At 39.1% G+C, this 144,179-nt stretch overlaps 1 protein-coding gene across 6 annotated transcripts; it reads right to left on the bottom strand.

The window, feature by feature from the left end:
* Positions 1-43,975: 43,975 nt before the first annotated feature.
* Positions 43,976-114,998, bottom strand: LOC308639756 (integrator complex subunit 6-like). 6 transcript variants are annotated; one of them, XM_081278085.1, is made up of 18 exons: positions 114,526-114,997; positions 114,317-114,394; positions 92,573-92,722; positions 91,688-91,777; positions 91,266-91,449; positions 90,740-90,868; positions 88,010-88,173; positions 85,426-85,578; positions 82,174-82,306; positions 57,981-58,075; positions 56,898-57,008; positions 54,434-54,652; positions 53,324-53,447; positions 51,901-52,043; positions 50,127-50,361; positions 46,442-46,816; positions 45,284-45,377; positions 43,976-44,916 (listed from the first exon to the last, which is right to left on the bottom strand). In XM_081278085.1, the coding sequence occupies exons 1-18, from the start codon at positions 114,634-114,636 to the stop codon at positions 44,808-44,810; spliced, it is 2,697 nt and encodes an 898-aa protein (XP_081134211.1). In that variant the 5' UTR covers positions 114,637-114,997; the 3' UTR covers positions 43,976-44,807. The 6 variants fall into 6 exon arrangements, with proteins under 6 accessions (XP_081134211.1, XP_081134212.1, XP_081134213.1 ...); XM_081278086.1 differs by lacking the exon at positions 91,688-91,777 and having other exon boundaries at positions 114,526-114,998; XM_081278087.1 differs by lacking the exon at positions 56,898-57,008.
* Positions 114,999-144,179: the final 29,181 nt, after the last annotated feature.

Below are 144,179 nucleotides of genomic sequence, written 5' to 3'. Positions count from 1 at the left end.
CCATGATCCACCTAGACTGGCCTAACATAAGGTCAGTTTTCTGAGAACGGTGTTTGTGAGGTATGGCCAAACTTGGCCCACGGGTGAACTCACATGGGGACACAAGCACACAATTCTTTGTGCATGCAAAGTCTGCTGGCACTTGTGTGATGGTCACATTTAGTAATGAGCAGAATGTATCCACTGGTGTGTTTCAGAAAACCATGGCTAACAAAGCAGATGAATTCTCGGGCGGACCTAGACCGAGTCCTAGACCACACAAGCGGAGGCGCACTATGTCCCTGATGTCGGTGCCGGAGGAAGGAGAGGGCCACTCCCGTTGGAAGGACTCCACCAAGCCCCAGGGAGATGGTAATTGTGTCCTGGGTGGGTGGACAAGCCTGCAGTTGGCGTGTCAGATGCAGCACCTCCGAGAACAGGAACCTATTGGGAGAGGCTGCAGAAGGCCAGCATGAAGCAGCTTCCTGCAGGGCAGGATGGGGGGCGGCAGCAAAGGAGGATGCATGGGAAGGCCCTCTCTGCCTGGCTCTTCTGTGGGTCAGGACACAGCGTGCCCTCAATCTGGCCTCTCCTCATACTGTCCAACAGGGGCTTCGCCTCCTGCCTCCTCACGCCACAGAAACCAGGGCGGAGAAGGCCAGCGTGGCAGCTGGCATTGCCAGTCATTTCTCAGCTGCATTTGACCGTTGTTCACTGGCTCCGTGATGGGGACGTTCAGGGATTTCCATCTCTCCAGGCTTCTTCCTTCCTTGAGGTGGATCCTGATCTTTCGTTTATCTGCCTCTCCGATCTCACTATTGCGATGACTTTAAAATCACACCATGTTTCTCAAGTCTTTGCTCCTACTCTGACATGATCGATTGCCACTATGTTCCAGTAGCATTTTCCCGTCCTTGTGCTTCTCATTCCTCCCCTTTCACCCCTCCCCTCTCCCCCTGCAGCCAGACTGATGGTGTCAGCAGGTAAGGAATGGGCCCTTCGTCGTGTGTCCTTCCTAGAAGAGCATCGTCCTCTATGTTCCCAAGCACACAGAACACAACCTCAAGTCCTGGTCCTGACGGTGGACCACAGTCTCTGCATGGCCCCACATGGGTTCTGGGGGCCTCCTCCTCTGTCTCTCTGCTTCTCTCCTCCACTCCTTGGTCCTCAGCAGGTCCCCCTCTGACCCTCACCCTTATTGCAGCCTGACCTGTCCCTCTAAATCTGCACAAGCCTGCTCTGTCTCCTCCTCAGGCTCTGCTCAGAGGACACCACCCAGAAGGCCCTGCCACCACCCTCAGCCCTGGAGGCCCCTCTGCTGCTCCCTCCCACTCCTCTGCTCCCTCCCACTCCCCTGCCCACATCTCCCCCAACAGGAGTCCAGCTGGGATGGCCTGTTGCTCTCCATGCACTTCCTCTCTGACTTCCCATCTCGGTGTAGGTTCCACCAGGGCAGGTGCAGTTTCTGTCTGCTTCACTGCTGGTGGCCAGCTCCTGGCACCAAGGGGGTGGCGTAATTAGAGGTGTCACACTTGAGTGACATAAATGCCTTTTTCTGATACTCCAAACATGAGTGAGGAGGGTCTGTCCTCTTGACAGGGATCTCTGGTGACTAAGCGTGAATCCCATCAGGCATCTTGACACCACGTGAACCTTCCAGCTTTTTGACACCTAAAGTACATCACAGGACACAGACTCATGAGTGCCATGGCCCTGTGAATGTTTTACTGATAGGTGTCCCGTCCCCTGTGTTTCTACATGCAGTCACGGAGCCACAACTTAGGAGGTGCTTTCCCTGTCCTCTGTGTCACGATGTCCACTTTTGAGGTCCAAGAATTCTCTGGTGCTCCCAGCTGCTCTGAGAAAAGTCATCGCAGGACACGAGCTTGTAAATGTCCCGTGTAGGGCGTAGGGTGGTGAAGCCCACCTGCCTCATAGCTGAGCCTCTCCATTGGTTTCCAGATGCTACTGCCAGCTGCGTTGCCCCTGAAGAGACAGTGCAAAGTGATCCCACCACAGTGAGAGGCTCCTTGGCCACAAGCATGGCAGCCGGCAGCGTCCCCTTCTATCCACTGGCTTCTCCACCTGAGGCCTCCACTGGTCCCAGCCAAGGGGGGCTGCTTCTCCAGGCCGGTGGGGACCCCTTTGGGGCAGGATTCGTGAGCAGTGGCCCCCCTGCACGTGGCCCTGAAGTTCCTGCCATGCCCATGGTGGCGGTGGTGCCTGATCCATTTCCACAGAGTATTGAGGAAATCAACGTTGGTATCAAACATCAGCTCATGAAGGAAGTTCGACAGTTTGGACGAAGTAAGTGGCGGGAGGATGGTGGCGATGAAAATGCAGGAAGGCTCTCTCAACCTGTGGTTTAGAAGAGCTTGGACCTGCCTGAGTGGACTCGGCCTCGGCCAGAGTTGAGTCCCGCTAATATCCGACGGTTCCCCTCTACTTTGCTTAGTGTGTCCCCCATACGTCTTTTCTTGTCTTGTCTTTGATGGTGGCTGTTTCCTAGAACTCTTTAGTGGCTGTGTGCAGAGGTCTCCATTTCAGTATTTCAGCCCCACACACTCTGTACCTTTGCAGCCCAGAGGGCATGATTAGTGAGGGCCACAAACGGCAAGACTGAGTTTTGTTTCTTCCTCAACATTGAGGTGTTCTTAATACCTTCAGAATACGAAAAGATCTTCAAGTTGCTTGAAGAAGTGCGAGGCCCTGTGGAAGTCAAGAAGCAGTTTGTTGAGTTTACCATCAAGGAAGCAGCAAGGTGGGTGGCCGAGGAACTGGTGGAGTTCTTTCAGCAGTTGGGCTGGGGCGGTGTGGGGGCTGAGTGGTGGGGACAGGGCCTGCCCCTGCTGGAGCATCCTGGGTCCTGCCCCCACTCACAGTTAAGGCTTGCTCTGTGTTGTTCGGCCTGTGTCCTCTGAGTCTGACTCACCCTCCCACACCCACTGGGCCTGGCCATGTCGCCATGCGCTGGGCTGGTTGCCGGCCCCCGTGGACACTCCTTGTGCACCTGAGCGTCTCTCCCCAGGTGTGTGTTCCTTTCCTTCCCGTGTAGACCGTGAGCTCCCTGCCTGTCTGCCACAGTGCCCCCCACTTCCTGGTGTCTTTGGGATTCCGCTGGGTAATGGCATGTCCCTTCATTTTCAGATTTAAACGCCGTGACTTAATTAAGCACCTTGAGAAGATCCTGGAGAAAACAGGTTCTGGCAACTAATATCAGACCTGAACACAATCCTGTTCTCACAATGATCAGATAGAAACCAGAACCCATTCGCTGTGCTTGAGAACCTAGCAAGATGTCACTGAAGCCTCGTGGCCTGTGTTGCTTAGGAGACTTGCCTTCCAGAGGCTGAGTCGAAGGGGCGGAGCATTTTGATGTTATGAATTTCTATTAGTAAAAGTTGGCTTTTGCCCTCATTGTTTGGAAAGAGTCGTTTTTTTGTTACTCATCTGAGCTGGGGATGTTTTTATCTCAGCAAGCCAGATGCACCTTAGTCCTCAAGTGTCAGTCAGCTTGTCATCATTGTGACCAAAGTACCTGGCAAGAACAACCTAGAGCAGAAATTTCGTTTGGGTTCACAGTTTCAGAGTCTCAGTCCATGGACAGCTAGCACTGTCACTCTGGGGGTGAAGTGAGGCAGAACATCATGGTGGACCACCACGGTGGAGGAAAGTTGCTGTGTCCAGACAGCCGGGAAGCAGAGAGTGAGACAGACAGAGACAGAGAGAGCAAGGGGCCAGCAACAAATAGGGCCCAGAGCTCGTGCCTTTGAGGTCTATCTCCTCTAGCCACACCCCCACCTGCCTATAGGTACTACCCAGTTAGTTGATTCAGTTCATCCACCAGATGGATCAGTCCATGGCTTAGGTCACAGCTCTCATAATCATCTCACCTCTTGCATCAGCACAGGGCTTTTGGAGGGACTCCTCCTTCAAACCAGAACACCTCATTTCTGTAGAAGGTCACAAGGTGATAGCCGCTATTTATAACCATCTTCTGCACTGCCTATTTCTTATTCCTTTTGCCCTGGGACAGCCCCACAGCAGGCCCTGGTGCTTGGTGTGGCAGGGTGGCATACAGAGTTCTTACTGAAGGCTCTATGCCACTACGTTTCCTGCTGAATTGGCTTCTTGCCCTATTCCATGGTCTCTAGTCACAGAACCCGTCAGTACTAAAAAGGGCTCTGGATGTTCTACACACATTTCCTCCTTGGTCTCTGTTTGTCAGCATCCCATTCCCTTCTGATGGTCATTCCAGACATTAAGGAAGCCTTCCTTTGTATCTGTTGATTGATAGGGAGGAACAATCCACAGTGATGAACTTGCTCAGTGCCTTAACTTCCATTTCAATGGAGTCATTTTTGTATCCCACTATGAAAAGGGATCCAATTTGCAATGACAAGATGTAGTCTACAGGAGCCAAGTTGTTGGTATGGGAAGTAAAATTGTGCTCCTGGATACTCATAAAGTAGAGGAGACTTCACATTGCTTTCATTGCTGAAGACATGAATATACCAATGTGAGCAACAGCTTCTCATCCTGGATGGAAGAGTGGGGTGGTAGTGGTGGGTGGAGACCCAAGAGAATATTATCTCCTATATTATTTGATCCAGCTCCAAAATGACTGCCATAAATCTAGAACTATAACTGAAACTTTATAAGATTTTCCTATAGTTTAGAATGGTGAGAAATATAGCCAGTCTAGTGAATAATCTGTTAGCATGAGCCCATTGCTGTACTTCATTTCCTATTAGCAAGTTCCATATTTAGATATGATGCACTGTCAAAAGACCATCATGGACGATTTGCCCTTTCCTAAGAATGTATTTTGAAAGTATGTTAGGTGTGAATGAAAATCCATATTTAGAGTGTGTATCTACTCGAGTGCAAAAAAAAAAAAGCTACATTTTTCCTGATGGACATAGACCAAGCTAAGTTGTAATCTGATATCTCACTGACCACACTGGGCTATGGTGCCTATTGAGGGTTCAGTATTTGTTTCTGGTCCTGGTAAACTGGACAGTTGACAGTGGCTATGCCAACATCAATCTTGGTAAATAGAAATTAATTTTTATGGGCCTATGTATAACTTCTGTTCCTGACTCCATGAACATGATGCACCACTACTACTTAGAATATTCAGGGGTATACCTAAGGAGATATAATCTTGGTTCTAGGAGCTTAGATTGGCCTCAGTAGAAATAACAATGAAATGGGGACCTTGATCTTACAACATTAAGAACCTAGACCTGCCAGTAATGCAAATGAGCTTTAAAACATTTTGTGTGTGTGTGTGTGTGTGTGTGTGTGTGTGTGTGTGTGTGTGTGTCTTTTAGTCATGGTTCTCCAAAGACAGAAACAAGAAATATAGAAATGTGAAAAGAAATTTATTAAGGGAAATTGCTCACTTGATTATGGAGACTGAAAAGTTCCACAGTAGGCCAAGCTGAAACACTAGGAAACCCATTTCCATGACTCAATCTAAATCTGAAGGCCTTAGAACCAGGGATGCCAATGTGTATATTTGTCAGGCCAATGTTACAGATCCCAGAGCCTGGGCTGGAGGAGGCTGGTGTGGTTGTAGTATCCAAAGGCAAAAGAATATGAAGTTCTAAAATCCAAGGGGAGGTGAAAGATGTCCTCATTTCAAAAACAGAGTTCACCCTTTTCTGTTTTCTTTCCCATCCAGCCAATTGCATGGTGCCTGCCCATATTGAGAGTGTATCTTCTCTCAATCCACAGACCCACAAGCCAATACCATCTGGAAATACCCTCTCACACATACCTGTGGTAGTCCATTCATTCTAATTCAATGTCAAACCCCCTGGATTTCTCTCAATAGAAGAGGGACAGGCTCAATGCCCACTGAAGCATTGAGAATCATTAATGCTTTACTAGCTATCTTGGTGTCATTTAATCCAGTCATTAACATCCAAAAATCAACATCGTACTGAGTACTCAGTCACAAACATGGTTAATGCCTTGATGTCGATTTTGTGAGACCCTAAGTAGTTTTGCCAGGAATTCTGACCTACAGAACTGTATATTTGTGGCTTTGTAAGCTGCTAAAGTGGGGCTATTTTGTTATTCAGTAATAGGAACCTAATACAAGAGGTATGTGTGTATTTAGAAGAAATTGAAAATCAGGTGCAATGTGTTTCTCTTTCCCAATTGACGGGTAATAGGGAACTCCCTGTGAGGCCACAGAGAATTTTTCTCTCAATCTGGACTCTACTCTAAGCTAGCAGGCTTTCAAGTGACTTTCCAATTTGTCAATGTAGCACAGAACATTAAATTTTATGTCACTACCAGCATCTAATACGCCAACTTATTGTTGCTTCCTTTTTTTTTTTTGCAATAAGAAGGTTCAGCTATATAAGTTTGCTCTTTAGCTTATAACTATCTTGACATGCCTGTAGTCTACTAGATCATCAAAAATTTCACTCATTCACAAGGCTCTGATGATGTGTGGAATTGATGTCCCAAATTCTCTCACAAGCATGCTGTCGATGTGTGTGTGTGAATTAGTTGCTACTTTCTTCTTAATCAGAATCATGTCATTGATGTTGCAGAATGATGTTATGTGTGGTATAAGGGAGAGATGATCAAAGTCCCTAAGGAGTAGTTCATGACACATGTCTGGAGAGTTAATATCAATCTGAAGTAGTAAGTGATTGTGTATTACTACCCTTTCCATGAGAAGCCAAACTCTTCCTTGTGAAAATTACTGAAAGGAAAACAAAAATCACATTTGTCCAATAAGTACATGTTTATCAGATGTTCAGGGATGTGTTAATTGCCCAAGCATCAAGACCACAGGTAGAACAGCAGTGGTTACTGAAACAAATAGCAGATTTGAGTTATAATTGCTTGTCATTCTCCATGATCCAACTGTTTCTGCATAGAACAAATAGACAAGTTTAAATGGATGGTGTAGTAATAACTACCCTGCATATTTCAAATCCTTGATAATATCACAAACCATCACAGGGCAGATTTGGGGAAAACCTGGGCCTACTATAAGGCATAACTGAGGCAAAAGTCCTTGATCACCTGACTTCCATAAGCCTCTACTTTGACTGGGGGCCTACAGTGTCCTATTGGCACCTTTGAAACTAGTGCCATTCAGATCCAGCATCTGTCACCCCTGAAAATTGGGATACTTAACTTTCTACCATGTACTGACACACTATTAATTGGTCACAGGTCCTTTTGAGGAAGGTTGGGACAATTAATAGCATAAACATTTGGCAGTGCAGCATGGTATATTAGTCAGCTGCATATTATTATAAGGAGATACCTAAGGTTTTTTAACTTATAAAGGAAAAAGTTATATTTGTCTCAGGGTTGCAGAGGTTCTAGTCCAAGATCAGGATTACCTGATCAGGTGATACCTTTGCTTTGGATGTCTGGTGAAGGTAGCACATCATGGCAGGCAGGCATAGTGGGGCAACTCTACTGACATCACAACCCAGGAAGCAAAAGACAGGATGGATTGGGGTCCTACATTCCCCTTCAGGAGCACATCCCCAAAGACCCAAACACTGCACTCAGGGCCTCACCTTCTAAAGGTGCAACCACATTTCACTCTGAAAACCAAGCTTTTAACACATGGATTTTTTAAAATATTTTTTTAGTTGTAGATGGACACAATACCTTTATTTTATTTTTATGTGGTGCTGAGGATGGAACCCAGTGTCTTACGTGTGCCAGGCGCATACTCTACCAAAGAGCCCCATCTCCAGCCCTAATGCATGGATCTTTGGGGGACACTCATACAAAGCATCACACATGGTCCTTCCTGAAGGGCAGGACCACAGCAATGTATGACCAACAGAACAAAGCCACCACAGGGGTCACCACAGATACCTGAGATTGCCTTGGAAAATCATTTACCATAATGTTTCTGAAAGTCACATCCTTTAGCCCTAGATGGACGAGTCCTGACCCTGAGGCTATAGGAGATAATGTGTGTGTGTGTGTGTGGGGGGGGGGGTTGGGGAGTATTTTGGGTTACTATTTCACAGCAATCACAGACTATTTCATTTCACTTATGTGGACACTTTGCTGGGAGTGTAAAGCCCTTGGCACATCATTTTCTTCCTCCAGAGCTCCAGCACATCAGCGATAACCAGTCATCTCCATTAGTCTCCTCAGTTTAGCAATATCACAGGTATTACATGCTGTTAGGACCTTCAGCTTTAAGAGAGACTTTGAAAACAGGAAGAGGCAAGGTAACTAGCCCCAGGTCATAGGTAAATACGGGCATACTTGGAGCAACACTTCAAAGCCAGATCTGCCTCAACCCAAAGTACTTTCCACTCCAACTATGTGGCCTTACCAGACTATAGACCCTCAGGCTTCCCCTGACCTACTGTCTCCTATGGGTTCTTATTTATCAAGTGACCCTGGATTCAGAACATTCTCTACTTATTTTCCCTCCTTGATAGGATCTTCCAGGAGAAGAAAGGGCAAGCACTCCCCTGTATCAGTTTCTGCCGCAGCCTGTCAGCTCTGATCTCCCAGGAATCTGCCCCTGCCAGGATGGGCCCCACTATTCTCGCTCAGCTTATCCTTGGCCCTCCCAGCTGGCCTCTCTCTATTCCCTCAAACAGATACTTGAAATCAATCGGTGATCCACCTTGAATTCTTCTCTGTCCCAGAACTTGCAGCCTCCACTAGGTACTTGGCCATGACTCTTTTTTTTTCATATGCATCAAGAATATTGAGAATCTTACTACACAGTAGGCAAGAGGCTAGGTTCTACCACCCCTTGTGCTCCACAAATACTCAACTATCATATTAGCAGGAAAAATGTTTATTCAAAGCTATCTTTGAAGGAAGATAAAGGAAACTTGTTTCACATCACCATCGTCAGAGAACTTATGGGTAAGGGATGTTTTTATAGAAGAGATGGCAAATTGGGAGAAAAGGAAGGAAATATATATGCAGAATTAGTTAACCCAGAACCTGTCAGTCTTAATTTCCTAGGTATTTGGAGTATGGTGTGCTCTTCAGCTTCCATTTTCAGTATGCAGAAGTATAGAAGTTAAAACCATGGAAGTTTCTCTTAATTTCAGAAGGAGTCTATTTCAGGAGGACATATTCCCATGTAACATGCAAAGCATGCCAGGCACTGGTCACCCCATTCTGCCATCGTGTTCACTTTAAACCCTTATACAACCTTTTGAGGGAGGGGCTATGATTTCCCCTTAACAACTGAGGAGACTGAGAGATTCAGTCATCCCTTAAGATCAGATGCCTGGCTGGCATTGGAACTCAGACTTAAACCCAGTCTTTCACTGCTGCCCATCTCTAAGAACTTTACAACAATGTGACTGTACTACATAAAAGGAAGACTACATTCTTTACTAAACTGAGAGATTAAAAACTCAAAAGTGCAAAAGGTTTGCCTTACCAGGTGAAGTCCATGGCAAGAAACTTTTTCTTCTCAAAGCACAATGCAACCCTCTCCTGGGTTTAAGAGAATACAATACAAGGGTAACATCGGCAATGTGGACCTTTTCAAGGAAGAAAGGAGGTTCTCATTACTAAAAACTTGCCCTTGGTAAGTGTAACTTGCACTTACAAGTCTCCTCTCAACAGGAGGTACCATAAAACCAATTCATACCACACAGCAGAAATTCCGCTTAAAGCTATGATGTAATATCTCAAATCTGGTCTGTTTTCCTGCCTCTAAAATGTATGGTCACCTGTCTCCTGGCTGCCCTTTGTGACAAACATCTCTACCCCTTCCCCATTTCTCCTTCTGTGTTCAGACCTCACCAGAGTCTGTTGTCCTGTGATCATTACACAGCAATGAGAAGTCCAGGCACCCTGAGGCAGAAGAAAGGCATGACTATGGAGGAAATTGCAAGAGAACCTGTTTTTTTGTTTTAGTTTTTAGCCTGTGGCCCCTACCTGCCTCCTTTGCACACATGACTTTCAGATTGTGCAAGTGAGATCCTGTCTTTATTTATAATTTAAATGTTTTGCTCATCATGGGTGTTTTGACTTTTAAAAAATTACAATAAACTATTATTCATCTTAATTACCAAGTGCTAAATTTTGCACCTGAGGTGAGTGGCTCACTCTTCCCAACCTGGACCCTCCTGCCTATCAGCCTACCTACCTCTCTGGGGACTTGTCAATGGTGAGCCCCTGAGAAACCCCAGGCAGACTGTTTGCTTATTACACCCAGCTGCACTCCTAAGTCACACCACTACTGAACTGTGGGATGAGAAAAGCCAATCACCCAATATCTTTGTCACTATCTCCCCAGCATGTAGGAGAGAACCCAACCATAGAAGACTCTCCAGAAACATTTGCCTGGTAAAGGAAACACCATAACACATGTCTGAGGATTATTTAAGTTGCTCACTTGGATTGATTGCCAATAAAGTGACTTTCAATCTTTAAAATAAAGGAATTACAGAGGAGCACTACTCTTGTGAATAGGGGAAGCAAGGTCCCCAGACAGGAATGTCAAGACTGCAAGGACTTTCAGACATTGTCTGTATTGGAGTCACCATCTTACAGAGCTACAAATGAGGTCCCAATAAGGAAAGGTTGCACCTAAGATAAAGGCATTTAGGGCCAGAGCAGAGTCTAGAAGCCAAATGCCAGAGCGTGTGCTCTACCACTGAGCTGCATCTCCAGAAATTTTTATTTATTTTTATTTTTTACTTTTAAGAAAAGGTTTTGGTAACTTTCCCAAGCTGGCCTTGAACTTGCCATCCTCCTGTCTGAGCCTCCAGAATTGCTGGGATTACTAGTGTGCACCACCACAACCAGATTCTTTCCCACCAGTTCTTACTCAATCTTTTAATGTCAAGAACACAGTACATTCACACTAAGTCTGTTAATATCAAGATCACAGTTTACTTGATCTTGACATTAACAGATTACTTATGGATGAGTGGTAAAGTATCTAGACTCCAGAGCCAGAATGCTATGGGTTCAATTCCTAGCTTTATCTCTTCTAAGCTATCACTCTGACAAGCTGTTGACCACTGTGTGCTTTAATTTCTTTATTTTTCCACAATATCTTTATTTATCTTATCTGTTTATTTTTATGTGGTGCTAGAGATCAAACCCAGTGCTCACACATGCTAGGGAAGCACTCTACCACTTAGTCACAACCCTGGCTGCCTTTAATTTCTTCTTATTGGAGAGAACAGAGTAAGTCCCACCTTGCAGAATGGTTCTGAGAATTAAATGTGATAGTTCAAAATGATATTAGGTATGTTATCAATGGCAGATACTATTTCATTCAACTACCACAATCTTGAATCAAAAGACTTGCACATTCCACATAAGCTCTCTTGTATCATATTTTACTTTTTAAATACAATGGACTGATGCAGGTGATGTCAGCAAGACTTCAGAATGGGAAGCTCTTAGAGCCTCTCTCCCCTGTCCTCCACAATTAACAATAGACAAAAAATTACCACTCTCAAAAATACAGAAACCAGTTAAGTTTCTGCACCCCAGGTGAGCATACAACCAATCACATTTAAGACTAGCAGGAAAGTTTATGACATTCCCTCTCATCAGAGAAACTCTCCCTCGACCCTGGGGCAGTTCAGCAAATTTTGGAGGAAATCCTCAACTGCCATCTTCTCCCTAGACAGGGAAAGATGTGAAATATATGTTCGATGTTCTGACTCTTTGGGGGCTGCCCAAAGGACCAGTTTCAGTCTCGCCTGAATTCAAGCATTGATTACAACTGGGCTCCAGATTGGAGTTTACTGAGGTCAGCATGCACCGGAGTCTACAATATCATAGATAGACACTAGGTGGAGGGCGTGTACCACGGAGTAGCTGGCATCGGTGAGGCTGCAGTACCACGGATAGGCACCAGGGGTACTTCAGAGTAGAAATCAGCAAAACAATTAGGATTCATCCACAGAAAGACTTAGGAGGGTCCCGCACTGATACCCAGAAAGAGTAGATAAAATCTTCTTTCTGTGAACGCAGACCACAAGGTCTGGGATAAATGGTTGATTTTTCAAAAGCTGAAATTCTAACAGAAGGCAATGAGAGACACAAAAATAAACAAGCAAACATGGCCCTCTTAGAATAGGTGATTAAATCTCCAAAAACAAACTCTAAAAAAACCAGGAATATATTAGTTGTCTGACAAAAATTCAAATAACAATCAGAAAGGATGTTTAATGAATTCAAGAGAATACAGATAAGATAACCAAATGAAATCAGGGAAATTATATAAGTGTGAAATTAGATTACAGAGATTAAAACAGAGAAACTACAAAAAAAAAAAGAAATTCTGGAATGGAAATATACAATAAGTGAATTGAAAGAATCACTAGAGGGACCCATAATAGGCAAAAGAATTAATGAACTTAAAGTTAAGACTTTTGAAATTACCAAAGTAGAGGATCAATATATATATATATGAAGAAAAATGAAGAGATCCTAAGGGATTTATAAGACTACCATCAAGCAGAACAAGATATCTGGAACAAGGTACTAGGGAGTCTCAGATTACGAAAAAAGAATGAAAGGGGCAGAAAAACAATTTAAAGACCTATCAACAACACCAACAACAAAATAAAAACCAAATCTAAGGACAGACATGGACATACTAATAGAAGCCCAAAGAGTTCCAAATATAAAATGAATGTAAAGTGACGTACACTAGGACACATCATAATCATACTCTAAAAGTCAAATACAGAGAGCACCTTGAAAGCAGCAAGAGGAAAAGCAATTTGTCACATATAAGGAGGCTTTAATCAGATCATCTGCAGATTTCCCAGAAAACTCCTTGTAAGCTAGAAGGGAATGGGATGATATATTCAAAGTCTTCAATGAATAAAAGCTGCCAATCAAAAATACTGTATATGGCAAAACTGTCTTTCAAAAACAAAGGAGCAATGGGACTTTTGTCCTGGGTGAGCAAAAGCTGAGGGAGTTTGTCACCACTGGAACTGCCTCCCCCCATCCGCACTACACACAAAATTCTGAAAAGCCCTTCAAGATTCAATGAGAATGTGACACACAGAAATACACAACCATATGAAAATACAAAATTTCCTGGTGAAGGTATATTAGAGAATTCTGTAATACTGTAACACAGGTACACAAATCATATTTAAATTTGACATAGACTTTAAAAACAAAAAACATAAAGCATAATTACCAATTTATGTTAATGGATGTACAATATAAAAAGAGGTTATTTGTGTCATCGATAACAGAAAGGGAAGAGTAAAAATTGGATCAGCATTTTCTTTTTATTTATTTATTCTAATTTATTGTATATGACAGAAGAATGAATTTCAATTCATATAGAGCACAATTTCTCATGTCTCTGGTGTTCACACAATAGAGTCACACCATTCATGTCTTCATACATGTACTTGGGGTAATAATGTCCATCTCATTCCACCATCTTTCCTACCCCCATTCCCCTTATTACCTTTACCTCCCCTTTGCCCTATCTAAAGTTCTTCCATTCCTCCCATGCTACCCCCCTATCCCTATTATGGATCAGCATCCAAATATCAGAGAAAACATTCAGCATTTGGTTTTTCAGATTGGTTTACTTAGCACAGTATTCTCCAACTCCATCCATTTACCTACAAATGCCATGATTTTATTCTCTCTTAATGCTGAGTAATATTCCATTATGTCTATATATCACAGTTTCATTATCCATTAATTTACTGAAGGGCATCTAGGTTGGTTCCACAATTTAGCTATTGGGAGTTGTACTGCTATAAATATAGATGTGGCTGTGTCACTACAGTATGCTATTTTTAAGTCCTTTGGGTATAAACTGAGGAGTGGGATAGCTGGGTCATATGGTGGTTCTATTCCCAGTTTTTCAAGGAATCTCCATACTGCTTTCCATACTGGCTGTACCAATTTGCAGTCCCACCGGCAATGTATGAGTGTACCTTTTTCCCCACATCCTCGCCAACACTTACTGTTGTTTGTCTTCATGATAGCTGCCATTCTGACTGGAGTGAGATGAAATATTAGAGTAGTTCTGATTTGCATTTCTCTGATTGCTAGAGATCTTGAACATTTTTTCATATATTTGTTGATTGATTGTATATCATCTTCTGAGAATTGTCTGTTCAGCTCCTAAGCCTATTTACTAATTGGGTTATTTAGTCTTTTTTGCTTTTTTTTGGTGTTAAGATTTTTTTATTTCTTTATATTATATATTGTATTTATATTTTATATTTATATTTATATTTTTTAATTAGTGTTCTATCTGAAGTGTGGGTGGTAAAAATTTGCTCCCATTCTGTAGACTCTCTATTCACCTCACTGATTTTTTCTTTTGCTGAGAAGAAGCTTTTTAGTTTGAATCCATCCCATTTATTGATTCTTGGTTTTATTTCTTGTGCTATAAGAGTCTTATAAAGGAAGTTGGGACCTAATCTGATATGATGAAGGTCTGGGCCTACTCTTTCTTCTATTAGATGCAGGGTCTTTGGTTTAATTCCTAGATTATTGATCTACTTTGAGTTGAGTTTTGTGCATGGTGAGAGACAGGGGCTTAATTTCTTTTTATTGCATATGGATTTTGAGATTTCCCAACCCCATTTATTGAAGAGGCTATCCTTTCTCCAATATGTTTTTGACACCTTTGTCTAATATGAGATAACTCTATTTATGTAGTTTTGTCTGTCTTCTATTCTGTACCATTGGTCAATAAGTCTACTTTGATGTTAATATCATGCTGCTTTTATTTCTATTGCTCTGTAGTATAGTTTAAGGTCTGGTATAGTGATGCCACCTGATTCACCCTTCTTGATAAGGATTGCTTTGGCTATTCTGGGTCTCTTATTTTTCCAGATGTGTTTCATGACTGCCTTTTTTACTTCTATGAGGAATGTCATTGGGATTTTGATGGGAATTGCATTAAATCTATATAGTGCTTTTGGTAGTATGGTTATTTGGACAATATTAATTCTGCCTATCCAAGAACAAGGGAGATATTTCCATCTTCTAAGGTCCTCTTTAATTTCTTTAGTGTACTGCAGTTTTCATTGTAGATGTATTCCCAAGTATTTTATTATTTTTTGAAGCTGTTGTAAATGGGGTAGTTTTCCTAGTTTCTCTTTCAGTGGATTCGTCACTGAAAAAGAAAGTTAAAAGGAGCTAGGGGGAGGAACAGAGGAATGAATGAGTGTTCAGTAGGCATAGAATTTTAGTGTTGCTGATGAAAAAGTTCTAGAGATCTGTTGTACAAAGATTTGAATAATCTTAACATTACTAAACTATTCACTTAAAGATGATTGAGAGCCAGGTGCCGTGGTACACACCTGTAACCCCAGCAGTTCCGGAGGCTGAGGCAGGCAGATCACAAGTCCTCAGCCAGCCAAAGCAGCTAAGCAGACCTTAAGCAACTTAGTAAGACCCTGTCTTTTAAAAAAAGCAAAAAGGCTGGGGATGTGGCTCAGTGGTTAAGCATCCCTGGGTTCAATCCCCAGTAACAATAACAACAATGAATAAAATGGTTAAGGTGGAAACTTAAATGTCATGTGTTTTTCACCAAAATAAAAATATGATGAACATGAGGCAAATGCACATGAAAGTTAGTTCCTTCATCCCCTGAGTGATCCTGACAGGGCAAGAATAGAGAATGTTCTGGACTATTGTGATGTGGCCAGCATCTCACCAGGGTAATTTTTCCTGCTCAGAAGGGGATCATTGAACCCTGATGGAAAGAAAAGAGCACCGACTCCAATTTTAGATCAAATTAAAGCAAGCTTGTATTTGTGTACACAAAGAGAGTTGAGTAGCAGCTGTCTCTCCTAATGCAGGGTAGAGATTAGCACCCCAGCTTTCCAGGAACAAAGTTTTATAGCACAAAAAGTTGCAAAGGGGGGTGTCTTGAGAAGTTACAGCTAACAGGAAATTGACAAGCATAATACAAAGGCAGATAGCAGGTTAATGATCTGCATGGCATGATATTTCAAGGTAGGGAGTAAATTCAGATCCCAACATCAGAACTTATGAGGCACCACTGAGGTTTTTAAAGAGGGTTATTATCTGGTCAGGGGGAGCCAGGATTTATGAGGCGCAGCTAAGATTTTAGAGAGGGTTGTTATCTGGTCAGGGAAAGCCAGGCATGTGTGAGTTCAAGGCATGGGCAGGAATTCCAAACAAGTTTAGAAATCACAGTAATTTATAGTAAAATAGAAATTAACTTTTCATGACTTTGTGACAAGATGACTCCCAATCTTAAGCTGGAATTAGGCTGGGTTCAGAGTCAGAAAATTTGTTTTTAAGGGAAAAATGGAGCACCTGAAAGTTTCTTCCAGTTTACATAGGAGCTGAAACAGAACAGCTAAAAAATGGCTCCGGTTCTTTAAGGGAGTACATCAAAAGCAGGGATAAGGTTTCAGCAGGTGGAGTCTCACTTTATGGTGTCTTGCAGTCAACAGGTTGATTGGCTTCTTGTCAAGCCACCCACCTCTGAGAGGCTGTGTATCTATGTGGCTGTAGAAGGTCACCCCATCTCCGGCATTGTGTGGGACCTTTGGCAGAGCTGGGTGAGACCTTTGGCAGAGCTGAGTGGGAGTTCACTTGTATTTGGGCCATCTCAACAATAGGAGTGCTGTTGTGAGTTTCCAAATACCAGACTTTTCCATTCACTGGCTTCCATGCCGATCTGTTCCATGCACATTTCACAAATGACTCCTGACACTAGACTCAGGATCACTTGATGAGTAGGGACCAATAGGTGACAATGGGTGAGCAGGAGTCTATGCCTGTGTAGTCTGGTGAGGCCACATTGGATGAATGCAAAGTACTTTGTGTTCAAAACAGACCTTGTTGGAAGTGTTTTTCCAGGTATGCCTTTATTTACCTGTGACCTGGGGATAGTTACCTTACCTCTTTGTGCTTCCATACCCTCTTGTGTAAACTGATGGTGATGGAAGCTTCTACCGCTTAGTCCTATTGTAAGAATTAAAAATCATTTATTCATTCTACATCTATTGAAGACCCAAGGGCCATGCAGTTATCTAGGCAGGAAGAAACAGTGAACAGACCACCATTTCCATGGACCTTCGGTTCCAACTGAGCCACCAGAGCCAAAGTGAGATCAGGTGGGTGCACTGCAAGAAGGATGAAATTGGGTGAGGAGCTGGGAAATGAGCAGATGGTGTGATGTCAACAGGCGACTGGCAGCGAAGGAGACCTCCCTGAGAAGACAGCTACTGAGGAAGGAGAGGAGGGCCCTGGGCTCCTCGAGCTATTGTGAAATGCCTCCTGGGTACAGAATACTCTTCCCTGGGGTCAGTGCAAAAGGAAAAGAGCCCGTGTCCTTTGGCAGGGGCTCCAGTTCATGTGCATGGATTGTGGCCTGCTCCCTGACTTTTCTTCCTAGAGTTCTGCCCTGCCACAGCATCAAGTGAGGGGATATCGACCACACAAGGATTGCTTCTGCCATTGCACAAGGCCATTTCCCTGTGACAATTCCATAACACAAACACATGTGTGCATGTATGCATGAACATATATGTAGTTATATACATATGGACACACATATTGTCTTCTGATATTGTTATCTACTGATTTCCCTTTTCTGATTAAAGCCTAACTAATAGAGACTTTGATACTGAAAGACATTTTAGAGAACAATATTAAGGATGAGTTTCCTGAAATTACTTTGGAAAACCTTCTGGAAAACTTTCTGGAAAACCTTCTATAATCTGATTTAAATTATATTTAAAGGCATTAGTGACCTAGTTCCCAATGGTAAAGGGGGGATCTTAGTCTATGGCAGGAAGTACCAAGAGAGATTCTCAAATAATCACATTTTAGATACCTATAGTCTATCACAAAATGCAAGGGTCTAGGTGATAAAGTAGGTGCTCCCTGGGAACACTGTAGTCACAATGAGAAAGATAATATAGATGACTTTTTGTCTCTTAATGTGCTGGAGTCTCAGCAGCAACCTGTGCTGACCAGATGAACTGGGCTCAAAAGAGCTGGCTGCAACATTAAGCTACAAAAACAACAAGAAAGCACAGGACACAGAAGTAATTTCATATCGAGGGCGGGACTGCTCTTCGACCTTAAAGGTCAGCTTCCGTGCTGGAAAGAGCACTAGAAAGGAAAGCGTGTACCTGGAATCTCTTTATTTTTATAGGGGGACACACAAAGGAGTTTCCATAGAATGTTTTTCACCAAATAAGGCAGGGATAAGGTTTCAAGGGGGATTGTCCAATCCCATTGGGTAACGCCCAAGTCCAGAGCTACAGCAAACTTCTTTGCTGAGCGAAGGTGGAGGCCACTTGCATTGCACAGAGTAAGGCGTGCAATGCCAGACCAACACCCCCTTACTCAAGGCTGAGGGAGGCTGCTTAGCTTATGGGTGGGTGGCTTCCCACACTGGAGAACCAGCCAAAGAAAAACATGTGTTCAGGTATTTCATGTTCCATATCAAAATTTACATGAAGAGCCTGAAAATTTCCAGGAGGGTTATGAAGCTATTACCTCCTATAGCTGTGGTATTGAGATATGGGAAAACCAAACCCAAAGGCTAATCATGTGATGTGATTAGGTGAATTATAACACATATTGAATTTTTAACCTTAGGGGGTCCATTCTATTACTCTTAGGGCACTTATTGGAAACAAACGGGATCATGAAAATTGATGGGTAGAACCACAATGAAATATCACCTCATTCCTGTCAGAACTGCTTTATTAAAAAAACCCAAAACAAAATAAGAAATAATAAATATTGCCAAGGATTTTCAAAGAAGAGAACCCTGTGGAAAGAAGGGCACACTGTTGATAATTATGTGAATTAATACAGCTACATAAAAAACTGAAAATATCACTACTTATGATCCAGCAATCCCACTTCTGAGTATATATCCAAAGGAGATAAAATCTGGATCTTGAAGAGATGTCCACACTTTCAGGTTCACTACGGCAGTTGTTTACAATACCCAATTTGTGGAACCATCCTACATGCCCATCAACATATGAATGGATAAAAAAATGTGGTATAGGGCTGGGGTTGTGTCTCAGTGGTAGAGCACTTGCCTAGTATGTATGAGGCACTAGGTTCAGTTCTCAGCACTGCATATAAATAAATATAATAAAGGTCCATTGACAACTAAACAAAATTTTAAAATGTGGTATATACATAATAGAGTATTATTTATCCTTTAAAAAGAAAATTTTGTCATTTGTCATAATATGGTTGTAACTGGAAGTCATTATACTAGTTGAAAGACAAATACTGCATGATTTCACTCACATGGAGAGTCCAAAAAGTAAAATTCATAAAAGCAGACAGAATGATGGTTGCCAGGGCCTGAGGGTTGGGGGGATTCAGAGATGTTGGTCAAAAATCAAAATTTTAGTTAGGAGCAATAAGTGCAAAATATCTATTGTACAACCTGGTGACTATAGTTAATAATAATTTATTGCAATTACAATGTATAGTATACTTAAAAATTGCTTAGAGATATTAAATATTGTCACCATACCAAACAAAAAAATATGTGAAGTGTTTTTGCCAGTAGAAAAACACCTTCTCCTTGTGTTTGATGTAGTTATTTCTCCATTATCTGAAGAACCTGTAATTAACTCACCTGAAGTTGTGTTCTTGCAGGGCACTACTGATCCTCTTTAGGACCAACACTCACCAACACTCACCACCTCTTATTGTTTTGAAAATATTTAATGAGCCTCAGATTCCCAGAGGCCAAAAAAGTTGGAAGTAAAGTTTTGACCCTTATGGAGGTATAGAATGCACTGAAGAAATCAATTATTTTTAAAACCAATGCATATAGACAACAAAGTCGGGAAAAATTGTGTGGGAATGGTTCTTGAGGGTTGAATATGAAGGTAGGAAGAAATTCATATCAAATGACACCAAATTTATTGATATGGGCTCATATCAATGCTAAATATTATACATAATATCTGGATTCAATGGTTTAATTTCAGATGTTAGGGAAACTTCTCATAGTTCACTTGTTTGGTCAACTGGAAAAATGGCCCAAAGGTGTCCAAATTAAACTCAAATGTAAAACCTTGGTGTGCACAAGAAGAGATATGAATGCTTTAGGAGATCGCAATGCTAGAGGGAATTGATCATGCAAGAACTGTTCACCCACCTTGGTAGGCCTGGAAGACATGACTTTCAGCAAGGCAGTGGTGAATGACTTCACAGAGCCCAGGCATCTGTGAAGAACTCTGTGGTGGTTCTGCTCTGTTGGTAAGAAAATACTGTGTACTCGATCTTGAGGAAGAATTGCTACCAACATAGCTAAATAATTATGCTGTTTAAAACATAGAAAATTTTATTTATATATTATTGTGTTAATTTGTTTTAATTTGTGTGGATCAAAAAATCAAAAAATCCTGAGGCAAAGTGTTCATCTGTCTTTTGCATAACTCAGAACATGTGGGGAAAGTAGCAGTACTGGTTGCAAAAGCTATAAGGCATTTTGGAAACCCACAGATGCTTGTGGTATAAGATTATGGATTATGGTTGGAAACCCAATATTGTCTAAGGGAGAATATGGGATGGAACATTTTGAGAAATGAGAAATAATTATGCTATTTATTGTTGTCCCAACCTTCACCAAATGGAACTGTGACCAATTACTAGTGTAATGATGTATTTATTAAAAGGTAAGTGGACTCCTAAAGGTTATCCAGAGAAATAGAACCAATAAGATATATGACTATAAGATATATACATATATGGATATATCTTATTGGAGAGAGGGAGTTTTATATTTCTTTGTACCAAAGATTGAACCCAGGGGTGCTTAACCCCTGAGCTAAATTCCCATCCCTTTTCTAATATATTTTAGAGACAGGGTCTCACCAAGTTGCTTAAGGACTCACTAAGTTGCTGAGGCTGGCTCTGAACTCATGATCCTCTTTCCTCAGCCTCCTGAGCCTCTGGGATTACAGATATGTACTGAGAGTAAGATTTTATTTTTATGAAGAATTGGCTTATGCAGTTATGCAGGCTGAATAGTCCTACAAGCTGGAGACCCAGCACAGTTTGTGAGGTAATTCAGTCTGAGTCTGAAAGCCTGAGAACCATGGGAGCTATACCAGTGTAAGAATATTGAAAGGTGGGACCTTGAACAGGTGATTACACCATGAGGTCTCTTTCCACAGAAACAGATTAATGTCATTATTGTGGAAGTGAGTTATCACCACAATTGTTTTGTTACAAAAGCAAGTTTGGCTCTTCCTTGATTTCTCTAGCCATTTGATGCTATCTACCATGTCATGACACAGCAAGAAGGTCTTCATCAGATGAGAGCCATTTGACTTCCCAGCTTCCAAAACTGCAAGAAATAAATCTCTATTTTTAATAAACTACCTAGTCCCAGATATTCTGTTATAGCAGCACAAAATGGTCTAAGATGGAAGGGCAGTCTATTTTACTGAGTGTACCAATTCAAATGCTATTCTAAACTAGAATCATCATAAATTCATTCAGAAATAATGTTTTACCCATAGTACAGTCAGGTTGATGCACTATTATTACAGAAATAATCTGAATTCTCAGGGATTATTTGATACTGGCTCTGAACTAGTACTAATTTCTGAAGAACCAAAATTTCACTATGGTTAATGGATCACTCTAGTAGCTTATGGAAGTCATATGATCAACATAGTTTTACCTCAGATCCAGCTCACTGGTTGGTCCCTGAATTCACTTTCATATGTCCCCAGATTCAGAAGGTATCATTAGAGGAGATGTGTTCAGAAAATGGCAGATTTCATACTTTGGTTCACTCACCTATGGAGTGAAGGCTATTATGGTAGAAAAGGTCAAATGTGAACCACTAGAATAGCCTACCCATAATTACAGTAAACTAAAAGCAACATGTCATTCTCAGAAGGAATGTAGTGATTGGTGACATCATCAAGGATTTCAAAGACGAAGGTTGGTGATCCTTATGCCATGTACAGAAAAACATGAATCACAGTGAATGATAATGTTTATAATAATCTTGCAGATGATTACTGCAATCACAGATGCCCTTCTATATGTGGTTTCCTTATTTTAGTTATCAATACACTCCTAGGTACCTAATTATAATAAAGGAAGAGTTTGGCTTCAGTTGGAAAGGGCAGCAATGCTCTATCACTACTTTTTCCATGCTTTATTGAGGTTAAATTGAAGTACAATAAAACACACACATTTGAAGTATGCAATTTGATCAGTTTTGAGATGTATGTAACCAATGAAATAAATTTAAAATTTCCATTACTTTTTTTAAAATTGATTGTTCAAAACATTACAGAGCTCATGATATATCATCTTTCATACATTAGACTCAATTGGGTTTTGAACTCCCATTTTTATCCCAAATACAGATTGCAGAATCACAACTGTTACATACTCACATTATTACATAATGGCATATTAGTGACTGTTGTATTCTGCTACCTTTCCTATCCCCTACTATCCCCCCTCCCCTCCCCTCCCCTCCCATCTTCCCTCTCTACCTCCTCTGCTGTTGTTCAATTCTCTCCCCTTTCCCCCCCCTCCCCCTTGCCCCTCATAACCTCTTATAATTTTGTGTATCATCTCCATACCATTCCATTACTTTTTAAAATTTGAAATCATGCAGACTATTTCCTGCATGATTTATTACATTAGAAATCAATCACCTTAAGATATATAGAACCCCATCCCCACGTGTCAACTATTTCAAAATTAAATGGCACACTTATAAATATCTCAGTAGTTAAGGAAGAAAGCATAAGAAAAAGAAATTAAAAATGTTTTGAACTAAGCACCATCACTTTTTACCTCAGGGTTATATCAACTTTCTAGATTTACATACAAAAGTTCATTAGGGTCCGTGATCACTTTTCCCTTATACCACACATAATATCATTTCTTTTTTATTGATTTTTTAAAATAATGATACCAGAATGCATTACAATTCTTATTACATCTATACAGCAATTTTTTTTCATATCTCTGGTTGTATATATAGTATGTTGATACCAATTCATGTCTTCATTCATGTCTTCATACTTTGGATAATGATGTACATCACATTCCACCATACTTGCTAATCCCCTGCCCCCTCCCATTCCTTCCTACCCCTCTGCCCTATCTAGAATTCATCTATTCCTCCCATGTTCCCCCTCCCTACCCCACTCTGAGTCACCCCCCTTATATCAGAGAAAACATTCACCATTTGGTTTTTTGGGATTGGCCAAATTCACTTAGCATTATCTTCTCCAATGCCACCTATTTACCTGCAAATGCCATGATTTTGTTCTCTTTTATTGCTGAGTAAAATTCCATTGTGTGTATATGCCACATTTTTTTTTATCCATTCATCCACTGAAAGATATCTAGGTTGGCACTACAGTTTAGCTATTGTGAATTGTGCTGCTGTAAACATTGATGTGGCTATGTCCCTGTAGTATGCAGTTTTTAAGTCTTTTGGGTATAGACTGAGGAGAGGGATAGCTGGGTCAAATGGTGGTTCCATTCCCAGATTACCAAGGTATCTCCTTACTGCTTTCCATATTGACTATACCAATTTGCAGTCCCACCAGTAGTGTATGAGTGTGCCTTTTTTCCCACATCCTCACCAACACTTATTGTTGTTTGTCTTCATAATAGCTGTTTTGATTTGCATTTCTCTAAAGATAGCATTTTCAACAAATGGTGCTGGGAAAACTGGAAATCCATATGCAACAAAATGAAATTAAGCCCCTATCTCTCACCATGCACAAAACTCAACTCAAAGTGGATCAATAATTTAGGAATTAAACCAGAGACCCTGCACCTAATGGAATAAAGAGTAGGCCCAAATCTTCATCATGTAAGATTAGGCCCCAAATTTCTTTATATGACTCCTAAGGCACAAGAAATAAAATCAAGAATCAATAAATGGGTTCAAACAAAAAAGCTTCTCCTCAGCAAAAGAAAAAAATCAGTGAGGTGAACAGAGAGCTTACAGAATGGGAGCAAATTTATACCACACACACTTCAGATAGAGCACTAATCTCTAGGATATATAAAGAAATAAAAAAATCTTAACACCAAGAAAAAAAAAAACCAAACCAAACCAAACCAAAACCAAAACAACAACAAAAAACAACCCAATCAATAAATGGGCTAAGGAGCTGAACAGACAATTCTCAGAAGATGATATACAATCAATCAACAAATATATGAAAAAATGTTCAACATCTCTAGCAATTAGAGAAATGCAAATCAAAACTACTCTAAGATGCTGAGGGCCATTACCAAGGAGGAATGACGCATCGATTTCCTTGCCAGCGTACCCCATGTTAATTTTGCTGTTGACCTTGCATGTGTGTTTGAGAAAGGTGACCCTGCTCAACGACCAGGGAGGATCCAGGATTAGGGTGTGTCCTGCAGTTTGAGGAAGTATCCCGCTCCTTGGGTTAAGGGCGTTCCCAGTTTAAGACCTTGGATTTTAGGGAAGTTGGATGTTGAGGATTATTGCTGCTGGAATTAGGGCGTTCCTCCTGCCTGAGCTCCCGTTGAGTTCTCGTGAGATTCAGAGAGCATTTTGGGAAAAAAGCCTCGTGGAGTAGGTGAATTGGGTGGCAGCAGAACTGGGATTGCCCCAGAACGTGTGTGGAGGCCGGTGTGAGTTCGGGAATAAAGAATTGCTGTTTGGATCTACAAAGCTGTGAGTGGCTCGTGATTCTGTGCCCAGCCAAGACTGCGGCATTTGGTGGCCCGTACGCGGAGCATCTGAAACTTGGAGGTAAGTGAAATTGCTCGCCCCTGAGGGAAGGCAAGAGAATGGGTGACCATTTTAAAAAGCAATGTGTTCTTGTTTTGATTTATTTCGTTTTTGTTTCAAGCTGCCTGTCCCTAGAAATTTCTCAGGCAAACTGGGAAAAATGGTTGGCTCAAGGTTTGAAGTTTGTCCGCCCTGAGGAAGAGAAAATTGATACAGCGAATTTTTATTCAGTTTTTGTTTCATTCAGTTGCGGTTTTGTTTTGTGTTATCTTATTGGGTTGCGTTATCTTTATAGAAGATTAGAAATTAGTAAAAAAGAAACTGAATAGGTGTTAAGTAAATTGTTAGAAATTCAGGCCATGGAGAAAGACATTTTAGATCAAGCAAAAGAGATCTCTCAAGCTAGTCAGACAGAGGAAGAAAATTTAAAGGAAAAGGGGTTATTAGGAAAAAGGCCACAACAAGAGGCTGTTACTAACTCGGTTTTATTACCAGAGGGCATAATTCAACCAACAGCCCCACCGATGGAAACAGCTGAGTGGCCCTCAAACCCCGTAGTTGATAAGTGGGATCCTGAGACAGGACCTCAAAGATTAGCATGCCCTGTACTTGAACAGGTAGGAGGGCAGAGAATTCACCGTGCTTTAGATTTTAAAACAGTGAAGCAGTTAAAGGAGGCTGTAACAACCTACGGTCTCCAAGCTCCCTTCACGGTAAGCATGGTCGAATCCATTACTAACTTGGACATGACGCCAGCAGATTGGGCTAGCATGTGTAAATCTGTGCTAAATGGAGGACAATATTTGTTATGGAAAGTTGCCAATGAGGAATTTTGCACGGAGACAGCTAGGCAAAATGCAGCAGCCAGTTACCCTCAAAGAAATCTAGATATGCTTTTAGGAAAAGGACCTTATGAGGGTCAACGGCAACAAATTGAATATGATCCTGCTATATATGCACAAATTGCTGCAGACGCAGTTAGGGCATGGAAGACTTTACAAGGACATGGAGATTCACAAGGTCAGCTATCTAAGGTAATACAGAGACCTAATGAACCTTACGCTGACTTTGTAGATAGGCTTATTCAAACAGCCGCCAAAATTTTTGGGGATACAGATCAAGCAATGCCATTAATAAAACAACTTGCTTATGACCAAGCGAATCGTTGCTGCAGAGAGGTTATTAGACCATGGAGACATGAAGACTTAAATACATATATTAAACTATGTAGAGATATTAATGAACAAGGGCAAGTCTTGGCAGCTGCAGTACAACAGGCTTTAGATGCCAGGCCAGAAACATGCTATAATTGCGAACAAACAGGACATTTTAAAAGGAGTTGCCCTATAAGAGGAGGTTTTAACAAAACTAGAAATCAAAGGAATAGAATACCGGGTATTTGCCCACAATGCCGTAGAGGGAGACATTGGGCTAATGAATGCCGTTCTCAAACCACCATAGAAGGTACTCCGTTATCAAAAAACGGACAAGGATCAGGTATTTACCCACGATATCGTGGAGAAAGGCATCAGGCTTCATTGCCAAAAAATGGACTGAGGGGCCCAATGCTCCGGGGCCCACAACCACAAATATACGGGGCAGTGGAGGAACCCAGCAACACCATCAGGGTGGTGCCCAGGACACATTGTCCATTAAATCCCTCATCAGACAAACCCGAGGGAGCGCAGGGTTGGACATCTGCGCCTCTGCCAGAGCAGTATTAACTCCAGAGATGGGAGTTCAAATCATTCCTACTAAAGATTTGCTGTTTGAATCTAAAAAAAAAAAATGAAAATGGGAAGATAATAAGATAAAAGATATTTAGATAAAGAAGATTAAAAATTTGAAGTGAAAAACTTTAAAAACAGAAGTACAGAAAGGTAAAAAAAGAGAGAAGATGTAGAAAGATAAAAAAGATAAAGGAAGATAAAAAAGATGTAGAAAGACAAGAATTTTAAACCCACAAAATAGGAAACAAAAGAAAACTAGGAGAGAAAAAAGCAACTAAGGGTAAATATAAAAACCTTAGAAGAAAACTAGAAGATAGAAATAAGATAGAAAATGGTTGAAAATGTCAAGTAAAGGTATTTCAGATAGAAAATGCAAGAGGCTAAGATAACTATGGTTTAAAACCACATCAAAAAAATTAAAAGGACTAAAGTAATTCTAAAAACTAAGGCAGAATGCTTTTGAATGACTTAAATTTAAAAGGATCTTATAGGGGTATATATCCCCCAAAGATAAAATAACCCTTTTTACTCTAAACTTTTTAAATTTGGATTCATCAGGACTTAGTGCTGCGGAAAGACATATGTATCCAAAAAATGTACATAAGCCTAAGGTACTTTGGAAAGATATTCTAACAGGACAATGGAAAGGTCCTGATCCAGTTATTGTCTGGAGTCAGGGTTCCATTTGTGTTTGTTTCCACAGGGAGAACAGCAGCCGATTTGGATTCCAGAGACACTAACTAAAGCAATTTCTACAGACCAAAAAGAAGATAATTTGACTCAAATCCATAACAGCTGATATCCAGAGCTCCAGCTTGGCTATTCTTACATCTGCGACAGTGATTAACCAAGGATAATGTCTCTTTAGCATCATTGCCAGAATTCCCATCTCCATCCCAGTGCCGGTGAAGACTAAGATAAAACCAAACTACAGCTTCTATGATAGCCATCACAGTAAACTGTATAAACTGATGCATCAATGAATATAACTCAACAAGTAATGCTCAATCAAGGACTTGATTTACTTTGGGAGGAAATGGACATATTGATAGACTCCTCCAATTTGAACTGCTTGCAGAACTTGCCTGGACTATATATCAGTTGCATACATTGTGAAATATCATCTGGTGCACCGAATTGTGGTACTGCTGGCATATCTTTGCTGATGGTGTCACCAGTGATGCAATTTCCTTGCCAGCTCACCCCATGTTAATTGTGGTAATACTGGCATATCTTTGCTAATGGTGTCACCAGTGACGCAATTTTTCCAAAGGAGCCATCAATTGGCTTGGTGTCGTGGCATTTCTGTATCCTCCTCCCTTCTACTAGTGATGGTCTAAAATTTGGGGGCCAACAGAGGTGAGGCAAAGAACCTCACCCCCCACTGGCACCAAGGCTAAATTTGGGGGCCAACAGAGATGAGGCAAGAACCTCACCCCCCCACTGGTGCATAGGCCTATCCACAAGCATGGCTGAATGCTGGACCGGTAGTCAGTGACGGGTTGATCTGATTGCAGTAGATTCAACCTAAGACAGGAGGCTGACGCCTAAAGGTCAGTTTTCCCATGACAGGTAAGAACCATATGTTGAATTGGACAACCTACCAGGCACGGTCCTTAAGCCACATTGCTTGTTGTTTAATTAATCAGAAGGGGGGAGATGCTGAGGGCCATTACCAAGGAGGAATGATGCATCGATTTCCTTGCCAGCGTACCCCATGTTAATTTTGCTGTTGACCTTGCATGTGTGTTTGAGAAAGGTGACCCTGCTCAACGACCAGGGAGGATCCAGGATTAGGGTGTGTCCTGCAGTTTGAGGAAGTATCCCGCTGTGAACCCAAACGAAATTTCTGCTCTAGGTTGTTCTTGCCAGGTACTTTGGTCACAATGATGACAAGCTGACTGACACTTGAGGACTAAGGTGCATCTGGCTTGCTGAGATAAAAACATCCCCAGCTCAGATGAGTAACAAAAAAACGACTCTTTCCAAACAATGAGGGCAAAAGCCAACTTTTACTAATAGAAATTCATAACATCAAAATGCTCCGCCCCTTCGACTCAGCCTCTGGAAGGCAAGTCTCCTAAGCAACACAGGCCACGAGGCTTCAGTGACATCTTGCTAGGTTCTCAAGCACAGCGAATGGGTTCTGGTTTCTATCTGATCATTGTGAGAACAGGATTGTGTTCAGGTCTGATATTAGTTGCCAGAACCTGTTTTCTCCAGGATCTTCTCAAGGTGCTTAATTAAGTCACGGCGTTTAAATCTGAAAATGAAGGGACATGCCATTACCCAGCGGAATCCCAAAGACACCAGGAAGTGGGGGGCACTGTGGCAGACAGGCAGGGAGCTCACGGTCTACACGGGAAGGAAAGGAACACACACCTGGGGAGAGACGCTCAGGTGCACAAGGAGTGTCCACGGGGGCCGGCAACCAGCCCAGCGCATGGCGACATGGCCAGGCCCAGTGGGTGTGGGAGGGTGAGTCAGACTCAGAGGACACAGGCCGAACAACACAGAGCAAGCCTTAACTGTGAGTGGGGGCAGGACCCAGGATGCTCCAGCAGGGGCAGGCCCTGTCCCCACCACTCAGCCCCCACACCGCCCCAGCCCAACTGCTGAAAGAACTCCACCAGTTCCTCGGCCACCCACCTTGCTGCTTCCTTGATGGTAAACTCAACAAACTGCTTCTTGACTTCCACAGGGCCTCGCACTTCTTCAAGCAACTTGAAGATCTTTTCGTATTCTGAAGGTATTAAGAACACCTCAATGTTGAGGAAGAAACAAAACTCAGTCTTGCCGTTTGTGGCCCTCACTAATCATGCCCTCTGGGCTGCAAAGGTACAGAGTGTGTGGGGCTGAAATACTGAAATGGAGACCTCTGCACACAGCCACTAAAGAGTTCTAGGAAACAGCCACCATCAAAGACAAGACAAGAAAAGACGTATGGGGGACACACTAAGCAAAGTAGAGGGGAACCGTCGGATATTAGCGAGGACTCAACTCTGGCCGAGGCCGAGTCCACTCAGGCAGGTCCAAGCTCTTCTAAACCACAGGTTGAGAGAGCCTTCCTGCATTTTCATCGCCACCATCCTCCCGCCACTTACTTCGTCCAAACTGTCGAACTTCCTTCATGAGCTGATGTTTGATACCAACGTTGATTTCCTCAATACTCTGTGGAAATGGATCAGGCACCACCGCCACCATGGGCATGGCAGGAACTTCAGGGCCACGTGCAGGGGGGCCACTGCTCACGAATCCTGCCCCAAAGGGGTCCCCACCGGCCTGGAGAAGCAGCCCCCCTTGGCTGGGACCAGTGGAGGCCTCAGGTGGAGAAGCCAGTGGATAGAAGGGGACGCTGCCGGCTGCCATGCTTGTGGCCAAGGAGCCTCTCACTGTGGTGGGATCACTTTGCACTGTCTCTTCAGGGGCAACGCAGCTGGCAGTAGCATCTGGAAACCAATGGAGAGGCTCAGCTATGAGGCAGGTGGGCTTCACCACCCTACGCCCTACACGGGACATTTACAAGCTCGTGTCCTGCGATGACTTTTCTCAGAGCAGCTGGGAGCACCAGAGAATTCTTGGACCTCAAAAGTGGACATCGCGACACAGAGGACAGGGAAAGCACCTCCTAAGTTGTGGCTCCGTGACTGCATGTAGAAACACAGGGGACGGGACACCTATCAGTAAAACATTCACAGGGCCATGGCACTCATGAGTCTGTGTCCTGTGATGTACTTTAGGTGTCAAAAAGCTGGAAGGTTCACGTGGTGTCAAGATGCCTGATGGGATTCACGCTTAGTCACCAGAGATCCCTGTCAAGAGGACAGACCCTCCTCACTCATGTTTGGAGTATCAGAAAAAGGCATTTATGTCACTCAAGTGTGACACCTCTAATTACGCCACCCCCTTGGTGCCAGGAGCTGGCCACCAGCAGTGAAGCAGACAGAAACTGCACCTGCCCTGGTGGAACCTACACCGAGATGGGAAGTCAGAGAGGAAGTGCATGGAGAGCAACAGGCCATCCCAGCTGGACTCCTGTTGGGGGAGATGTGGGCAGGGGAGTGGGAGGGAGCAGAGGAGTGGGAGGGAGCAGCAGAGGGGCCTCCAGGGCTGAGGGTGGTGGCAGGGCCTTCTGGGTGGTGTCCTCTGAGCAGAGCCTGAGGAGGAGACAGAGCAGGCTTGTGCAGATTTAGAGGGACAGGTCAGGCTGCAATAAGGGTGAGGGTCAGAGGGGGACCTGCTGAGGACCAAGGAGTGGAGGAGAGAAGCAGAGAGACAGAGGAGGAGGCCCCCAGAACCCATGTGGGGCCATGCAGAGACTGTGGTCCACCGTCAGGACCAGGACTTGAGGTTGTGTTCTGTGTGCTTGGGAACATAGAGGACGATGCTCTTCTAGGAAGGACACACGACGAAGGGCCCATTCCTTACCTGCTGACACCATCAGTCTGGCTGCAGGGGGAGAGGGGAGGGGTGAAAGGGGAGGAATGAGAAGCACAAGGACGGGAAAATGCTACTGGAACATAGTGGCAATCGATCATGTCAGAGTAGGAGCAAAGACTTGAGAAACATGGTGTGATTTTAAAGTCATCGCAATAGTGAGATCGGAGAGGCAGATAAACGAAAGATCAGGATCCACCTCAAGGAAGGAAGAAGCCTGGAGAGATGGAAATCCCTGAACGTCCCCATCACGGAGCCAGTGAACAACGGTCAAATGCAGCTGAGAAATGACTGGCAATGCCAGCTGCCACGCTGGCCTTCTCCGCCCTGGTTTCTGTGGCGTGAGGAGGCAGGAGGCGAAGCCCCTGTTGGACAGTATGAGGAGAGGCCAGATTGAGGGCACGCTGTGTCCTGACCCACAGAAGAGCCAGGCAGAGAGGGCCTTCCCATGCATCCTCCTTTGCTGCCGCCCCCCATCCTGCCCTGCAGGAAGCTGCTTCATGCTGGCCTCCTGCAGCCTCTCCCAATAGGTTCCTGTTCTCGGAGGTGCTGCATCTGACACGCCAACTGCAGGCTTGTCCACCCACCCAGGACACAATTACCATCTCCCTGGGGCTTGGTGGAGTCCTTCCAACGGGAGTGGCCCTCTCCTTCCTCCGGCACCGACATCAGGGACATAGTGCGCCTCCGCTTGTGTGGTCTAGGACTCGGTCTAGGTCCGCCCGAGAATTCATCTGCTTTGTTAGCCATGGTTTTCTGAAACACACCAGTGGATACATTCTGCTCATTACTAAATGTGACCATCACACAAGTGCCAGCAGACTTTGCATGCACAAAGAATTGTGTGCTTGTGTCCCCATGTGAGTTCACCCGTGGGCCAAGTTTGGCCATACCTCACAAACACCGTTCTCAGAAAACTGACCTTATGTTAGGCCAGTCTAGGTGGACCATGGAGGAAGGTGACATGCAAGGTGCTGCTCACACCCAGACATGGCTCATGATTAATTAGTACTTGTGGAATGAGCGGATACCAGCAACCACATTGGAACACACAGTGACCTCAGTGAGTAACTCCCCACTATTCTGTGGCTACCCATGTCTGGAGATGGAATTCCTTGTCCTGTTCTCGTGAGAGAGAGTTCATTACATACCACAACGGTGGCACTGAAAAGCTTGCATGTGCACCATGCAGTGTTGGTGGCAGGTAAAGGTGAGAGGCAGTGACAGAGAAGACTTAACGTAAGGCCCTATTGTCCAGGCGAAACCCAAGAATCTCCCCAGCATTACTGGAATAAAATCAGTACAACACGTTTTGTGAGCCTCCTGTATTACCCATGAAGAGGAGTGCAAAGAGGAGGAAAGAATTTTTCCAGAGGTCATTGAATAACGGCCAGGAATTCCTTGTTTTATTTGCCATTACTTTTCCTTGTGGATTAGAATTATACAGGAGAATGAGACGCATTTTCATGTCCTCATCCATGCACACAGCATAACTTGTTCCAATGCCTTCCATGTCTTAGCTGGCTATTTGGCAAAGCACAATTCTGGGAAGAGAAGATTTAGTGGTTAGGAAGGTTCAGCCCCCTTGGCAGGGATGGCTTGTCCTACAGGTAAACTGTTCCAGTCACAAGCACTCTGCCCCAAGAACCACCTGCTAAGCGAACCCCTCTGGACGTGAAGGAGGAACATCTGGGGAAGACAGGAAGATAAGTGACAGGGGTGGTCAGCCCTGAGGCCAGCAAGAAAGGAAATGGAGGACTACTGAACTGCATAGGAGGAGGCTCCATGGGCTTCATTCAGTGACAGTTGCCAGGCACCTAGGAAGCAGGATAGAGCAAAAGAGCAATGCAGTCTGCCCAGCAGTACCAGGCTTCTCACTCCACCCTGGGCAGTTTGGCTCTCTGGAAAGCTCTTGTGACATTTCTGTGTGAATCAACACTTGTTGGAGTTCTCAAGCCCCAGGAAGCTGCTAGACTGAAGTTTGAACCCAAAAGGCTACACATCAGCCCGAGTCTCTGGTGATGATGTGAGAGCTGAGCAGCCCCTAGAGACATCACCACCACCAAGTGACTCCATCTGCAGCCAGGGAACATGGCAACCCCGTGGGTTCTTCCTGCCTGTTATGGTTTGATCCCAAGCCATGGGCTAAAGGCTTGGTCCTCAGTGGGCTTCATTATTGGTTGGTGCTAGAAACTTTAGGAGGTGGAGCCGAGTGGGAAGCCATGGGTCACTGGTCGTGTGCCTTTACAGTGACACACATTTCTTCCCTCTCCCTCTTGCTGTCTCATACCCCCCACCCCCCAGCCCCATTCATCCTAAGCAGCGAGTGTGAGGCCCGTGTGCCCAACATGTTGAAACCCCATCTCAAAAATATAAATTAAACTGAAATCAACAGAAGTAATCGAGCTCTGAGGAATATATCTCATAACATAACATGTGGAATGCAGTATTAGAAAAGAAAAACAATTCTGAAAATTCCTAAGCTGTGAGTTTCAGTAAGGTAAAAGAGGAGTACAAAAAATTCAAATGCAAAGAAAATAGGAGAAGGAGCTTTACTTTTATTGGCAGGGGGTGGGTATGAGGGGGAAGCTGGGGTTGTAGCACAGGCAGGCAGGGGCTCTACCACTAACACCACTAACTTACACACCCAGCCCCACTTTACTATTTAAGGGGAAGCAGAGCTGATGAAACGGAATGAGAAAGCGACAACAGCAAAGACCAACATTGGCAAAGTGGATCTTTTAAAACACACACCAAAGGTAGACATGTCTGACTTCACCAAGCAACAAAAACCTTAGTGCTTCCTGGGGCAGTGCGTACACTAAAACTGCAACGACTCAGAGAATATTAGCATGGCCCTTGAGCAAGGATGACATGCAAATTTGCGGAACATTCCATAAATTTTTAAGGAGAAGAGAGAAAAAGGGAAATTTTATCTGAAAATAAAGCATGCTAAGAGAAGGAAAAGAAGAGGTTGGGATTAATGTGAAAATTATGACTTCAGATTTGAAAAATGAGATGAAGCAGAAAACACTCATAGAAAAAAACAAAATTCAATCCCATGTGAAAGAGAAAAATCTGAATGCTCTCACGTCTGGTAAAATTTTTGTCATGGTACCAGGGATTCAACCAATGGGCGCTTAACCACTGAGCAACACCCCCAACCCTTTATATTTCTTAATTTTGAGACAGGGTCTCAATGAGTTGCTTAGGGCCTTGCAAAGTGGCCGAGGCTGTCTTTGAACTCGAGATCCTCCTGCTCCAGCCTCCCTGAGCCACTGGGATGGTAAAATGATTAACAAAGAAAAAAATGCACACCTTCCAGTTCAGACATCTCCCTAATGAGTCCTCCAAATACTCGGGTGAGAAATGTGTTTTACACAAACTCCTCTGTAAAGTAGATAAAAGGAACAAGATTTCGGCTCACTTTGTGAGGCCAATGTCAACCTGATGCCAACAGCTAGCAAGGACATTAGAAGGAAAGAAAACCATGGGCCAACATCTGTCCTGACAACACTGATGAAAATCCTAAGTAAAATAAAAGCCAACCCAGTGCAATGATAGATAAAAACACATACATCAAGGCATGGCACCATGTAATGCAGGAAGGCAAGACCTGTCCACGTCCTCAAATCAGTCAGAGTTAACCACATTAACAACAAGCAGCAGAAGGAAATAAGGGGATTCACATGATCAATATTTATATTTTGGTTGATTTGCAACTCCTATTCATGTTGAAAACTATCAGTAACTTATAAGAGAAGGAAACTTCCTTAACCTAATAAAACTTTTCTCCCCCACCTCCAAAAACAAACCAACACCCCAAAACAATTCAATGAAAATTAAAAAACAAAAACAAAAACATGGAACCACCCAAATTACAGGTGAAGTATTGCTCATTTTGTCCCTAAATTCGTCAACAAGATGAGGATGTCTACCATATAGTCAATAAGGCGTTGAAGGTCCCCCAAGTGCACTACAGCCAGATAAACAGAACAGTATAATGTTTCAAGTGGAACTTTCAATCTTTCTCTGAGGACATTTCTATGTAGGGAGAATATTCGGAAGGATACAAAGCCACTGCAGGTAGGAAGTGACTGTAGGAAGTTGCTGGATCCGGCAACACTCTTCAAACACCACCAGCACATCCGTATAAGAGCAACAAGTCACCAGAAAGAAAATTTAAGCCCCACTGAAAACAGTGCCCAAATCACTGAAAATGTAGGCACACATGTAATGATGATGTGCTGGGGCATTCCACGAAGAGAAAAGAGCAGCATCGAGAGAAACTGAGGAGCTGCTTAAGTGGAGACAAACGGTCTTTCTGTGCTTGGGATGAGTCCTCGTTCAAGCCTAATGGTGGGGAGGGGGCGCTGCGCATGCCCAAATCCCAGCAGCCTGGGAGGTTGGGGCAAGAGGATCTCAATTGCAAACCAGCCTCAGCAAATTAACGAGGCCCTGGTAAAATTACCAAGACCGGTTTCTAGATAAAATGTGAAAAGGGGGGGTCTGGGGAGATGGGTCAGTCGGAAAGCATGCCCGAGTTCAATCCTTATTCAAGCTTTATGGTCACCAAGTGTGGCCACGCATGCCCAAATCCCAGCAGCTCAGGATCCTGAAGCAGGAGGATCGGAAATTCAAAGCCAGCTACAGCAATTTAGCTAGGCCTTGAGAAACTTTGCAATTCCTGTCACTAGATAAAATATAAATAGGGGAGGCTGGGTATGTGGCTCTGGGCCACAGCACCATCCAATTCGAGTTCAATCCCCTCTACCAACACAAAAACCAACCAACCAACAAACAAGCTTTCTTGGTTCTTCCCAGAATGATTCTGGCAATCTTCTCTAAAAACCTCCCCATGCTCATTTTGCACAGACAAGCTGGTAATACAAAAAGGGAAACCAAAGTCTTAAACAATCCAATCAGTCTTTAAGAAATTAAACAACGGCTGGAAGACACATACTTCTAGATACTAGATTTACTATAAAAGCGAATATAAGTCCAATCGCATGGTCCTGGAGCAAGACAGGCATATACACCAATAGAGCAGCACAGAGTCTCACAACAAATTTGGAAATAAAAAATAGCTGTACTTATTGCCCTGGGGCCAGAAAACCCTTGTGAGAAAAATAGGTGTGTTTTTCCCGGGCTACTCACTTGAGGTGCAGGGCCGAAGCCAGCCTCCCACGCATGCTGCGGAGGCGGGGGGCCTCTACCACTGAGCTGCGCCTGCAGCCCACCACCCTCCTTTTAACCAGCTCACTTCCTAGAGACCAGCAAAACCACACCCACAGCCCCCCCTGGAAGCCAAAGCAGGGGGTTACCCTCATTGATTGGGGTGGGGGGCAAAGATAGATTTTTATTTTTTATTTTTAAAAAGAGAGAGTGAGAGAGGGGAGAGAGAGAGAGAGAGAATTTTTAATATTTATTTTTTAGTTTTTGGCGGACACAACATCTCTGTTTGTATGTGGTGCTGAGGATCGAACCGGGCCGCACGCATGCCAGGCGAGCGCGCTACCGCTTGAGCCACATCCCCAGCCCAAAGATAGATTTTTAAAGAATACAAACACCGACCATAAAAACTAGTCTGAATAATTACATGGGTAGTTTCTGTGCGGGTAAAAGACAGCATTTATGGTTGCCGTGGTGGCGCTGGCCTATAATCACACACACCAGGGGGCTGAGGCAGGCGGATCCCAGTCAGGCTGCCTGGGCAATTAAGCAAATGCCTGTGTGAAACTCGGGGTTTTTTTTGTTGTTTGTTTTGGGTACCAGGGATTGAACTCAGGGGCACTTGAGCCACAACCCCAGCTCCATTTTGTATTTTATAGAGAGACGGGGTCTCACTGAGTTGTTTAGCGCCTCGCCATTGCTGAGGCCAGCTTTGAACTTGCCATCCTCCTGTCTCAGCCTCCTGAGCCTCAGGGATTACAGGCGTGCACCAACCAGCCTGGCTCAAACTCTTAAAGTTTTAACACATAAGAGAGGACTTAGGGTGTCCTTCAGTGGTGGTAGGGTACTCCTGCATTGAATCTCCAGTACCAGGGGGGGGAAAAAACTCTAAAACGAAAACAAAGATTTGAATCAAAACTCAAACTTGTGCTTTTGTCGATGTGCTTACGTACTTAAAAGTATGTAAATCAAAAAATCTCAGTGGAACCCTGACATAGTAGAGCTACATATTTCGCCACTCCTGCAAGTACAAACACGCCAATGGCGTTTGTGCAAAAGTCCTGAACACTGAAACCCTCCTCAAACTCATCAACCAGCAGAGAAATGCAAGTGCAGACAGAGGGGATGGCTGCACACCCGCCAGGGTGGCGGATTTTCCGGCGTGACTGACCGGGCAGCGCAGCTTCCAGTATGAGGGGCTACTGGAACCTTCCGACACCCGGATTCACACCCAGGCGCCCAAGACCACGGTGGAAGAGCTCCGTGGGGGCTGAGGCCCAGCAACCCCTCGCCACAGCCCAGAGGTGCAGGATTGCTCGCTGACAATGTGCCCCAGGCAAGGGCGGCGGGAATCCCCACCAGACAGACAGTGGCTGAGGCCCAAGGCAGGCGAGATGACGCCGCCACCCCCACGCCGCGGAGCTGGACTGGCCAAGGCATGCACCTCACCTGGGGCTAAGAGCCGTCAGGAAAGAAGCCCCTTCTGTGTGGAGATCCACACTTCGGGGAGCAGACCCAAGGTAAGGAGCGAAGTCCTGGTGGCCAGACAGCACGGAAGGAACGGAAGAGTCCCCTCGTGGGGCTCACCCAGGACGCCAGGAACACTGCCCCCTTAAGGATGGCTGCTCGCCTGCAGAGAACTGCCACACGGGTGTGTGTGTGTGTGTGTGTGTGTGTGTGTGTAGAGAGAGCGCGTCACCAGCACGGTGTCCCTCCCAGAACTGTGGGGGCTTCCTGAGGACCTCTGCAGAGCTGAAAAGGGGTGCCAAGGGAAAGCCCTCCTGGACTGAGCGCGTCGCCTCACCAGGCGTCCATGTAGGGCTGAGCAGAACCTCCCCAGACTGCACCGAGACCCCCGTAATAAGCACACCTCCTGGGCTGAAGGACAGCACCCCGGGAAAAGTGGCCGCTCCACAGCTGAAATGCCCACCTTGTAAGGGAGCCTGGGATGAAGCACCTCCCCAAAGGGCAGTGAGGTTGGGGCACACACACACCCCCTCCCCGCAGTGGGCTTTCTAGAATGCGCCCCCTGGGGCATCTGCGGGTCAATGGGGGTGTTTTTCCGGAAGCTTCTGGTACATGCCTGCCAAGGGAGACCCAGGGAAGTCGCTGGAACCAGAGTGTGGCTGGCCTCTGCGCCCTGCCCAGCCGGGTCCTGGGGGAGCCGCCTGCAGTGCCCAGAGCTCCGTGGGGGACAGACCCGGTGACCAGCAGACCCTCTGTGTCAGCCACAGAAAACGGGGTGCGCCACTTTCCCTTTCCCTGTCTCTGGCGCCCTCCAGGCACAACCTTCTCTGACAACTGCCACAAGAAACATCTCCAAAGGAACCAGTACCTCTTCAGCTGAGCGGGATAAAAGCGTAAATTTGGAGCCGACCGGTAGTGCAAGCGCCACCCGACTTGACGGAAGACGCTGGTGGATCTTCCCACCGGGTAAAAAATTCGTAGGATCAAATCCCACGACTCCCCGTGAGGAAAAAAATAAAGCATGTGTGCGAGCCCGGTGCATCGCGCACACCTGTGATGTCAGGGGCTCAGGAAGCTGAGGCAGGAGGATTGCAAATTCAAAGCCGGCTGCACCGATTTAACAAGGCCAAGAGGTAGTTTGGGAGAACTGTCTCCAGATAAAATCTTAAAGGGGAGGGGGCTGGTGATGTGGCCCAGTGGGAAAGCAGCCTGGGATTCAATTCCTGGAACGAAAAAAAGGGGGGGAGGTGGGGCTGGGATTGTAGGATTGTAGCTCAGTGCTGCAGCACGAGTGGAGCCTTGCGAGGCGCTGGGTTCGATCCCCGGCGCACATATAAATAAATAAATAATACGATAGAAAAAAATTGAAGCTTAAAAAAAAAATAAAGGACTTGTTGGGAAGCACGCTCCCCAGAACCAAAGGTACGCATTATTCCCAGGCAGAATGTCAGAAGCGATCCTAATAGAGTCCAAGTGAGACCATGACGGCCACTGTCTTTCTTGCGTGGACCACTATGCTCCAGGGGTTCCCAGCTCGCACCTGCAGGTGGCAGGTGAAGCTGTTCCCACCCAGCGAGTTCTCTGGAACAGCCTTGAGAATGGCGCTTTTCAGGGGGTCGTCCTGCATGCGGAGCAGTGACAATTGGGTCGGAATAGAGATCTGAGGGCAGCCGCCCCTCCAGGAGCAGACAGATGCTCCAGCCCTGAGCTCCCACAGAGTGAGATTGCGGGTTTCAAGGCTTCTGTGGAGGCGAGGGTGGGGGATGGCGATGGGGCAAGTTGAAACACCACAGAGCTTGCTGGCCATGTTGAGATTCCACCTTTTTGGCCGAAGAAAGGCTCTTGCTGTGGTTGCCAGCGTCTGGTTAATTTTAGAGTTCTGAAAACCTGTGCTTTGTTTTTACTCTGTGAGACCGGGTCTCACTGTGTTGCCCAGGCTGTTGTTGTGGGACTCCTTCCCCCTCAGCCCAGGGAGAAGCTGGGGCCACAGGAGGGCGCCCTTCCCTGGGGGAAACATTTACTCAGCTCATATTTACCAGTGATATTTATGACTGATATATGCCAGTGTTTGCCTTTTTTTTATGCCACAGTGGCTCCCCGTCCGCCATCCCTCCCACTTTCTCTGTAGATTTGCCAATTCTTTGTATTTTAACACAAATGGAATCACAACTTGTGCCCTATTTTGATTGTCTTCTTTTACTAGCATAATATATTTAATATTCACCTACTCTGTGGCATGTACAAATACTTTATTTCCTTTTATGACCACTTGCTATCCCGTTGTAAGTATATATCCCATTCTGTTTATCTAATCACCCAATTCAGGACATTTGTACTGTTTCTACCATTTTGTTTTTGTGAAGAGCGCTATTAACAATTGTGAAAAGAATTTTCTGTGCACCTGTTTTTCAAGTCTTTAGAAAACATGTAGGAATGGAATTTCTGGGTCTTATAGGGACCCTATGTATAACTTAAAACTATCAAAATTTTTGTCCCGGTGGCTTTACCATTTATTTTCTCAGCAGGAGTGTATGAGGATTCCAATTGGGGCTGGGGCTAGGGCTCAGTGGTAGAGCACTTGCCTAGCATGTGTGAGGCACTGGGTTCTATTTTCAGCACCACATATCAATAAATAAAATAAAGGTCCATTAACAACAACAAAAATTTTTTAAAAAATTATGGCCATTATATGTTAGCTTCTACCTTGTTGTGATTTTGATATGATTATCCCTAATTACTAAAGATTTTGAGCGTCTTTCATGTTTGTCAATTTTATATATTCACTGCGGTTTTCTTCATCTTCTTTGCCTTTTCATCTTTTTGTTGTGATTTGGAAGAGTTTTTTAAATATTATGAATGCTTGATCCTTATCACATGTATGCATTGCAAGTATTTTCTCCCATCCTGTGGGTTGTCTTTCACTCTCTTGATACAAAAAAATATACTAACATTTTTTGATGCAAAAATGTTTCTACCTTTGTTAAAATCAAATTATCTCCATTTTTCTTTTTTTTTGCTTGGGCTTTGATGTCCTATTTGAGAAATCATTGCCAAATTCAAGGTTATTAACATTTACTCCAAAGTTTTCATCCTAAGAGTTTTATGGTTTTAGTTCTAATGTTTTAGGTATTGGTATTGATCCATTTTGAGTTATTTTTTTTTGTATGATGAGGTAAGTGTCCAACTGCTCTTGATTTTTAGTTTGACTCTCTTTTAATCAAATAAGGTAATTTTTCAATATTTTAAAATTTGTTTTTACTTGTTTTGTGGCCTAATATATGATCAATCCTAGAGAATACTCCATGAGTATAGAAAAATGAGTAATTGATTGTTGTTGGGTGGATTGTTTGACAGGTATCTGTTAGATATAATTGTTTATACTATTATTCAAGTCTTCTATTTCTTTATTCGTCTTTTCACTAGTTGTTCTATCTATTCTTGAAGTCCCAACAATATTATAGAACAGTGTATTTCTCTCTTCAATCTGTCAATTTTTGCTTCATTTATTCTGACACTCTCTTTTGAGTAGATGTTTATAATTTTTACATGTTCTTGATGGATTAACCTATTTATCAATATATAACATCCCTTTTTGTCTCTTGTAGCGATTTTTTACTTCAAGTTTTTTTTTCTTATATTAGTATAGCTACCCATCTCATTTTCAGTTATTTGTGTGGAATATTTTTTTAATCCTTTCAGTTTCTCTCTACTTGAGGCTTCAAATCTACAGTGAGCCTCTTTTACATAGCATGTAGTTGAATCATATCCTTTTTAAACATTTTACTTATCTTTAGCAAACAACTTTTTTGAGACATGATTCACATCCAATAATTCATCCATTTAAAATATATGATTCAATACCTTTTGGTAGATTACCTAGTTAATGTTTTAAAAAATTGGTTGAAATATATAATCTAAAATTTGCTATTTTAACCAATTTTAAGCATACAATTCAGTGCCTTTGATTACATTCACAATGCTATATTTTAAAATTTTTAAACATCACCAATGCCTATTTCCAAAACATTTTCATCACTCAAGCAGAAACTATGTAACCATCAGCAACAACTCTACATTATCTCCTCCCCACAGCCCTAATCAAAATCTACTAGTAATGAACTACCTTTGTTTTTCTGATAATGTTTTAATTTCTCCTTCCTCTTTGAAGTTTACTTTGGCTCAGGACAGACAACGTGTTTTTTTTTTTTTTTTTTTTTTTGGCTTTGTGTGTGTGTGTGTGTGTGTGTGTGTGTGTGTGGTTTTTTTAAAATTTGTTGTTTTGTTTTGTTTTCAGTGCTAGGAATCAATCCTGTGTCTCATTCTTGCTAGGCAAGTGCTCTACCACTGAGCTACACCCTCAGCCCCATTTTTAGAATTTTAAAGGTCATTATATTGCCTTCTGACCTCCCATGCTTCTGATAAGAAATTAGCTGCTAATCTTGGTGTTGACTCTTGTTATGACAGGTGTTTTCTCTCTGGCTGCCTTCAGGAGTCTCTTTGTCTTTGAGCATTTTGATTATAATCTCTCTCAGTTTGTCTCCAATGCAGTTCTTTGAGCTCCTTGGGTATATGGATTCATGTATATTATCAAACCTGGGAGTTTGAGGCCAACATTTACTTAAAATTATTTTCCCCCATCTTTCATTCCAGGGATCCTATGTCTATGTGGTGTTATGCTTGATGATGTTATTTGGGCTCAGTTTCTTAGGTTCTATTTGTTGTTGAATTTCTGTTTTCTTTTTGCTCCTAATGCTGGATAATTTCTGAGTCTTTCTTCTGTCTGCTCATATCTGCTATAGAACCCTCTGAGAGAATTTTCCATCTCAATTATTGTATATTCCAGGTCCATAATTTTTATTTGGTTCCCTTTATTCATTTTGCTTTGTTCATCATTCTCCTGGTTGTTTGGTGTTTATGCAGGGTTTCCTTTAGCTCTTCGATCATATTGAAGACAGTAAGGACATTTGTTTAAAGTGTTTGTTTATTGAGTTCTATTCCCATGCCTTCTGAGGGATACTTTGTGTAAATTTCTTCCTCTCCCCCATTATTTTTTTTTAAATATTTTTAGTTGTTGATGGACCTTTATTTTATTTATTTCTATGTGGTGCTAAGAATTGAACCCAGTGCCTCACAGATACTAGGCAAGCATGGTACCACTGAGCCACAATCCCAGCCCCTCATCTCCCTCATTATTGGTCCATACTTTTTTTCTCTGCAAACATCACATTTTTTTTTAATTAAAAACTGGACATTTTGAATATTATGATATAATGACTCTGGAAATTCTGACTTCTCCCAGGGTTTATTGTTTACTTGTGGGTTATTTTGTCTTATTTTTTAAAATATTTTTTTAGTTGTAGTTGGACACAATATATTTATTTATTTTTTATGTGGTGCTGAGGATCGAACCCAGTGCCTCACATGTGCGAGGCAGGCGCTCTACCAATGAGCCACAGCCCCATCCCTATTTTGTCAATTATTTATCAATTTCTCTAAACTCTTTTTAAGGACTGTATTCTTTGTCATGTATAGTCTCTGAAGTCTTTGTTCCTATAACTTGGAGGTCATCTAGTAGTTCAAAAGATTTTCTCACGAACCTGGAATAAAAAGAAAAAAAATATTCTCCAAGTGATAGTACATTAGCTATCTATTGGGATGCTTCTTCAACACTTAAACAGGTTGTTTACAACTTTGCCTTATTTTAGCCTTCACTTCCTGCTTGAACTGGGTCTAAAGATCAGACAGAGGTGAAATCTGTGCTTTCAGGTCTTTTATAGACAGGAGTTCTAACTTTGGGTATGTATATGGTTTCCTAGATTTCCAGGTATACGTGGGAGAATTTTAAAGCCCTAATTCTCTAAAGTGTCATATACCCCCCAATTTCCTCCCAGCCTTTTGCTATATTGTTTGCTGCAGCTTATTCGTCTGCCTTGAAATATTTTTGAGAAATATCCTCCACATAGATGCCGAGAGACTTTGGAGTTACGTAAAACAAAGGCAATTAATCCCCTTTCGTCAGTTCAGGGAGTCCTCCAGACAGGTGCAAACATACACTCCCTCCAGAAACGGGAGCCCATACTTGGAATGCAGGCTGCCATCTTCAAAATCACTGCCATGTCATGGTGCGGGGGGCATGGACAAGGGTAAACTGAAATGCATCAAAGCTCTTATCATACTCAATGGTTTTTCTCATGATATAGTATTTGCTTGGTTGCTATAAACTTTTGACTTGTATTCTAGAAATTCAATAAACTTGATTCTGACAGTTTTTCCTCTTCAGTGTTTCTTAGGAGAGACTGGCCTCCCCAGTACTTTGACTAACATCACTCAGTCCTGTGAGTGATATTTGGAAGCTTAAAGCCTATGTTAATATCTTAATTATTGAATAGTAAGCACTTTTTCTGAAAATGACACATCACAAGAAACACACCACTAGAAACTTCTCTATCATCAATAAACTGTGAAAAATCAATAAAATGATTTATTTTTTATATGCAAAGTCAAAAATCTCTTTGAATACTTAAATTTTTACAAATAATACAAACATAACAATACTGTTCCATATAAACTTTTATATAAACATTAAAGGACACATACACATTTTTTTCTTTTAGTGCTTCCAAAGCACTTAAGTCCACCTGAAGATGTTCTGTTATCACATGCAAGAACAAAAGCCAGAGCATAGGGCAGCCTCAGGTGCACTTTGTAATGTCTTTAGACAAAATACAAGAGAGTTGGAGGTAGACTGTTTGGTGACTCTCCCTGCCCCTTCCCACAGAGAAATAAGTTACCCAAATAGCAGCTTCTTACTTTTTGATTCAAACTTTCCAAAATATTGCATGGTTTAAAAGGCACAACTAGGAATTATTGAAAGTTCTGTTTAGCACACACATGACTAATACTTGGATTCTGTAAGCTTATTCTTTCTAAAAGACACTGTAAGAACATCAAGTGGTGTTCCACTTGCAGGTAGTCCCTCATTACTTTGAAAATGCCTGAAATGGCAGTTTAAATGAGTGATTCCCTTATTGCCTGTGGTAGGGACAGCAGGGTTTTATGAAGTTAGCCTACTAAATTAACACCACCACTTTCCTTTAATTGGGAAAATAAACAAGAAAATTTTAAAAAATGATGCTTTTCACAAAAATTTTTAAGGCAAAAGTCCAACTTTTACTGCCAGATAATCATAAAATTTAAAGCTCTACCACTTTCTCTTAGACTCTTTGAGGCTTCAACAATATCCTGACCAGTCCTACAGCTCAGAAATCTTTTTTTTTTCACTTGTCTCTGCATTAACTTGATGATCTGCTGTTGATGTGATTCACATTGTTGAGAAGGTGATGAGAATCTATTTTTTCTAGCACCTTTTCAAGTTGCTGAATTAAGACTCGTCTTTTAAACCTGAAAAAAAAAGAGAAAATTTTATTAACTAAATGATACTTAGAGCACTTATGGGGTGCAAGGTACCGATTGGGATATAAAGCAGAACTTTCAACCTACAGGGGGATATACAATTTATCCTTACAGGAAGATATGATTTACCAAATACAATGAGTGCCAGCTGAAGGCCCAAGCTCACATTAGTCTAGAGTAATGAATGAGTTGGATGCAGATAACATCAATCTAAATACCTCTAGAGACAGCCTTAACTATGACTTAGGACCAGAGTTTGCGAAAATCAAGGCAGAGCCTATTCTTCTCTGTCTTGCATTGGGCCATGCTGCTAAAACAAAACAAAACATACTCTGAAGAGCTTGTTTATACTCACCTTGCAGCTTCCTTGATGGTAAATTCAACAAACTGCTTCTTTATCTCCAGAGGTCCTTGCACTTTTTCAAGCAAAATGAAGATTCTTTCATACTCTGAAGAGATTTTAAAAACTTTAGTATTTTTAAAAATATGGATAAGATATAGTATTGAATCGTGATTCATCCTCAGTAATCATTCTTCATGGGTATTTTAAACACTCAAATGAAAATATTTGCTTGTATCTACTAAGGAAACTCTTGCAAACACTACCAAATGTGGAAGGCTGAAAAATGGCTGCCTCAAATTGCCCTAATCCCTGGAGCCTGTGAAAGTGTTACTTTTAATGTTACCTAATAAACATTATTTGCAGATAAAATTAAGTCAAGGATGTTGAGATGGGGAGATCATCCAGGTTTTTATGTGCAGGTCCAATGTAATCACACAAATATCCTTATAAGATGGGACAGTAAATGCTGGAGAGAAGAAAGATGGAAGGACAGAAGTAGTGGTTAGAGAGAAGAAAAAGTGATAATTCTGTTGACTCAAAGATGAGGAAAAGGGCTAAGAACCAAGGAATACAGACAGCCTTTGGAAGTTGGAAAAGATTCTTGCCAGAGCCCTCAGAACACCAGCCTGCCAATACCTTCATATTAGCCTAGTGAAAGTATCTTCAGAATTCTAACTTCTTAAACTATCAGATAATAAATTTGTTGTTTTAAATAACTCAATGATACATGATGTGTGTAATAAACACAATAATTTGTTATAGCAGCAAAAGGGAACTATTACAAGAAGCAAGGAGAAAGGTGATTATATCTTTTTAGTTAAAGCCAGAAGGAGGGGCTGGGGATGTGGCTCAAGCGGTAGCGCGCTCGCCTGGGATGCGTGCGGCCCGGGTTTGATCCTCAGCACCACATACCAACAAAGATGTTGTGTCTGCCGAGAACTAAAAAAAATAAATATTAAAAAATTCTCTCTCTCTCTCTCTCTCTCTCTCTCTCTCTCCTCTCACTCTTTCTTTAAAAAAAAAAAGCCAGAAGGAACTGCATTAAATTATGTGAGAACCCAATATTGCCCAAAAATGCACATCAAGAGGTAGTTTGGATCTTTTCAGAATCATAGAATTAGAGGTACTGCCTGTTTTACTGTTACATTATTGATAGATAGTCCTACTTACTTCGTCCAAACTTTCGAACTTCTTTCATTAATTGATGTTTGATATCAGCATTGATTCCTTGTGCCATTGCAGGAGTGATCTGCAATGCATTTGGTGCAGTTCCCAAAGTAGATACTACTGCAATTTTTTGGTCATCCACAGAGAGATTGCAATTTGGGGCTCCTCCTCTAAGTATGTTATTACCAAGTTTGTGAAATGGTCCATCTCTCTTGAGACTAGTGAAGTCATCAGACAGAGAATCCAATTGGTTGGGTGGGACACCATCTCCTGTTGTGTTCATAAGCTCTGCTGGAGCAGATTTTGACAAGAAGCCATCAGGTAGGGTTTGCCCATTTTCCATCTTCTCTTCATGCACATCATGAATGACAGTGGCATCTGGAAAGCAATTTAAGAAGTTGAGCTATGAGGTAGTTGCATTATGTCAGTCCCACAGGTACATCCCTGTGCTTCTAAGTTTCAAGGAAGTTATTTACTTCACAGAGCAGAAATATGTACCAGGTGGAAATCTGAAACCCCTCACACTGAGCTCAGGAAAATAATACTACATGATCACCTTTTCCCCTCTTGCTACTATGAAAACACGTAGAAACTGAGATAGCACAACAACATTGGGAAGTCCCTGGTACTCATGATTTAGTGTCATCCTATTACTCTTTACAAAGCAAAATACTTTTCTCACTTGATGACATGATTTCTCAAAGTCACATATAAACTACCATGCATTGCCTGAGCTAGCAGTTACCTGAGCTTTAAGCCAGGTAACATGAATAGACAATTCTGTTTCACTTCTATCTAAAATATTCTGAGAAAATACATTGGGGCTGAATATGCTCTCTCTACTCCATCACCCCAAATCAATCTATCAATCTATCTATCTATCTATCTATCTATCTATCTATCTATCTATATCTATCTATCAATATATCTATATGATTGTCCTCATCCTTCGCCCCTTCTGTGTCAAAGTGGGTTTCTTTTTACTCCAAGTCTGACATATCTTTTACTCATCTTTTGCTATCCCAAGAGATGGATCATCACTGAAGCAGACAGAAACTGCACCTGCCCTGGTGGAACCTACACCATGATGGGAAGTCAGAGAGGAAGTGCATGGAGAGCAACAGGCCATCCCAGCTGGATTCCTGTTGGGGGAGATGTGGGCAGGGGAGTGGGAGGGAGCAGAGGAGTGGGAGGGAGCAGCAGAGGGGCCTCCAGGGCTGAGGGTGGTGGCAGGGCCTTCTGGGTGGTGTCCTCTGAGCAAAGCCTGAGGAGGAGACAGAGCAGGCTTGTGCAGATTTAGAGGGACAGGTCAGGCTGCAGTAAGGGTGAGGGTCAGAGGGGGACCTGCTGAGGACCATGGAGTGGAGGAAGAGGCTGCCTGCCTCCAGGCGAAGCTGTGCAGAGCCTGTGACCCACAGTCAGGAGTTCAGGGTGTGTTCTAAGTGCTTGGGAAAGTGGAGGATGCACTTCCAGAATAGGCATGGCATGGACCCATTTACCTGCTGACACTATCACTCTGGCTTCAGGGCCAGGAGTGAGTTAGGAGCAAGAATGTGAATCAGAACCTGAGTGCCACTGTGGTACACACCTATAATCCCAGCGACTCAGGAGACTGAGTCAGAAATATCACGAGTTCAAAGTCAGCCTCAGCAACTTTGTGAGGCCCTAAGCAAGGTAGCAAGATCCTGTCTCTAAATAAAATACAAAAAAGGGTTGAGGATGTGGCTCAGTGGTTAAGCATCCCTGGGTTCCATCCCAAGTACAAACAGGGATGCCCTCTCTCACTTCTATTTAAGATAGTTCTTGAAACACTGGCCAGAACAATTAGATGAAAAAAATTAAAGGGATATGTATAGGAAAATAAGAACTTAATTTAGCACTATTTGCTGATGATATGATTCTATACCTAGAAGACCCAAAAAGCTCCACCAGAAAACTTCTAGAACTAGTAAATGAATTCAGCAAAGTAGCAGGATATAAAATCAACACCCATAAATCAAAGGCATTTCTGTATATCAATGACATATCCTCTGACAGGGAAATGAGGAAAACTACCCTATTTACAATAGCCTAAAAAAATAAAATATTTGGGAATCAACTTAACAAAAGAGATGAAAGATCTATACAATGAAAACTACAGAACCTTAAAGAAAGAAAGAAAACCTTAGAAGATGGAAAGATCTACCTTGCTCTTGGATAGGCAGAATTAATATTATCAAAATGACCATACTACCAAAAGCACAAACAATAAAAAATAAAAGAACAGGAATCAGGGGGATCAGAAAAGAAGCTATCATGGTAGCATGGTGAGAGATCATGGTAGTGTAGAGTCATGGAACAGAAAAAATGGTAAGAGTACAGGGATTATATTAAATGTCAAGTTCCTGGATTTGATAAATTGATGGAAGTAAGAGAAGAATAAAATAATAATCAGAGTGACTCTAAAGTTTGTCACCTGAACTACTGAGTAAATAACAATGCCAGGGGTATGAATGAGCCAGTATTCTACTGCTCTTGAGAGGGAATTGTGCCCAATTCTTCCTGACTCTAATTCAATAGTCTCAGATTGCTATTCTGGCATTAATACTATTAGCATTATTTACTCTAGAGAAATCTGAAAATGCTATAGTCTAGAGTTTCTCTGTCATCTCAGTCCTCACAGGTGCTGTAGCTTTACCAGCATGTCACTGGATGAAGTCATTAATTGCTATGCATAAGGATGTCAGCAGAGTTATTTTGAAGAGGGGCAAGGTTGGGAGCCTAGTTGAAACACATGCAACCTATTGAGTTTTATATGTGTATTAGATACCTAAGTGGAGAACCCATGTCCATGGTAAAATAAGAATCTGGAGCTAAGGAGCAAGCTCTCATCTAGAGGTGTAAATATTGAAGTTGTTGAAATCTAAATCAATTTAATAGCCACCAGACTGCATGGGATCACTCAGGGAGAAAACACAGTGAAGAGAAGATGCCCTGGAATTGCGCTTTGAGGCCCTCCAATTTCTAGAGGAAGGAAAGAAAGGGGGAAAAACACAGACAAAGGATGGAAAGAGCCATTTTTAAAGGGAAAAGAAAACGAGGTATCTGGGAACTCATGAAGGTCTTCATGGAGAAGGGAATGGACAACAGTGTCCAAATACTGTTGAGAGGTAATGGCAAGGTGCAGCAGACACTGGTGAGCCTGAGAATGGTTTTAGTGGGGTCAAGGTGGCAGACACCATGCTGTACTTGGCTAGAGCATGAACAGGAGGTGACAGCACAGGGAACAAGTGTAGATTCACGCTCTATCTAGCCAATTCACTCCAACTGCCTTGGAAACCTACTTTGTCCCAACCCTTGAAGCTGCTCCAAATGGCTACAATGAACATGCCCATAACTCTCCATCTCTCTATTAATTACTGTTATTTATTTACTTACTAAGTTATGAATTAATTAGTAATTACTATGTCCATGCCATGTGTTAATTGCTGTTATTATGAATCTCTTCTCATATATACTAAGATCCTTGAAACAGGTTGTCTGCTCCCCATGGGGTCTTTTGCACCTACCACATAGATGGTTTACTAAATGACTTACTTAATAAACAACAACTAAACATACAAAAAAAAAGGAATACAAAAGAAAATAAAACTGTTTAGCGTCTTAGTCCTCTAGGAGCCATAAGGAAATCACAACCACTACTCTATACCTGGATGTACAAGGGTGGGTTTTATGAGGTTTGGATAAGATGGGAACCATGAGGCTGAGAGTGGTCCCTTTCCGCCCACATGGTTAGTTACAGTAGGCGGTGTTTGTGGTTTCCTCAACTGCAGGGACATACTCCGCCTTCTCTTAGATGACATAGGACTGTTGAGTTCTCCAGGACGTTTCACTTTGTTCTGTGGCCCTGCTACAAACTCATCTGCTTCATCAATCATCATTCCCTAAAAGACATTAACAAACATATTCTATGGAAAACAAAGATTCCACTATCAAAAAACTGCAAACACTTGTCTTATACATATACAATCAATCAATTACACATTACATTACTTTACATAAGTATAAACACAGGCCAAATATTTATCAACTCTATTCTCAGAAAATGACACTCAATTTTAATCCAGTCTAAGTGGAATGAAGAGGAAACTAACATATAAGGTGTTGTCCAAGGCCAAACATGCTACAATAATAATCAGAAAGCTTCAGGAATGAGCAGTTCTGACCAACCAAAATGGGATAAACTCATAGTTACCTTTTTGGAGAAGTATAAACCACTTTGCATACCTGCCCACCTCTACCCCAGTAAGTTCTCCTTTTGGTGCTTTTGTGCTTAAAACTAATCATTAAGAAACACTGATCATCATTGTACAGTTAGATTATGCTACAGTTAGATTAGGAAAGGAAGATAGATGGAAAAAGTGATTTTTCCAACCGGAATTTCCAATATGAATTCAAATACTTTCACTTTGGTGCTGGCAAAGTAGCAAGGAGACTTTTTGCTCTTGAGGGTAGATGAAGGATGAGAGCCAGAAATATAGAAGAATAACCTAAGAGTATGTACCCTATAATTTGAACAAAATCATGAAAAATGACTTTTCCAGAGGAACACCCCCCCCCATATTCTATACTGGAAGGGGAAAACATTTTCACGGAGCATTTATTACATGCCCAGTAATGTTCTAAACAGTGTGCATGTACTAACTTGCTTAATATTCCACAGACCTCTGCCTGTTAGGTGCAATTATTATCCCCAATGTTTTGTAAGGATACTAAGGTATAGAAAGATAAAACATACTTTAATTAGTTAACCTTTGTGGTGAGGTGAAATACTTTTAAGTTCAGAGATATAAAAGAGATTATAAAAGAGACTACTGCCTGGTCTGTGCCTTAATAGCAATGGTCTCCTCCATGAGTACATATATAATCTCATTTGTTTTCATGCTAAAATGGTCAAGTTGATATATCACACATGTACCACATTAAGAGCTCTAGTGTGATAATTCCAAAAAATTGACATCACCCAAAAAAAGTTCACATCACCTAGTATTCCATATTTCAAGGGACACACTCATTACCATCTAGCTAGAACCTCCTACCTGATTCATGGAAATAGATGAAATAAAATAATTGGTGAAATTAATGTGTGGTGGTAGGACTGAATATAGACTCTGGAGCCAGGAAGATGTGGGTTCAAATCCTGGTTCTTATCAGTTATGTCACAGAACTTTGAAACTTGCTCAATATAAGCCTTGCAAAACAGTTGTAAGCATTAAAATGTAATCATTAAAGTCACCAGCTCCTACCAGGTACTTAAAAAATGGCATACTCATTCAACACATTCTTGCATCAGGAGGCTCCCATTTCCATCCACAAAGAGCCCTGAGATCACATTTTGTCTCTCATTTGTATTCCTCTTACCAAAAAAGAAGAGAATCAAAGGGGTATCACAATTTAGACAGAAATAGAAATAGGCATCCTACCTTCTTATCTTGTTTAAATGGATTGCCAAAAGTATGCAGTCGTTTTGGTTGGTCTGGATCAATCTCTCGTAATGGGGAGGCCACTGTCTTTAGATATTCCTGATAGTTACCCATTTGTGCAACTGGAACACTATGAAGGGAATCTGTAAAAATCACCAGCAATTAAATTGATGCTCTACAATTGGAGTGCATGTCCCTTTTGAGATGACATGATCATCATTGGGTTTAACAATGTGCATCTTGGCATCCAATAAAGTTGAAAATCTTGAATCTGGCATTCTGGGATCTTGAATCATATCTCTCTTCATCCAAATCATTATTTAGTCTACCATTACTACTGCCTTCAGGCTCATATCCCTAGGATGAGAACAACTCCCTTACCTTCAAGCCAGGTTTAAGAATGGGCTGACCTTCTATTCTTCCAGTGGATTAGACAAAGGGGAATGAAGAGAAGGGAGAGAGTATGGGGATGGGAAAGATGGTAGAATGAATTGGACATAACTTTCCTATATTTGTATATGAATACACCAGTGAAACTCTACATCATGTACAGCCACAAGAATGGCATCCTAATTAGAATAAGTTCTACTCCATGTAGGTACGATATGTAAAAATACACTCTACTGTCACGTATACCTAAAAAGAACAAATTAATAAAAAAAAAGAATGGATGACCTGCTTCATACCTTTCATCTCAATCCAAAACACTATGAATCTGCTACATTTGAAAGAGCTGAGATTCCATGGCATTCTCTTATTATACAGAGAATCTTGGTTAGTGGGCCATAATCTGTGAGGATTGAATTAAATGTGTATGCTATCTTTCTAGCTAAGTCCCCTTACACAAAATTTTGTGAGGGGTTTCTGAGGATTGTCCAATTTAAGATTTGCTGATTTTGCTAGATGGATGAACCCATTTAAAATGAACAAAATTGAGTAAGGGGAAATTGCAAACGATCATGATTCTCCAGTTCATTACTATCCAGTTCATTACTATTCTAGAAATGAGGTATTCTCTTTATCACAGTAAGCTGGGTGGTAGAATGGGTAGTAGAGTTCTGGGTGTGCAGATTGGAGAATCTGACAGACCTAAGTTCTGTTACTTTGGGCTACACCTGGGAAAACTACAAAAATGCTCATTGTCAATTTTAATGCCCATTTTATGAGCATAAACACACTATCTGTCTAATGGGCTTGTTTTAGGTAAAGTATGGTGAGTGTGGTGTATGTGTTGATGAATGCACACTTGCCTTTAAACTTGAGAAAAACAAATTATGTCTGAGCAGATGTAGGGATTCCATGAAAACAGGCACTTGGAAACATTAAACTATTACAACATAAACTACTCATAATGAGACAGAAAATTTCATGAAAGTCATGCCTGGCATTTTCCTAGTGAAAATTACTCCCCTGTTCAATTTACCTTCATCTTGTCCAACAATAAACTTGTGAGTTTTCAGCAGATTGGATCTCATTCTGGTCAACTGGTCCAAAAGACCTCTGCGTGGAATATCATAAGCATTTCTGTATGTCTGAGGTTTCAAATCCTGTTTGAAATGAAATAATTTCAATTGCTCCTGAGGTTTCTAATCTAGAAATGTAATACCTGACCTCTTAAACTCTTTGAAAAGAGCTATATTTACTTTAACTAACTATGGTAGAATTTTCACAGTGAAAAGTTCCCATTTGTTGTTCTGATTATTCTAAGACACCCACAACACTATTAAAGTCACTAGGAATATCCCTTTTCTTTTTCTAATTTTGAAATAATATTTAATTTTTAGTTTTAGGTGGACAAAATATCTTAATTTTACATTTATGTGGTGCTGAGGATCGAACCCAGTGCCTCATGCATTGTAGGTGAGCGCTCTACCACTGAGCCACAATCCCAGCCCCGGAGTATCCCTTTTCAAGTATATAATTTTAAATTCAAAATCCTGAGATTTATTCCTGTGGTCACCTTGCATGACCACTGCTTGTAATCTAGACATAGTCTTTTGGCAGCTGCTGGAATCTCCCCGAAGGACAGCAATGGTTGACTCCAAAAGGAGTACAGTGAGCTGAGTCTAGCTGTAGGGCCTTAGGCAACTGCTACAGAACTGAGCTGAGGTCCTGCTCCTTCTAAGAATGGAGAAAATGGTAGAGCCTGGCCAGTTCTGCCAGTGGACCTTCTCCATGAGAAAAGCTCATACCAGATGTCCCCACTGGGCTGGCCCAGACTTTCTCCAAGCTGCACCAACATCTGAGTCTCTTCATTCTCAATCCTCCTTCCTGCCTGCTCTCTCACAGGTGCTAGATCAGCATGGCAGCCTGGAGGCTCTCTCCATTACCTTTCACAGGTGCTGTTTCCCAAACATTCCTTGTACATTTAATTCCATCTTGGCATCACTAGCAGGAGAATTCCTAAACTGTTCCATTAATAACTACTAACTCCAAAATAGGACTGTCATTATCTCAAAACTAAAGCCATATGAATAATATAAATGTATCAGACAAGTTCAAACGTATACAATCTCTTTATGTCACCATTTACCTTGTTTAAGAGCCCTACTTGGAAGCCAGCAAATTCTTTGGTATTCAATTCTGTCAGTCTCAGTGCAGTTTCCCCTGTAATCTCTTTCAATAGTTTTCTAAAATTCTTATTGTGAACCAAGGACACACCACCTCCAGAATGATTTTTCACTTTGATACCAATTTCCTGGGGAGGTTTCTTCCCCACTGATGCTAGTATTCGTTCTGATTCTAGTTTGGTCTAAAATGAAAGTACATAGCATGTTATGAAAACATCTACCTTACTGCTATCCATTTTTACTACTTAAGAAAGATAATACTTTAAGAACCTCAAAGAACAACTTCAATTGCAAATTACAGAAAAACAGATAATTAAACATTTTCCTGTGCTTCTCTGTACTATCACAGCAAACAAAGAGGGGGCTGGAAAGGCAAATAATATATTTTGTCTCTTGTCTATTGTCAAAACTATGGCTGAACTGTGGAAAGAATGGAAACCATGGGGAAGAATTTCATTCATAGTCATTTTAAAGCATCTAGTCTACATCAATATATTTGTTTCAGAAACAGACATAAAGGTTTAGACTCTATTTACACATGTAAATTAGTGCTAAAATTCAGATTATATAGACTGGCGTTATATATAAAAAATTGAACTGTTTATTTTTAACATTGGACTACATAAAAAGCCTTATATTGTAATACTTAATTTAACAAATGTTACCAAACCAATAATTTGTAATGTGTACTCAATAAGTTTTTCACTAATTTATAATGAAAAATCCTTTTAATAGACATTTTCATACTATCTTGATTAATTTTCCTTGAGAATGCATTGTAGCAAGATATTTAACATATTTTGTGTTCTATATACATCTGAGATGGTTTAAGGAGCACTGGTGACATAGTTATTCAAGTAGTAATTAAGTTAGTAATTAGAAATATTATAAATTATTTATGATATCTTTCTCTCTAAAAGATAAAATTCCACCAATGTCCATTAAGTCCCCAAAAAACTTTGGATTTATTTTGGCTTGGTCATGGATATTTATTGATCTTCCCTAATAATTGGAACTGAGTCTATGTTTATTAGCTCTAAAAAATTCTTAAATATGAGTGGTCTACTTCATTAAATTTTCTTGAAAGCTCATTTATAAAACTATATATAATCAATGTGCCCCCAGAAGGTCCAAGAACTTGCATTAGTTTCAAATCTGTTCATTATTCTTCCTTGTGGCCATACTCTGCTGACACAGCCTTAAAGGCCTAAGGTAAACATCAAGTTAAAAAAAAAATAAATGGACCAATAGATAGATAAATAAATAACCAAACCAAAACATTTACAACAAAAACAAAAAAAACTTAGCAGAGAGGAAAAGGGATTGGGGGGGCACTTGGCAGATAAGATCTCTGGGTTTGCCTTTACTTTCTTTTTTTCATTTTGGGGCACATTGGACGGGTAGGAACCAGTAAGCTCTTAATAGTATTGAAGTTTTTGCCAGTTCCTAGCGAGATGTGTCAGCATGCCAGTTGTGGACTCCTTTTGGTCCTTTAGTAAAGTGACACTTTGCTTACTATTCTTTGGTTTTTGCAAAGGCCAAACATCCAAATCTATTTGTTTTGAAGCATTGTAGCCACTGCAAATGCTACTACTGTTCCCTACCTGGGCATACAATTTGCACAAGACAGTAAAACTGCTGCCTGAATTTGTCACATAATATAGAACAATTGTATGGTAGTAGAGTGCTAACTCAATAGTTCCTAAACATTTCCATCCTACAAGAATGGGCTAGGTAGAGGTGAGAAGTATGGTAAGGAGGGGTGAGTGGAGGATGAGGTACTAATAGAGAGGGGCATCCAAGGGACAAAGTGAATAATGGCACATGAGGTGGGGTCTAAAGGAACAGATGGAGGTCGAGGGCAAGAAGAGAGGAGGCTGAATCCCACTCTTCAGGTTGAGGAACACTGGTCTCATCTTCCCCTTCTCCAGGGTAAAGCAGATAGCTGTTTATCCAAGGGCTAGTAGCATGTGAGAGTGTAAGTCCTTTACATGCTGCCTAAAAATGAATTTCAAGCAAGTCATTTCACCATACCAGGCCTCAGTGTGCTGACCTACAAAAGGGGGATGCTCTAGCCCAAAGCGATTCAAGGAGAAACTAGGTTGAGGATAGACAAAATGTGACCCAGGAGAGAATTCTTTTAAGCTCTGTCCCTCTTAGGCCACAAAATATCAGCCAGTTGTGAATAGGACAAACCAGCAGGCAGAAGGAAAAATGGCACAGCATCAAACGATACTGACAGACCCTTAACTGCAGTTTAAATGGTGAAGCTAGAAGCCATAGAAAATCACATTATTACTAGCCAATAAAGTGTAGATATATATATATATACACATTTAATTGGAAAAATTACAATTATACTAAAGAATAAGGAAATGCACTTCTGAGGGCAAAGGATTTTTGTTTGTTTGTTTTTACCAATACTACCTGTTGGCTGAGTTTTTTAAGGTAAGAGATAACACTGTAACTAAGTCCACAATCTAAATTATCTGATATCAGATTTGGAGCTCCCATCATCCTTAGTGCTTTCTTTAATGGCTATAAGGAAACAAAATACACAACAGTAAGAATAGAATAAATCTTAAAATACTCAAAGTTCAGTTATAAGGGGCAAAGGGACATGATTAATTTTTTAGAAGTCAAGGCGCTGCACATAAAACCAAACATGGAACATTAAAAAGTGGCAATGAAAATAGCAGAGAGGTAAGGAGCAGAAAGTAAAAAAAAAAAAAAAATCAGAAGAGAGTGGGATAAGAAGAGCAAGTAACAGCAAATTCAAATAAGTAAATTGCTTTCAGTCTTAATTCCAAAGTCATAAAATCATTTCACATTGCATTTTATTGTGGACCCCATTCCTGCCATGGTCAATACCAACACACCCCAATTTCTCCTCCCAGTGACACCAATGAAGATTCTGCCTTTTCACCTCTACAAAATTGGTTTTAAGTTACCACATCAACCTCTGAAATAGGTTTGAGAATCTGGATTTAGATTACATTACAAGTTCAAAGTCATTGTGAGTGTTTGTCTCCAACTATAATACCCAAAATGAGGCCAAGTAATGTTTACAGTGCCTCTACTTCTTGCTGTACCTAGAACATAAACAACTACAATGTCTTCAGCATTTTGTTTTCAGAGGGAGTCCCCAAGATTGAGAATTTCTAGAGTTAAAAAGGGAAGTTGGTATAACACATGAATCAATACCTATTTATTCTTCATTCCAAAATTATAATTTCATAAGATCAGTTTTAATAAGAGGAACATAGATGTGTTTCATAAAAATAACCATGGCAGTTAAAAGAAACAAAATAGAGAAAACAGTGCTCTTTTATACTATCATGACATCTCTAAACTCTTACATGGTTTGAGAAGACAGTGATGACACAAATGTTCATAAAATAAATAAAAAGATAACTATCTTATAGCAAGGTAAAGCTTTTGATTCATTGACATTTCTTATGACAAGAATCATCATTGACACAGTTAATACATATACACATCAATACATACTAATAAGTAGTATGGAGGCAGAGTTTTTAAGTAGCTGTCAAAAGCCTGTCGCCACTTCAGATTTGGCTTAAGCTTGTGAACTTTGAACAAGTCATCTGTAACAGAAAAACAAATAAAATATTACATTATTTTAATATAATAAATCCCAACATCTGAATTCCAACATCTAAATCAAGCAGTTAGTAACTTGCATCCATAAATATCAGATTTTAATTACTGAGATGAATATTCCATCATTTATATTATTGTCTTTTTTTGGTGGTTGTATTTTTCAAAATTATATAGAGATGACCCAAGCTCACAACAGTTCAACTCATGATTTTTCAACTTTACAACAATGTGAAAACAATATGCATTTGGTAGAAACCAAGCTTCAAATTTTGATCTTTTCCCAGTCTAGAAATATGCAGCACAATCAACTCTCTCTCACAATGCTAGGTAGCAACTGTGGGCTGCAGCTCCCAATCAACCATGCAATCACCAGGGGAAACAACTGACACTCTACAGTGTACTGTGTTGCTAAGCTATGGTGGGGTGGTTAGTAGATTAGGGCATTTACCACCTAAATCTGGTTTATCTGACTTGACTCCATCACAAGTTGGAAAGCATCTTTATTGTAGAATTTTTCTAGAAAATGAAACAAATTATTGAGAAACACACTCCTCTTCCATCTACAAAGCTACATGTTGACTCTGATTCACTTGAAATATTTTTCCTGATCTATTACATATGATGATTTCACTGTAGTAATTTTCATCAGAGGGTGGCTCCATAGTCAGTGGTGGATGGAATAATATTTCTTTCATTTAAACATATAATATGTTATTGGTTTTGCTGAAAGGTTAAGGTAAAGAGATTTTACAGCGGCTGGGGTTGTGGCTCAGCGGTAGAGCACTCGCCTAGCATGCTCGGGGCTCTGTGTTCGATCCTCAGCATCACATAAAAATAAATGAATGGAATAAAGGTATTGTGTCCAACTACAACTAAAAAAATAATATTTTTAAAAGAGAGAAATTTTACAAAACATCTGAGAAGAAAAGCTCAGTCTCTAGTTTCAAGGCAGTGAAGGGCAAGCTTGGAGTTATATTTTGGGTTCTCCTTAATTGGCTCCTATTTGTTCATCCATATTTTCCTTCCTCTTCATTGCTTCGTTTTCTGTGTTCAAACATTTTGAGCCAAACTTTGTGTCACTTAAATTTTAGTTATTGGGTGATAGTAAAAGCACATAGAGATGTTAGGATAAAGTTGAAAATTCGGTACAGATGAACATGTTTCATATATATAATGTTTATTTTATTACTTATTTTTATGTGGTGCTGATGATCAAACCCCAGGCCTCACGTGTGCTAGGTAAGTGCTCTACCACTGAGCCATAACCCAGCCCTGAATGTTTCTTAAGTACCATGTATATCAATGTAACTGAAGATATTTAACTTAAATATGTAGACATTCCCTACCCTTTCACACTTTAATTATTTTGATAATCTAAATATATTTTATATACTGTAAGACAATTTCCAAAACATCTCATTATTTCCTTCAAACTTTATTATTTCCTTTCAAGGATAAGAAGCATATATAATAATTCAAAATTGGCATCCCCAGACATCAAAATGAATCTGACACACATACTACAAATACAAAATATACCATGAATTCATTCTCTACTCTGTTTCTTCAGGTTTTAATTTTTACTTTTAAAAAAGCAAATATTTACTTCCAGAAATAAAACCATGCTTAATTTCTCTACAAATAGGCTTTTCTTTGAAATTCTGAATTACTTTAGTTAAGAAAAGCAACTATAGGGCTGGGGCTGTAGCTCAGTGGTAGAGCGCTTACCTTGCATGTGTGAGGCACTGGGTTTGATCCTCAGCACCACATAAAAATAAATAAAGACACTGTATCCAAGTACATCTAAAAATATATTTTTAAAAAAGGCAACTATAAGCTGGGTGTGGTGGTGCACACCTGAAATCTCAGCAATTTGGGAGGCTGAGGCAGGAGGATTGTTGGTTCAAAGCCAGCCTTGGCAATTTAAGAAGGCCCCAAGCAACTTAGCAAGGCCCTGTCTCAAAATAAAAATAAATAAATAAAATTTAAAAAAGGGCTGGAGATGTGGCTCAGTGGTTAAGTACCCCTGGGTTCAATCCTCAGTACCTAAATAAATAAATAAATAAAAAGCAACTACACATTTTCTTCCTTTTAGTGCTATAACAAATTATTTACTCCTGCTGAAGTGAATTTACAGTCATAAAATGTAGGTCTTTCATTCTTTGGTATAGGGTTAAAAACAAAAAAGATCTGAAGAGATTTCTGGTTCATTGCAGCATGCCAGTCCTTTACAGACCATTCAGATCTTCATTCATATCTTGATACCATGAGACACCATGGAAATATCCCATCATACTGTGTCTTTACATGGAATCTGTTTGGAATTAGGCAGATTTTTGAAAACTGACAAATAATAAAAACACTGAAGAGACTTTTAGATACAAATAGATTAGATAACCAGAGTCAGTAATACACTTAGTATTTCTAACAAGGCCAAGTGCAATGATTCTGCCCAGAAGTTGGCTTAGTCTAAATATTTCTTCTCCAATTTTTTAAATGAGGGTCAGGGGAAGGAAGAAAATGTTCCATAGTCTAGAATAATAGTAGGGATACTGTGGCTCAGAAAATGGTTTCTATGCTATTAGATGTCCATTTGCATGGGGTCTCTAGGATGGTACAGTAAAGACTTCATCAACAATTAGCTGATTCATATTTGAAAGAATAGGAGATAAAAGTGTATAATAAAGTAAAATAATACAGGCAATACCTCAAAAGCTACTGATATTTTCTCTTCCAATTTCTTTCTTTCTACTCTACTCTCCTACAGAGAGTAGACCTGTTTTGGAGTGCAAGCTCAGTCACTTCCCTAGCTAAGTGAGTCTGCATAAGTCAATTCACCTTTTTGAGCACTCATTTCAGCTATAAAATGGTGTAAGTGATAACTGCCTTACCACATTAATATTCTAAGGAACTGAATTAGTATGGAATGTAAACTGTCAAGCATGAGATATATAGAAACTTATACAAATTATTCTTCTTTAGTCTTTTTTTTTTGACACATCTTCCTTTCTTCTTCCTGATCATAACTGAAGTATTCTTTTCTTTTTGAGGTGCTGGGGATTGAACTCACTGCCTAGTGCAGGCTAGGCAAGTGCTCTACCACTGAGCTACAGCCCCACCTCACATAACTGATCTTAATATAAAACAGAATTTTATTTTTTACATAAGTCCCCAGACTTCAATTTAAAAAAGGAAAAAAAAGAAACCTACAAGCCAGGCATAGTGTCACTCGCCTGTAATTCCAGTGACTCAGGAGGCTGACAGGAGGATTATAAGTTGGAGGCCAACCTGAGCAACTTAGGAAGACCCAGGCTCAAGATAAAAAAAAAAAAAAATTAAAAGGGGCTTGGGATGCAGCTTATTGGTGGAGCACTTGCATAGCATGTATGAAGCCCCAGGTTCCATTCCCAGTACTGCCAAAAAATAAAAAATAAAAATCCAGAGACCCATAATATTGAAAATGTATAGATTTCAACTGGGAAAAAAATCACTCACATACCAGAAGCCAGAAAGACATCAAAATAAATTTTAAAACACAAAAGATGGGGCTGGGGTTGTGGCTCAGTGGTAGCGCACTTGCCTTGCAGGCGTGAGGCACTCAGTTCGATTCTCAGCACCACGTACAAATAAATAAAAATAAAGGTCCATCAACAACTAAAAATATTTTAAAAAACCAAAAGAGGCCAACAACAAGGTATCAATATTAGAAATATTTATAAGACTTTTAAAGAAACCATTATAAAATTTGTTTCAATAAATAATGATGAATAGGCTTGTTAAAACATGGACAGCCTCAGCAAGCAGATGGAAAATAAGTAGAAGATATAAAGAAGCAGCAAATGGACATTTTAGGACTTAAATGTACAATAACCAAAATTTAAAATGCTCAGTGAATAGTCTCAACAGCAGAATGAAGGGGACAGAAGAAGTAATCAGTGAACTGGAAAACAGAATTATAGAAATAATCTAATCTGAAAAACAGAGAAAGTAGAATGGAAAAAAATGAACAGAGCCTCAGAAATCCATGAGATTATAGGGGTTATGGAAGGAGAGGAGAAAGAAGGTGGTTTGAAAGTATTCAAGATAATAATAACTGAAAATGTCCAAATTTGGAAAGACACATAAATAGATTCTTGAAGCTAAATGAATTCCAAACAGAACAAACTCAAAGAAATGCATGCCAAGACACATCCTAATTATACTTTTAAAAACTAAAGACAGAAATATGTCTTAAAAGCAGAGAAAATCAACACCTCACCTACAGTGGTAAAACAATCAGAATAAAAGTGGATTTGTTTCTATAAACCAAAGAGTAGAAGGAAGTAGCACAGAAATTTCAGGTGTTGAAATACAAATGCCATCAGCCCAGAGTCCTATATCCAACAAAAACATTGTTCACAAAAGCATTCTTTTGTTTGTTTTTCCCCAAGTACTGGGGTTCAAACCCAGTAGCATTCTACCACTGAGCTCCATCTTCAGTCCTTTTTATCTTTGAGACAGGGTCTTACTAAGTTGCTGAGGCTGGCCTTGAACTTGGTTACCTTCCTGCCTCGCCTCTTGAGTCATGATGATTACAGGTATGCACCACCAGGCCTGGCTAAGATTAGGACATTCTTGGATAAAAGGAAACTAAGAGAATTTGTCAATAGCAGACTGCCCCGCACCACCACCACCCCAGCAAAAAAAAAAAAAAAAAAAAAAAAAAAAAAAAAAAAAACAGCTATAGAACTTCTTGAAACAGAAATTAAACAATAAAAAAATGAACCTTAGAGCATCAGGAAGGAAGAAATAACATGATAAGCAAAAATAAGAGTCAATACAATAGGCTTTCTTTTTCCTCTTGTGTTTTCTGTTTGACAGTTGAAACAAAAGTTGTGCCTCACATGTTTCTAAATATTTAGGGAATAGCTAGGCTAATTTTATCATAAATGGAAAAGGATAAAGTAATGTAAAGATTCTATATTTCCCTCGAATTTATACAATAATGACACTGGTATACTGCCTAAGTTATGTATATATAACATCTAGAAAAGTCCCTTACAGATCTATCCAAACAGATATACTCAAAAACACTACAGAAAAATGAAGATGGAATCTTTAAAAATGTCCAAATAACCCAAAACAAGTCAGGAAGATGAAAATAGAGAAATGAAAACCAGAGAAAACAACGAATAAAAATATCAAAATGCAGACTTAAGCCCTAACATATAACAATAATTATATTAAATTATATATTATATATAATATTATATTAGATGTGTAAACATACCAATTAAAAGGCTAAGATTTGCAGAATGGATGAAAAACATGAATTCAAACATGTTTACAAGAAATTCATTAAAACTTAGTGGTCATAGTCATGTTAAAAATAAAATGTTGGGCCAGATCTGGTGGTACATGCCTGTAATCCCAGCAGCTCAGAAGGCTGAGGCAGGAGGATAAAGCTAGCCTCAGAAACTAGCAACTCAGTGAGACCCTGCCTCTAGATGAAAGTCAAAAGAGGAGTGGGGATGTGGCTCAGTAGTTAAATGCCACTGGGTTCAATCCCCAGTACCAATAGATAGATAGATAAATAGATAGATAGATGAAATAATGGAAAAGGAAATCCTACAAACATTAAAGAATATCAGGATTGGCTATATTAATATCTGATAAAGTGCACTTAAAAGCAAAGAAAATTAGAAGAGATTCATTACAGGAAGAATACACAGCACTTCCAAATGTGAAGGCACCAAATAACAAGCAGAGTTGCACAGTATTTGAAGCAAAACTTGACGGAAGTGAAAAAGAAACTGACAAATCCATAATTATAGTTGGGGACTTTAAGATTTCTGTCTCAACAAATGCAAGAGCAAGTAGAAAAAGAACAAAAACATAGCAGAACACTAACCAACAGGAACAATTTAACAGCTATAAAATACTCCATCCAGCAACAGTGTACCACACATTATTCTCAAGCATCCATGGAACATATACCAAGACAGACAATAGCATTTGCCATAAAACAAATGTCAACATATTTAGAAGAATGGATGTCATGCAGTGTGTGTTCTGATCACGATGGTATCAAGCTAGAAACTGCTAATAGAAAAGTAACAGGAAAATTTCAAAATACTTGGAAATCCAACAATACACTTCTAAGTAATATATGAGTCAAAGAGTGTCAAGAGACATCAAAAGATATTGAAGTGAATGAAAATGAAATATAGCATATTAAAATTTGACAATTTTCATGTTAAGATTACACCAGTGCTGAGAGAGAAATTTTAAAAATGAAAAGATTCAAACCAATAATCTAAGATTCTATCCAGAGAATAAAAAAGTATAACAAACCCAAAGAAAGGAAAAAGCAACAACAAAAAAGACACCAATGAAACTGAACAAAAGAAAAATGATAAAATTAAGACACAAAATAGCTGTTTCTTTGATAAGACCAATTAAAGGGACAATCCTCTGATGAGACTGACAAAAAAGACATGAGACTCTATTATCAATACCATGAATGAAATAAGTGATATCCTCATAGAACCACATACCAAAAGAATAGTAAAGGATTACTAAGAACTACCCTCCATACTTAAATGTGACAATTTAGATGAAATGGTCAAATTCCACAGAAGCACAACTAACCATTATTCACCCAATGAAATAATCTGAAGAACCTTATGACTCTGAAAGTAATTGAATTAATCATTTAACCCCTGCCAAAGGAATCTCTAGGCCTAAATAGTTTCACTGAGAAATTCTTTTTGTGGTGGTACTGGAGATTGGACCAAGGAATGTTTTACTTCTTTTTTTATTTTTTGAGATGGCATCTCATTAAATTGCTAAGGTGGGCCTCAAACTTGTGATTTTCCCACCTCAGCTTCCTAAGTAGCTGGGATTACATATGCATGGTATTGTACCTGGCAGTTTCACTGAAATATTCTATCAAATGTTTAAATAATAATAATATAATATGAATTAAACACAATCTCTTCTAGAAAACAGAATAGGAAGAACAAGTCTCACTTCCTTTTATGAAATTAACAATTAGTCCTCCATATATCTGTGGGTTCCACACAAAAGATTCAAACAGGGATAGGGGTAGGGATTGCATCTGTACTTAATCCATATATTCTATGTTCTTGTCATTATTCCCTAAACAATATGGCATAGCAACTATTTACGTAGCACTTACATTGAATTAGGCATTATAAGTAACCTAGACATGATTTTAAATATATATGGAAGAGAGGCATTACAACTGACATCACAGAAATACAAACAATCATTAGAGATTATTATAAATAACTACATGCCAACAAATTTGATAATCTAGAAGAAATTAACAAATTCCTAGACACATACACCTTACCAAGACTGAACCATGAAGAAATAGAAAACTTGAATAGACCAAGAACAAGTAATAAGATTGAATCAGTAAGAAAAAGTCTCCTATCAAGGAAAAGCCCAGGACCAGATGTTTCACTTCTGAGATCTACCAAATATTTAAAGAATTAATACCAATTATTTTTAAATTATTTCAAATAAATTTTGAGGAGCAGGGAATTCTTCCAAACACATTCTACAAGGCCAAAATTACCCAGATACCAAAAGCAGACAAGGATACAATAAAAAAAGAAAGTTACAGACCAATATCCTTGGTGAACAGGAACACAAAAATCCTTAACAAACACTAGCAAATTAAATCCAACAGCACATTAAAAAGAGTATTTATCATGATCAAGCAGGAGGAATACAAGGGTGGCTTAACATACCTAAATAAATAAATGCAATCTAACACATCAACAAAATTAAGGAAAAAATCCATATGATCATCTAATTAGATGCAGAAAAAGCATCTGATAAATTCAACATCCCATTCATGATAAAAATGTGGAACAAATTATGTATGAAAAGAATATACTTACACATAATAAAGGTCATATGTGATAAGCTGACAGATTATATACCAAGTGGAGTAAAGCTGAAAGTTTTCTTTCTAAGCTCTGGAACAAGATAAGGAAGCCCGCTTTTACCACTTTTATTCAACATAATACTAGAAGTCCCAGCCAGAGAAATCAGGCAAGATAAATTAAGGGCAACAAATTGGAAAAAAAGGAAATGAAATTGTCACTGTTTGTAGAAGACATGATATATGGAAAACCCTAAAGAGCCCACCAAAAAAAAAAAAAAAACTATTGGAACTAGTAAACAAATCAAGTGAAGCTGCAGCATACAAAATAAACACAGAAAAATTGTAACACTGTTATATCCAATAGCCAATTATCTGAACTGGAAAACAAGAAAGCAATCCCATTTACAATAACTAGAGGGGTGAGGTTGTGGCTGAGAGGTAGAATGCTTTCCTAGCATGTGTGAGGCACTGGGCTCAATTCTCAGCACCATATAAAAACAATAAATAAAATAAAGGTCCATCTGAAATAGCTAGAAAAAAAGAAATCTCTCCAATTAATTTAACCAAAGAACTGAAAAATCTCTAAATGACACCTATTCAACATTGATGAAAAAATTTAAAGGGGGACACACCCCCACAAAAAATTGAAAGACATCCTGTGTTCATGAATTTGAAGAATTAATATTGTCAAAGTGCCTACACTACTCAAATAATCTACAGATTCACTGCAATCCCTATCAACACACCAATGACATTCTTCACAGAATTAGAGAAAAATAATTTTAAAAATTTGTACGTAATCCCTTAAATTTCTGAATAGCAAAATGAATCTTAAGAAAAAAGAGCAAAGAATGAATGAGGCATTATGCTATCTGACTTCAAAATATACAACAAAGCTATAGTAATCAAATGAGCATGGTATTGGCATAAAAACAAACCAAAGGAATCTGAATAGAGACCTGCACATAAACTCACACATCTACAGCCAATTGATTTTCCATAAGGGTGCTAGAACATTCACACAGCAGAGAAAAGACAATCTGTTCAATAAATGGTGCTGGGAAATTTGGATATCCACATGCAGAAGAATGCAACTAGATTCCTTTCATCAAACCAAAATCTAATTAATGACTTAAATATGAGATCTGAAACTATGAAACTACTAGTAGAGGATATATGGAAAACACTACAGGACATTGGTATGGGCAAGGATTTTTTGGACAAGACCCCAAAGCACAAGAACCAAAAGCAAAAAACTAGACAAATAAATGGACAAATACATTAAACTAAAATGTTTTTGCACAGTCAAAATGACAATCAACACAATGAAGACACAACCTGCAGAATGGGAGGGGGCAAATATTTGCAAATTGTATATCTGACAAGAGGTTGATGTCCAGAATATATAAGGATCTCCAAAACTGCAAACAAACAGCCCAATTAAAAATGGGCAACAGACCTGATAAACACTTGCAAAAGAGATATAGATGACCAACAAGTATTTGAGAAAATTCCCAACAGCACTAATCATCAGAGAAATGCAAAGCAAAACCACATTGAGATAACACCTCATTGCAGTAAGAATGACTCATGTCAAAAAGACAAGCAATACAAGTGCTGATGAGGATGTGGAGAAAAGGGAGCCTTTGCAAATTGTAGGGGGAGAATGTAAATTGCTATAGTCATTTTGAAAAACAGTACAGAAGTTCCTCGAAAAATTTTCTTTTAAATTAAAATAGAACTACCATATGATCCAGCAATCTTACTACTGGATATGTATCTAAAGGAAATGAAATCAATATATTGAAGAGACACCTGCACTCCCATGTTTATTGCAGCAGTATTCACAGTTGCCAAGAAATCAAAGTTACTTACATGTCCATCAACTGATGAATAGATTAAAAAAATGAATCTGGAATTCCTGAAGATGGCAAAGTAAAGGAGGTTGCTTTCCAAGCTGCTCCATGGCATGAGACCAGGAAAATAGGTAAACAGATTCTCAGTGAGTGAGAGGGATTATACTGGGATTTAGACAGTAGACTCCCAGAACAGCTTAGGGACTTAGAAGGTTAGATATAATAAAATAGAAGAAGAAAACCCACCACTGGCAGCAGTGGCCACCAGAGCTGATCCACCACAGGTAAAGCAGGGAGGGAGACTAAGAGAACCTGCATTTCAGGTGACATGGTGGCATGTCTTGATACAGAAAAAGAGATCAAGGACACTGTCTGACTGATCCAGAGAGTGAGCTAAACCATATGCTGGTGCAGGAAAGATGCTCCTTATCTCCTGGCTGTCCATGGAGATGAGGCAGATGTCATTTTTCCCACCATGCTATGGTGGCTGGTGGTTATGGGAACAAGTCCAGGAGCCCAGGCCTGTGTCATCCAAGCTGGGTCCAAGAATCAGACTGGGCAGATGCCTACCACATGATTCGGAGTGTTCATAGTTGACCAGGATAAATTCAGGCCTGGAAAGTGTTTTACCCAGGAAAATACAGGTCATTGAGACTTGAGAGATCCCAGGTCCTTTCCACCCTTTGGGTTTGGTGGCTAGCTGGAATGGGCTGAGAATTCGATCAAGCAGGTAGGTATGCTTGGGGACGGGACCCAGGAGACCAGGAAGGACGGCATCCACAGGTGGCAGAGGGGGTGAAAGATTATCTACTCTGCCACACAAATGGAACCTAGTGGGGACTACTGGGACCAGGATCCTAGAATGGGTTTCTCTCCTCATATCAGATAAAGTGGACTTCAAGCCAAAGTTAATCAGAAGGGACAAAGAAGGTCATTTCATACTGCTTAAGGGAATTATACATCAACAAGATAAAACAGTCATAAATATTTATGCCCCTACATACATCAAACAAACCCTTGTGAATATCAAGAATCTAAGAGACCACAACACAATAATACTGGGTGACTTTAACACCCCTCTCTCATCCCTGGATGGATCTTTGAAACAAAAACTAAATAAAGAAGCTATACAACCAAAATATAATTAATGATTTAGAGTTAAATGACTGAATACACTTTGTTCTTAGGAGTTCCTGGATCATTTTCTAAAATAGACCACATCTTAGGCCACAAAGCAACTCTTAGCAAATACAAAAAATAGGGATAATACCTTGCATTCTATCAGATTGTAATGGAAAAAATTAGAAATCAATGATAAAGTTAAAAAGGTTAAATGAGAACTCTGATATGTAGAAGCTCACCCACAACAAGGGGGTAAAAATAGAAATTCATTGGATTAGACAAAGGGGAATTAAGGGAAGGGAAGGGTGATAGGAATAGGAAAGACAGAGGAAGGAATCTGACACAGCTTTCCTATGTACATATATGAATACATCAAAGTGAATCTCAACATTGTGTACATTGACAAGACTGGGATACTAATTAGAATAAGATATATTACATGTTCGTATGAATATATCAAAATAGATTCTACTGTCATGTGTAACTAAAAAGAAAAAAATATGTGGTACTTCGACACAATGGAATATTATTCATTTGTGAAAAAGAATGAAATCCTGTTATGCTAAATGAAATAAACCAGGCACAGAATGCCAAGTATGATATAATCTCCCTCATGTGGAATCTAAATGTTGACTTCGTAGAAGTTGAGAGTAGAATGGTAGTTTCAAGACCCTTGGGAAAGCAAGGGGGGAGGGGGATAGAGAGCTGGGGAGAAATTGATCAACAGGTACCAAGTTATAGTGAGATAAGAGTAAGAAGCTGTGCTATGCTATTGCACAGTAGGGTGAATACAGATAACTATAATGTACTATATATTTCAAAAAGTTAGAAGAAAGGATTTTGAATGTTTTTTACCAAAAAGAAATAGTAAATGTCTGAGGACATGTTTGCCCTGATTTATACAATATACAATGCATACATGCATGGAAACATCACATAATGCCCCAAATTATGTATTATTTTTGTTTTTATTTACCAGTCATAAATAGACTATAAAAACAAAATAAAGTGCATGGGATAATATGAGTAGGTTACATGTACTTTACTACAATACACCAAGGACTTGAGTATCTATAGATTTTAGTATTTGTGTGTGTGTTGGGGGGGGGGGGATAGTGAAAGATGCTTGTATTATTCAATACCTAAACCAAAACAATACAAAATAATAAAGAAAACTATAGACTACTATCTCTCATGAATATAAGTACAAAAATACTTAATAAAAATGTAACCAAATAGAACTCAATAAGATTTAAAAGAATGATATGCCATGACCAATGGGGTTTATTTCAGGAATACAAATCTGGTTCAATATTCCAAAACCAATCAGTATAATCACGTGGTCATGTTAATTGATAAATAAAAGACATTTGAAAGAACTTCAACACTTATTCATGATTTAAAAAAAAATATTTATTTTTTAGTTGTTTTTGGACACAGTACCTTTATTTATTCTTTTTTTAAAGAGAGAGAGAGAGAAAGAGAGAGAGAGAGAATTTTTTTTTGTAGATGGACACAACACAATGTCTTTATTTTTATTTTTATTTTTTATTTTTTAGTTCTCGGCGGACACAACATCTTTGTTGGTATGTAGTACTGAGGATCGAACCCGGGCCGCACGCATGCCAGGCGAGTGCGCTACCGCTTGAGCCACATCCCCAGCCCACAATGTCTTTATTTTTATGTGGTGCTGAGAATTGAACCCGGGTCCCACCCATGCTAGGCAAGCACTCTACCGCTGAGCCACAATCCCAGCCCTATTTATTTATTCTTATGTGGTGCTGAGGATTGATCCCAGGGCCTCATGCATGCTAGGAAAGCACTCCACTGCTAAGCCACAACCCCAGCCCCCTTATTCATGATTTTTAAAACTCAAAAAATAAGACTGGAGGTTAACATCTACAACCTGATTAAAAGCATTTACAAAAACATATTTCATAATGAACAAAATGAATGCTTTCCCCCATAAGACTGGGAACAAGGCATGGCTGCCTGTTCTTACCATTACTATTCCAGAGTTCAATACAGCAAGAAAAGGAAATAAATGGTAAATAGATCAGATGGGACGAGGTAAAATTGTCTCCATTTGCAGATGACATGAATGTCTCCATAGAAAACTCCCAGAGATCTACAAAATGCTCCTACAACTTGAAAGTGAGTTAAGGGAGGTTCCAGAATACAATATACACATTAAAAAGTCAATTGCATTTCTATATACCACCAATGAACATGTGGATGCCAACATTCAAAATACAATACCATTTGTAAGCGCTCAAAAAACTGAAATACTTTGATGGAAATCTAACAGAATATGCACGGTACTTGAATGCCAAACACTGCCCAAAGAAGATCCACATCAATCTTTGCAAGCCACATATCTGACCACAGACTGATATCTCCATCATATGGAAATCTCTACAAACTCTGCACTAATGAAAGCAAACTACCCAAGTAAATATAAGCAAAAGTCAGTTCACCAAATAGGATATACAGATGGTATATAAACATATTGGAGAGATGATCAATATAATTCACCATTAGAAAAATGCAAATTAAAACCACAATCTGTATCAACATACACCTATTGGAATGGCTTAAAACAACAAGAAATAAGTAAATAAATTACCACCAACAAAGTTTGGTGAGGCTGCAGAGAAACTGGACCATTCATACACTGATCATGGAAATATAATCTGGTAGAGGTGCTTTGAAAACACTTAGGCAGTTTCTTAAATAACTAAACATACAACTACCACTAGATTGTAGTCCTGCATATTTATGCGGTAGAAATAAAGATGCTCAAGTTCACAGAAAAACTATACATAAATGTTTATAGTAGCTTCATTCACCACAACACTTCATTCAAAAGTATAGACAGCTAAGATGCCCTTCAATGGCTACTATACAAAATGTGATATACCCATGACAAGATTTATTATTCAGCATTAAAAAGAAACAAACTACTGATTCATACAATAACCTGGATTAATCTCTAGAAAATAATGTTGAGTGAAAAAAATCCAGTCCTATAAGATCACATACTAACTGATTCTACTTATATACCATTCTTGATATGATAAAATTATAGCAATGTAGAATATATTAGTGGTTGCAAGTAGTTAAGGAGGGGTGGGGACAAGATGAAGGGTAGAATTACAAAAGGGCCACATGAGGGCGCCTTGTGGTGATGAAAATGTTCTGCATCTTGACTTTATCAATGCAGTATCATGGTTGTGATAATGTACTATAGTTTTGCAAGTAATCTAATTGGAAAATCTGGGTAAAGAATATATGAGGGTCTTTATATAATTTATTTTTTAAATTGTTTAAAACCATGAAATATTTACTATCTTAACCATTTTAAGTATACAATTCAATAGGGTTAACTATTTTCACATTGTTGTGCAACAGATCTGTAGAGTTTTTATATCTTACAAAACTGAAACCCTACACCCACTGAACAACTCCTCATTCCTCCCTCCCCAGCGTGTTTTTAAGAATGTGATACCTCAGAGGGACAGGACCCCTGGCCTCTCTCTAGGGGCAGTTGCTCCCCTGAGCTTTGCGGGGGGAGGGAGGGTGGGGGGGCGTTGTCCATCACTGTGCTCACGTGATCTCCATGGCTCCTGGTCTCAAAGAGCCCCTGGACGGGAATTCAAGCTCCCGTTCGCCTGCTTCCCGCAGACAAACAGCTGTGACTCAGCATTAATCCATCCGGCTGAAACAACTGGTCAGCCCTTCTCATCCTACGGAGGTAAATGCCTACCGAGCCTTCATAGGTAGTGGCCACAGGTTTGAAACGGGGCTTGGGAGAGACAGTAAGGACCCACCCGTTGCATTGGTCGCCCGGCAAAGGGAAACGAACTGTCGCCATTTGCAAGAGACACCACCATGGCAGAGAACTGACGTCACCAGACTGCGGCGGAGGAGATAACTTCATTGAAACCTGCGGCTACAGTGACTTCTTCCCTTCCCTTCTAATACCTTTCCTCCCAAGCATCAAATAAATTTATAGGAGTAAACAGTAACTCAGCAGTCAAACAGAACAAGAAGTAACATGAGCAGCTTCAAGAAGCAAGGAAGAAAAGGAGTACAAACAATGCAGGACAGCCTAAATATTCAGGAGGACCTAGAGTCATCAGAAAAATGGTCATATAAAGAACTCAAAGAATACCTTAGACAGATGGAATGGAACCTTAAAGAGGATACAAGACAGCAAATTCAAGCAGCGAAAGAACACATTGAGAATGAATTACATAAACAGATAAAAGAAGAAGTTAAGCATCTTTATCAGGAGATAGATATTATAAAAAATAATCAAACAATAATTCTAGAAATGAAGGAAACGATAAACCAAATTAAAAACTCAATTGAGAGTATCACTAACAGAGTGGAGCAAGTAGAAGCCAGAATGTCAGATAATGAAGACAAAATATATCATCTTGAAAAGAGTCTAGCCAACTCAGATAGGCTGGTTAAAAATCACAAGAAAAACATCCAAGAGTTATGGGATAACATAAAAAAAACAAACTTACGAGTCATCGGGATAGAAGAAGGTACAGAGATTCAAACCAAGGGAATGAGCAACCTGCTGAATGAAATAATTACAGAAAACTTTCCAGAAATAAAAAAGGAAACAGATATACAAATTGAAGATGCATACAGGACACCGAGCACACAAAATCACAGTAGACCAACGCCAAGACACATTGTTATGAAGATATCCAATATACAGAACAAAGAGAAAATATTAAAGGCTACAAGAGAAAGGAGACAGATTACATTCAGGGGTAAACCAATAAGGTTAACAACGGATTTTTCATCACAGACACTGAAAGCAAGAAGGTCATGGAACAATGTATTTCAAACACTGAAAGACAATGGATGCCAACCAAGAATTCTGTATCCAGCAAAATTAAGCTTCAGGTATGACAACGAAATAAAAATCTTTCATGATAAACAAAAGTTAAAAGAATTTGCAGCCAGAAAACCAGCATTGCAAAGCATTTTGAGCAAAACACTACACGAGGAAGAAATGAAAAACAATAACCAAAACCATCAGTGGGAAGTGCCTCAGTAAAGACAGAGGGTGAGGGGAAAGATAATAATGGAGAAACAAACTAAATTTTTTTAAAAAAAGGATAAATAATCAAACATGGATGGAAGTACAAACCATATATCAATAGTAACTCTGAATGTTAATGGCTTAAACTCTCCAATAAAGCAACATAGGCTGGTATCATGGATTAAAAAAACAAATCCAACAATATGCTGCCTCCAGGAGACACATCTGATTGGAAAAGATATACACAGGCTGAAGGTGAAAGGATGGGAAAAAATATACCATGCACACGGTCCTCGTAAGCAAGCAGGGGTGGCCATCCTCATATCGAATAAAATCGACTTCAAGACTAAGTTAATCAAAAGGGATAAAGAAGGACATTATATACTGTTAAAAGGAACCATTCTCCAACAAGACATAAAAATTATCAATATTTATGCACCAAATAATGGTGCTGCAACATTCATAAAACAAATTATCCTCAAGTTCAAGAATCAAATAGACCACAACACAATAATTATGGGTGACTTCAACACACCTCTCTCACCATTGGACAGATCCTCCAAACAAAAGTTGAATAAAGAAACTATAGAACTCAATATCACAATCAATAACCTAGACTTAACTGACATATATAGAATATATCAACCATCATCAAATGGATATACTTTTTTCTCAGCAGCACATGGATCCTTCTCAAAAATAGACCATATATTATGCCATAGGGCAACCCTCAGTAAATATAAAGGGGTGGAGATAATACCATGCATTTTATCTGATCATAATGGAATGAAACTGGAAATCAATGATAAAAGAAGGAAGGAAAAATCCTACATCACATGGAAAATGAACAATATGTTACTGAATGATCAATGGGTTAAAGAAGACATAAAGGAGGAAATAAAAAAATTCTTAGAGATAAATGAAAATACAGACACAGCATATCGGAATCTATGGGACACAATGAAAGCAGTTTTAAGAGGAAAATTCATCGCCTGGTGGTCATTCCTCAAAAAAAGAAAAAAACAACAAATAAATGAGCTCACACTTCATCTCAAAGCCCTAGAAAAGGAAGAGCAAAACAACAGCAATGTAGCAGAAGGCAAGAAATAATTAAAATCAGAGCAGAAATCAATGAAATTGAAACAAAAGAAACTATTGAAAAAATTAACAAAACTAAAAGTTGGTTCTTCGAAAAAATAAATAAGATCGACAGACCTTTAGCCATGCTAACGAAGAGAAGAAGAGAGAGAACTCAAATTACTAACATACGGGATGAAAAAGGCAATATCACAACAGATGCTACAGAAATACAGAAGACAATTAGAAATTATTTTGAAAACCTATATTCAAATAAAATAGAAGACAGTGAAGACATCGATAAATTTCTTAAGTCATATGATTTGCCCAGACTGAGTCAGGAGGATACACACAATTTGAACAGACCAATATCAATGGATGAAATTGAAGAAGCCATCAAAAGACTACCAACCAAGAAAAGCCCAGGACCGGATGGGTATACAGCAGAGTTTTACAAAACCTTTAAAGAAGAATTAATACCAATAATTTTCAAGTTATTTCAGGAAATAGAAAAAGAGGGAGCTCTTCCAAATTCATTCTATGAGGCCAACATCACACTGATTCCGAAACCAGACAAAGACACCTCAAAGAAAGAAAACTACAGACCAATATCTCTAATGAACCTAGATGCAAAAATCCTCAATAAAATTCTGGTGAATCGAATACAAAAACACATCAAAAAAATTGTGCACCATGATCAAGTAGGATTCATCCCTGGGATGCAAGGATGGTTCAATATACGGAAATCAATAAATGTTATTCACCACATCAATAGACTTAAAGATAAGAACCATATGATCATCTTGATAGACGCAGAGAAAGCATTCGACAAAGTACAGCATCCCTTTATGTTCAAAACATTAGAAAAACTAGGGATAACAGGAACTTACCTTGACATTGTAAAAGCTATCTATGCTAAGCCTCAGGTTAGCATCATTCTGAATGGACAAAAGTTAAAGGCATTCCCTCTAAAATCCGGAACAAGACAGGGATGCCCTCCATCACCACTTCTGTTCAACATAGTTCTCGAAACACTGGCCAGAGCAATTAGACAGACGAAAGAAATTAAAGGCATAAAAATAGGAAAAGAAGAACTTAAATTATCACTATTTGCAGATGACATGATTCTATACCTAGAAGATCCAAAAGGGTCTACAAAGAAACTACTAGAACTAATAAATGAATTCAGCAAAGTGGCAGGATATAAAATCAACACGCATAAATCAAAGGCATTTCTGTATATCAGCGACAAAACTTCTGAAACAGAAATGAGGAAAAACACTCCATTCACAATATCCTCAAAAAAATAAAATACTTGGGAATCAACCTAACAAAAGTGGTGAAAGATTTATACAATGAAAACTACAGAACCCTAAAGAGAGAAGTAGAAGAAGATCTTAGAAGATGGAAAAATATACCCTGTTCATGGATAGGGAGAACTAACATTATCAAAATGGCGATATTACCAAAAGTTATCTATAGGTTTAATGCAATGCCAATCAAAATCCCAATGGCATATCTTGTAGAAATAGATAAAGCAATCATGAAATTCATATGGAAAAATAAAAGACCCAGAATAGTAAAAGCAATTCTAAGCAGGAAGTGTGAATCAGGCGGTATAGCGATACCAGATTTCAAACTATATTACAGAGCAATAGTGACAAAAACAGCATGGTACTGGTACCAAAACAGGCGGGTGGACCAATGGTATAGATTAGAGGACAGAGAGACTAATCCACAAAGTTACAACTATCTTATATTTGATAAAGGGGCTAAAAGCATGCAATGGAGGAAGGATAGCATCTTCAACAAATGGTGTTGGGAAAACTGGAAATCCATATGCAACAAAATGAAACTGAATCCCTTTCTCTCGCCATGCAGAAAAGTTAACTCAAAATGGATCAAGGACCTTGATATTAAATCAGAGACTCTGCATCTGATAGAAGAAAAAGTTGGCTCCGATCAAGATATTGTGGGGTCGGGCTCCAAATTCCTTAATAGGACACCCATAGCACAAGAGTTAATAACAAGAATCAACAAATGGGACTTAATTAAACTTAAAAGTTTTTTCTCAGCAAGAGAAACAATAAGAGAGGTAAATAGGGAGCCTACATCCTGGGAACAAATTTTTACTCCTCACACTTCAGATAGAGCCCTAATATCCAGAGTATACAAAGAACTCAAAAAATTAGACAATAAGATAACAAATAACCCAATCAACAAATGGGCCAAGGACCTGAACAGACACTTCTCAGAGGAGGACATACAATCAATCAATAAGTATATGAAAAAATGCTCACCATCTCTAGCAGTCAGAGAAATGCAAATCAAAACCACCCTAAGATACCATCTCACTCCAGTAAGATTGGCAGCCACTATGAAGTCAAACAACAACAAGTGCTGGCGAGGATGTGGAGAAAAGGGTACTCTTGTACATTGCTGGTGGGACTGCAAATTGGTGCGGCCAATTTGGAAAGCAGTTTGGAGATTCCTGGGAAAGCTGGGAATGGAACCACCATTTGACCCTGCTATTGCCCTTCTCGGACTATTCCCTGAAGACCTTAAAAAAGCATGCTACAGGGATACTGCCACATCGATGTTCATAGCAGCAAAGTTCACAATAGCTAGACTGTGGAACCAACCCAGATGCCCTTCAGTAGATGAATGGATAAAAAAAAATGTGGCATCTATACACAATGGAGTACTATGCAGCAATAAAAAATGACAAAATCATAGAATTTGCAGGGAAATGGATGGCACTAGAGCAGATTATGCTTAGTGAAGCTAGCCAATCCCTAAAAAACAAATACCAAATGTCTTCTTTGATATAATGAGAGCAACTATGAACAGAGCAGGGAGGAAGAGCAGGAAGAAAAGATTAACATTAATCAGAGACATGAGATGGGAGGGAAAGGGAGAGAAAAGGGAAATTGCATGGAAATGAAGGGAGACCCTCATTGATATACAAAATTACATATAAGAGGTTGTGAGGGGAATGGGAAAATAAACAAGGAGAGAAATGAATTACAGTAGATGGGGTAGAGAGAGAAGATGGGAGGGGAGGGGAGGGAGGATAGTAGGGGATAGGAAAAGTAGCAGAATACAACAATTACTAATAGGGCATTATGTAAAATTGTGGATGTGTAACCGACATGATTCTGCAATCTGGATTTGGGGTAAAATTGGGGGTTCATAACCCACTTCAATCTAATGTATGAAATATGATATGTCAAGAGCTTTGTAATGTTGTGAACAACCAATAAAAAATATAAAAAAAATAAACCAAAAAATAAATAAATTAATTAATTAATTTAAAAAAAAGAATGTGATACCTCATATAAGTGGAATCACACAGTATGTCTTTTTGTGAATGTCATTTTGCATAAGTTCATCCAGGTTCATCTATGTTGTAGCATGTGATTTATTTTTCCTTTTTCAAATTTGAATAATAGGCCATTGTATGTATACATCAAATTTTCTTTCTTTCTGTGCTGGTGATCAAAGGCACAGCCTCTGTTTGTGCTATACCTCTAAGGTACACTACATCCCCAGCCCACCACATTTCCTTTATCCATTCATCCATCAACAGACACTTGGGTTGTTTCCACTTCCTGGCTATTGTGAATAATGATGCAATGAATGCAGATGAATAATTGTATCTTCAAAATCCTGGATTAAATATTTTTGGATATATACCCAGAAATAGGAATGTTACATCATATGATAATTCTATTTTTAATAGTCTGAGGAATCTACCTACTGTTGTCCATAATAGTTATGTCATTTTACATTCCTAGGGACAGTGCACAAGGATTCTAATTTCTCCACATCCTCACCAGCACTTTTTTTAATCATAGTAATTTTAATGAAGTAATAGCTTGTGGTAGCTTTTATTTGTATTTCTCCAATGATTAGTGATGTTGAGTGCTTTTTCATATGCTTGTTGGCCATTTGTATACATGTTTGTAGAAATGCCTATTTTTCATTGGGATATTTGTTGTTCTTATTGTTGTGCTATAGGAGTTCTTTATATAGTTTGGATATTAAATCCTTATGAGATATATGATTTGCAAATATTTCCCCATTCTACAGGCTACCTTTTCAAAGTATTGATTGTGTCCTTTGATATAGAGAGTTTTTAGAGGAAACTTTTGGAAGTGATGGATAGATAGGTTTACATCATAAACTGCGGTATGGTTTCATGGTTGTACACCTATCTCCAAACTCATCAAGTTGTATACTTTACATATGCACAGCTTTTGTATGTCAATCAACAATCAATAGCAGGGATCAAAAAAGTACGCTTAAAAATAGAAAAAAATACAATTAACAGTGTAAGTGAAGATAAACTGGTCTAATCTCTCTAATAATGGAAAGTTAAGAAAAAGGAAAAATAAATATAAAAGATAGATTATCTTATTGGCAGTTTTATGCATCTCCAAGACATAACCTACATTTTGTATTACTGACAACAGCTCTTGGAAAGAAGTTTTTGTTTTTCTTTTTTTCCAGATTGGACTAAGAAATAATGTCGCTAGACTGTGCAAAACAATCATGCTACTATATTTATGATGACCCGTTCTTAAACTTCTTAACATTTTAAAGTACTACTTTTTCAGTACTCAATGTGTACTATTTATAGTATGTAAAGTCTTATACTTGTAATGATTAAACTTAGTAAAGATTTGACCCTTTGTATAAAAACTTTATAACGATTGATCCTTTTCACAAAATTTCTTACAACTTTGTGACTAAACAGACACCATGAAGTATCTATAACTCTAAATAGATATAGCTCTTCAAATGAGAAAAAAATCTCCACACATTTTCATTAGTCTCTGAGTAACAAGTGCTTGAAAAATTTCAGAATTTTTCCATGGAAACCATAGCTCTATAACCACAGTGACTGCAGAATTCACTCTTGTTATCTAACTTCCTGCCTTGCCTAAAACAGAGACCTCAAGAGCACTTAATATTCTGAGGAGAAAAGAGTGTAAGCCAATACCCCAAAGGAAGTCCAATTTTTTTCATTTATTAATTTACTATTAAATACATAATTTTACTGATGGACTTGAATTATACATAATAATATGAATCATTATGGCCATTATTTGTACATGCACATAACATAATTTGATAAATTTCATTCCCGTGTACCTTTCTTTTCTGTTCCCTTCACCCTCCCCCTCATCCACTAGCTCTACTGTATGAATTCCCCTTCTATTTCTATTATTATTATTTTAATTGGCACATTGTAATTATATATAAAACTTCATTCATTGTGATATATTTTTACATGCACAAAGTGTAATTTGTTCAATTTCATTCCCCAGTACTTCCCATTCCCTTCCTTTTTCCCTCCCTATTGATTCCCTTCCTCAACTCTCCTGGTCTCCCCTCTATTTTCAGTAGATCATTCTTTTTTACTCCTTTTCTTTCTTTCTTCCTCTCACCTCTACCCCTCCCACACCTAGCTTCCACATATGAGAAAAACATTTGACCCTTAACTTTCTGAGTCTGGCTTTATTTCAACCAGCATGATGTTTTCCAGTTTCATCCACTTGCCAGCAATTAACATAAGTTAGTTCTTTATGGCTCAGTAAAACTCCATTGTGTATACATACCACATATATATGCCACTTTTTCTCAATGCATTCATCTGTTGAGAGGCACTTTTCCATTTCTGGCTATTGAGAATTGTGCTGCTATAAATATTGTTGTGGATGTATCCCTACAGTATGCTGATGTTAGATCTTGTGGATATATACCAAGGAGTGGGATAACTGTGTCATATGGTGGCTCAACTCCTAGTCTTTTGAGTAACCTCCTTACCGATTTCCAGAGTGGTTGTACTAATTTGCAACCCTACCCCACATCCTTGCCAGCAATTACTATTTTGTATTCATGATGATTGCTATTCTGACTAGAGTGAGAAGAAATTTCAGGGTAGTTTCCATTTGTACTTCCTTGATTGCTAAAGATGTTGGACATTTTTTCATACATTTGTTGGCCATTTGTAGTTCTTCTCCGAAATGTCTGTTTAGGTCATTTGCCCATTTATTTATTGGTTTATTTGATTTCCATTGTTAAGGTTTTCTTAATTCTTTATATATTCTAGATATTGATCCCCTGGAGGAATAGTATCTGGCAAACACTTTCTCCCCATCTGTAGGCTCTCTCTTGACCCTCTTAATCTTTTCCTTTACTGTGTGGAAGCTTTTTAATTTGATGCTATCCTACATAGTGAATATGGTTTTGTTTTGTTTTTTTTCTTGAGCTTTAGGACTCTTACTAAGGAAGTCAGTGCCTGGGCCAATCTGACAGAGGGTTGACCCTATGTTTTCTTCTGGCAATTGTAGTGTTTCTGCTCTAATTCCTTTGTCTTCAATCCACTTTGAGTTGGCTTGTACATGTGAATATCCAGTTTTCTAGCACTATTGTTAAAAATATCCAGCACTATTGTTAAAAATATCCAGCACTATTGTTAAAAAAGCTATGTTTTCTCCAACATATGCTGTTGGTACCTTTCTTTTTGAGTATCAAATGACTATCTATGTGGATTTGTCCTGTGTCTTCTATTCTATTACATTGGCCTTTATTTCAGTTTTGATGCCAGACCATGCTGTTTTTGTTACTATAGTTCTGTAGTATAATTTGAGATCAGGTATTATGATGCATCCAGCACCATTTTCTTACTCAGGAATTGAAAACCCTATTTTCTGAAGAAAATTCTTAGAAGGTCAATCACAATTATTTTTTGGCCCAAACCAGTTTACAAAAAAGGCCAGGTACATTTTAAAAATGAAGAGGAGGATTTAATTGGGGCTTGCTACCTCAAGAACAGCATAATCACACAGCAGAGGTCAGGTATCTCTTCTATTTGATGTATAATCAATAAAAAGAAAAAAACATCCAGAAAATATGCAAATTCTATCCTTTCAAATCAATTTTTATACTTTTATTTATTCTGGTATCAAGTATTATTTGGTTAATTTGAAATACTTAATTCATATCTACTTTTTGCTGTATTTTAAAGATGATTAAATGACATATTTTACTTACCTAAAAGAGGAAGTAAAACTGGGTAGTTGTAAGGCATCACAAAGAGGTTCACACAAGTTAAAGTTGTACTAGCTTTTAAATAACCAAATGGATATCCAAGTTCATTGTATTTTCCACTACTAGTAACAAATACCTGAAAAGAACATGAATTAATGTACAGTTAGTACAATAATGATTTTATGTAAAGCCAAACTCATAGCAACATTTCATAGCAACATCTGTGGCACAGTTTAATTCAAGTTTAAAAATAGTATAGTGCTTTTAGCCTATGGTTAAGTCATAATATATGACACTAAATATGAATGTTGAGATTATAATTCTTCCATATATTACATTAAGAAATGAAACAATGGGCAGGGGTTGTAGCTCAGCAGTAGAGTGCTCGCTTTGCATGTGTGAGGCCCTAGGTTCAATCCTTAGGACCACATAAAAAATAAATAAAAATAAAAATATCATGTCCATCTACAACTAAAAAAAATTAAAAAAATAAAAAGAAAAAAATGAAACAAAACTATGCAATAACCATTCAGAGACCACAGGCCACATCAACAATGTACAAATATTTACTTGATTAGTACAATGGAAAATAAGGCTGAAATACCATTAAATGATAACAGCCATTAAAACAAATTAACTGCTCAAAAGAACAAGTATTGATTAGGGTAGACTTCTAGGAAAATGGAACATGGTTCCATGCCTAAAGCAGCAATTACAAAAACAAAGCCCATTTAAAAGATGTGTGAACAGTCTTCATATGTACTACTATTAACTTGCTCTATTTCACTTCACTGTCCCATTCCGCTACCCAGGTATTCATTTTTCACTTGATAAACATTTTTTTAGTAACCTACTGTAAGGCAGGCACTGTTGCAGATAATTATAAGGCAGCAAGGAGATGCTTTGATTCAATCTGGAAGGCATTTTTTCCTATAAGGTACACTGCTAGAGCAAACATTCAATAAAGATTAAAACATTAATCTTATCCCACATGACTATCTTCTTATTCCTTATTGATATCTTTGTGATATATATTATATCCCCTGTACACTTCATTGTGCTGTGCCAGAGTCCTCTAGCTACTATGCTTTCTGTGTTCCGTGTTCATATTCTTTGGTCCAAATCAGGACACCAGTATATACTTGTAGAGATACCACATTTTTTTTCCAAAGTCCTTTGGCAGGATCACTTAAGACAAAGTCAAAACCTGATGTTAGTAACATCTATTTATCTTGCTAGCTCTTGGTACCAGCAATATCACCTACCTAAGAATTCACTAAATTCTTGTTTTATTTAGTAATTACGAAGAACATATCTTTTTCCATGTGACTTAAAGCTCCACAAAACATGAGCTGTGCTAAATCACAATTCAAGATTTTGTGTTATGTTTTGAACTTCAATATAAATGTACAACTGTAATTAACCATGCTAGATTTTATTCCCTGTGTGTGTACATTAGAAGAAGGGGAAAATTCATCATGAAAGATAAAAAAAAAATATATACACATAGCAGTCAGGGGTCAGACCAGTGATTACCATGAAAGGAAAAGCACTGTTTTGGGTTTTATTTCTCTTCTACCCTTACTTTCTCCATCCCTTTCTTTGCTTTGTATAAAACCCTTAACTTTTTCTAAATTTATTATCACTCACAAACTTAGATTGCTAGAAGAAAACAGGGTCTTTAGGGGCTATCTAGTTCAGAGAAAGTAAGTGCCCAGTACAAGGCCACGTAGTTGGTGGCAGAGCTAGGGTTAGAATCCACTCTCACGATGGTTTTGCCAAACCTCCTGGCTCCTGATTTATTTTATTCTTGTTCACTCCTAATAATTCATCACATTAAAAATACTCTAAAACAAAGTAACATAACATCAGGATAAAGGACTATGGTATATTTGAGGTTCTGTGCAGTAATGAATACTGGATTTCTTAAGTTTCATGGGAGAAGGTGTACAAGGAATGTACTATATAGAAAAAATGTTTTATTTTAAGGGAAAAGTGTCATTTGTAACTTTATTTGCATTTGTTGTAAAAATGCTTTACAACCTATGAATTCAAGCTTCTCATATTTATTTTAAGCAATCTATTATCCATATCTCTACCTTTCTAACATTTTGGGGGATAAATTATAAGTGTATGATTAAATGAATGTTTACAAAGTGGATGTATATATGCAAACAGCACCCAGGTAAAGAAACAGAACACAACTAGAAACATCCTCCTGTCCTTTTCCAGTTACTACCCTGCTGCCTCAACAAGAACCACTATCCTGACTTATAACAGAGTAAGGCAATTTTAACTCTTTTTAATATTAAGTGGAATTATATAATAATATGTAATAATTTTTGTCTGGCTTCTTTTGCTCAATATTATTTTTCTGATATTGTTCTGTTTCTTGCACTCTTAAATCTTTGCTTTGACCCTGTTCCCTTTTTGCTGTTTTAAGCATCTTGGTGAATTCAATAAGCTTACAGACAGAGAACTAGTAACAATAATGTCATATTTTAGGATGAAACAGATGGAAATCTGAAAATGCTCTTGCACCAACAGAACTTAAAAATCAGTGATTGCTATATGGCCCTGTAGTTTAGAAATAGAACAAACATCTTTACAGTGCAGAATTTTTGTTGAATACAAATAAAAAGACTATGTGACTACTATGTCCAGATTTTCACAAATCAAACTCCACAGGTGACTATTAACCAATCAGCAAGTCTTTCCAACTGAACCATAATACTCAGAAGAGCCAGAGTATGATATCTGTCTCATCCACACAAAATCCCCAAACATACAGAATGTGGTTTGTATTATAAGAAGAGTTTGTTATATTATACTAATATAGAAGTTAGTTTCAGGTCTTATGGTTTTCTGCCCCAAATATCCTGCACTTCTAATCTTTCAAGTTCAAACCAAGAGCTGAAAACCCCATTTCAACTGCAGAGGCCATACCATAATAGAATTACAACCTTTAAATTAGGGGTTTTTAACCTGGGGTTCATGGATAAGCTTTAGGGCCCCCTGAAGTTTTCAAATATATAGATTTCATCAGATTATATGGCCTTAAATGGCAATGTACATAAGGCTACTGATTCACATCAGTCTAAAATTATTGGGTTGGTTCTATTGCCTATTTGTTAGCATTTCAGAGAAAAAAAAAACTTAGTCTAATATTTCCAGATTAACCTTTGAAACTTCTTAAGACAATTCCCATATCTCAAAGTGGTTAAAGACATTTGGCTAATTGACAAGGATAAATACCTGCCAGCAGGTATGGGGAGATTTTCGTTCCAAGATGTACTGAGTCAAGGGAGAGGGTTCAAGTTCATATTTGTCGAAGGGCAATTTGTCTATTACCATTGGCTCACAGTCTATACAGGAGAACCTCACAACAGGATGAGATGTTCGTGGAGGCTTAAAAAATTTAAAAATAAGAAGAAAACATGATCAAATATCAAGCAAGCTTACATTTCTGACAATTCTTCAAGCCCTTTTATATTCTATTACCCATCACTGAAATACAGACTAGTGTTTTGAGAAAACACTACACGTGGACATGAGCAAAAAGCTACAAGATCTGTAGGAATCATCAGAGGTTTCTACAGTGGGAGGGGACTCAGATTCTTTATCTCTACCACCTACTTAGCACTGGGAAGAAGAAAGGTATATTACAACACTCATAACTAGAATTTTAGTGAAGTAAAAACCCAGCTTTAAATATGTTTAAGCCATTATGATCCATAGGATAAACCCTTAATTACATTTACAACCTCTAAGCATTGCTTGCTCTTCTTCATTTCTTTGTGTCATGAGGTTAGATAATCCAGATACCACCGGGGAAGAAAAAATCTATGAAACTTTCTAATGAGGTAATTAAGGGCAAAGCTACAGCCAATTATAAGCAAAATGCAAAACAGCAAAGATACGAGAAAGGGCAAGATAACGACCAAAAAGGAGCCAGTTGCAACTAGAGGGTCCAGGTGGAGTTCTGTAGTATTGCTCATGTCCACATACTTGCCTCAAATAGCTAGAGCTGTGTATGATTTTGGTAGGGTTGCAAAGGCCTGTGTGACTGAGGTAGCCCAGCAGGTTTAATGGAGAAGTCATGATATTTTGGTTTAACTTGTATGACTAGAAAGCACCAGAGAGAGAAAAGGGGACAGCAAGGGCAGAGAGATCTGGAAGGTTAACATAAATACAATAAAATACTAATGCCCTTTATAAAAAGGAAAAATACATTCATTTGCTCCTGTCATTTACAAACCTACAAGATGTTTGAGGGTTAAGAAAAATAGCCCTCAAATGAGTTTTAAATTAAATTTAATGTTTTTGGTAGTGGGGATTGAACCCAGTGGTGCTCTACAACTGGGCTATATCCATAATCCTTTTTATTTGTTGAAACAGGGTCTCACTAAGTTGCTGAGGCTGGCTTCAAACTTGTTATCTTCTTTCTTCATCCTCCCTCACAAGTCACTTATATTAAGGAAGTGAGTCACCACTCCCAGCTCCAATGAGCTTTTAAAGATAGAAGAATGGAAACACAATTTAACTGCAGATTATTTGGAAGTTCTTTTATTCTAGATTTTCCTGAGTTCAGTTTCAATTCATCTTATGAAACATTTGAGTTCCTAGATTTGTAAAAGGGCAATAAAGATATGAGTGAAGCCCTATCATTAGCAACTATGAGTAAATTTGCCACTAAAAGATTCACTTGGGTGTTTGAAGTAGCTGAGATTTAACACATGTGCCTCCTTGGAGCACCAGGGTGAGGAGGGAGACACTTACTCTCACTCAGAGCAAGGACCAAAGAGCTCTTTAGTTTTACAAGCAAACCTTCCATGGATACTCCTGCAAAGAAATGCAGGGGCTTCAAAATAGTAATCTAGGAGAAAATGCAGTTTTCTGGGAATTTCTAGAATTTATAATACAGATAAGCTGAACAAGGAAGGTGTTAAACTAGAGTAACAGTATGTTTGTGTCCCCCCATCCACTCCTCAGCCCAAACAAGAGTTATTACTCAGGCTTTCTTACACTGGGGGCTGGGGAGAGAGTATGCTTCACAGTATTACTCATTATAGACCATCCACTTGGTACTAGGAATAATAATAGTATCAAGCCCTATTATACCAATTGAAGTGATCAAAAAGACAAGTCTTAAACATCATTTAAAAATATTAATTATTCATCACTTAAAAGTGCACTGCTACAGAACAAAAGATCATTGATTTAAAAAGATTATGGCACTGAAAAAATAAAAAAGATGAAAGTAGGGATTAAGGACTCCTTTAGTAGAACTTTGAAGATACTTTGAATATGCTTCTAGAACCTATATAAGGTGTAAACTAGGTTCAAATTTCCTGAGGCTATGTGTGCAAATCAACACCAGTATTGTTTAGACATTGTAATTACATGTAAATCAAGTCAGCCCCTCTAAAATGAAAACCAAGTCACAGATTTTGACAATATTAAAAACATCCAAAGAGGGCAGTTTAAGCAGCAAAGGCAAATGAAAGAATGAAAAGTGCCAGAAAATAAAGGAAGCCCTTCTCTCTTGCTTTTAGGCACAAGTTACACATTCAGGAAGAGACAGAAGGCAAAGGAGAAAAGGTCCATTTGGGGGGTAGGGTTGTGGTTCAGTGGCAGAGTACTTGCCTTGCACATGTGAGGCACTGGGTTCAATCCTCAGCACCACATAAGAATAAATTAAAAAATAAAGATATTAAAAAATAGATCGATTCGCCTGTGGTACATCTAAAAAGCCTCCAAGTTATTTTTTAAAAGTTCACTGTAATCAGCAAAGTGAAAAATCCAGAATGATGTTTACCTTTTTGTTTATGATACTTACTAGTGAAGGTAAATTCTGATCTGGCCAAAAAGATTCTGGAATTGGCCAATGTCCAACAGGAACACCGGTTTTAGAGTTAGGTCGTACATAAATGAGTTTATGACAACTATGCCACGGTTGAGCAGCAAATGAATTGCTTGGCCTAAATGAATCCATAAGTCCATCTAAAAATTAAACAAAAGATAGATGGAGGCATGAATTTATTTTCATAGTTACTGATCGTCTTGTACAAATTTTCCAGCTAAAAGCAATGAACAAAGCAAAACAAAAAGCAATTCATGAAAAATGGAAGAAATGACAATATTACTAAGATTTCCAAATGTCCTCTCTAGCAACTCTTCCTCTAATCCATCCCCTCTAGTTCAACACCTCCCACTATCCTTCAACCATTATGAGAATAAATAGATGTGTGGAAAAAATATTATAAAATCAGTTTTAAATTTTATGAGACTTGGACACATAAATTAAACATACCAAAACAGTACAGTTGTTTTTCAAGAAGTCAATTACTAAATTAAGCAAATGAAATCATTTGTTTCCCAGCAGAGTTTTTATATTTTTGGAATGTGATAAAATAGATCATAAATTCCATTTATATACTCTTTCTATGCTAATTAGATGAAAAAAGTATTCTTTACGGAAAAGTTAGAGCTAATGTCCACATAGCAAAATAAAATCTATCCAAATTCACTTGAAGGTAGAAGGCATGCTGAAGATACCATCTATGTGTGTCATTAGGGGTGATAAACAAAAAGCAAATGTATCAAAGTTATTTTGGGTTAATTCACTATTGTTTTCCCACTCACCATTAAAATTCCATGGAAACTAAGCATTGTATGACACTGAGTAACGTGCATGTTCTGGATGAATTTTAATTATTTAAACTAGCCTATTTCATTTGCCCCCACCCAGTAGGTGGAGTGACATAACCTTTTATCCCATGATTCATTAGTCTAAATTATATTTTTAAAAAATATGTTTTAATGATTTAAGTCTCATTTTTCTTAAATTACATCCATTTGATTTTCTTATTTCAGCATTACTTTAACAAGTAATTACTTCAGATCAGATTTTCTGGGGTCCCTTGTGTTCTAGGGAGAACATATAATGGCTTCAGAGGACCCCTGTGAAATTGAGATCACAATTCTGGGGATGTGCATTTTCCTAAGAAAAGAGTTCTTTGCTTTCATCAGAGTGTGAAAGGTTAAGAACTCTGGTCAAAGGGGAACTAGAGCTAGAAAGAAAATGTGAGCCACTTACATGACATCAATTCCCACTACTCAGCCTGAAGAAGAATGATATTATGGCATTTGTGGGTAGATGGATGAAACTGGTGAATATCATGCTAAGTGAAACAAGCTAGTCCCAAAAAGTTAAAGGTGGAATGTTTTCTCAGATATGCAGAAGCTAATCCAAAATAAGGAGGAGGGAGTTTAAAAGAAAGAGAGAGAGAAATGAAAAAAAGGGAGAGAGAATTTCATCAATATAGAGGAACAATCTGTAGAGTAGATGAAGAGGATCGAGGAGGAGGAAGGAACTGATTTAGGAGAAGGAAGGAACAGGAAAAGGGAAGAACAGTGGAATGAATCTGATCAACCTTTTATATGTGCATGTATGAATGTGGTTCAGTGAGTCTTGGCATCAGGTGTATCCTTAGGACACTAATTAAAAAAAAAAAGAAGTAAATGGATTGAAGAGGGATCAGTAGAGGGAGGTGAGTGGGGGATGGGAGGGAAAATCCTGGTAGAAAAACTTGTTTATGAGCTGTCATTTTTTTGTAGGGAAAAGAGTCCATATTTTTCCAACATCTTCTCAAAAGGATCCAAGAACTAAAGAGAAAAAAAAAGTCAAGAACCACAGAATGGACTACTTCAGATAGAAATGTGTAACTTCCTGTTCTATCCCTTTAGCCTTGGCCAAGGCAATTAAAATGTATGGATCAGATCAGATAAGCACCATGATTAACAATGGAACCTATATATGCATATGTATATATGTGTTTGAACTGACACATGAGGAAAAATAATAACCTAGATCAGAAGTCTAAGGAAGTCCTACAATTACTATAGTATGGTTTAGTTCCCTGGTCCCTTTGAAATCCACACATATTCAATAGTTACAAACATCCATTCACAAAGCATCTAAAGAATGACTATGGCCAACTTCCCCCATGCAAAAGTAGCTTTACTTTTATCTATTTCTAGATGTCAAAACTTTTTATAAAATCTCATTTGAAAAGGTTAAAAAGTGATAAGGAAAATACCAGCATAGGACCTTATGGAATATTATAAGTTCCTAGATAAATATTCACAATCTCTTGTTTCAGTGAGGTTAACTAACAAATTTCATAAAGACAGGCACCTTTAAATATAGTGCTCACAATCCCCCAAACAGACTGCTACTAAAGTACCATACCATAGTGAATATCCAGATATTTTGGGAATAGAGAGGTAAATGAATTAGTGTCATCTCCACAGTGGGACCAGGGAATATAAAAGAGGTCAGGAAAAGGAGGAATTTTCTTAGAAACATTCATGTGAAAAATTAAGGTTATTAGAATTTGGCTACCTGATATGCATACATAGGCAATTATTTGAAGGATATTGTAACTATTCAAATGTATATGGATAATAAAAGCTATCTCTATTACCAATTGCTTAATATCTTCTGAATCTCAAGTCATTCTCCTATGAAACACTTAAGGGTTAAAAATAAGTTGATTTACCTTACCTTCTCCAACAGGAAGTGGATCTGGTCCTGTCTTTTCAAAATTAATAACTACACCACTCTGAACTTTTTGAACTAGAGATTCTAAACACTGATTCAACATTCTTTGTGTCCTAACACAGTAGGAGCGACCTATATCAGAGAGAAAAACAAAGTGCACAAGTTTGATAGAACAAAATACTATTTCATGGGCTGGGGTTGTGGCTCAGTGGTGGAACACTTGCCTAGCATGTGTGAGGCACTGGGTTTGATCCTCAGTGCCACATATAAACAAATAAAAAATAAAGGTCCATCGACAACTAAAAAAATATTTTTTAAAAATACTACTTCATAATACAAGCATTTGAAATCCTAAAATAAAGCTTGGAATGATCATAACTACATTGACTGCAAATATAATACAATGAGCTTAAGCAATAGAGTTAAAAGGTTTTGAAGGAAAACAAGCCAAGTCTATATATGGCACTTAATAAAACTATACTCTGCTGCCCTAATTTTTTCCTTCAGAAATAGAAAATATTGCCAATACCTCCTGTGACTTCACACATCTGTGTGATGGCCGATTCATCTGTGGGTACACTCCCTAGTTGCTCTGGTTCAGTAGAAGCCACTCCAGGCAAACGTAACACCAGGGCAAATAACCTTTGATCCCAACGAAAAGGTTCTTTGGTTAGTTCACTTCCAGGCAGAGGAGAATTTAAAGGAAGATGAAGCTATAAGGCAAAATTTGAAAAGTTTCATCATAACAACCCATATAAAAATAAGGAAAGAGTTAAAAGGTTCACTTTTCTTTCATGGAACTTAATAAAATTAAGCAATCTCTCAAGGATTACCAAGACGGGAGGTTTGTCCAAACTTGATTCTTAACTGGAAATACATGCCTCCCACACAAATAGCTGCATGTTCTCTGCCATGTAAGTGAAATGTAAAAAAAAAAAAATTAAATCTCACCTCATCTTGAACGCTAGCAGTACTTGTTAACTTGTTTCCATCTGTGATGGTAATTAAAATAGATGGTTCTAAAAAAAATGGATTTCTTCCCTAAAATACAGTTAAAAAGCATTAGAGCTATATAAAGTAATAAAATTGTATTTCAAGTTTTACATTTGCCCTGCCAATGACCTCTCAAATATGATAAAATCTGCTTGGATAAATAAGAAGAAAAGATTAGAGACCAAAATATGTGAGAATCAAAATAACAATACCTCCTGTGGAGAGGTAATACTTGTATAAACTGAGAAATTCTTACAATTCAGAAACTCCCTAATCCCTAACATTCAAAATACTTTTTTTCCCTCTCACTTCTTTTCAAGTAATCACAAAATAATGATATTAAAGGGATCATAATGGCAGTATCATCTATATTCATTAATCAATTCACCTGAGTCAAAATCTTGGTACAGATTCATTCTGCAACCTTAAGAGTGACTCTGGAGACTATGGGCATTTTTTAGAGTAGAAAAGGACAATGGTAGAAGCAACAAATGCTTTTCAGCCTTCCTCTTATTCTAGAGCTTTTTCATCAGACTGGGAGGAGCAAGGCGGATTAAGGACAGAGTTTCTCTCCAACTGTCTTGTTCCAATATTTCTCAGCAATTTATTCATTCCATTCTCGGATGATCTGATGGTAGGTGATTTTAACTATTTTGTCATCAAACAATATACAAGAGCCAAACAAGAGGATTTCTTTTTGCAAAGTACATTCTTAAAAAGCATGTGAACCTCTTTTTTGGAGGATGTGAAAAGTAACAGAAATCTTGGTAACCATGCCCAAGTTTGAATTCTTACCCCAAGTCATCAAAATAAATTAGCTGTACTCACTCAAATTTTTTTTACCTGTCCATAATTGTCTATTCCAGATATTAATCTATTGAGATTTAACAAATCAAATGAGGATCTTAGAGCCTGACCAAGAGTAGTCAGTCCAGAAGCCTGAAGATTTTTTAGTTCGCTCATGAATGTTGCGTGATTTTCCTTCCAACCAGCCTGAAAACCAAACATTTACAAAGAAATTCCTGATTATACAATGAACAATATAAAAAGTATGAACAAGAACTAAACAGCAAGTATCGAGCCTCTGTCTGGGAAATTAATCACTCCTTAACCTAATTCTATTTTATATTTTGCCTGCTTGAGTTGAACTAAAGTAAGCAGTTTGAGAAAGATCTGCTAACTTTAATGATCAACAGCAAAAATCTCAAGCAAATATATTCAGTTACTAGGGCAGGAGAGCTTTGACTCAAGAAGTCTATTTTTGTATTTAGGCTCAACCAAACTGACCAAGACACTTCTGTTATCTTGACACTGAAGAACAAGGAGCAGTTAAATTCTCAATAGAGACAAATGGTTAGCTACTCAGTGTCTGATCTTCATGAATTTTGCTAGTCAGGATTCTTCCTCCCAAGCAAATTACTTTGACTTTTCAATCAGAGTAAAGGGAATTATAACAGAGCCAACACTTCTTGGGAGATAACCCTTCTAGTCTCTCAAGCATTCAGAAAGCACCAACTCTAGAATAAGGGGAAAAAGAAAAGAAACAAAAAGTTTTGGCAAAGGAACAGCATTCTCTAGGCACCCCATGAACAGTAGCAAAGAACCAATGGCCTCAGGTCAACAGTCAACAGGATTTCATTGACTGGTTCGTAGAACAAAAGGAAGGAAAGGATGGTGCTGACTGGTCAGGGATGGATATAAAAACAAATCGGTACAAAATGTCAAGAAGAGAAGCCAAAAGAAATAGACCAATAGAAACAGATGCAACTACGAGTAAGTCCCAGGAGTGGTGCAGCAAGGATAACAGCTAATAGCACATCTTGGCAACATGGTGGACCTGAGCATGGTAGTCCTAAAGACAGCAGGGTGATATCCTGAATGCTACAATTATGCCAAGCAGGCCAGTATAGCTGGAGGTAGAAAGCAAGAGCAAATAATACTGAGATGAATTAAATTATTTGGATTTCATATTCAATTGTCCATTATTCATATAACTACAGTACTCTTTTCCAATTTCATGGTCTCTCATAGCACTAGGAAGTATGGAGGCAATATGAAGGCTGAAAGAACAGATGATGAGAGTGAGAGAATAAGCCTGAAGATCATGAGACTCAAGGGGTGGAGGGGACTACCCAAGAGAAGAGAAGAGAGTTCACAAAAGGATAGGACTTACTGGAGAACCAGGAGTAACCTGATTATCATTGTTCTGGGTACATGGCAGGAGGCACAACAGATCCAATAATTTGGGCTCTGACTTACAGTGATTTTTATACCATGTTTAATAGTTTAGATTTTATCTGTCAGCCCTGGGAAGAGCTTGGTGTTTTTAATTAGGGGAGTGGCATGATCAGATCTGCATTCTAGCCAGATAATTCTGTTGCGAGTTGGAGGCTAAATTGCGGGGTGGAGAGGAGGCTGAAGCTTAGGGCTGGGAAACTGGTTTAGAGACTGTTGCAATAGGGTATGAAAAGAGTAATGAAAGCCTGTCTAGGGCAGTGAGGACAGAGAAGAGGTTGCAGATTAAAGAAGGATTTCAAGAGGTGGAGTTGTAAGGATTAGGCAGCTAATTACAGGGATAGGTGAGGGAGAAAGGGTTATACATTAGGTTAGTGTTTCTGGCTTGGGCAAACTTAGGAATGGTAGGGTTCTTTACCAAGAAGCTGCCTTATAAAGTTAACTATTTGGGATGTTACTTCATTTAGCAATCTTCCTTCCACACTGTAACCTTATGGCAATATCTATATTAAGTGTCGAATTCCTAAAGGACCATGTGACAGTTCAGGGTATGACTAAAGAAAAATGACTGGACTATTTGGCTTGACAAAGCCCTAGGATAAGATTTGGGTGTCACTTTATAACTCATCAATATTTTTTTAAAAATGTCCTAATTCTTCTTATTCAATCTGTCAGAATAATTACTATTTAAATATTCTTTTGTACTATGATTTTAAAGCATTTTTACATTTTCTGCCATCTGAAACTCTGACATTCTGTTTTTAGGTCAATTCTGATCCTTTGCAATAAACTGGACAATAAGAGCAAATTGTAATCCTCCTACCTCACTACTAAAAAGTGTGTGCACTGCATTACCAAAGACAATGAATTTCTTGCTAACGGTCCCCCTCCCATTTCAAGAGAAAAACTAAATGCTCCTATATCCATTTTTCAAAATGCCAAAGGAAAAACAATAAAAGAACCACAGATTAAAATATTTAGAGAACTTTAATAATGTGACAAATCTCTTTATAATAGTCTATTATAAAGAGATAGCAAGAGAAAGTGCGTGTTATAGTCTCTATTCATTGCTTGAAGTTTTTCAGAAATGAATTTAGGACAGCTAATTTGCCATGTTTTTGTGTGTGTTATGCTTGGAATTTGAACCCAAGGCCTCTCGCAAGCTAAGCAAATGCTGAATGAGCTATATTCCCCAGACCCTAATTTGCCATCTTAATATGGTCTTTCTTTCAAATTACTTTATTTCAAAGATATCTTCCTCTCAGGATGGTGAAATTTGTACATTCTTGCAAAATTGTAGCTTACAAAGCACCTTCACACTTTACAGTGGTTTAGGACAACCTATACAACAGCACATTACAAACTCTATTTTTTAAAATGAGAAAGAAAGGAGACTTAGGTATATCTTATTTGTGGGAGTGACAGTGGTGACAAGTCACATTTTGGAACTGCAGTATCTGATTCAGAAGCCCTCAGCCACAAGTAGCCAAGGAACACTTCAAATATGACTAGTCTAAATCAAGATTTGATGTAGGTATAGAATACGTGTGTGTGTGTGTGTGTGTGTGAGTGTGTGTGTGTATGTTTGTGTTACTGGTGATTTAATCTAGGGTCTCATGCAGGCCAGGCAAGCATTCTACCACAAGCTATATTGCTAGACCTAAACATGGGATTTTGAGAATGTAGATCCCCAAAATGTAAAATATCTCATTATTCCTTTTTATATTGCCTGTTAAAATGATACTACTTTGGATACTTTAAGTTACATATTTTAATAGAAAGAAGTTTCATGTTTTCTTTTTACTTTTTAATGTGACAACTAGAATACTTTGTGTTGATGGCTGCCATTATATTCCTATTGGACACTGGTTTTTTAGAAGGACTGAAGATAGGCAGAAGAGCTTGGCATTGAGGCAGCAGACAATGAATTCATTACAGGTTCCAAGGCAGGGCAAATAGAATAAAAGCAGGGTCTCAGGGAGATCAGTCTGGTTCTAATGTAGAAGACAGACTGAGGAAGAAGAAAGTAGTCAGAAAAAGAAGTGAGGATTTAAATAGTAATCCAGGCCTGTGGGAATCAGGGTGTGACTTAGGATGAGAATAGAGAAGGAGTTAATTGAGAAACATTTGAAACAACAAGATAGGATTTAGTGACAGAGCAGGTACCATAATGTGGGGTGAGAGGAAAAAAGATGATTATAAAGTTTCTATCCTGAGAGACATAAATAAGGGAGGTTTAGGACAAAGGAGGATCTTGGCATGGGTAGAATCCTAAGTTAAGGATTTATTGTCTTTGCAAATCAAGTTTTAAAAGTCTCTCAGAGGTAAATGAAAATGGTGATGAATGATGACAGATTATATTTATAAGTGCCTACATGCTAGGAACTCACTTATGCCAAGCACAGTATCTTTTTTTTTAAGTTAATTTATTTATTTATTTATTTTAGTTCTCGGCGGACACAACATCTTTGTTTGTATGTGGTGCTGAGGATCAAACCCGGGCCGCACACATGCCAGGCGAGCGTGCTACCGCTTGAGCCACATCCCCAGCCCCAAGCACAGTATCTTATATAAAGCCTTCTCATCTGAGTCTCCTTACCACCCTCCAGGTGGGTGCTATTATGATATCCATTTTATAGATGAGGATACTGAGTCTCAGCAAGGTGAAGGAACTTGTACAGGTCAGACAACTACAATTGGTGCAGCCAGAATTTGATCCCAGGTAGCCTAAACTCTGAGCCACCCTCCCCCCATTTAAACCACTATATTACACACTCACATATTTCATATAGAACTATTTGCCTAACAGTTCTTAAGCTTAATGGATTTTCCAAATTTCATTTAATTTAAGCCTACTTTCCCTGATGACTAAATACAGAACAATTGGGTGTAGGGAAGACATTAAGTTTGGAATTAGAAGACCCTGGTCTATTCTGGGCTGTCACTAGCTTGACAAGTGAGTGGTCCATAGTAATTCACTTAGCCCTCTGGGCTTCTGTTTTCTCATTCAAAGAACAAAAGGGGGAAAAAAAAAACCTATTCTAAGCTCTCTTCCAGTTTTCATATCCTGTAATTTGATACCTCAAAGCAATCCTTTATATAAATTGGACTTATGTGTCCTATTATTCTACACCTTATAACAGCCTTTTAAATAAATCAGAAATAAAACACCTCCTGCTTTAGAAAATAATAGTGCAGACCTGGTTTAAATTTGCATAGTCAACTAAAAATGACCTTCCATACTAAAAAAGCATGGGTCTTTCAGTCTATTGATGGCCCGGGTTCTGCTCTCAGCTCTATCTGGCTAGCCACTAGCTATTTATTCCCCACCCATATCACCATGGAACAGAGAAAATTTGCACTTTCTGCTCAGAAAGGCAAAAACCAAAATAAATCCTTTCCTACTACCATCTTGCACACTTGTTTCCATTTTCTAACCTGACTGCTGGGTGTGGGAACAGGAAACCAGGATGTTCTCTCTAGGCCTGTTGCTAAAGCTCTTTCTCATTTTCTGTATATTCTCTGACATGTATATGTGTGTGTGTGTGTGTGTGTGTGTGTGTGTGTGTGTGTGTGTGTGTGTTGTCGATAGACCTTCCTTCCTTCCTTTCTTCTTCCTTTCCCCTTCCTTCCTTCCTTCTTTCCACTGAGAATGAAACCCAGTGCCTCACACACATGCTTGGCAACTGCTCTATCACTGAACCACAATCCCAGCCCTGACATGTGGTTCTTAGTTATACATATATTACAACAGACCTACAGGGAGGTCTGCCAATATGCAAGCCATTTGGACGCTTTGGTGAACATACATCTAGGCTATGTCCTCAGCTCTAGCTTTTATCAGGAATAAAAATGGTACTTAGAACTCAGGCTGGTTCTTGGGACATATTACTCCATTGATTTCAAATGGAAAAAGAAAAGGAGGGGGTATTACTTAGTGTCTTCTTCAAACCTCAGCCTCCTAATCCTTATCCTTCCTGAACTTCATCCCATTTTGGCCAGACTATTTCTCATTGATTTTTATTTTTTTTTTAAATGAGGAACTCTTTCCTTCATCAAAATCTTGCCAGGAGCTATAAACAAATAAAAGAGAAAAAAAAATCAACTGTCCTTGAAGAGGATGTGGGAACAGTGTTAGAGCCTTTTCTGAAAACTGTCACTCTATCTCCAAAGGTCATTTGTAATCATTTTCCAAAATACTGGTGACATTGCTTCAGTATAATGCAAAGGTTTCATAAACATACTATAAATTTCCCCTCCAAGTTAATTTATAAAAGAAATTTCGGCCAGCTGCACCTAACTTTCCACACAAGAAATCCTCCTTACAAAATGTACTTAAATTGAGCACATGTAAATAAAAAAAAAATAACTGAATAACTAAGATTCTCTAAGGTGGTAGCTATTTAAAGGGACTGGAAGTGGATTTTTACCAAAAAATAAATAAAATAGAATCCCATATATTACATCAGGGAGAGAACTCCCTGGAAGGCACCACTTGCTGTGTCCCAAACTTGGTGCTGAGCCACTACACAGACGATTTGGGGCACACTTCTCCCCTAAGCCTATTTGGATGTCCCCCTGAAGAATGGTGCAGTGCATCCCAAGTCTTCCCAGCTTGTCAACAAGCCTTTTGCAATAAAGAAATAACAAGTGTCACTGTCATGCAGAGGTAATCCATGTAGCTTTCCCTTCTCAACAGACATTTTATCTTTTATTAAAGGAAATAAAATCAGCCCAATACTATTTGCCCTTTATAAGACCATCTTAGAGCTATTCTGGACTTTGGGCTTCTTTCTAGATGGTTACAAACTAGATGAGTAACAGATTGGAGTGTTTCCCCAGATGTCTCAAGTTAAAGCTGGAGAGTCTAAATTTAGCTGGGCCATCAATTCTCTTGGTGAAAGATAAACTATTTTCCTTTTTCCATTTGCTCTCTGTAAGTTTAGGGGATTGCTCTGCAAATACCCAGACAATTGGAATAAATCAATTTCAACAGTGTTTCTTAACCAACTTTCTTCTTCAATTTAACTTTCTATCATCTTTGTCATTACAAAATGTTCCTATGTTGGTAAACTGACTAGTAAAATGGAATGAAGTGAAAAATAAGAAGTCCTGCTTTTCCAATCAACTCTGTCTCCCAAGGAGACACATGGCTTTTCTCTTTGTCTCTGTTCTTAGCCTTATATTGAACATTTATGCAAGTTAAAACTTTTCTATGGCAAGGATTTTCTTCTTGCAATTAAAATGGATTCCAATTCTGATAGATACAAGACAAGGTTTACCTGCCCTCTTAATAGAACACTGACAGCTGAATCACCTTAAAAAATTAAAATATCCTTTCAAAATATGTTTACACCTTTAAAGGAGGTTGTTAAAATCATGAAGGACATGTTAGGAAGAAGCTTTACCATTACAAGAATAGACTTATCGTTCTTCTTGTACTCCTTTTCAGACTCATTTTTGCATTATATTTTCTGACCCTGTCTGACACATTTTTCCCCTTAATACTCTAGCAATTTGGCCTGATTTGATTTCCCATTTTTTGTGGTTTTCTCACTTAGTCAAGTACCAATCAATTATCTCAAGGAATTGATACACTTTTGGGCACAAAGGAGGCATTTCACTATTCTTTAATTTATATGTACTTTTAATTTATTTTGTTAATTTCTTATAAAATTCTTGTTTTAAGACTATCTAGTTCTCTTGAATTCCCTTTTGTCAAGGTCACCTCCCAAAGTCCCTTCTTAGTGTCCTGAACTTGCTAAAATGTATGTGCAAAGTCCATTTTACTTGATTAAATGAGTTCTCTCCCAGTGAGTTCTAAATGCTATCATTATGGGGTTCAATCTACCAATTTCTATCCACATCCTTCAGGAAATATTACCAATCAAAATCATATAAAAGAAGTCTACCTTATTTGAGTCTTCTACTTTAAAACTATTCTTAAGAAGTTACCTAATATATAACAGAAACTTGTTTGACAGTCTAGGACCACTGAATTGCTTTTCAGCAGATGGTTAAAGACTCTTAGAGGGCTGGGGCTGTAGCTCAGTGGCACAGCACTTGTCTAGCATGTGTGAGGCACTGGTTTCAATCCTCAGAACCACATAAAAATAAACAAATAAAATAAAGGCATTTATTTTTTAAAGACTCAGAGGACTATATATTTTAAGTGAACCTGGCAAAGAAATGATGCACATTTTGATTCCATTGATACAGTTCACCATCGCACATTGTCTATATAATACCTATGAATTTTTTTTAGTGGCTGAATGATCATAAGATTAATAAAGCAAATTTTCAAAATACTTTTGTAAAGTTTTCCAATTCCTACCCTAGGAATTTGGATAAAAGTAGGAAGCACCACATCTCTCCAGAGTTTAATGGAGGACTGGGGGTGCAGCTCAGTGGTAGAGCACTTGTCTAATATATGCAAGGCCTTGGGTTCCATCCCCAGTCCTGCAAAAAAAAAAAAAAGTGCACTGGAAAATATAAGATGAAAAGAAAATCGATCTTCACTAGTGGATGTTAACACATAGAAACAAATAGGTTTTAGAAACTTTTCTCCTCTGTGCAAGAGTCAATTGCAGTGCTGTTGCAACAGAAATGTCTTAGAATTTAGAAAGCTTGGTAGGATATAATTGTTAAGTTTCCTTTACCCTGGGGCTGGGGATAGAGTGCTTGCCCAGCATGCTTGAGATCCTGGGTTAAGTCACTGTGTGTGTGTGTGTGTGTGTGTGTGTGTGAGAGAGAGAGAGAGAGAGAGAGAGAGCGAGAGAGAGAGAGAGAGAGAGAGAGAGAGAGAGAGGAGAGGGTTCCTTTTCCACGCTCAGACTGTTTCAATTGTAGCTATTATCAGGGAAAAAAATGGTACTGTGCAGATCACATGCATGTTTGCTTAAGTTTTGGCTTCTAAAATGAGACTTTTTTTTATGAACACACACACACAAGATAAAAATTAACAAAGGTAGTTTTAGGGGAAAAACACATGGACAGGAATGTGTTTAACCAACTAAACACTGCAAAAAGAGTTGAAAATAAATAACAGAATGGCCATTTATGAATTTCTAAAGATTAGATAGCATCTCTTTCCCCTAGACTAATTTTTTAAAGCCTCAAATAATTTTATGAGCTATTTATTACATGATAAAAGGAACTCAAATTAATTTTTGAAAATCTCAACAGAAAAACAAAATTAGTCACTCTGTCCATCATTTCAAAGTAACCATCAGTAGGACTCTGTCCTGAACATTTAACTATTTATTAGTGGCAAAGGGGAACAACATCAATAAGACAGGGTGACAATTACAGATTTAACTGCTAAGTGTGTGATATTGCACATTAAACACATCTAGGAACTGTTTTCTAAAGTTTAAAGTAATTTTAAAATCACCCTGAATTCCAATCCTCAATTATTCCACTTCCTGCCTTTCAGTTATGCAATCTCTCCTGTACTTTTTTCCAGAAAGACCCCTTGAAACAATCTAGTCTACTCTGTTCATTTAATAGATGGGGAAACTGACACCATAAAAGGTTAAATGACTTGCCTGAGGTCATGTGTATAATTCTATTGCCTTCCAGTCTAGTACTCTTTACAGAGCTGCCAAAGTAGCACAGCTTGCCATATAACATGGCAGTGGATAGTGTGATCTACCTGAAAGGATTACTATGACCACTTTTTATAAGTACCCAGCAATGGTGTAAATCTGCTTCTAATATACAGCTCAAAAGCATCACTATGGAGTATTTGTATCTATGTAAAATTGTATCTATGTAAATTGTATCTATGTATGTATCTATGTAAAATTTCAAGAGAAATGGAAATTTTGCTTTGTATATCACCAGCATTCTCATTCAAGAAAAAATACAGGGGAATGCAGCTAAGTGGTTAAGTGCCCCTGGATTCAATCCCTGGTAGAAAAAAAAGAAGAAAGAAGGAAGAAGAAAGAGGAGGAGGAGAAGCGGGGAAGGGAGAGATGGAGGGCGAGGAAGAGGAAGAAGAAGAGGAGGAGGAGGAGGAGGAGGAGGAAGAAGAAGAAAAGAATAAATGAACAAATACAGGAAGGAGCCCTAACTTTTCAGTGCCAAATATGTATTAAATGCTAGATATTCCCTAGAATCCTTTAGTCCACTGCCTAGTTCTATGGGCCCTCTTCCTATGATACAGAAATGCAAAGAGAAATGGGTTTCTTATTAAATAGCAGTGCCAATTTAAATCAAACCATCTTGGTCTAGTTCAGGCTAATCAACCACTAAAGGTCATACTCCAGCTCCCTCCCCCATTCCTTCTGCAACTTCTCATCATTATAATAGCACTTTAAAGCATCTTCCATCACAGCTTTCCCCTCCAGTCACACCCTTAATGGGATGCTGTCAGTTCACTTCCTTTCCTCACCCAGGCCTTCAACTCCTGGCTCTGGATCTCTTTTTCTTTTGTTGACTGATGTTCTAAGGGCTGTCATCAGGAGTGGGGAGGCACACTCATGGGTAGAAAAGACAGGTCTGTCTAAAGTGTATATCCATAAATGATGGGACTAAGTTTATACAAACACATGGAGCAGATTCCAAAGCTCTGAATGCCAAGCTGAGCAATTTAGACTTAACTCCATTGGCATGGGGAGTCTTTGAAGGTTTGTTGGGAGGGTGATATGATGGAACCAGCTTTAGTGGAAAGTGAGAAGTTGATTATTATGACCACTTTTTATAAGTACCCAGCAATGGTGTAAATCTGCTTCTAATATACAGCTCAAAAGCTTCTTTTTTGTCAGTTGGTGTGAGTGGGGAGTAGGAATTTGGGAAATACTTGGGAGATCAGTTAGAAAGTTGATAGAGTGGTCAAAGCATTAAAACATAAGGACCTGGATTAAAGTAATGGCAGTAGAAATTGAGTTGAATGAATGTAGGAGACATTTCATAGGGAAGAGAGATGGTCCTTAGAAGATGGAAGAAAAGAATCACAGCTGAATAATGACTTTGCTTTTAATCCTGAGTGATTAAAAGATGAGGAATGTAGAAGAGATGGTAAGATTATAGAGACATAGGAGGTCTAACTGTGAGCTGATAGTAGGACAGAGAGCCAGGGGAGATGACCTGGAGTCAGTTGAGAAACCTGGGTGAAAAGTTGGAAATGTTGAGGCATCAGTGTGGATGAAATATTTGAAACTATTAGTAAGGTGGTGTGCACTTATCAGGGGAAATAATTTAGAAGATAAAACAAGAATAAAAAGAGAGAGGTAGGGAAACAGAATAAAGGAGGTTACAAGTTTCTGGAAGGAAGGAGTAGCTATTTTCAAATGCATTCAAGAATAAGTAGAAGAAACAGTAAATTTGCCCAAGAAGCCCTATAGTAAATCCCAAGACCTTAATAAATCATATTTACTTTTCTCAATAGGACTGTTCCTCAGTTGTACAAACAAAAACAATAATGTTCAGAGGCTTTGTTTCTATAGCATTCAAATCCAGAGCTTGGCTCTTGGTATTTAATTCGCTGAACTATTCAAACTAAAGGGGGAAATCTACACAATGAAAACAGCAACAGGCATCAATGAGTAGTATCATCAAGTGAATAAGGCTTGAGATACAGTACATTACTTTTTCTACAAACATGTTACACATCACACCAAAAGCCTTCATGTAATGTTTCCCTAGTTAGGACCCCAATGGTTGAGTTGACAGCATCTCTGTTTCTTTTCTGAATCCACCCCTCTATGGTAGGCCATCTGACTAAACAGTAGAGTGGAAAGCCATCTAGGTATGACAGATTTTGCTGGAGAAAACAGTGGGAGATCTGGGTGAAATGAGGATCACACCAGAAAATGAGGCATATAAAACTCTAAGATGCAGTATGGTACATCCAGGCCTTAAAAAATAAATGTCTTCCTCAGCCACAGTCTGTGAGTTAAAAGAAGCCAAGTAGCTACCAAAGAAAGTGTGGACTGTCTTTCTTTTCTACACAGAAAAAAACATTTATCAGGAGATTAGTAAAGTGGTAATGGCATTTCAATTTTTGGTGCCACTAGATAGTCAAAGACTACCCAGTTACTTTTAGAAGCCTACCACCCTTCCTATAGGGCCCACTCAGCCCAGTCACCAGATCACTCCAACTTTCACCAACATATACACTCAATCTGAAGCTCCATCAACTCAGAATCTCAACAACTCCTTGTAAGGGCATATCTGTGGAACATCAAAGGCAGAAGTGTAGCAGGGCATGGTGGCACCAGCTATAATCCCAGCTACCCGAGAGGCTGAGGCAGGAGGATTGCAAGTTTGAGGCAGCCTCAGCAACTCAGCATGGCCCTGTATCAGAATACAAAGTAAAAAGGGTTGGGGTTGTAGCTCAGTGGTAGAGTGCTTCTGGGTTCAATTCTCAGTATCCTCCCAAACAAATTTATGCAAACAAATGCCTAATGATATTCACCCAGAAATAGCCAGAGAAATAATAAAAATAATGCTAGTACTAATAATTTTCATCCATTGAATGTTTGCTATATTATCAAACACAGTTATATTAAATGCAGATATAAATAATAGCATTCTGACTCTGAAAAATGATGGTTTTGGGACATATGGTAATAAAAATACCTATGAGACGTTATCAAAACAAAACTCCTATCACAATTTATAGAAAAAGTGAAGTGGTTAATTACTTAAGTCTTTGGAATAGGTCTAGTCCTACTTTGCAATCGATTTTGTTTCTTAACCTCTCCAGGCCCCAGATAAAACCTCTTCCTTATCTATTAAATGGTGATAATAATAGTACCTATGACAACATAAGCTGACGGGGAAGATAAGCTAAATAATACTTTATGTTCATTGGCACACTGCCCTGTACATAAGCATTACTCAATAAATGTCAGCTGCTATTATTAGAAACCAATTATATGATCATTCATGATTACAAGGAAGCAGATATAAGTTATCTCATAGATGAAATACAGGGTATGCTATAAAAGCTAGATAACACCTTTGACTGCAAGATAGGACTCAGAGGGATCCAAAACTAGGGCTATAAAATGGTCCCACCTCTTTGGCACTGGGAATTGAGTCCAGCATCTTAGGAATGCTAGACAAACTCTCTCCCACTGAGCTATAGCCCTGTCCTCCTCTCTCACCTCTTATATGTGGCTACTCATTACTCTATCTGTATTTCCATTCAGCTTCACAATTAAATATTCCTTAAATAGGAACAATTATAGTGATAAAAATACAAAGACACACTCTTGGAAATCCCACTAGGAAGTTGACTAACACCAGCAGTAAGAATCCTGGGAGCCTTCCAGTCCAGTGGACCTCCCCTGTCATTTTAATGCTACTGATGACTTCCTATGATAAGACAAAGAGGCTCTGCTAGGAACATCAAAAAAGGCTTCAGTAAGAACAATGATACAAACTCCTTTTTGTTTCCTAGGTTTAACATTATGCCAAGGTGGAGAATTTATTCTTTATCCTACTTTTCCCGAAAAAGGGTTGTTCTGGAGAAATTTTAGGCAAGGTAGCTAAGTAAATCTAAAAAGGGACATGATATATATTTGTAATAATACCCAAAGCTTGAAAAATGTACTACTACCAATGACCATGTTTTATGAACAGAATTCTTAACTACAACAGTTAGATTAGTTCACATATATACTCTTGTCATATTTAACCCAGAGGCGGGGGCGGGGGGGGGGGGACGACTTCTAACCCAACCAGTTGGATCAGCAACTGGATCCAAAAGTCTAAGCAACAAACTGGCTCTCAATACAAATAAGAATAGGATGCTTTCACATTCTGCCCTAGGGCAAAGGGTTATCAAGCTATCAACTCTGAACTGTATGATAACCTTTAGTGCTTAAATGAGTCCTTTATGGCATTATTCATTTTAAATAGAACTTTGAAAGGATCCTCCCTCAGAAACAAATTTTAGGGCATGAATATCAGAAAATTCCTTCTGAAAGAATACAGACCAACACTGCTATCTAACAGAAATACAGTACAAGTCATGTATGTAATTTTATATTTTCAAGCAATCACATTAAAACAGTAAAAGGTGGGCATGATGGAGCATGCCTATAGTCCCAGCTACTTGGGACACTGAGGCAAGAGGTTTGCTTGAGCTCAGGAGACCATGGCCAGTCTGGGCAACAGAGGGAGACCCTGGAACAACAACAACAACAAAAAAAAAATGTAAAAGAAACAAGCAATATTAATAACATAATTTATTGCCAAGCGTGGTGGCATATGCCCATAATCCTAGTGGCTCCGGCAGCTGAGGCAGGAGTATCACGAGTTCAAAGCCAGCCTCAGCAACTTAGTGAAGCCCTAAGCAATTTAGTGAGACCCTGTCTCTAAGTAAAATATAAAAAGGGACTGGGGATGGGGCTCAGTGGTTAAGCACCCCTGGGTACAATCCTCGGTACTAAAACAAACAAACAAAAGACATAGTTTATTTAGCTTCATATATTCAAAATATTAAATTTTCCATTATTCCGTACAGCATCTACTTACAGACTAGCAACTTTTCAAGTGCTCAATAACCACACATAGCTCATAGATACTGTGCTGAAGAGTGTAGATAAAGTCAATCTACACATATGAAAAACTGCCACATTGGAAGAGCCATGCCAACCTCTTCTGCCATTTCAGCCCCTCACTGTCTCTGATGGAAGTTGTGAGGAAGAAGCTGGGAGGATGTGCTTTTAACAAATCAAGTAGGAAACCCAAACCCATTTATCAATAGTAGAAACAAAAATACACACGATACTTCTGGGTTTTGTTTTTTTGCTTTTTGCAGGTGCTGGGGACCAAATCCAGGGCCTCTGAGTATGCTAGGCCAGTTCTCTACCACTGAGTACACCCGCTACCAGTAAGCTGTACCCCAACCCATAAACACAATAGTTCTATGGCTAAGTGACCACTAAGGGTTAAAAAGGCTTTCCTAAGGAGGAAGTTCTGGGAAGTTAATCATCATTTCCAACCTTGTACTCAGGAGATAATGTGTTCTAAGCTCCCAGCACACGTACCAAGGATCTGCCTGGATCTCTCATTTACACTCTATTGGTCAAAGGGAACTGGCCATGTTTACAAAGTTTCAGGTTCCTTTCTTCACATCCTCTACGCCAAACAGAGGGTCCTTCAATCTGGCCTTTCCCCAGAAAGCAATTTCTCCATGAGACATGAAGCAGCTGCCTGATTTGGTCACTCTGTTGAAACTGAGAACCCCGTGTTCCAAGCAGTTCAAATTAGCTTCCTGACGCAAAGGCAAACTGAAAAGGAAAACATTTGCCCTCTCCTTTTCTGCTCCCCACTGCCTGCTACCACTCCCATTCCGATGCCAAGGCCAAACACTTTCAAGTAACCATCTTATTAATGCAAAACTAGGCAACGTCAACTACATCTTCTGGGTTTCCCTCACCTTTCAATTTCCCCTCTCATCAGCCCACTTCAAGGAATGCTGTATAATAATAATCAAACAAGCACAGAGACAGATAACAACCTTGCCCCATTTTTCTTCAAATCCGCTGAATAGCTCTTCATCTCAAAATAAATATACACACTCTAGCCTGTAGGCTTCAAAGTCCTTTTGCTGTCTAGCCTGAACTAGTTACAATCTTGACCAGATGAACTGAATTCTCGCAGAGGCCTGTGCATCCTCCCTCCATCCTTCCTCTCTAATTCTTTGGTTAAGAGTCCACTAGTCTTGGGGCTGGGGATGTGGCTCAAGCGGTAGCGCGCTTGCCTGGCATGCGTGCGGCCCGGGTTCGATCCTCAGCACCACATACAAACAAAGATGTTGTGTCTGCCGAAAACTAAAAAAAAATAAATAAATATCAAAAAATTCTCTCTAAAAAAAAAAAAAGAGTCCACTAGTCTTGACACACCCATACCCTCACCTACCTTCTCCAGTCACCTTTTCCCAACTATTCTCAAGACCCCTGATGACTAGAGCCATATGTTTTACTATTCTGGTCCCTTTAGGCCACATGTTTCTTGGTGTCACTTTAGGTCCTTATAACAAAGTCTGGTGCACAGGGGATGCTCAATAATCATATGGTAAATAAATAGCTAGATTGCTGTAGCAGCAAACCACTTTCAGACTATACCTTGGAAGTCAGGCCAAGGTATTCAGACTATCCATGGAAAAAAAAATTTTAATCATACCACTGCGATATTTATATAAGCCAGACCCATATTTACCTGCAAGGGGGGAGGGAGACATTGTAGAAGATGCAAGAGATATTTTCTGGGTTGATGGAAATGATCTCTATCTTGGCATGGGGAGGTGGTTGCATGAATGTATAAATATAAAAATGCATCAAGTCATTAGGATTCCTGTATTTTACTGTATACAAAATATACTTTGATAAGCAAAAGAGAGAAAAGGAGGTGTATACACTCATTTTATAAAAATATAATTCTATCATATCATAAACTGAACCCATATGAAAATGTTAACTGTAATAAACATTAAACATATTAAACTGTTAACAGTGGTCACCTTCTGGTGAATAGTTGTAGCAATGAGAGGGGAAGGGGGGTAAGTAGCTTTCACTCATACATATTGCCTCAAATTTTTTCTCCACTTATTGAGTATCTACTAAAATCGAGGCACTCCCATGGGTATCAGAGGTACAAATATAGCAATGTTCCAATATATGCCCTTAAAAAGATTGCATTTTTAGGCCAATATGAATTCTAACATTTACCATCTAATGCATATGCTAGGGACTGGGGATGTAGCTCGGTGGTAGAATGCTTGCATGGCATTCATGAGGACATGGATTTGAACCTCAGCATCACACACACATAAAATAACATGCTAAATGTGTATGTGTATGTGTTCAGATACACACACAGAGAGATGTGGATATATAGTTAAGGTATGTGGAAAGTGTTAAGGGATAACAGAAGGAATTGTTACACTGTTTGGAGTAGGGGTGGGGAAGAGGAGCCAGGTAAGTTTTGATAATTGTGGAATGAAGAGTTGAGATGTCAGGCTAACTAGTATGTCCCAGACAGAGAGAACAAGGTATGAAATAGCAAAAGGTACAGTAAGTTTGGAAAAGGGGGCTTAATTTCTCCTTGTGATTGGATCCTGACACCCATTAGAAGAGAACAATGTGGAAAGAAATTGTTGGAAAGGTAGCACAGGGCCAGATCGCAAAGGGCCTTGGAAGTCAGGCCAAGGTATTTGGACTTTATTCTGAAATGTAATGAGGAGCCACTGGAAGATTTTTTTTCATAGAGGAATGATGATTTTATTGCACTTCATTGTGTTTTATTAAGTTTATCAGGCAGTGGTACATGCCTGTAACCCTAGTCACTTGAGAGGCTGAGGCAGGAGGATTGCCAAGGTTGAAGCCAACCTCAGCAACTTGGCAAAACCCTGTCTCAAAATAAATAAAAATAAACATAAAAATGGCTAGGGATGTGGCTCAGTGGTAGAGCACTCCTGGGTTCAGTCCCCAGTAGAAGAAGGAGGAGGAGGAGGAGAAGGAGGAGGAGGAAGAGAAGAAGAAAGGAGAAGAAGAAAGGAGAAGAAGAAAGAAGGAGAAGAGAAGGAGAAGGATAAGAGCAATCTTTTGGCAATGAAGGGGGAAATTTGTTGAAAAGCGAGACTATCAATTGAGTGACTGATGTGACAATGGTCCAGGGAAGAAATGATGAAGGTTAAAACTTGGAGCAAATAAGAGTGAATGGATACAAGAGAGGTTGAAGATACAGAATAGAGAGGCATCCATAATTTTGTCAATGTCCCCTAGTTATCTTAGAGTTTGGACCCTAGTCTGAAAATTGTACTTACTCTCACCCAGAGATCTAGTCTCCTACATTAACCCTTCCCTTTTCTTTTTGATTTTTTTTTTTTATTTTTTGATGGACCTTTATTTTATTTATTTATTTATATGCAGTGCTTAAAATTAAACCCAGTGTCTTAAAACATGCTAGCAAGTACTCTACCCCTAAGCCCCAACCCTAACCCCAACCGTTCCCTTTTCTTATCTCAAAATAACTACTGCCAAATGCCTCCAATGGCCAGTGAGGAAGGTGAAAAAGAAAGCAAAATCACAAGTGAAACAATCCATCATGAAAATCATTGCACTGCCTTCCAGCATTTTGTATTAAAATCACCTTGCATTTTCTAAGATGTCACCCAAAGCACTTCCTCAGCTTCCTAGACAATGAAGGGCACCCTTCAAAGTCGTCCCTTTTCCAAATAAGGGCCATGGAATATATTCATGGGTATATGTAAAAGGTATGTCTTAGTTAAAATTCCAATAAATGTCTATAACACATGCCATTTTAAAAGCTTAAGTTAACTTCCTTAATCTGTAAGCCAAAATTCTGCCTTTTTATGATACATGCAGACACCAGGAAGCCAAGCTAGCTACAGAATGTGAAAAAAAGCAACCTTCAAGGGGAAATTTCCCCCTTTTCAAATGTTTCAGGTTTTCAAATTGCTGGATTAGGATATATCTTTGAAACAGTATCTCTTCCTATTTATATATTTTTTAAAAATTCTGTACACTATTTTTATACATGTGTTTCAACTATTTCTAGAAAAATGACTCTCCATTTTATGTTAAAAATAATTTCCCTCAGGCTGGGGCTGTAGCTCAGTGGTAGAGTGTTTGCCTCATACATGCTAGGCACTGGGTTGATCCTCAGCACCACATAAAAATAAATACATAAAAGATAACTGTATCTAAAAAAAATTAAAAATCCCTTAATAAAATAGAAATAATTTTAAGAAACTAGCTTCAAATATAAAAGTATTTTGATTACTTATGCTAATATAAATCCCAGGCTGGTGGCTTACATTCTTTCAACAAGCATTCCTCTCCTCATCACTGAATAAAAGGAACTTGTAATTCATAACAAAACATACAAGACAGCAGAACCTCAGCCAAGATGATTAAGGATTATTATGCACACACACACGTTTTTTAAAGCCACATTCTGTATTAGTCTTATAAGGATGTATTGGTAATTTCAAAGTATTAAATAGGGTTTCATCCTAGCTGTGAACACTAAAGATGCATTGTATAAATAAATGTTAACAGTTGTGATACTATTTATAAAACTTGTTTACAGAGTAACACTTAAAACAGATGTGGCACACTATGCTTACATTCCATATGCTTTTTTATATGATCCCCAAATCAAGCTTAATTCCATCCATGCAAAGCTAACTGCAAATAAAAGGTATGACTAATTTTAAAAGAACACATAGCTATTTGCCAAGAGGTATGCAATAAAAAGTTACTAAGTCTTTGGCGAAATATTATATTTACATACTCAACAGTATACATCAGGAAAAATTCCAGTCACAGTAACTTTTCACAAGATTTATTATCAGAACTTGTAAGTAGATATACTGGGAATAGTGGCATGCCTGTTAGGGAAAAATCTTCCAACCAAATGCACAACTCATGCCTGTTACAATACCAATAGAAATGGCTCCTCTAGTAGAAAATAAAATTCATTTTACAGTATTTAGAGTTGGATATAACCAAAACCTGAGAAAAACAGTTACAATGGTTCTCTAACCTTAGAGAAATTTAAAAAACACACAGAGGTTATTCTTCAAAGAATAATCTACTAATAAAACCCTAACATCACTTTGCTCAAAGGACCTCAGACTCCTAATGAAGAATGAACCTTTTTAAGTAGGAACTAAGATACCTGCTGATAATCAAAGAAAGGCCTGTTTCATAAACAGTGAGATGACGGAAAACAGATCTACGACTCCTAACTGTTAGCAAGTAAAAGACTAGAATAAATCTTAAGAAAAAAAAATCACCAGATGTTCTAAAATATCTAACCTTCCAAGCAGACTAGATCCTAAAAGCAAAAGAACAGAATGATGGGGTAGGGGGCGGTTAGGAGTGAATGACCAAAAAGAGGCTCAGAAGAGGAAAACATTACCAAAATATGACCTATGTTTTTTGAATTTGTAGTACGAAAAACAAAATGAAAAGAACATCATGAGATCATTAACCTTTTTCTAGAACATGTAGTTATCACCTAAGAGTAAAGTTGAAGCCCTTAAAAACTGTGGAAAAGCAAAAAGACTAAGATAATAATCAATGATCAATAACAAAACACATAAACAAAGTAGCTTACCATATTTGACCTAATGAGGAAAAAAATCAAATGTTTTTTGCTTTTGAAAAAATAAATATAGTATATAAGATAACAGGATAAAAAGAGCCAACAGATGAAATTTCTACTGAACTAAAATCCATCTTTTTTCCCTTCTGTTCCATCTGGAGCTTCTTTAAAACCACAGTTAAGATATATAATCACTAAAAAAAAAATTAAGTATTGAAAACTATGTGGCAGCTGGAGTTAAAAGAGTAGGATAAAACTTTCTTTTTCCTTTCCAAAGAAAATGATTCTATAAACATTACCATGCAAGTTTTATAGATAATATATATGTGTGTATGTGTGTGTGTATATATACATGTGTGTGTGTGTGTACATCTCCCCCCCCCCTCTCTCTCTCTCTCTCTCTCTCTCTCTCTCTCTCTCTCTCTCTATATATATATATATATATTCATTTGCTAAGTAAGTCTTAGCATTTTTTTAAATGTAAGTAAGTTGTTCCTTTAAAGGAAAAACACAGGCACACTACTTTGTAGTTTATCCTTTTTACTTTTCCACATTGAGGAGCATGCCTTCAAACTTTCACACTACAAATGATGTGTTCTCATCTGTATTAGTAGTCAAAAAGGTGTGGCCATTTAAACCCAGGATGTGCAAACATGTGCTTTAGTAGGTCTAAAAAAAAGTCAGAAAACTGACATTTTTCAAAAAGCTAATGGCATTTTGAAAGATATATGCTTTGTAAAAGGACATATTAAAAAACTGAAAACAAAGCAATGAAACCAGAACAGTGTCAAGAGGGACCTATTCATGAAATTGTTAACGGAAGCTACAGGTTACCAAATTAGCTTCCCTTTGGTTTTCTTATGTCTGAAGGGAAGTCTTTGACCAACTATTCAGTCTGGTAGATTCCAGTCATTAAAACACCTCACTCTGCTGAAACGGATTACAACACATGCAGACCGCACCTCTGCAGCACTATGGAGATAATTCCGAGGGGGAAAAAGTCTAGTGAAAGACGTCAAGGATTATGGTAATAACTTTAAATTGACAATATATTCAAGCATGCCTCTTACACAGGTTGATTTACCAGTTTGAGTTCTATTTTATCTGGCAACTTCAGGCGAAGAAGTTCTTTATCTTCTCACCATGAGAGCATAAATGAACTATCCCACATAGGCTAAGTCCTCCCTACTTTCCTCCGGTGGATCAGAACCCTGAGAATCTACTCATCGAATTGGGTGGGTATAACTGCTCATATTTTAGTCTTCCCTTCCTTTCTTGCTTGTCCCTGGACAAATCCCTATGTGGCTGGCAGAAACCTAATTTCTTATGCAAATAGGTAGGCCAGGTCCCTAAAAAGTTCTGCCCCTTGCGGGTTGTGCATGGGCATCTCTCCCACGTCGTTGCTTCGCTGGAATCTCAGATGAAACACTAACAGTAGCTAAGGTAACAGAATGGGGCTGAACCTGACCGAGTCCCCAGCAGAAACTGAGTCTCTGGGCCTGGGGGTTGGGAGCTGGCTGGGCGGACAGATTTCCGATTGGGCGGGGGTAGGTTTGAGGCTGCAGAGTGCAAAAGCAGTGTGTGGCCTTTGAAGGCCAGTGGCTGGCGCTGCCAAGATTTGGCAGGAAGGGGAGGGGAGCGAGAGGAAGAGGAGGAGAAGGAGAAGCAGCGAAAAGTCTGAGGAGGGGGGGAGGGGACTGGGCAGGCCGGCGGAGGGGAGGAAGGAGGAACCTGAGGAGGTGCTGGGGCTCCAGGAAAGCCCGCGCGCCCAGCCCGCAGCACCTCCCGGTGGAGTTTCAGGCTCCGCCCGCCCGCCCGGGCCGGGGCCGCGCGCGGAGCTCTCCGAAGGGGCGGGCCCGCCTTACAGCCTCCCTCCCGGGCTTGGCCCTCCTTCCTCCTTCTTCTCCTCCCTCCCCTCCTCCTTTCCATCTCCGCAGCGCCCTCAGACTCTCTCTCTCTGCCTCATACAAAAGCAAAATGTCCGCCATCTTCCGAGGCGGCTGCTGTCGTCGCGCCAAGACCTCTGCCCTCCCGCTGTTTGGGGGGGGGGGGCGGGGGGACTCCCCTATCTCGGATCCCGGGCGCCTTGGCTCCTCGGAAGTGGCTGACTGCACCGTTCCGCCCGCCCTCTGCGTCCCCCATCCACGCCCGCCCGCCCGCCGGGGACGCAGGACCATGGCGGGAGGGGGCCGAGGCGCCGGCAGCCCCAGCCGACTTGCTGCTGCTTCTCACCCACCACTCCCCGGATGGCCCGCTTACCTTGATGCAGTACGGGGGCTCGTCGTAGGTGACCAGCATGTACCTGTCTCCGCGGCTGGCCGGGTCCCGGGCGCGCAGCTGCGGAACGAGGGATTACGGAGGAGGTCGCATAGAAAAGGAGGGGAATGACAGGAGCATTACAGAAGCACCTAAATCCACCTCCCAATCCCTCAGGAACGAGACCCATCACTCCCCTCCCCTCCCATTACCTTCAAAAATAACTCCACAGCGCCTTTGGCAATGTCCAAATAGGAGGTGCCCAGGTCAGTGCGCTGGTTCATGGAGGCGGACGTGTCTATGAGGAACAGCAGGATGGGCATCTTGCCCCGCACCCCTGTCTCTACTTCCCACTCTCCTGGCCCTCTTGCCCTCACTGCCACGTACGGCCACCCGAACCCTGAACTCTCGCAGAGCCAGGGGACAGGGAGAAAGAGGAAGAGGGGGAGACGGGACGGGACAGATGGGACAGCTCCTGGAGTCCTCTTTTAGCAGCCCCACCTCCTTAACCTGCACGGGAACTTGAAAGTGTGAGCGTGTGTAGCCCTTGGGGACCTCCCCCCTCCCCTCTCCTCCTGCCACCACAACTGCCGCCGCTGCCGCTGCCAGGACTACTGCCTAAGCATCCGTCTGCACTGACTAGAGTGCTCGCCCCAGACTGAGAGTTCTCTCTGTTCACCGACACACAACTTCTGTCTGCTCACCTACCATCAGTACCACGTGACCACAATCCCCGCCATTGGCTGCCAATTATCTTGGATTTGCATATTCATCAGATGACAGCTGACGGGGAGGGACTTGGGCGAACCCAGGGTGTTGAAATTAGAACCAAGGCAGGGGGTAAAGGGAAACGTAAAGGACCCTTGGTAGGCTCAGATTCTCTGTTAAAGGACTTGGAAGCCTTTAGGATGATTCGTGCGGGTGGCTTGGATAGATTTTCTCTTGCTCCTCAAAGATGGTAATTCGAAAGGAATAGTGAATTGAGCAACAGTTGTACAGAAGTACAGAAGCAGATGCTTGGACGGGCCGCACAGAAAATGCTTTACTAACTGCAATCGATCAATCCTGCCAGTGGCTAAGAACAAAACATTTCAGAAGCGGCAAAGTTTCCTGGTCAGAATTACTCGCATTCCTTTGGATTCAGCACTGGCTTGATCGGTATTTGTGCATTATTTGCTGACCTTGTAGTCCATATATATGTAGTTAGAAAGGAAACTAAATCTTTAACAGATACGGAAACTGGCGTTTTGTATACACAGACTTCTTCAGCTTTATTCAGCTCTTTGAAGCATTGGCAAGCCTGTGATAATTCCACCACTGTGCACAGCCTTTACACATGGGAGGTTTGCCAACCTAAATTCAGCTTCAATTCACAATTGAGCACCCATGAAGTGCCAGGCACCCATGGTAGACTTATTTAATCTTTGAAATAATTATGGCAGATGACATCATACTCAATTTTCAGAATAGAAAATTGCAGCTCCTGAGATTAGGGTAACAATGGGGATGCAGTCAGGTCTGTCTCTGTGGAAGGGCTCAGTAAGTAAGTGGTCAACTAGACGTGGTGACCATGTGACACAATTTTTAAATACAGAGTATTTCTAGCAACATGCTATGCAAACATGATGTAGAATCCTGAGCCTCAACTGAGTTCGCACTTTTGGTGAGTAGAGATGATCTCTCACACACATGTATAATCTTTTAAATGTTCTTTGTAGACATCCTATGTATTTATTCTATGTGTTATATATATTCTATATACATATTCAATAGGATTTTCAGGAAAATAAGATTTGAAAAGAAATCATGTGGCAGTGTATGAATCAGGGACAAACAGTGATGCAAATAAAAAGTGCAATGGAAGCAATGGTCCAGTGTTCTAGAAGTTCAGAAAGTTTCAAGGTCAAGGCACAAAGAGGGAACAGAGGAACTCTAGGTTGGAAGGAATGGTATGAACGAAAATTCAGAGACTGTACTATGCATGGTGTATTTCAGGCCAGTGTGGTGGAATGTTAGGAAACTGATGGAGAAATAAGGATGAAAAAGATACAATATTTGTATTCTGCTGATACAAATATTATGGAGGACAATAGCTTTATGGGCTAGGGTACTAAAAGTATAGGAATGATGGGGGCCTTTGTATTAGTTTTGTATTTCTTTGTAACAAGTTAGCACAAATTCAGCAGTTTAAAATGGCACATGCATCTATTACCTATCTCATGGTTTCAAGAAGTCAGGGGTCTGGGTTTACCTAGCTGATTCTCTACTCAGTCTCACAAGGCTATAGTGAAGGCCTGGTCAGGCCACTTTCTTCTGGAAACTCAACTGGAAAAAGAATCATTTTCTGAGCTCATGCAGACTCTTGGCAGAACTCATTTCCTTGAGGCTGTATGTATGCAGGCTAGATGCCTCCCTCAGGCCCACCTGCTATTGCAGTTCCCAGCCATGGGGGCATGGCCTCTTCTTCAGGGCCAGCAGGGAATCTCTCACTCTGATCTGCTAATGTGGAACCTCATATAACATAATCATTACCTTTGCCATGTTCTATTCACTAGAAGAAAGCCACAGGTCCTGCAGGAGATTACATTGGATGTAATAATACTAGTAGATGTAGATCATGGGAACCATCTAAGAATTCAGCCTATCATTAGGTAGGGAGAAGATCATTACCTGGAAACACCTAGCTCAGTTTTTGTTAAAGTCAATTCTGAGTAATAATATGACATGTTCAGCCTGCCAAAATACATGCATTGGGTTAGTTGATTGCTTAGACTATCCTTTTGTTGAAGAATTATAGAATTTCTTATTATAAGTTTATATTTTATTGTGATGGATATATATGTATGTATATATACATACATATACATATATTTATATACATATATATATATGTGTATATATATATATATATATATATATATATATATATATATATATGAAAAGACTGCTAAGCCATGATATGCCCCAGTTCACAAGTGGCATTTTAAGATGACATTTTAAAAAACTCCTCTACACTGTCTCTCAACTTTTTTCCAACTAGCATGCCTTACTTTAATAATCAGAAAAGAGGCTATGTTAAAAATCACGTACAAAGAACTTGAAAAAGTCCCTCCCAGGTGAATAAAACAGAAACTCTTTTCAAACATAATTGCCCCAGTCTGGCTGGGCACAAAATAACAGAGCCGCCACAAAGCCTTGTAGGTTCAAGCAGCAACTCTTTATTCCCAAACTCTCACCGGTACTCTACACACACACACTTCCCGGGAACACATTCCCTCCACGGGGCTCCATGCGCCAATTCTCCCGGAACCCTGCGAGAACTCAACTGGGAACTCCAAAATAGCAGTCGCCCAAGGCAGCAGGATCCGCCCTAATCCCAGCAGGATCCGCCCTAATCCGGGAGCCTCCCTAATCCCAGAGCAGGGTCACCTTTCAACCATTCCATCTAGCAAAATGCCAGGCGTCATTCCGACTAAACTGTGGCTCTCAACACATGATTTACCAGCATTAGTGAAGGACAAATAGTTTCATTTACACAATTCTGCAGTGGCTGAGGACATGCAGCTCCCACAGTGTGGACCTTTGAAAAAAGGTATTCTTTCCAGGCAGGCAAATGCCTTTTAATATATTTGTGTGTTTTTTTTTTCTAACAAGGCATGTTATTTATTCTTTGTGGCATGAGCTCAAATGTAATTGAAATAATGAAAACATAGAATCTGAAAAATAACACGTCTCATAAAATACAAAAATGGTGACAATATACAAAAAATAACAATTTACTGAATGTATTATTTATTCACATTAAACCAAAACCCAAGCCCTCAGTGTGCAACCACTCTTCCTTTTCTGAAGGAAAATAAACTCTCTATTATAGTAGAGGGTATATAGACCTCCAGAGCTCTTTTGATATATTTTTTGCTACAGAATATCAACCCCCTTGTATTGGGGTTATTTGTGCCTTGAATTGACTTATCTGTCCCACCAGAATGTAAACTCCTTGAACTCAGTCAGTACCTGTAACAAATGTGTGGTACAAAATACTTGCTTAATAAATGTTTGTTGGGCTGGGGATGTAGCTTAGTGGTAGGGCCCTCATCTAGCTTGTTTGAGGCCACAGGTTCAATTCCAAGTACTTCAAAAATAAATAAATACACAATAAAACAAAAATACATGGCTGCAGAAAGAAATTGTCAACTATGCTGTGGTTCTCATTCTTTCCCTGTTTTCCTACTTGGGTATTATCCTGTGGCTCTTTTCCTGGGGCTACTCAGCCCTGCTGTGTTGCTCTTGCCTGCCAGCCCCTATCAGAGTTGGCTTGTAGGACCAAGTCCTTGTCCCTAGGGATCAACAGCCTTTTAATTTGGGGCACCAGTAGGCCCCTTCAGATAAGACCTTGAATTGACATCCTTCCCCTCCCAACTCTGGCAGCATCCATTATGTTCCAATCATCCTACTTTATAAAGTGACTCTTTAGCAGGGGCATGCTCACTGTCACCCTCAGTCAAATCTTCTTCCCAACTGTTACCTAACTTCAGGCTCATTTTTCACTGTCAGTCCTCTGGCCAGTAAACTGATTCTTTTTTTTTTTTTTCATTGTAGTTCTAACCATCCTGTCTTCCTTCTAGTCATCTCATGTTTTTTGAACTTGTGGGCTCTTGAAAATAGTTTCCTCTTTCTTCTGTATGTCTCTAGTCTTTATCTGCTTTTCATTCACTAGGAGCCCCTAAATCAATTTGCTTTTCTACCTTGTCACACTCCCCTATTCCAGAACTCTCTACCTCATGTCTGAGGCCCCTTTTGCTTCTTGGGAAGGAATTTTCTACAAAGTACTACTCTCCTGGCTTCTATTCCCTTCACACAGATGTTAGCAGACTTTCCCCTTGTTTACCCTTCATATGGCTGGCCACCATGTGGTCCACCACCATGTAGGAGACCGACACTTTGCTTTGGTGAAGGCCTCTTTGACTTCTCCCTCCAAAGATTTCTTCTCTCTTGGCTTCAAGCAGCTCCTAATCACCACATCTTGACAAAAACACCTTACTTAACCTCCTCCCAAAACCTGCCTTTCATGGCTCAGAGGGGAGTTCAACCTCCCGCCTGCTTTCTCCACCACCCACTTATTCCTCAGCCACGCGCAATCTGGTTTCTCTCCCCAGCACTCCATGGAAACCGCTCAGAGGTCCCCAGTGGCCTGCCCCTGACCAAGTCCAATGGTGTGTTCTATATTTTCCTTTGTTGATTGCAGAGTTGTTTGTCACTTGCCTTCCTGAGTTCCCCCCACCCCCATCTACCTTGCTTTTCATCACCTGCCATTTCTCCTGGAGTCTTTTGACCCCTTGGACTTTTTTCCATAACATTTGCTAATTCCTAGCTTAATCTCTTTCCCATTCTGTAGCTACTTATTTCTTCCCTCTGCCCTCACAAAGGACTGTGTTATTTCCACAGTCTGTTCATTTAGTCATCCTTTCTTTGTTTTTTTTTTTTTTTCAAATATTTCTTGGGTAGGCCTTGCAGATGACAGGCAATGGCAATACATAGGGGAATAAGGGAACCAGCACACTTTAGTGATTAAGTCCTTGGATTTGGGGGGGTTGAATTCCAGCTGTGCCATTTACCAGATTGTGACCTTAGGCAAGTTATTTAATCTCCCCCTGTCCCAGCTTTATCATCTAAATAACATTAATAATAGTAGCATCTCAGGATCGTTTTGAAGATTATATGAATTAATACTTATAAAGCTCCTATAGAAGTGCTTAGTAGAGAGTAAGATCTTCATATGTATTAAATAAAAGCAATAATAGACATAGTCCAGGACTGAGGCTGTGGCTCCGTTGTAGAGCGCTTGCCTAGCATGTGTGAGGCACTGGGTTCAATTCTCAGCACCACTTATAAATAAATAAAATAAAGGTCCATCAACAACTAGAAAATTTTAAAAATAGACATAGTCCACTGGGCACGGTGGTGCATTTCTGTAATCCCAGCTACTTGGGAGGCTGAGGCATGAGGATCACAAATTCAAGGCTAGCCTGGGCAATTCAGTAAGACCTCATCTCAAAATAAATTTTAAAATAGTTGAAGCTGTAGCTCACTGGTAGAACACTTGCCTAGCATATGCAAGGTCCTGGGTTTAATATCCATCACTGCAAAAAAAGTTATAGTTCATACCCTCATAAAGTTTATATTCTAGAAGGAAAATAAGCAAAAGAGCAAATGCGATAACATATTAAATGCTGTCAGACAGGAAATACAGGAAGTTATGGAAGCAACAAGAATGAGGACATATTCTAAAAGGAGTAGAGAGTTTAGGGATGCATACAGAAGTTTCCTGAAGGATCTGACTTTGTAACTGTCTATTATAATCTTGATCTGAAGTGTCTTTCAAAAATTCATGTGTGAGATAATGCAAGAATGTTCAGAGGTAAAAATATGAGAGCTGTGTCTTTAATTTAAACTCCCTTAGGATTTTCCCACGTAGCCAAACCGTTCACACTGTCTGCGCTGGCTGCGGACTAAAGGTAATTCTGTGTGCAGGGGGACAAGGTGAGTTTGAATTGCCTGTGGGCCACCCAAGTAGAAATAACCAGGAAGCAATCTGGTGTGGTGAAGTATAAACATAAACCTCAGAAGGAGGAGAAGCTGCACAGGCAGCTTTTTTTTTTTTAATATACTAGAGTTTTCAATGCTTTATTGCTTACATTTTACTATGTGCAAGGCAAGGACCTTGCACTTTGCACACCTTATCTTGGGGCCATAGTCCCGTGAGATAGGGACTATTCTTCCAAGAGAAGGTGAGGAAACCTAGGTCCCTCTGCTGGTCAGTTGCCTGACCCTAAGTCCAAGCTCACCTTCCCCACTGTGCAGAAATAATATAACAATGAAAGAGTGTGTGCTGGGTGCCTGAGAGCCCAGATATATGAGAGCAATCCAGCATGGAACCAGATTGCCAACAGAGAAGCCCAGGGAGTCAGGACAGCAGGATGCAGATGGGCCACAGAGAGGAGGGCAGAAGTCAACCAGCTTCAAGCAGCAACACAGTCTGGAGACTGCCCTCCTGCATTCCCCAAGAGACTGGCCTTGGGTAATCCATCTTGTGGGACTGTATGGAGCCTCAATTTGCTGTGATCTACCTACTGATAACTTCTGATCAACTTGTGCTGGGGGGGGGCTGGGGTTGTGGCTCAGTGGTAGAGCACTTGCCTAGCATGTGTGAGGCAGTGGGTTCGAGTCTCAGCACCACATATAAGCAAATAAATAAATAAAGATTCATGAATAACTAATAAAATATTAAAAAAAAAAACCTTGTGCTCAGGGAACCCTCTTTCTGAAACCCAATGGGAGGAGAGGTGCTGAGGGATGGTGATGATAGTGAGACACCCAGAAAATCAAAGTGAAATCCAGGCATCTGTCAATCAAAGGCAGCCAAGTGCCCAGCAGAAGGCCAAATACAATTCTTTTTTATTAGCTGTTCCCTTCTGCCAAGTTCCAGGCACAGCTAACTGTATGGATGTTTATAGACCTGGTTGCTCTGAGAGGTGATGTAGGCTAAAAATAAAATAGCTGGTGAAGAAACTAGGCCCAGGGCAGTCCCCACAAAGATCCCCAGTGGGTTATGCCACTTGAGTAACTTCCTGCCACAAGTCAGGGTGCATGAGTGTCTTCACTGAGGCCTCAGAATCTCCATCTTTCCTCTTCATAAGTTCTGTGGATCCCTCCTCCTTCTACTTTACTTCCCTGAGGCCACCACCCCATACCCCTCTGTAGTATGGAATGATAGGAACTCACCAGGCAAGAGAATCATTATTCTGTTTGTGAAGCCCCAGGGGTGCACATGACACACAGAGTGATTCTAAGCACAGTGGCGAGGGAGGCCTGTCACAGCCAGTCTTATCCTCTCCTGTCTCTAGAAACCTAGAATCTTTTTCCATCTCTTGTTTCCATTACATCCACCAGGCCATCAAGTACTGTGGGGTTATTACTTTTTGGATATCACTTGAATCCCCCTCCCTGCTGCCTTTCTTTTGGTTTAGGCCCTTTGCATCTTATTTAGCCCATAGTGCCAATATATTTTAGTTTTCCTTTTAGGAGGATCTGTGATGTGAAGAATTCTAAACCAGCTTTTACACAAACCATTTGCACTAATTAAAAAAACAAACATTTTGATTCCTACTAAAGTATAGGCTTCTTTGTTCTTCTCTCCCCCTTCCAAGGCTATTTTTAAAAATTGACAACATGGAATCAATGTTAGAATGTGTCCTTTAAAATGTATCCATAGGGCTGAGTGTAGTTCACTGGTAGAGTGCTTACCTATCATGCTGGAGCCCTGGGTTCCATCCATAGTACTGCAAAGAAAAAAAAAAAGGATAGTAGAATCATACTTTTACTTTCATATAGTGAGAACCCTTAGTTTTTATATCATAAATCACTTAATTCATCCTAAGAATATTGCTAGTCTCTGATTTTCCCTCATCCCACATGGAAGAGTTCTTGGCAGCACAGCCAGCTGGACTTACGTGGCCACAGAAGCCATTTACTTGGTGTTCAGTTCATCAGATATTTACTTAGGTTCTGCTTGGCCCTTTTGCTACATGCCTGAGGTCGAAAGACAAACAGGACATGGTTCCTGCCTTGGTAAGCTGCTACTCCACTGTAAAAGCCTGATATAGAGACAGATGTTTTTAATATGGTGCAGTAAATGCTCACAGACAGAGAGTTAAACAAGGTTCTACATGAAGAGGATGTAGCTGAAGAGTTACCATGGAAAGCCTCCTGGAAGAGGTGCACCTGAACTTCACCTGAGATGAAGAAGAGCTAGTGATAAGAGAGGCAATTATCTCCCAGAAAAGGAAATAATAGGAACCATAGGCTGAAGCCTTGAAACTGGTTCATTTGTGTGATGCCCCACAGGTGGCCTTCCCAGGTTCCCAAGTTCCCAGGTTCCCTTTACTGGCCAGAGTTCCAATCCTACAGCTGCCTCATTTGAAGACTACTTCCATTTCTCCAGAATACGGCCCTTAGGAGTGGAAGCCACCTTGGATGATGGGTAGGCCCTATCATATCAGCAGCCTGCCATGACCCCTTCCCCAACCTGTAGCCAATGACTGCCTGACACTTGCCTCAGAATGGCATTACCTTTGTGGGACCTACGCCCGACTGTAAATCAGCCCACATTCTTGCTTTGCTCTGTCCCCTGCCCCATCCTGCTTCTATCACTCCCTTCTTCCTGAGTGGTCTCCATCAGTAAATTACAAGGGCCCAAATCCCTGCCTCACACTCTGCTTTTATAGAAGCTGACTTAAGAGAGTTTATTTGATAGGCTTCTAGGCATTTGGCATGCATTGAAGTTAAGATGTAAATTAAGGAATAGATGGAAGATTAATCACAAGAATTAGGCAAGAGCCAGATCACAGGGAACTTTGAATGTCATTATTATGATTTAGATCTTAAATGTCTCTCAAAGGCTCATATGTTTGGCCCCCAGCTAATGGCACTATTGGGAGTTGATGTAAGCTTCAGGAGGTGAGGCCTAGTTGGAAGAGGTGGATCATTGGGAGTGTGTCTTTGAAGGATATATCTTGCCCAATCCCCTTCCTTTCTTTCTTTACTTTCCAACCACCATAAGCTGAGCAGCTTTGCTCCACCATCCCCTTCTGCCATGATGTTCTGCCTCACCACAGCCAAGAAACCAAGGAGCCAAGTGGCCATGGACTGAAACCTCTGAAACTATGAACCAAAATAAATATTTACTTCATAAAATGTTATTCTGAGGTATTTTGCCATAGCAACAGAAAGCTAATACAGCCATGTGAAAGACTTTTAAGTATTTTTAAATTTTTTATATTAAGTCTTTTAAATCAAAGATTAAAACTCCCATATTCCAATCATGCTTCCTACTATTAATGATATTGCCTCCCCAACTTTATGGTGACATATTTGTTTAGATTAAGACATTGAATGTCATTGGGGTCCTTAGGCTATATGCATGTTATGGCTTGGATATGAAGTGTCTCCCAAAAGCTTGTGTTATTTAGAGGTAAAATTATTAGGTTATGAGAATTGTAACCTAATCAATTCATCCTACTTAGAATGAACTGACTAGGTGGTAACTGTAGGGAGGTGGGTCATGGCTGGAGGAGTAGGTCACTGAGGGCATGCCCTAGAAGGGTGCATCTTCCCTGTGGCCCCTTTCCCCTTCTCTTTCTGCTTCCTTGCTTCCATGAGGGAAATGTCTTTCCTCCACTGGACCATGATATGCTGCTTCACCTTGGGTCCAAAGAAATGGAGTCAGCCATCTATGGATTGAGACCTCTGAAACCATGAACCCCAAATGAACTTTTTCTCCTCTAAATTGATTTTTTAGGTATTTTGGTCACAGCAATGAAAAAACTGACTAAAACAATGCAATTCTATCTCAAAGTGATAATCCACGAAGCCATTAATAGTCTAATTCACCTTAAGGCCTGATGAAGTATGACAGATTTGTTTTCCAAAGATGGACACAACTATGCATTTATTTCAACCCACATGCTCTTAAAATATAACACTCTCCAATCTGGGAGGTGGGGTCTAGTTTCCTCACCCTCGAATCTGAAGAAGAGGGCTTGTGACTGCTGTGGCCAGTGGCATACAGCAGAGCAGTGTGTTGTGATGGCCAAGGCAAGGTCCTAAAAAGCAATATGATTGCCACCTGGATCTCTCTCTGTATTTCCCTCATCAGAATGCTCTCTGAATTAGAACCCAGCCACCATGTTGTATGGAAGCCAGGCCACATGAAGAGGCCACTTATTGGTGTATTGGTCAATAGTCCCTGCCAGGCTCCCAACTGACACCAATCACCAGTTGCATCAATCATTAGACATGCAAGTAAAAGGATCATCAGAGATTCTAGCCCCCAGTTTTTGGATCTTCCAACTTAGGCACAGAGATCATGGATAGAAACAAGTTTTTTAGCCACTAAGTTTAGGAGAAATTTATTTGGTAGCAATAAACTAATACATATGTCTAGACTCTGAAGTCGTGATTTCCCCCTCAAAATCAGCTCCTCTAGCTTCACCACATAGGTTAATGCTATCTCCAAATTTCTTTCAGTGTCTTAACTCACCACCATCTCTCCACTTACATATAATTCATTGTCAGGTCATATAGATTTTCCTTTCTACAATGGCTCTGCTATCTGTCCTTTGGTACTTGCCTTTCTGCCCGTTAAACTAAAGCCAAGCTGTAATTGTTCATATTTATTCCTGCTCTAAAACTGTCAATTTTCACAGAAACAACTTCTAGATGGAAATTCACACACACACACACACACACACACACACACACACACGCACACACACACACATATATATATATATATATATATATATATATTATCCTAAATGTATATTCTAAATAATTATCATATATATATATATATATATATATATATATATATTTACAAAAATAACACTTGGATTTTTCATTGTAACAAATCATATTTGTTAAAATAAAGATAGAAATGTCTTATCACCAGAGGTAGTTACTATTAACATGTGGTGTTATGGTCCAAACATTTTTCTAGTGTGAGTGTGTGCCTATTCTAAGTATGTACACGTGTATGTGCATGTGCTTGTGTCACAAATACACAGAAATGCATATAAAATACATATATTGTAGATACAGTTAAGAAACTTTTTTTAAAATAGGATAATAGCATGAATATTATTGTGCAATTTAGGTGGGTTTTTTTTACCTAAAATTACTTCCTGTATATTTTTTCATGATAATACATGAATATTTACTTCATTCATTAGAAAGTTTCAGAGTATTGCACCATCATTTATTTAACCATTTCCCTATTGGAAGATTACTGGTTGGTTCCACATTTTGCTCTCAAATATTGCTGCAATATGTGGAATTGTTCATATTTCTTTATGCACTCATTCATTTCTATAGGTTAGAGTCCTAGAAATGCAACCATTGTATCATAGATTATAGATATTTTAAATATTAAAATGGAATGCAAAATTGTCCTTTTGATGTGGTTGTGCCAATTTTCACACTCGTAACAGTGAAGGAAGCTCTGCTTTCCCACACTCAAAGCTAATAGGCAAAAGTACTATTGCATTGTTGTTTTAATTTTTATTTAATTAGTGCAATTGAACAGCATTTCACAAGATTATGGGCCACTTGTATTTCACTTAATATGAATTGACTAATATCACTTATCCCATGTTCCTACTTAATTTTGAACTTTTCTTACTACTTTCTGTGAGCTGAGCTTGTTGCACAGCAACACTGTGACTTCTGTCATGTGTTGTGACAATTTAATCCAATCTGTTAATACATGTTTTAACTTTGTTAATTGTATCAGTTAAAATTTTTTAAGTATTCTGCCATCAGGGTTGATTGGCATATTCTTTATAGTTTCTGGGGGGTTTTGCCATGGTTTAAGAAGCTCTTCCTAATTCATGGTGATAAGTATATTGTATTTTTTCACCTAGTATATTTATTGCTTTATTTTTAAACGTTTAAATCTTTATTTCAAAGGCAAAGAACACAGTAGCAACAAAATGGATTACAATAGCTTTTAAGTATACTGATGACATAAGTTACCATACACACACACATACAAGACACACATATCCACAAGTAATGAAATGGCACACTGTTATTAAGAAAGATAAGCTTTCTAAAATGTTTTTCTTAGTTTTCTTAGTGCTTTATAGTTACACATAATAGCAGGGTTCATTTTGACCTATTCTTACATGTGTGGAATATAATTTGATACATTTCAATACCTAATACTTCCATTTTCCCTCCCCTCCTCCCTCCCCCATACCCCTTACCCTACTCTAGTGGTCTTCCTTCTATTTATTTGTTGTTTTTCAGTTGGTGGATAAGAAAAAAAATTAAAAGATTGAAATAAAAAGTTTTCACCACATTAAGTGAAAAAATAGAAGTTATATTATAATTCCACTTTTGTATATACACCTCAGCTGTCTGAAAGTAAATATACTACAGTGTTAACATAAGTTATTTCTGGGAAGTAGACACATATACAGAAACCTTAACTTTTTACTTTATTGCTTGAATATTTTTAAAAAGTACTGTCAGAAAGGAAAGAAATTTTTCATTTTGAAAATCATTGTATAAATGATGTAATTTTTAGAATGTGCTACATATGACTTGAAGGAAAAAGGAACAAGACAGGGCAAACTATGAGAAAGTATATAGAAATCTACAGTTGACACAAATTTAACATCTATTAACTGTGGGAACAAACTATGGAGACATTATTAGACTTAACATCAAATAAACTTTACAAATACAGAGAACATTTCTCATTGTTTAAAACAGCTCAATTATATGAAGACTTCATTTCTCTTGGACAAACGTGGTAAATTAAAATTCTGATTAAATTAAGTGACTTCTACCAAAACAATGAGACATTTTAGAAAATAACATAATTTTATTTTCTTTTATTTGGTACCGGGGACTGAACTCAGGGGCACTTGACCACTGAGCTACATCTGCAGCCCTATTTTGTATTTTATTTAGAGACAGGGTCTCACTGAGTTGCTTAGGGCCTCGCTAAGTTGCTAAGGCTGACCTGGAACTTGTGATCCTTCTTCCTGCTTCAATTCCCGAGTTACTGCACCAGGCTTAATATAATCTTCAATTGCAAGAGGAAAAGCTTTTGATGGCTCCCCATTACCTAAGTCTATTTTTTTAGTTATACATTACAGCAGAATGCATTTTGACACAGTGTACGCAAATGGAGCACAACTTCTCATTCCTGTGACTGAACATGGTGTAAAGTCACACCAGTAGAATAATCATACATGTATATAGGGTAATAATGTCCATCTCATTCCACTGTCTGCCGCAGTCTGGCTGGGCACAAAATAACCGAGCCGCCACAAAGCCTTGTAAATTCAAACAGCAACTCTTTATTCCCCAACTCTCACCGGCACTCTACACACACTTCCCGGGAACACACTACCTCCACCGTGCTCTGCGCGCCAATTTTCCCTGAACCCCCCCCCCAACTCCAAAGTAGCGGGCGCCAGGATCCGCCCTAATCCCCCGAGCAGGGTCACCTTTCAACCATTCTGTCTAGCAAAATGCCAGGCGTCATTCCATCATTCCGACTAAACTGTGGCTCTCAACAACTGTCCTTTTAATCCCCACAACCCCTCTTCTCCCCTCACTCCCCTCTGCACAATACAATGTTCCTCCCATATGCTAGTAATTTGAGTTCTCTCTCTTCTTCTCTTCGTTAGCATGGCTAAGGGTCTGTCGATTTTATTTATTTTTTCAAAGAACCAACTTTTAGTTTTGTCAATTTTTTCAATTGTTTCTTTTGTTTCAATTTCATTAATTTCAGCTCTGATTTTAATTATTTCTTGCCTTCTACTTCTTTTGCTGTTGTTTTGCTCTTCTTTTTCTAGGATTTTGAGATGAAGTATGAGATCATTTATTTGTTGGTTTTTTCTTTTTTTAAGGAATGAACTCCAAGCAATGGATTTTCCTCTTAGAACTGCTTTCAATGTGTCCCATAGATTCCGATATGTTGTGTCTGTGTTTTCATTTAACTCTAAGAAGTTTTTAATTTCCTCCTTGATGTCTTCTAAAACCCATTGATCATTCAGTAACCTATTGTTCATTCTCCAAGTGATGCATGATTTTTCCTTCCTTCTTTTATCGTTGATTTTCAGTTTCATTCCATTATGATCAGATAGGATGCATGGTATTATCTCTACTCCTTTATATTGTCTAAGAGTTGCCCTGTGACATAATATATGATCTATTTTTGAGAAGGATCCATGTGCTGCTGAGAAAAAAGTGTAACTGCTTAATGTTGGGTGGTATATTCTATATATGTACTAGCATACGGGATGAAAAAGGCAATATCACAACAGACACTTCAGAAATACAGAAGATAATCAGAAATTATTTTGAATCCTTATACTCCAATAAAATAGAAGATAGTGAAGGCATAGATAAATTTCTTAAGTCATATAATCTGCCCAGATTGAGTCAGGAGGATACAGACAACCTAAACAGACCAATAACAATAGAGGAAATAGAAGAAACCTCAAAAGACTACCAACTAAGAAAAGCCCAGGACCGGATGGGTATACAGCAGAGTTTTACAAAACCTTTAAAGAGGAACTAACACCAATACTTTTCAAGCTATTTCAGGAAATAGAAAAAGAGGGAGAACTTCCAAATACATTCTACGAGGCCAACATCACCCTGATGCCTAAACCAGACAAAGACACTTCAAAGAAAGAAAACTACAGACCAATATCTCTAATGAACCTAGATGCAAAAATCTTCAATAAATTCTGGCGAATTGGATTCAAAAACATATCAAAAAAATTATACACCATGATCAAGTAGGATTCATCCCTGGGATGCAAGGCTGGTTCAATATACGGAAATCAATAAATGTTATTCACCACATCAATAGACTTAAAAATAAGAACCATATGATCATCTCGATAGATGCAGAAAAAGCATTCGACAAAGTGCAGCATCCCTTTATGTTCAAAACTCTAGAAAAATTAGGGATAACAGGATCATACCTCAACATTGTAAAAGCAATCTATGCTAAGCCCCAGGCTAGCATCATTCTGAATGGAGAAAAATTGAAGGCATTCCCTCTAAAATCTGGAACAAGACAGGGATGCCCTCTCTCACCACTTCTGTTCAACATAGTTCTCGAAACACTGGCCAGAGCAATTAGACAGACGAAAGAAATTAAAGGCATAAAAATAGGAAAAGAAGAACTTAAATTATCACTATTTGCAGATGACATGATTCTATACCTAGCAGACCCAAAAGGGTCTACAAAGAAACTATTAGAGCTAATAAATGAATTCAGCAAAGTGGCAGGATATAAAATCAACACGCATAAATCAAATGCATTCCTGTATATCAGCGACAAATCCTCTGAAACGGAAATGAGGACAACTACTCCATTCACAATATCCCCCCGAAAAATAAAATACTTGGGAATCAACCTAACAAAAGCGGTGAAAGACTTATACAATGAAAACTACAGAACCCTAAAGAGAGATATAGAAGAAGACCTTAGAAGATGGAAAAATATACCCTGTTCATGGATAGGCAGAACTAACATCATCAAAATGGCGATATTACCAAAAGTTCTCTATAAGTTCAATGCAATGCCAATCAAAATCCCAATGGCATTTCTTGTAGAAATAGAGAAAACAATCATGAAATTCATATGGAATAATAAAAGACCCAGAATAGCAAAAACAATGCTAAGCAGGAAGTGTGAATCAGGCGGTATAGCGATACCAGACTTCAAACTATACTACAGAGCAATAGTAACAAAAACAGCATGGTACCGGTACCAAAACAGGCAGGTGGACCAATGGTACAGAATAGAGGACACAGTAACCAAACTATCTTACATTTGATAAAGGGGCTAAAAGCATGCAATGGAGGAAGGATAGCATCTTCAACAAATGGTGCTGGGAAAACTGGAAATCCATTTGCATCAAAATGAAACTGAATCCCTTTCTCTCACCATGCACAAAAGTTAACTCAAAATGGATCAAGGAGCTTGATATTAAATCAGAGACACGGCGTCTGATAGAAGAAAAAGTTGGCTATGATCTACATACTGTGGGGTCGGGCTCCAAATTCCTCAATAGGACACCCATAGCACAAGAGTTAACAACTAGAATCAACAAATGGGACTTACTCAAACTAAAAAGTTTTTTCTCAGCAAAAGAAACAAGAAGAGAGGTAAACAGGGAGCCTACATCCTGGGAACAAATCTTTACTCCACACACTTCAGATAGAGCCCTAATATCCAGAGTATACAAAGAACTCAAAAAATTAGACAATAAGATAACAAATAACCCAATCAACAAATGGGCCAAGGACCTGAACAGACACTTCTCAGAGGAGGACATACAATCAATTAATAAGTACATGAAAAAATGCTCACCATCTCTAGCAGTCAGAGAAATGCAAATCAAAACCACCCTAAGATACCATCTCACTCCAGTAAGATTGGCAGCCATTATGAAGTCCAACAACAACAAGTGCTGGAGAGGATGCGGGGAAAAGGGTACACTTGTACATTGTTGGTGGGACTGCAAATTGGTGCAGCCAATTTGGAAAGCAGTATGGAGATTTCTTGGAAAGCTGGGAATGGAACCACCATTTGACCCAGCTATTCCCCTTCTCGGTCTATTCCCTAAAGACCTAAAAAGAGCATGCTACAGGGACACTGCTACATCGATGTTCATAGCAGCACAATTCACGATAGCAAGATTGTGGAACCAACCTAGATGCCCTTCAATAGATGAATGGATAAAAAAATGTGGCATTTATACACAATGGAGTATTACTCTGCATTAAAAAATGACAAAATCATAGAATTTGGAGGGAAATGGGTGGCATTAGAGCAGATTATGCCAAGTGAAGCTAGCCAATCCTTAAAAAACAAGTGCCAAATGACTGCTTTGATATAAGGGGAGTAACCAAGGACAGGGTAGGGACGAAGAGCTTGAGAAGAAGATTAACATTAAACAGGGATGAGAGGTGGGAGGGAAAGGGAGTGAGAAGGGAAATCGCATGGAAATGGAAGGTGATCCTCAGGGTTTTACAAAATTACATATAAGAAAGAGGAAATGAGGGGTAAGAGAAGAATAATACAAGTGGAAGAAATGATTTACAGTAGATGGGGTAGAGAGAGAAATGGGGAGGGGAGGGGAGGGGAGGGGGGATAGTAGAGAATAGGATAGACAGCAGAATACATCAGACACTAGAATGGCAATATGTAAATCAATGGAAATGTAACTGATGTGATACAGCAATCTGTATACGGGGTAAAAATGGGAGTTCATAACCCACTTGAATCAAACTGTGAAATATGATATATTAAGAACTATGTAATGTTTTGAATGACCAACAATAAAAAAATAAAACATAAAAAAAATACAATGTTCCTGTATTCTTCCCCATCTACCCACTCCCATTATGGATTACCATCTGCTTATCAGAGAAAACATTTGGTCTTTGGTTTTTTGGGTTTGGCTTATGTCACATAGCATGATATTCTCCAGCTGCATCCATTTATCTTCAAATACCATAATTTCATTCTTCTTTAAGGCTGAGTAATATTCCATTGTGTATATATACCATATTTTCTTTATCCATTCATCTTTTGAAGGGCTTTTTAAAACTTGCTTGAAAAATCAAAATCACTCCAGGTAAATGTTAAAAGAACAAATTACAGGTACCATTATAGACCTAAAACTGATTATAATCCAAAAATCTAAAACATTACTGAAGGAGTTTAAGACTCTGTATTTTCAACAAGATCTCAGTTTATTCTTCTTTTCTTTTAAAATGTTTTTAGATATTGATGGACCTTTATTTTATTCATTTATTTATATGTCATGCTGAGAATTGAACCCAGTGCCTCACACATGCTAGGCAAGCACTCTACCACTGAGTCACAACTCCAGCCCTCAGTTTATTCTTTTAATCAGATAAGTTTAGAAAATTCTGACCTACATAAATAGAAACAGACCCTTTACCTGGATATTAGTTAGCACTTGTGACTTCTTGTGAAGTATTATGTTATATTGTTGTAGTTATTGGAATATATTGGATGTCATTTGGCAAGAATTTTTTATTGCTATAAAGTTCCCATACCAGAATATTCACCCTTTTAAAGAATATAATTTAGTGGTGTTTAGTATATTCAGAAGGTTATACAACCCTCACAACTATCTAATTCCAGAACATTTCATCATTCCAAAAAGAAATTCTACAGCAATTAGATTTCTTCCAATCTCACCAACTCTGACAACCACTAAGTTTTAACTATACAGATTTTCCATTTCTAGACATTTCGATGAGTACAACCATATAATGCGGCCTTTTGTAATTGACTTCTTTCGTTTTATGTCATATTTATAAGGTTTATTCATATTGTAGCTGGTATCAATATTTCACTTCTTTTATTGGATGAATATTATCATATTTTATGGATATTTTATTTGTATTTCTATATTTTGTTTGATGGTATATTTGATATTTGATTGTATGAATTTGATCATGTATTCATTTATATATATTTAGTTTACTTCCACTTTGGGGTTATTATGAATAATGCTGCTATGAACATTCATATCTGGGAAACTTTTTTTCTTCAACCCTATTGTCTTATTTTTATGGGTGCATTCAAATTATACATAATAGTTGGTTTCATTTGTACATACCCATACATGCACACTGAATAATTTGGTCAATTTTATTCCTCAGTACTTCCCCTTTCCCTCCTCTTCTCTCTTCCTCTGGTCCCTGTCCTCTACTAGTCTCTCTTCTATTTTAATGAGATGCCCCCCTTTCATCCCCCTTTTTCTCTCTAGCTTCCACATAGGAGAGGAAACATATGACTGTTGACTTTCTGAGTTTAGCTTATTTTGCTTAACATAATGTTCTCAAGTCCCATTCATTTTCCTTAAAATTCCATAATTTCATTCTTTATTGCTAAATAAAACTCTATTGTATGAATATATTTTGTATATTCTCTTGTCATTCATCTGTTGAAAAATACCTAGGCTGGTTCCATAATGTGGATACTGTCAATTGCATTGCTATAAATTGGGCATGAATGTATTGCTATAGTATAATGGCTGTAATTCTTTAGGATAAATACCAAGAAGTAGTATAAATAGGTCATATGGTGGTTCCATTCTTGGTCTTTTGAGGAACCTCCATATGGATTTCCATAGTGATTGTACTAATTTAATAATAATTTAAAATCCCACCAAGAATGTATGAGTGCACCTTTTTCTTTGGGAAACTTTCAAAACTAGTCAATTTCCAGGTCTAGTTCCAAACCAATAGAATCAAAATATCTGTAGAGCAGAAGTAGGGATGCCTGGGCATCCCCACCCCCTTTTTAAATTAAGCTCACCAAAATCTTTGCCACCTGCACCTCAGATAGAGCATTAATCTCCAGAATGTATCAAGAACTCAAAACACTTAACACCAGAAAAAATATAACCCAATCAATAAATGGGCAAAGGAACTGAAGAAACATTTCAGACAGAAAAAGAAATACAATTGATCAACAAATATATGAAAAAAAGTTCAACATCTCTAGCAATAAGAGAAATGCAAATTAAAACTACACTGAGATTTCATCACACTCTAGTAAGAATGGGAATTATCAAGAATACAAACAATAATAAGTGTTGGCAAGAATTTGGAGGAAAATGTATACACATACATTGCTTGTGGGACTGCAAATTGGTGCAGCCAATATGGAAAGCAGTATGGAGATTCCTTGGGAAACTGGGAATGGAACCACCATTTGACCCAGCTATCCCTCTCCTCAGTCTATACCCAAAGGACTTAAAATCAGCATACTACAGGGACACAGCCACATCAATGTTTATAGCAGCTCAATTCACAATAGCTAAATTATGGGATCAACCTAGGTGCCCTGCAACTGATGAATAGATAAAGAAAATGTGACCTGAAGTTCTCTGTGCCTCAGAACCATGGCAGATGCTTGTTCCAATGCAGATTCACGGGCCTCATCTCAGAATGTGGGATAAATACCTGTGAGTTTGGTATTCACAATTCAGGATTTAACAAGCTCCCCAACAGATTCAGACACTTAGAGGATTGCACATTGAGAACCTCTGGTTAGGGCTGAAGTGTTCCAGCTAAAGATAAGGTCTTGTTCAAAATCACAAATGTCCAAAGCCTCATTGGGTCTTTTAGTATTCTTTGTAATGCAGCATCTAAACCTTGGCTACATATGAGAATCACCTTGAAAGCTTAAAAAAAATCCATATGCCTAGACCACATGCCAGAGCAATTAAATCAGAATCTCTTGGGGGAGGAGAAAGCCCTGGATATCAGTATTTTTTTTTTTTTGATAGGACTAGGGATTGAACCTGGCCTAGCATGGTACTGGTGTTCTTATAAGTTCCCTGAGAAATTTCACTGTACAGCCATGGTCAGGAACCACAGTGAAAACAGAAATGGTAGGGTGAGAATTCCATCTAAAATAGTGAAAAAGCAAAAAGAAGAAAAGTGACCAGGTCAGGGTGGTACTTCTTGGTACTTGCTGGGTGTTTAAATGTGGAAATGGACATAGAGTAAGTAGAGCCACTTCTACAGATCGAGCCTTAGATTATCATTACAAATTTAAAACTATTAGATATAGTACTTTTGGTTATTTTTTCTTGCCTTCCACTAGAATATGAATTCTCTGAGGAAAGGAACTGCCTCTCTTGTTCCCTGCTCTCTGCTAGCATCCAGTACTAATTAAGCACTTGTGGCATGAACCAAAAAAAAGAGTCCCATTTTGGAACCATGTACCATGAAATCACTTAGGATTCTCAAACAGCAGATGCCCTTCACTTTTGCAATGTTGCTCTTCTTTATACTCTGTCCAGTTCCACTAATGTTCCCTTTTCTTTTTCATCAGGCCAGTCTACAACATCCTCCAAAATATTCCATTATGCAATCCTTTTCAAGCTAATTAGCAAGATAAGCAATTCATTCATTCACTTGCCAAATATTTATTGACAAGTGCTAAACACTGGAGATGCTGTATGTTAGCAGGGAACACATGCAATAAACAAATGAAATCACCAACTAATATAAGACTACAAATTGTGCTATATTCCATAAAAGATATAACAAGATGCACCATAAGAATGATGTATGGGAAACTCTAACAGACTGAAGAAGTTGGGAAGGACTCTTACAGAAATAGCATTCCAATATATTTACAAAATGTGTGCGAGTTTATCAGTAAAAGAGGGACAGGGAAGAGTTCTCTGGGAAGAAAAACAGTTGGAGTCCAGAGCCATGAAAGAGTTTGGTGTTTTGAACTGAAAGAAGGCCAGAGAAGCTACAGAACAGGAATAAGTGGCAGAGTGGCTGGAGGCTAGGAGGGCAGGACATGTCTTTGCAGGACTTTGTAGGAGAGAGAAAAAAAATCTTCAATTTCTTTCTAAATGTGCGGGAAAGCGTTAGAAGGCTTAAGCAGGAGTGCATCCTGATCTGATTAAAATAACTCCTGCACAGAGAAAGGATTGCAGTGAGGCAGGATTGGAAGCAGGGTGTCCACATAGGAGGTTATAAGTAAAGTAAGTACTGGAGGTGTGAAATATTGTATGGATTCAGGAGGTTTTTGCTGAAGAAATGACTCTTTTTTATGACAGCTGTGAAAGCCTCATTTCAGAGATTTCAGTTGGAAGGAAACAGGCATGTTAGGTTAAATCAATGACAAGTAGATTAAAAGTAAAATTAATCCATTGGTTCATTCACTTTTTTGAAGTATGATTTAATTGAGTTAAAGGTCTCCTTGTGCCTCCTTCCACACCCTCATAGGCTCCAATTCTGTTCTGAATTACATCACCATTGGTTATTTTTGTCTGTGTTTGAACTTGGTATAAATGGAATCAGTTTTTTTTTCTTTTCTTTCTCTTTTTTTCCTTTAATTTTTGGCAGTGCTGGGGATTGAACCTAGGCCCTTCTACATGCTAAATAAGTGCTGTATCACTGAGTTACAACCCCAGCCCCAGTGGAACCGTATTGTATATATTCTTTTGAGTCTGACTTTTTTCATTTCCCATAGTGTTGCCGAGATTCATCTACTGCTGTGTATTATCAACAATCCATTCCTTTCTATTATTGGATAGCACTCCATAGTAAAAATACCCCAGAATTTGTTTGTCCAGCTTTCTGTTAATGGACATTTGAATAACCTTCCACTGGCTAACTTTCAGTCTGACTCATTTCATTAATAGACTAAGATATAGTTTCAAGTTACTTTTCACTTTTTAACCATATCTCATGGCATTTTCAACTCCGAATTTCCACCCATTCTTACATATTTACCCTTCTATCCACCAATTTCATTCCTTAAATTTTTTTATTCTTGTCTATGGGAACTCTTTTATTTTTATTCCAAACAAATCCATTTATACATTTTTCAGGGTCCTCATATTTGTACTCTTGTTGTGTCTATCTCTAGAAAAAAAAGATGAAAAAAAAGTCAGCTAGATTCTTACTTAAAATATATTTTCTTTCAGAATGGTGATTCATAGGTGTGATAGAAAGCCAGATAGATGATGAGGGCTGTGTCCCATTTAGAATTTTAATTCCATATTGATTTCAGGTATTTCCCCAAACTGGCAAAATAAAATTTTAAAACCTTATGTTTCCCAAGCAAATAAATTAATGAGAAAAGTGGCATTGTTCTGCATTTTTGCAAATTTCTTTAATGCCTGGTATAATAAAAGACAGCTGGATCCTCATATCTGCTTCTGTGTTCAATCAGTTGCCATATGTTATTCTGGTTAGAGTGTGTGAAAGACAATCAGGGCTCACATAGTTATGTAGTTGGGAAAAAAGGAGTATTTTAATAACTTTTGCAGATATATTCCTTATAATTTATTGAAATATAACTGATGTATGATAAACTGCATGTAAAGAGACTATTTAAAAATTTATATAGACATAAATTTTGATAATATAAACAAACTCAGTCATCATATAAAACATATGGAGATTCCTCAAAAATACAAAATAGAACTACCATATGATCCATCAACTCCACTACTAGGTATATATCCAAAACAAATGAAATCAGTATGTTGAAGGGACATCTATACTCCTATGTTTATTGCAGCTCTGTTTTCAATAGCCAAGAAATAATGTCTATCAAGTGATAAATAGATAAAGAAAATGTGGTACATATACATAACAGAACATTATTTAACCATAAAAAAGAATAAAGTTCTGTCATTTGCAACAACATGGATAGAACTGGAGATCTTTTGTCTTTTTTTTTTTTTTTTTGATACCAGGTATTGAACTCAGGGCACTCACCACTGAGCCACAACCCCTATTTTGTATTTTATTTAGAGACGGGTGTCACTGAGTTGCTAAGCACCTCACCATTGCTGAGGCTGGCTTTGAACTCATGATTCTCCTGACTCAGCCTCCTGATTTGCTAGGATTACAGGCATGCACTACTGCAACCTCGATGGAACTGGAGATCTTTGTGTTAAGTAAAATAAGCCAGCAGAGAAAAACAAGTATGGAATGATCTCACTTACATGTGGAGTCTAAAAAATTGATGTTATAGAAGTTGAAAATAGAATGATGATTATCAAAGGCTAGGGAGAGTAGAGGAGAGAAGCAGGTGGGAAAGAAGTTGATCCATAGGTACTATGTTACAGTTAGATAGAAGTAAGAAATTCTGGTGTGCGATTGCACCATAGTGCAATTATAGATAACTATAATTTACTGTATATTTTAAAAAGCTAGAAGAATTTTTTAATGTTTCCACCATAAAAATGATAAATGAGGAAAGATATTATTACCTGATTATACAATGTATACATGTATCAAAACATCACTTGGACTGGCCCTGCCACCTATGTGGGAGTCCAGGCCTAGTTTAGGCCCAGGACCGCCTCCACCAACAGACAGACCCACACCAGAGCCCAGATGTGGCTATCATCATATCCCTCCCAATGCCATATCCTCCACCTTGCAACAACAGACAGGGCCTAAAAGCACCTGCATCTTCAACCAGGCATCCCAAAACCAGTGTAAGGCCCACCATTCCAACCCCATCTCCGAAAGAGGTTTCATCCATCTTGGGGCACCTCCACTGCTATCACAAGTTACCTCCACTATTGCTGCCACCACCTTTAGTTTCAGTAGCATCCATGGTGGGACACGGGCGGGATATGGAAGCCCAACACCAAGGTGAGGTACAGATAATTTGCATGGATAGTACAAGATTATAGGGTAGAAACTGTAATATCTCAGATCCACACTACAAGAAAGGAAGACACATAGGCAACATGAAGAAACAAGGGAGGAAGGTGCCCCAAACAAACCAGGACACTATAATAAGAGAACCCATGGACAGCGAAGTTGATGAAATGTCAGAGAAGGAGTTCAGAAGGTTCATAATTAAAATGATCTGTGAAATAAAGAATGACCTAAATGAGCAAATACAGGCAAAAATTGATCACTCCAACAAAGCGATAAGAGAGCAAATACAGGCAACCATTGATTACAACAATAAACAGATACAGGAGCAAATACAGGCAAACATTTATCACACCAACAAGGCAATAAGCGAGCAAATACAGGTAGCAAAAGACTACTTCAAGAAAGAGAGATTCTGAAGAAAACCAATCATAAATCCTTGAAATGATGGATACAATAAATCAAATTAAAAAAACTCAATAGAAAGTATCACCAACAGACTAGATCGCTTGGAAGACAGAACGTCAGATAATAAAGACAGTATACAATCTGGAAAATAAAGTTGATCACACAGTGAAGATGGTAAGAAACCATGAACAGAATTTCTAAGAATTATGGGACAGCATCAAAAAACCAAATCTAAGAGTTATTCTGATAGAGGAAGGCACAGAGATTCAAAGCAAAGGAATGAACAATCTCTTCAATGAAATAATACTGGAAAATTTTTGGAACATAAATAATGACCTGGAAAATCAAATAAAGAGGCTTACAGGACACTAAATGTACAAAATCACAACAGACCCACAGCAAGGCACATTATAATATACCACTCACATAGACTGCAGATATAAGCAAGGGTTTCCATCCTCATATCAAATAAAGTAGACTTCAAGCCAGCGTTAATCAAAAGGGATAAAGATATTTTGTACTGCTTAAGGGATTCATATATCAACAAAACATAACAATCATAAATGCCTATCATACAGAATAAGGACAGAATCTTAAAGGCCACAGGAGAGAGGAATCAAATCACATATAGGGGGAGACTAATTTGTATCTCAGCAGATTTTTTAACCCAGACCCTCAAAGCCAGGAGATTGTGGAACAACATATATCAAACTCTGAAAGAAAGTGGATGCCAATCAAGAATCTTACATCCAGCAAAATGAAGTTTCAGATTTGATGACAAAATAAAAACCTTTCATTATAAACAAAAGTTAAAAGAATTTACAGTGAGGAAGCCTGCACTACAGAGCATCCTCAACAAAATAGTCCATGAGGAGGAAATGAAAAACAACAATGAAAAGGGAGGAACTACACTAAAGGAAAGGCCAATCAAAGGAGAATCCAAGTCAAGTTAAAAAGCAAGAATAAACCAAAATGTTCGGGAATACAAATCATATTTCAATAATAATTCTGAATGTGAATGGCCTAAATTCATCATTTAAAAGACACAGACTGACAGATTGGAGTAAAAAAGAGACCGAACAATATGTTGCCTTCAAGAGACTCATCTCACAGGAAAAAACATCCACAGAGTGAAGGTGACAGGGTGGGAAAAAATGTACCACTCACATGGACTGCAGATATAAGCAATGGTTTCCATCCTCATATCAACTAAAGTAGACTTCAAGTCAGAGTTAATCAAAAGGGATAAAGATGGACATTACATATTGCTTAAGGGATTCATACATCAACAAAACATAACAATCATAAATACCTGTACCCTAAACAATGGGGCATGTATGTCAAACAAACCCTTCTCAAATACAAGAACCAAAACACACTCCATTAACGTCTTGTTAAGGAAGTCAGGTCCTATGTAGCAAAATGAAAATAAACCCCTATCTCTCAACATGCACAAAACTCAACTCAAAGTGGATCAAGGACCTAGGAATTAGTTCATAGACCCTGTGCCTAATAAAGGAAAAAGTAGGCCCAAATCTCCATCATGTGGGATTAGGCCCCAACTTCCTTAACAAAGACTCCTATAGCTCACGAAATAAAATCAAGAATTAATAAATAGGATGGACTCAAACTAAAAAGCTTCTTCTCAGCAAAAAAAAAAAAAAAAAAATCAGTGAGGTTAATGGAGAGCATACATTTGGGAGCAATTTTTTGCCACATGCACATCAGATAGAGCACTAATCTCTAGCATATATAAAGGACTTTAAAAACTTAACACACACACACACACACACAAAAACAAACAACCCAGCATGGACTAAGGAGCTAAACAGACATTTCTCAGAAGAAGATGTATATTCAATCAACAAATATATGAAACAATGTTCAACATCTCTAGCAATTAGAGAAATGCAAATCAAAACTACTCTAAGATTTCATCTCACTCCAGTCAGAATGGCAGCTATTAAGAATACAAACAACAATAAGTGTTGGTGAGGATGTGGGGACAAAGGCACACTCACACATTGATGGTGAGACTGCAAATTGGTGCAACCAATATGGAAAACAGTATGGAGATTCCTTGGAAAATTGGGAATGGAACCACCATTTGACCCAGTTATCCAACTCCTCGGTCTGTACCCAAAGGACTTAAAAACAGCATACTACAGGGACACAGCCACATCATATAGCACAATTCACAATAGCTAAACTGTGGAAGCAACCTAGATGCCCTTCAGTAGATGAAAGGATAAAGAAACTGTGGTATATATACACAATGGAATATTACTCAGCATTAAAAGAGAATAAAATCATGGCATTTGCAGGTAAATGGATGGAGTTGGAGAATATCATGCCAAGCAAAGTACTCCAATCCCCATAAAACAAATGCTGAATGTTCTCTCTGATAAGTGGGTGCTGATCCATAATGGGATGAGGGAGGCATGGGAAAAATGGAGGAACTTTGGGTAAAGGGGAGGGAGGGGAGGGGAGGGTATATGGGGGAAGGAAAGATGGTGGAATGAGATGGACATCATTACCCTAGGTACATGTATGACTGCACATATGGTGCAATGCCACATCATGTACAACCAGAGAAATGAAAAGTTGTGCTGCAATTGTGTACAATGAATCAAAATGCATTCTGCTGTCATGTATACCTAATTAAAATAAATTAATTAATAAAAATCACCCGATGCCCTATTAATATGTACAATTTTTTGTTTTTATATTTTTATATTCTTATATTTATTTGTTTTGTTTTTTGTTTTATATATCAGTTAATATTTTTTAAAAACAGAGGATACTCAAGTCTGTTATATGAAATGGGGTAGTATTTGCATATAAATTATTCAAATCCTCCTATGTACTTTAAATCATCTCTAGATTGCTTATAATACCTAATATAATGTAAATGCCATGTAAGTAGATGTTACACTATATTTTTTTAGGGAATAAAGACAAGAAAAACAGTCTTGGATTGGGGATGTGGCTTAATGGTAGAGCAGCTGCATAGTGTGTATAAGCCCTTGGGTCAAATCCCGAACATCACACATTAAAAAAAAAAGTCTATATGTATTTAAACAGATACAATTTTTTAATAAATTCTATCTGTGAATAATAGAATCTACCATACAGATCCCATGGATGGGAGGCAAGTACTGATTATATATCCATGAAATAATTTCCACAATCAAGCTAATGAATATGTCTATCATACACCAAAGTTTCCATATACCCCTCTGTATTCACTAACTCTTGCTCCTGCGAGTTCCCCACCTGGGCCAGGCAACCACTGAAATCCTGTTACTATAGAATCATTTGCATTTTATTGAATGTTCTATAAATTAAATCATGATGTATGAACTCTTTTTTGTCTATCTTTTTCCACTCAGCGTATTTGTTTTGAGATTCATCTATGGTTTCATGTCTTAAAAGTTAATTCCTTTTTATTCTGAGTAGTAGTCAATTGTGAAGATAAACAATGTTTTGCTTATTCTGTCACCTATTGCTAGATAATTGTGTGGTTTTCTATTTGAGTATCTTTCAAATAAAGTTACAAAGAAGAACTGCATCTGCAAGTTTTTGTGTGGACATAGACTATCCTTCTCAAGCAAATACCTAAAAGTGAAATGGTTAAATCATATGGTAGGTGTGTGGTGAAGTTTTTTTTTATTGTTCTTTTTTAAAAAATGTTCATTTTTTAGTTGTAGTTGGACACAATACCTTTATTTTATTTATTTTTTAATGTGGTGCTAAGGCTCGAACCCAGGGCCTTCCATGTGCCAGGTGAGTGCTCTACCACTGAGCCACAACGCCAGCCCATTTTTTTCTTCTTTTTAATTACACATGACAGTAGAATGAATTTTGACATATCATGCATACATGGAGTATAACTTCCCATTCTTGTAGTTGTACATGATGTGGAGTTACTGTGTTGTGTATTCATATGTGAACACAGGAAAGTTATATCTGAATCATTCCACTGTCTTTCCTATTCTCATCCCCCTCCCTTCCCTTTATTCCCCTTTGTCTAATCCAATGAACTTCTATTCTTCCTCTCCCTCTACCCCGTGTTGAACTTTTTAACTACAAAACTGTTCTCCAAAATAGTTATTTTTAAATTTTAAATTCTCACCAGCAGTGTTTGACAATTGTAATTATCTTACATCTTCACCAACACTTGGAATGGCCATCTTTTTCATATTAGCTGTTCTCACTAATTTGCTGAAACTGGCTTCAAACGTGGACTCCTCCTGCCTCAGCCTCCCCAGCTGCTGGGATTATAGGCATGCTGCGCCATGCCCAGCTGTATTATTAATCTTTAACTGAGTGGCAGAATATACCAGAGAAGTCATGTGACTTGGTAGTTTATTTTGTTTAAAATATTTTTTTGTTGTTGTTGTACACGAACACAATGCCTTTATTTTATTTTTATATGGTTGTAAGGATCGAACCCAGTGCCTCACACATGGTAGGCAAGGACTCTACCACTGAGCTACAACCCCAGCCTGACTTGGTAATTTATTTCTTTTTTACTTCTTTTTTTAGTTGTAGATGGACACAATATCTTTATTATTTATTTATTTATTTATTTTTTATGTGGTGCTGAGGATTGAACCCAGTGCCTCACGCATGTGAGGCAAGTGCTCAACTACTGAGCTACAAC

This window comes from Spermophilus citellus, assembly GCF_964194105.1.
Source record: "Spermophilus citellus genome assembly, chromosome: X".
In the NCBI taxonomy this organism is placed as follows: domain Eukaryota; kingdom Metazoa; phylum Chordata; class Mammalia; order Rodentia; family Sciuridae; genus Spermophilus; species Spermophilus citellus.
Note: the sequence above shows the minus strand (reverse complement) of the source record. Positions and strands in the feature narration are given on the sequence as shown.

What these genes read in the sequence shown, in the direction of transcription:
- LOC308639756 (XM_081278085.1), bottom strand. Translation starts at nt 114,636, where the DNA reads ATGCCCATCCTGCTGTTCCTCATAGACACGTCCGCCTCCATGAACCAG. An exon ending in GAATAGACAATTATGGACAG is followed by an intron (nt 91,778 to 92,572) that starts GTAAAAAAAATT and finishes ACTGTATTTTAG; the next exon opens with GGAAGAAATCCATTTTTTTT. An exon ending in AAGTAGGGCTCTTAAACAAG is followed by an intron (nt 53,448 to 54,433) that starts GTAAATGGTGAC and finishes CATTTCAAACAG; the next exon opens with GATTTGAAACCTCAGACATA.